The sequence below is a fragment of the Bombina bombina genome, chromosome 8 (genome assembly GCF_027579735.1).
Source record: "Bombina bombina isolate aBomBom1 chromosome 8, aBomBom1.pri, whole genome shotgun sequence".
NCBI lineage: Eukaryota > Metazoa > Chordata > Amphibia > Anura > Bombinatoridae > Bombina > Bombina bombina.
The window spans coordinates 201,970,850-202,115,028 of record NC_069506.1 but is presented as its reverse complement, the minus strand read 5'-3'; the positions used below and the strand labels follow the sequence as shown (position 1 = coordinate 202,115,028).

Here is a 144,179-nt window from a genome sequence, read left to right as displayed (position 1 = left end):
TGATGAATCAATTGAGCAAACACCTCCGGATGGAGTTCCCACTCCCCCGGGTGAAAAGTCTGACGACTTAGAAAATCCGCCTCCCAGTTCTCCACGCCTGGGATATGGATTGCTGACAGGTGGCAAGAGTCTCTGCCCAGCGAATTATTTTTGAGACTTCTAACATCGCTAGGGAACTCCTGGTTCCCCCTTGATGGTTGATGTAAGCCACAGTCGTGATATTGTCCGACTGAAATCTGATGAACCTCAGTGTTGCTAACTGAGGCCAAGCCAGAAGAGCATTGAATATTGCTCTTAACTCCAGAATATTTATCGGAAGGAGTTTCTCCTCCTGAGTCCACGATCCCTGTGCCTTCAGGGAGTTCCAGACTGCACCCCAACCTAGAAGGCTGGCATCTGTTGTTACAATTGTCCAATCTGGCCTGCGAAAGGTCATACCCTCGGACAGGTGGACCCGAGACAACCACCAGAGAAGAGAATCTCTGGTCTCTTGATCCAGATTTAGCAGAGGGGACAAATCTGTGTAATCCCCATTCCACTGACTTAGCATGCATAATTGCAGCGGTCTGAGATGTAGGCGCGCAAATGGCACTATGTCCATTGCCACTACCATTAAGCCGATCACCTCCATACACTGAGCCACCAAAGGGTGCGGAATGGAATTAAGAATACGGCAAGCATTTAGAAGCTTTGATAACCTGGACTCCGTCAGGTAAATTTTCATCTCTACAGAATCTATAAGAGTCCCTAAGAAGGAGACTCTTGTGAGTGGGGATAGAGAACTCTTTTCCTCGTTCACTTTCCACCCGTGCAATCTCAGAAATGCCAGAACTATCTCTGTATGAGACTTGGCAATTTGAAAGCTTGACGCCTGTATCAGGATGTCGTCTAGATACGGAGCCACCGCTATGCCTCGCAGTCTTAGAACCGCCAGAAGTGAGCCCAGAACCTTCGTAAAGATTCTCGGGGCTGTAGCCAACCCGAAGGGAAGAGCTACAAATTGGTAATGCCTGTCTAGAAAGGCAAACCTTAGGAACCGATGATGATCTTTGTGAATCGGTATGTGAAGGTAGGCATCCTTTAAGTCCACTGTGGTCATGTACTGACCCTCTTGGATAATGGGTAGGATGGTCCGAATAGTTTCCATTTTGAAAGATGGAACTCTGAGGAATTTGTTTAAGATCTTTAGATCCAAAATTGGTCTGAAGGTTCCCTCTTTTTTGGGAACCACAAACAGATTTGAATAAAAACCCTGTCCTTGTTCCGTCCGCGGAACTGGATGGATCACTCCCATTACTAGGAGGTCTTGCACACAGCGTAGGAATGCCTCTTTCTTTATCTGATTTGCAGATAACCTTGAAAGATGAAATCTCCCTTGTGGAGGGGAAGCTTTGAAGTCCAGAAGATATCCCTGAGATATGATCTCCAACGCCCAGGGATCCTGAACATCTCTTGCCCATGCCTGGGCGAAGAGAAAAAGTCTGCCCCCTACTAGATCCGTCGCCGGATAGGGGGTCGTTCCTTCATGCTGTCTTAGAGGCAGCAGCAGGCTTTCTGGCCTGCTTGCCTTTGTTCCAGGACTGGTTAGGTTTCCAGGCCTGCTTAGATTGAGCAAAAGTTCCCTCTTGTCTTGAAGCGGAGGAAGTTGATGCTGCACCTGCCTTGGAATTTCGAAAGGCACGAAAATTAGACTGTTTGGCCTTTGATTTGGCCCTGTCCTGAGGAAGGGTATGACCCTTACCTCCAGTAATGTCAGCAATAATTTCTTTCAAACCAGGCCCGAATAAGGTCTGCCCCTTGAAAGGAATGTTGAGTAATTTAGACTTTGAAGTCACATCAGCTGACCAGGATTTGAGCCATAGCGCCCTACGCGCCTGGATGGCGAATCCGGAATTCTTAGCCGTTAGTTTAGTCAAATGAACAATGGCATCAGAAACAAATGAGTTAGCTAGCTTAAGAGTTCTAAGCTTGTCAACAATTTCAGTCAATGGAGCTGTATGGATGGCCTCTTCCAGGGCCTCAAACCAGAATGCCGCAGCAGCAGTGACAGGCGCAATGCATGCAAGGGGCTGTAAAATAAAACCTTGTTGAATAAACATTTTCTTAAGGTAACCCTCTAATTTTTTATCCATTGGATCTGAAAAAGCACAACTGTCCTCAACCGGGATAGTGGTACGCTTTGCTAAAGTAGAAACTGCTCCCTCCACCTTAGGGACAGTCTGCCATAAGTCCCGTGTAGTGGCATCTATTGGAAACATTTTTCTAAATATAGGAGGTGGGGAAAAGGGCACACCGGGCCTATCCCACTCCTTACTAATAATTTCTGTAAGCCTTTTAGGTATTGGAAAAACATCAGTACTCACCGGCACTGCATAGTATTTATCCAGCCTACACAATTTCTCTGGCACTGCAATTGTGTCACAGTCATTCAGAGCAGCTAATACCTCCCCAAGCAATACACAGAGGTTCTCAAGCTTAAATTTAAAATTAGAAATCTCTGAATCAGGTCTCCCCGAATCAGAGACGTCACCCACAGACAGAAGCTCTCCGTCCTCAGGTTCTGCATATTGTGACGCAGTATCAGACATGGCTCTTACAGCATCTACGCGCTCTGTATCTCGTCTAACCCCAGAGCTATCGCGCTTGCCTCTCAATTCAGGCAATCTGGATAATACCTCTGACAGGGTATTATTCATGATTGCAGCCATGTCCTGCAAAGTAATCGCTATGGGCGTCCCTGATGTACTTGGCGCCATATTAGCGTGCGTCCCTTGAGCGGGAGGAGAAGGGTCCGACACGTGGGGAGAGTTAGTCGGCATAACTTCCCCCTCGACAGACCCCTCTGGTGACAATTCTTTTATAGATAAAGACTGATCTTTACTGTTTAAGGTGAAATCAATACATTTAGTACACATTCTCCTATGGGGCTCCACCATGGCTTTTAAACATAATGAACAAGTATCCTCTGTTTCAGACATGTTTGTACAGACTAGCAATGAGACTAGCAAGCTTGGAAAACACTTTAAAGCAAGTTAACAAGCAATATAAAAAAACGTTACTGTGCCTTTAAGAGAAACACATTTTGACAAAATTTGAAATAACAGTGAAAAAAGGCAGTTACACTAACAACATTTTTACAGTGTATGTAACAAGTCAGCAGAGCATTGCACCCACTTGCAAATGGATGATTAACCCCTTAATAACAAAAACAGAATAATAAATGACAAAAACTTTTTTAAACACAGTCACAACAACTGTCACAGTCTACTGTGATTGTTACCCTCCTCAAACACGACTTTGAAGCCTTTTGAGCCCTTCAGAGATGTCCTGTATCATGCAGAGGGAAGCTGAATGTCTCTGTCAGTATTTTTAGCTGCACAGAAAAGCACTAAAATAGGCCCTTCCCACTCATATTGCAACAGTGGAAAGCTTCAGGAAACTGTCTCTAGGCAGAAATCAAACCAGTCATGTGGAAAAAAACTAGGCCCCAATAAGTTTTGTCACCAAACATATATAAAAACGATTAACATGCCAGCAAACGTTTTATATTACATTTTTATAAGAGTATGCATCTCTATTAATAAGCCTGATACCAGTAGCTATCACTGCATTTAAGGCTTTACTTACATTAATCCGGTATAAGCAGCATTTTCTAGCAAATTCCATCCCTAGAAAAATATTAACTGCACATACCTTATTGCAGGAAAACTTGCACGCCATTCCCTCTCTGAAGTTACCTCACTCCTCAGAATATGTGAGAACAGCCATGGATCTTAGTTACTTCTGCTAAGATCATAGAAAATGCAGGCAGATTCTTCTTCTAAATACTGCCTGAGATAAACAGCACACTCCGGCACCATTTAAAAATAACAAACTTTTGATTGAAGAAATAAACTAAGTATAAAACACCACTCTCCTCTTACGACCTCCATCTTTGTTGAGGGTTGCAAGAGAATGACTGGATATGGCAGTTAGGGGAGGAGCTATGTAGCAGCTCTGCTGTGGGTGATCCTCTTGCAACTTCCTGTTGGGAAGGAGAATATCCCATAAGTAATGGATGATCCGTGGTCTGGATACACTTAATAAGAGAAAATAGGCTTTTATTTTAGTACTGGCAGACTTTCTGCCAGTAATTAAGATGGCGGTGACAATTGTGAGGTGGGGGAGGGAAGAGAGCTGTTTGAGGGGGGTCAGGGAGGGATCAGGGGGTGGGATGTGTCAGGTGGGAGGCTGATCTCTACACTAAAGCTAAAATTAACTCTACAAGCTACCTAATAAACCCCTTCACTGCTGGGCATAATACAAGTGTGGTGTACAGCAGCATTTAGCGGCCTTCTAATTACCAAAAAGTAATGCAAAAGCCATAAATGCCTGCTATTTCTGAACAAAGGGGATCCCAAAGAAGCATTTACAACCATTTGTGCCATAATTACACAAGCTGTTTGTAAATAATTTCAGTGAGAAACCTAAAGTTTGTGAAAAAGTTTTTTTTTAATTTGATCGCATTTGGCGTTGAAATGGTGGCATGAAATATACCAAAGTGGGCCTAGATCAATACTTTGGGTTGTCTACTAAAAATAAATATATACATGTGAAGGGTTATTCAGGAATGCCTGACAGATATCAGTGTTACAATGTAACTATCGCTAATTTTGAAAAAAAAAAGAAAAAGTTTGGAAATAGCAAAGTGCTACTACTACTTATTGCCCTATAACTTGCAAAAAAAAGCAAAGAACATGTAAACATTGGGTATTTCTAAACTCAGGACAAAATTTAGAAACTATTTAGCATATTTTTTTTTTTTGGTGGTTGTAGATGTGTAACAGATTTGGGGGGTCAAAGTTAGAAAAAGTGTGTTTGTTTCCATTTGTTCATCATATTTTATATATTTTTTTATAGTAAATTATAAGATATGATGAAAATAATGGTATCTTTAAAAAAGTCCATTTAATGGTGAGAAAAACAGTATATAATATGTGTGGGTACAGTAAATGAGTAAGAGGAAAATTACAACTAAACACAAACACAGCAGAAATGTAAAAATAGCCCTGGGACACTAAACCCATTTTTTTTCTTTCATGATTCAAATAGAGCATGCAATTTTAATCAACTTTCTAATTTACTCCTTTTATCAATTTTTCTTCCTTCTCTTGCTATCTTTTTTTAAAAAGCAGGAATGTGATGCATAGGAGCTGGCCCATTTTTAGTTGAGAACCTGGGTTATGCTTGCTTATTGGTGGGTAAATGTCAGCCTCCAATAAGCAAGCGCTATCCATGGTGCTGAGCCTAAAATGGGCTGGCTGCTAAGATTTATATTCCTGCTTTTAAAATAAAGATAGCAAGAGAACAAAGAAAAATTGATAATAGGAGTAGATTAGAAAGTTGCTTAAAATGTCATGCTCTATCTGAATCATAAAAGAAAAAATTTGGGTTCAGTGTCCCTTTAACCCCTTAGCAACAATGGACTTACCAGGTACGTCCTGCAAAAACTGTCAGTTAGTGACAATGGACGTACCTGGTAAGTCCTTGGTCTAATTGAATGCTGGAAGCAATTGCGATCGCTTCCAGCAGCTCTCAGGGTATTGCAGTAATGCCTCGATATTGAGGCATCCTGCAATACCATTTTTCAAGCATCCGATGCAGAGAGAGCCACTCTGTGGCCCTCTCTGCACCGGTAGCGATGGTGTCAATCGTTGTTGGGTGGGAGCTTAGCAGGGAAGCGGGTGGGCGGCCCATCGCTACCCGGCATCTGGTTCCTGCAAGTGCAATGTGCCCGCCGGGTGCGTGTGGAGGGGGGCCTGCGGGGTGCGCGCTTGTGTGTGCGCGCACGCGCAGCAACCACTGCCTCCAATGATGAATGAATTGTAGGTGAGAGGGAGGGGGGGGGAATAAAAAAAAGTCCATTTAATGGCGAGAAAGACGGTACATAATATGTGTGGGTACAGTAAATGAGTAAGAGGAAAATTACAGCTAAACACAAACACTGCAGAAATGTAAAAATAGCCCTTGTCCTTAAGGGTAATAAAAATTGTCTGGTCATTAAGGGGTTAATGGTAAGAACATTGCAAAATGGTCTGTTTACTAAGGGGTTAATAAACAGCCAACATTTAACAGTGTAATACAGTTATACACTACATACAAAGAATAATTACACATTTCAACAAACTTGGGGAAAAAGGGATAGTGGCCAATAACGACATAAAACACCTTGGGCTAGATTACGAGTGGAGCACTGGTATTACCTTGCGTTCAAATTGCCTGGAAGCCTTGTGCTCACGAGAGCACGCTTCCATAGGCTTCAATGGGAATCTTGTTTTAAAGCTGAGAGACACGGCAAACCACCTAGCATAGCGGCATATAGTGTAGCCTTGGGCAGCAATAAATATATATGTATATTATACATATATATGTGTTTATAACACATAAATTTATATTTATACAAGCACTTTAGGTGCTGTTTTTTTTTCTTTAAACACCCCACATCCCCTCACTTTTAGCCCCTTATAACTGCATTGTGCAGTTTTGTTTTGTTGTTTACAAAAATGCTCATATTTATGTTTAATTGTTAAGTACTGGAATCTTTATTTTTGGGGGCAATTAGGGCATTTTTTCTTTTTAACAACAGGTCTGCCTTCTGGTTAATTGGCCTAAGTGAAACCGCGTGCTTGCAGGAGCTTTAACCAGTCACTTGTAATGGCTGGTTATTTAATGTGCACTTGTAAAGGGACAAATGTGCCCCTTTATGGGTGCACATTAAGATGGTGCTCCACTCATAATCTAGGCCCTTGTAATTATAATGTAGCCTTTCATTCAATTTACATAAAGGCTGAGTAAAAACTTTCGGAATACACCTTGTTTGCTGCTATTGTTTTCCAGTGGTCAAACTCACAAATCTTTGCTTAATTTGGAGAAGCCAAACCAGACTTAAAACATAAATATTTTCATTGTCATTTTGTTTGCATTGCTTTGCTGTACTATATACTATCACCTGTGGCAAGGCCAAATAGAGAGAAGTATGTAGCAAGGTTATGCTTGTGAAGTCTGCAATGCACAATTCCAATTCTCAGCATTGTAAAACCAGAATTTTCAGAAAAAGGTGGCAAAATAAAAAATTAAAACATATGGTAAAGTTTTTTTTTCTTTTTTAAACTATATTAACTAATATAAACTTATTATATTAGAATCTCAGAGCATTTCATGTCCTTTTAACAAAAAGTGATTAGTAATGCTTGTTTATAACAAGTGCAATACAATCTAAGCAGATATAAGCTAAAGGGTATGTCAGGGGTAGACAAATCTGTTTAAAATTTAGGAGTAAGCAAGAATAGTTCTGAGCCATACATATTTTAGGTGCCAGACATTGGTATTTGTATATTGGTATTTGGAGAATAACCCAAAAAGTTATTCTAATTCTAGGAGCCAGTGCTAGGTAATATATCTTAAAGGGATAGGAAAACCACATTTTTTTCTTTAATATTTTAGATAGAGCAACGTTCTAATTTACTCCTATTATAAATTGTTCTTTGTTCTCTTGGTTTCTTTATTTGAAAAGCAGGAATGTAAGCTTATGAGCTGGCCCATTTTTGGTTCGGCACCTAGGTAGTGCTTGCTGCTAAATGTAGCCACCAATCAGCAAGCGCTTACCAGGTGCTGAACCAAAAATGGTCCGGCTCCTAAAGTTTACATTCCTGCTTTTTCAAATAAAGATACCAAGAGAATAAAGAAAAATTGATAATAGGAGTAAATTAGAAAGTTGCTTAAAAGTGCATGCTCTATCTGAATCATGTAAGAAAAAAATTTGGGTTTCATATCCCTTTAAGATAGAAGTGTGTTTATAAGGAAAAGTGTAACCAAACAAGAGAACATAGTAACATTGATCATTACAGAGCTTTGTTTATCATTTTTCAAAAACAATGTAACAGGGTTCCAGCTAAGACTCATACTTTTTAAAAAGCTAAATGTCAATAGTTTAAAGAAATCTTTAAATTACATTCATCAATCATTGCATCAAAGCCTTTTCCAATAGAAATACTAAGCTTATCTCTGTTAAACAAATATACATTTCAGCTTGTGCCTGTCGAATATAAAGGTACAAGAGATAAATCTCAACCTCTGAGGCTCAAAAAAGGTACTGAGCGACATAAGGGAGAAAACAATAGACATTTAAATTATTTAAGGTGTTGCTGATTCAGCACTCATCAAGGGTATAATGAATGTGGAAAAGGTTGCACAAGGTCATATCAGAATGGCTACAATAGAAACTCAAAATGAATTGCAAGACTAAGTCTAAAAGTATTTTTTTTTTAAATATATAAATGACAAAAAAATATAAGAAGGAACATATTGTGATGTGTAGGCTGATAAAGAGTGATCAAGAACAAAACATCATTTTAAACAATTTCCCACTTTTCCTAGAAGAATCCACGTTTGGGAGAGGTGTAAATAAGATGGGGCAGGGTAGGGTGCATTTTGGGCAGGATTGAGGTAAGCCGCTAGGCATTTTGGTGGGTGATTTCATTTAATATAACGAGCAACTGAAATATTATTTGCGGGGATTTAAGTCATATCAACTTTATTTTGAAAAGCTGCTACATAGGTGTGTCTGTGGTGAAGGACTTTATTTTGACACATTGGGGCCCATTTATCAAGCTCCGTATGGCTTGAGGGCCGCTGCTCCATAACCTGTTCGCCTGCTCTGAGGAGGCGGACAGAGATCGACGCAATTCAACCCGATAGAATATGTTCGGGTTGATTGACACCCCCTGCTAGAGGCCAATTGGCCGCAAAGCTGCAGGGGGCGGCGTTGCAACAGCAGTTCACAAGAGCTGCTGGTGCAATGCTGAATGAGGAGAGCGTATTGCTCTCCGCATTCAGCGAGGTCTGTCGGACATGATCCGCAATGTCGGATCATGTCCGACAGGCCTTTCATAAATAGGGGCCAGTACATTGATCACTATTGATTCAGGATTGTGTGTGGGCGTGAACATCCTGTGGAGAGTTTGGGTCAAGAGATGGGGTCAATATGAATGACCAAAAGGAAAGCACTGATCTGGAGGATATGCAGTTTATCTGCCAGCTGACTGACTGTAGAGTGAGCAGTTGATTTTGGAATCTGGCTGCTCTGGAGTTCCATAAGCCTTGTCTTACCATTATTCACATAAGAACCTGACACCCTATATTAATTTTATTTATTTACTGCTAGGAAACCTGATAATTGGCAGATGAATGATTCAACTTTTTTATATTGCATTTTACTACATTTGGACTATTGATAAAATAAATTATATTTTACTGATCCATTTGATATCGCTAGGGTTCATATACACTAGTGCACTCTTGCTGCGCCATATTGCATACCTCCCAACATTTGTGTCTAGGTATTAGGGAATCAGGAGGTTGAGGGGGTTCGTCACTGTTTTGTAGGCGGGTTTGTGTCGGGAGGGGCAGTCATGATTAGATAGTGAGTGGGATCATGAGCATGTCTGGCCAGTTTGTGGGTGTGTCTAGGTAGTTCATGCACATGTCTGGGTGGTCTATGGGCAGGGTTAAGGGAAATTATGCAAATTGAGACATATGGTTGTCTCAGAGGGACAGTGGGACAGAGCTCAGAATTAGGGGCTGTCGCTCTCAAATAAGGAGAAATGGGAGGTCTGATATTGGGCTACGCTATGTGATTGACATGTGCTAATAAAAGTACTTTTTAGTAGGTTTTTTTTCTATGGCAAACACTATAACTAAAACAAAGTTTTAAGTTACCACTTAAATACACAAGAAACTTTCTTTTTCATCATTAGTTACATAGATTTTTACAAAAAGTTTAATATGATAAAAAGATGGATACCGAGAATGACAACACAAGGCCGTTGCTCTAGCTATTATGCTACTTCAGTTTTTTGTGTTTTGTGAGGGTGAGAACATTATAGTATGTGATTTAAATAGGATTTAACCTTTGACCATGACATCAGGTTCTAAGGCATCTAACACTGATCTTTTAGCAATTTGCTTATTTTTTTAGATTTTGGTTTTGCTGAAACTGTTTCACATGAGCTCTACATGCAAATGACTTTCCCTGGACTTGCTTTCTTAGATTAAAAATACATTTTAAATTTGGTTATTGTAAGATTCTATATATTTAATTTAAACAAATATTTAATGTTCTGTAGTCCTATAAGTAAGTTGAGCCTTATTTAATTTACAGTGTATTGTCTGCCAGTTAGTTGTCTGGTGGTGCTTTTTAAAGCCAGCTTTACAAAAATCAATAATAATTAGTTTTAAACACTAACAATAAAGGAATATGGGTAAATTGCTGCTGTGCTTGCATGACACAATGATTGTTTTATGTAGTTGTACTGTGTGCATTCATTTACTTTTTTTTTTTTTTATAAATTAGCTCTAGCAGACTTCTGGCTTTAAAATCCATTAACTATGGGGTAGATCATAATTATGTAGAATATGATTCATCTACAAAAATCCCTATAGACTTTAATTGTGATTTCCTTTAGAAAATCATTAGATAAACTGTTCTAAAGGATTGTGATCGACCCCTACTGTAAGAATATATAACCATACTGCTGCTATTTTGTATCTAAGAAGCCATTATAACCTAACATGGAACTGTTGTACTAATATTGAACTGTTGGGTTTTTTCTTAATTTTGTTTTATGACATCTGTTCTTTGGGGAGTAACATCCTTATCTCAATACTAAGGTAAACATGTAATTAAGAGCATTTTTACATTTCTTGTTATCTTCTTTTCTAGGATGAATGTATCTAGTCTTAAACAAAGGATCTTATGTCTGTTAAAATTCTTTATGTCTTACACTAACTAACTTGTAATAAGGGGCGTGTATGAAGACCCTCTGTGTAATTTACATGTATGTGATGTAAACTATACAACCGCATTGTGGGCGGTCAATAAACAGAACATTGTTACACTCTATTCATGTGGTTTTACTCTGTTCTCCAAGATCTGGCGTCAAGTGCAATGCTTTGCTCCAGATGAGATTCCGAATACTTAGTGGTGATAATTTGTATCCAATCATCTAATTTACCCCTAACACCTATGTTAGCAAAACATGTTATGTTATTTTTTAGTTTTGGGTTTAATTAAAAACAAAAAAAAAATGTCAGCCTATAATTGAAAGAATAAAATATCTGCCTAAATATCCCCAAAAACGACTGAACAACTTCATGACACATTTTCAGGGATCAAATAAGATTGGGATTAACATCTCGCAATAATATTGGCTTATATTTATGCTGCAAAAAATTTTGCTTGTTAAAAATGCCTTTAAATTTAAATAAAAACTTCTGTCTGCTAAATATACTTACAGAGTTCAAATAAGATTGGGATAAACAATCCCAATCTTATTTGAACTATGTAAGTATATTTAGTAGATAGAAGTATATTTGTTTTTGCAGCTCAAATATAACTAAGCCAATATTATTGTGAGATGTTGATCCCAATCTTATTAGAAGCTATGTAAGTATATTTGACTGACAGAAGCATATACAAATATGCCATGAAAAAGTGGACTTAAGTGGTTGGATGTGCACCGATACTTTTTGTTGTCTTGTAATTGTTTTGGTCACTTCGGTAGCACTCCCACAATATGTGTGCTAAGATAAAACAGTCCTTTTTTTGTGGTGTGCTTAATCAAAAAAACCCTTTGTTGTAACATTTTCAGGGATGCCAACATTGATCATCAATAATTATAAGCATTACAAAATATTAATAATGAAATGCTCTCATGATCTTAAACAATAACTGCTTTATAATATTTATGTATGAATATTTAATATTTAAAGTTACACTGTGTGAAGTACATAGAAAACAAGTGCATACTTGCAACACAGGGACACTGAACACAAATGTTTTCATTCGTGATTCAGATAGCGCATGCAATTTTAAGCAACTTTCTAATTTACTCCTATTATCGAATGTTCATCATTCTCTTGGTATCTTCATTTGAAAAGCAAGAATGTAAGTTTAGATGCCGGCCCATTTTTGGTGAACAACCTGGGTTGTTCTTGCTGATTGGTGGATAAATTCACCCACCAATAAACAAGTGCTGTCCAGAATTGTCTGGTTTCTTAGCTTAGATGCCTTCTTTTTCAAATAAAGATAGCAAGAGAACGAAGAAAAATTGATAATATGAGTAAATTAGAAAGTTGCTTAAAATTGCATGCTCTATCTGAATCACGAAAGAAAAAAATGTGGGTTCAGTGTCCCTTTAAAGGGACATGAAACCCATTTTTTTTTCTTACATAATTCCAATAGCGCATACAATTGTAAACAACTTTCCAATTTACTTCTATTATATAATTTGCTTCGATCTCTTGGTATCCTTTGTTGAAATGCATACTAGGTAAGCTCAGGAGCTGGGAGCTAGTTGCTGATTGGTGGCTGCTCATTTATGACTGTTATCATTTGCTTACAGTATATTTTAAGATAGCTACAAGTAGTGCATAACTGTTCTTTCAATAAAGGATACCAAAAAGAATGAAGCAAAATTGATAATAGAAGTAAATGGAAAGTTGTTTAAAATCGAATGCTGTATCTAAAGGCAAATGAAACCCATTTGTTTCTGCTAAGATTCAAAGGGACAGTCTATTCCAGAATTGTTATTGTTTAAAAAGCTAGATAATCCCTTTATTACCCATTCCCAAGTTTTGCATAACCAACACAGTTATATAAATACACTTTTTACCTCTGTGATTATCTTGTATCTAAGCCTCTGCAGACTGCTCCCTTATCTCAATTCTTTTGACAGACTTGCAATTCAGTGCTGACTCATAAATAACTTCACAGGAGTGAGCACATTATCTATATTACACACATGAACTAGTGCTGTCTAGCTGTGAAAAACTGTCAAAATGCACTGAGATAAGAGGCAGCCTTCAAGGGCTTAGAAATTAACATATGAGCCTGCCTAGGTTTAGCTTTCAACAACTAATACCGAGAAGAAAAAAAAAGTAAATTTGATGAAAAAATAGTTTGGAAAGTTGTTTAAGATTGCATGCCCTAACTGAATAATGAAAGTTGAATTTAGACTAGACTGTCCCTTTAAACCTTGTACAGTTTATTGTAATGTTTCCAATAGGCAAATCAGTGTTTGCAAACTTGTTGCTTGTAAATCCTATTAAAGGAAACCTAAAATTTGTATTTCAGAATTTAGATGCAGCATGCGATTTGAAACAACTTTGTAATGTACTTCTATTATCAAATTTCTTTGTACTCTTGGTGTTTTTTGTTAAAAAGCAGGGATGTATACTTAGGAGCCGGCCCATTTCTGGAGCACTATATGGCAGCAGTTTTGCAAGAGCACTAGATGGCAGCACTATTTCCTGCCATGCAGTGCTCCAGATTCCTACCTAGGTATCTCTTCAACACAATATATCATGGGAAAGAAGCAAATTTGATAATAAAAGTAAATTGGAAACTACTTTTTTTTAAATGGTTTGCTTTGTCTGAATCACAAAATAAAATGTTTGGGTGTCATATCCCTTTAACAGCTAAAGCCTTAAAGTGATGGTCAATTTTACACTATTGCTCATTACAATTCGAATCCACATGTATTTTTAATCAAAATCGCATATATTAACTGTACCTAATGTTATTTCAAAATATATATATACTTATTTTATGTGCTTACTCGTTACGATCATTGCTCCTCCCCATGACTAACTTCCTTGAATTTGCTTCCTCCCGGCGACAGATCTACCCGCCCCTCCCCACGTCACTGCCCTGGCATTACAGCCTTCATTACGCTGTACACGCATGCGTTAGAAATCTGTATTCAATACATTGACAGAGGTTAGGATGCGATTCCAGAGCTAGGGCATGCGCAGAATTGAATAAGCGTGTATTGACTTAGAGCTGATTCCCCGAGTGGCCTGTACTGTCATTGGAGAATACAAACACGTGACCGCTGAAAAAACAATGGCAGACGATCGACGGGAGGAGGATGGATATTAGTAAGGTAGGAAAATAATATAAGATATCGCACAAAGTATAATGAATATTGCGAAATGATGAATGAAAGTCACATTATTTTTGTAGTTCTATTAGGATCGCACAATGTAGTTAGTCATACTTGACCATCACTTTAATAGTTTCAGGGCTATTCTGAAGCATAGCAAAAAAATAAAATATGGCTGTCATGTGAGAGTAAACATGAAAGAATGAATGTGACAGTATTTGTGTATTGTGTATGAATGGGAGTATATTAGTGAATTAGGGTGAATTAGTCACCTTGTAATTGATGCCTGCTGCAGGATTACATACTGTGCAACTGATTTTAGTGGGATTATGCAAAATATACATAAATGGTACAGTATGGGGAACAGTACAAGAAAAACTCTAGTTAAGACTCACTAAGTTAAAACTAGCTGTGAATAATTTTAGTATTTGAAATCAATATAAATTTCCATTAGTTAAAATAATATTTCAGTAATATATATATATATATATATATATATATATATATATATATATATATATATATATATATATATGGTATAAGTGCTTATACAAAATTGTTTAAGCTTCCAAAGCACTCACATTATGTCGTGAACTGTTAATTCATGTTTAAAATTAAGGTTAACAAATATAGTTATATTTTACAATACAAAAAGAAATACCGATAACTTCAAATTGCATTTTTATACAGAATAAGAGCCTGATATATAAAATTAACATAATACTTGAATATATAGAAAATGATAAAAAAATAGCTAAGTGTGTTCAAATGTAAAACTTTCACAAATGATCACATTCATTGCTATACATATAATTATTGTTATAAATAAAATTACTGTTTGAACGAAGTAAACAACTTCAAAGATGTGGGGGAAAATGGTATATACATCTATATCTAGCATCTTAAATCACTGGCTGGAGAGATACAACCAAAAGGTCAAAGAATAAGCACAAATCTTTAAATACTACATCTTGTTTAAAAAAATATTGATCACATAGATGACTCTGGTGCACTGCACATCTGCTACAGCTTGTAAACTATGAGATCTGCTAACCTAGATTGTTTTCCTTTATACAGGCAAGACAAAGGTTTCTGCCTTCGTGACATAATCAGGCTGCCAACGAACCATGATACTCATCACTCAACAATCGACAAATCCTGGTGTCTGGCGTCTCAGCACCCTGGACAGATCATTCGGGCTATACAGCGAAATCATAGTGTGTGCCCCTCTCCCTGCTCATCCACTTGACTGTCAAAAATGTCTGCTACGCACTGAACAGCGATGTGTTGCAGCCATGGGTTAAAGGGGGTATACAGCAACACCTTCCACTCTTCCAGGCCTCCAGTCTGATTAATGTTTAACTGTGCAGGAAGCAAGATGGTGCTGGACAAAGACTTTATTTCCCCAGTCGCCTTAGTTTGTAAAATCCACTTACCTGGCTGCATTGAAGGAAGCACAGCAAGCAAAGCTTTATGTTACTAAATGTTTTGTTTTATTGGACGTTTGCCCCTCCTTGTCAGGCGGATGGTACAGCCTGGGGTTCCCAGTGTGTGACTGTGAGCTGAGTGCATTCACATGGATAGGTTGGATGTGGTTTCTGTGGTTGCACGCTGTGATTGGCTGGGCTCTTGGCTTTGCAGTTGCACTACTAATTTGACACCCGATATCATAGAGACACTGGGCAAGTGATGCAGGTTAGCGGAAGTCTGCGCTGTTCATGCTAATCAATATAATTCTACCGTTGTGTTATCTCCACCCACAGCTTCACATTAATATTATTACGTACTTGGTGTAGTTGCATTTTATATGAATATAGCATACACAGTGAATCAGCTTATTGACAAACTTTTTTCTTTTTTTTTTTCCAATGCCTTATCTTTATGGTGAAAAAAATAAATCGGGAGTGTGTGTGAATAGAAGCTGGGTTGTGCCTCATCATTTTCAGGTTTATAACTTAAAGGGGAAGTAAACACATTGAGAACTTTAAAATTATTTATGTGTTAAAAAAACAAAACTTTGCAATGTAATTTTTATTGATTTATTTTGCCCCATTTTTAAAAAAATATATATTTTATTGAAAGAGACACATTTCAGACAGTACAGGCAAAGGTTGAGTAGGACATAATACATCATGTTACATCTTCTAGTTATAGAGTGATTGATACAAGTAGTAAAAAAATTTAAGGTACCCATATGATGATAATACAACACAATTTTGGATTAATGTATGAGGGGGTTTAACCTTCTGTCCATCTTCATGTGTCTCTAATTTTTCTGTTATATATAAAATCAACAATAATATAAAACATTATAACAAGAACAAATACCACACTTAACTCAACTAACCTAATTCCATACCATCTGTGAGTAGGAGAGGAGTATGACTGAGTAGAGAAAGAAAAAAAAAATCCTCAAAAAAAGGATTCAACGTTTATTTCATTAATGGGTTCTGATGTTTCTGGGCTTGAGAGAGAATCATATAGTGACCCCCATTCTCCCCTTAATGTTGCTTCTATCATTATTTTGCCCCATTTTACTGTAAAATTGGTTTACACTTTAAGGGCCAGATAACTAGTGGAGCTGTAATTAACACTCCCACTTGTGCCCTAACTCCGCTAGAAGTAAGATTTTTGTCCGCGTTGGCTAGCACTTGTATTACAAAACCTAATACCCTACTCACGCGTAGCCCTGATCACACATTCAAGTGCGCTATCCCGACATGAAAATATGAATATTTCACATTCCAATGTTCTTCACATAGCAGAATATGTTCTATTTATTCATAAAACATAATTTATGTAAGAACTTACCTGATAAATTCATTTCTTTCAAAGTGGCATGAGTCCATGAGCTAGTGACGTATGGGATATACATTCCTACCAGGAGGGGGCAAAGTTTCCCAAACCTCAAAATACCTATAAATAGAGACAACTGCCTAAGAACCTTTCTACCAAAGGCTGCTTCCGAAGAAGCAAACACATAAAAATGGTAAAATTTAGTAAAAGTATGCAAAGAAGACCAAGTTGCTGCTTTGCAAATTTGATCAACCGAAGCTTCATTTTTGAGAGCCCAAGAAGTGGCAACTGATCTACTAGAATGAGCTATAATTCTATGAGGCGGAGACTGCTCTGCCTCCAAATAAGCTTTGTGAATCAAAAGTCTCAACCAAAAAAAACAGAGAAATAACAGAGCATTTCTGACCTTTCCTGGAGCCAGAAAAAAACATAATTTATGCTTACCTGATAAATTTATTTCTCTTGTAGTGTATCCAGTCCACGGATCATCCATTACTTGTGGGATATTCTCCTTCCCAACAGGAAGTTGCAAGAGGATCACCCACAGCAGAGCTGCTATATAGCGCCTCCCCTCACTGCCATATCCAGTCATTCGACCGAAACAAGACGAGAAAGGAGAAACCATAGGGTGCAGTGGTGACTGTAGTTTAATTAAAATTTAGACCTGCCTTAAAAGGACAGGGCGGGCCGTGGACTGGATACACTACAAGAGAAATAAATTTATCAGGTAAGCATAAATTATGTTTTCTCTTGTTAAGTGTATCCAGTCCACGGATCATCCATTACTTATGGGATACCAATACCAAAGCTAAAGTACACGGATGATGGGAGGGACAAGGCAGGAACTTAAACGGAAGGAACCACTGTCTGTAGAACCTTTCTCCCAAAAACAGCCTCCGAAGTAGCAAAAGTGTCAAATTTGTAAAATTTTGAAAAGGTGTGAAGCGAAGACCAAGTCGCAGCCTTGCAAATCTGTTCAACAGAGGCCTCATTTTTAAAGGCCCAGGTGGAAGCCACAGCTCTAGTAGAATGAGCTGTAATCCTTTCAGGGGGCTGCTGTCCAGCAGTCTCATAGGCTAAGCGTATTATGCTCCGAAGCCAAAAGGAGAGAGAGGTTGTCAAAGCTTTTTGACCTCTCCTCTGTCCAGAGTAAACGACAAAAAGGGCAGATGTTTGACGAAAATCTTTAGTAGCCTGTAAGTAAAACTTCAAGGCACGGACTACGTCCAGATTATGCAAAAGACGTTCTTTCTTTGAAGAAGGATTAGGACACAATGATGGAACAACAATCTCTTGATTGATATTCCTGTTAGAAACCACCTTAGGTAAAAACCCAGGTTTGGTACGCAGAACTACCTTATCTGAATGAAAAATCAGAAAAAGGGAAATCACAATGTAAGGCAGATAACTCAGAGACTCTTCGAGCCGAGGAAATAGCCATCAAAAACAGAGGTTCAAACGGAACTCCCTGAAGAACTTTAAGAACCAAGTTTAAGCTCCACGGGGGAGCAACAGTTTTAAACACAGGCTTAATCCTAACCAAAGCCTGACAAAATGCCTGGACGTCTGGAACTTCTGCCAGACGCTTGTGCAAAAGAATAGACAGAGCAGAGATCTGTCCTTTTAAAGAACTAGCTGATAAGCCTTTGTCCAAACCCTCTTGGAGAAAGGACAATATCCTAGGAATCCTAACCTTACTCCATGAGTAACTCTTGGATTCACACCAATAAAGATATTTACGACATATCTTATGGTAGATTTTCCTGGTGACAGGCTTCCGAGCCTGTATTAAGGTATCAATGACTGACTCAGAGAAGCCACGCCTTGATAGAATCAAGCGTTCAATCTCCATGCAGTCAGTCTCAGAGAAATTAGATTTGGATGATTGAAAGGACCTTGTATTAGAAGGTCCTGCCTCAGAGGCAGAGTCCATGGTGGAAGAGATGACATGTCCACTAGGTCTGCATACCAGGTCTTGCGTGGCCACGCAGGCGCTATCAGAATCACCGATGCTCTCTCCTGTTTGATTTTGGCAATCAGTCGAGGGAGCAGAGGAAACGGTGGAAACACATAGGCCAGGTTGAAGAACCAAGGAGCTGCTAGAACATGTATCAGCGTTGCTCCCGGGTCCCTGGACCTGGATCCGTAACAAGGAAGCTTGGCGTTCTGGCGAGACGCCATGAGATCCAGTTCTGGTTTGCCCCAACGATGGACAAGTTGAGCAAACACCTCCGGATGGAGTTCCCACTCCCCCGGATGAAAAGTCTGACGACTTAGAAAATCCGCTTCCCAGTTCTCTACACCTGGGATGTGGATTGCTGACAGGTGGCAAGAGTGAGACTCTGCCCAGCGAATTATCTTTGAGACTTCTAACATCGCTAGGGAACTCCTGGTTCCCCCTTGATGGTTGATGTAAGCCACAGTCGTGATGTTGTCCGACTGAAATCTGATGAACCTCAGTGTTGCTAACTGAGGCCAAGCTAGAAGAGCATTGAATATTGCTCTTAACTCCAGAATATTTATTGGGAGGAGTTTATCCTCCTGAGTCCACGATCCCTGAGCCTTCAGGGAGTTCCAGACTGCGCCCCAACCTAGAAGGCTGGCATCTGTTGTTACAATCGTCCAATCTGGCCTGCGAAAGGTCATACCCTTGGACAGATGGACCCGAGAAAGCCACCAGAGAAGAGAATCTCTGGTCTCTTGATCCAGATTTAGTAGAGGGGACAAATCTGAGTAATCCCCATTCCACTGACTTAGCATGCATAATTGCAGCGGTCTGAGATGCAGGCGCGCAAATGGCACTATGTCCATTGCCGCTACCATTAAGCCGATTACTTCCATGCACTGAGCCACTGACGGGCGTGGAATGGAATGAAGGACACGGCAAGCATTTAGAAGTTTTGATAACCTGGACTCCGTCAGGTAAATTTTCATCTCTACAGAATCTATAAGAGTCCCTAGGAAGGAGACTCTTGTGAGTGGTGATAGAGAACTCTTTTCCACGTTCACCTTCCACCCATGCGACCTCAGAAATGCCAGAACTATCTCTGTATGAGACTTGGCAATTTGAAAGCTTAACGCCTGTATCAGGATGTCGTCTAGATACGGAGCCACCGCTATGCCTCGCGGTCTTAGAACCGCCAGAAGTGAGCCCAGAACCTTTGTAAAAATTCTCGGGGCAGTGGCCAACCCGAAGGGAAGAGCTACAAATTGGTAATGCCTGTCTAGAAAGGCAAACCTTAGGAACCGATGATGATCTTTGTGAATCAGTATGTGAAGGTAGGCATCCTTTAAGTCCACTGTGGTCATGTACTGACCCTCTTGGATCATGGGTAGGATGGTCCGAATAGTTTCCATTTTGAATGATGGAACTCTGAGGAATTTGTTTAAGATCTTTAGATCCAAGATTGGTCTGAAGGTTCCCTCTTTCTTGGGAACCACAAACAGATTTGAATAAAATCCCTGTCCTTGTTCCGTCCACGGAACTGGATGGATCACTCCCATTACTAGGAGGTCTTGCACACAGCTTAGGAATGCCTCTTTCTTTATCTGGTTTGCTGATAACCTTGAAAGATGAAATCTCCCTTGTGGAGGAGAAGCTTTGAAGTCCAGAAGATATCCCTGAGATATGATCTCCAACGCCCAGGGATCCTGAACATCTCTTGCCCACGCCTGGGCGAAGAGAGAAAGTCTGCCCCCCACTAGATCCGTTTCCGGATAGGGGGCCGTTCCTTCATACTGTCTTGGGGGCAGCAGCAGGCTTTCTGGCCTGCTTGCCCTTGTTCCAGGACTGGTTAGGTTTCCAGGCCTGTCTGGAATGAGCAACAGTTCCCTCTTGTTTTGAAGCGGAGGAAGTTGATGCTGCTCCTGCCTTGAAATTTCGAAAGGCACGAAAATTAGACTGTTTGGCCTTTGATTTGGCCCTGTCCTGAGGAAGGGTATGACCCTTGCCTCCAGTAATGTCAGCAATAATTTCCTTCAAGCCAGGCCCGAATAAGGTCTGCCCCTTGAAAGGAATGTTGAGTCATTTAGACTTTGAAGTCACGTCAGCTGACCAGGATCTAAGCCATAGCGCCCTACGCGCCTGGATGGCGAATCCGGAATTCTTAGCCGTTAGTTTAGTCAAATGAACAATGGCATCAGAAACAAATGAGTTAGCTAGCTTAAGCGTTCTAAGCTTGTCAATAATTTCATTCAATGGAGCTGTCTGGATGGCCTCTTCCAGGGCCTCAAACCAGAATGCCGCCGCAGCAGTGACAGGCGCAATGCATGCAAGGGGCTGTAAAATAAAACCTTGTTGAATAAACATTTTCTTAAGGTAACCCTCCAATTTTTTATCCATTGGATCTGAAAAAGCACAACTGTCCTCAACCGGGATAGTGGTACGCTTTGCTAAAGTAGAAACTGCTCCCTCCACCTTAGGGACCGTCTGCCATAAGTCCCGTGTAGTGGCGTCTATTGGAAACATTTTTCTAAATATAGGAGGTGGGGAAAAGGGCACACCGGGTCTATCCCACTCCTTGCTAATAATTTCTGTAAGCCTTTTAGGTATAGGAAAACGTCAGGTCAGTACACACCGGCACCGCATAGTATCTATCCAGCCTACACAATTTCTCTGGAATTGCAACTGTGTTACAGTCATTCAGAGCAGCTAATACCTCCCCAAGCAATACACGGAGGTTCTCAAGCTTAAATTTAAAATTAGAAATCTCTGAATCAGGTTTCCCGAGTCAGAGATGTCACCCACAGACTGAAGCTCTCCGTCCTCATGTTCTGCATACTGTGACGCAGTATCAGACATGGCTCTAACAGCATTTGCGCGCTCTGTATCTCTCCTAACCCCAGAGCTATCGCGCTTGCCTCTTAATTCAGGCAATCTAGATAATACCTCTGACAGGGTATTATTCATGATTGCAGCCATGTCCTGCAAGGTAATCGCTATGGGCGTCCCTGATGTAATTGGCGCCATATTAGCGTGCGTCCCCTGAGCGGGAGGCGAAGGGTCTGACACGTGGGGAGAGTTAGTCGGTATAACTTCCCCCTCGACAGAACCCTCTGGTGATAATTCTTTTATAGATAAAGACTGATCTTTACTGTTTAAGGTGAAATCAATACATTTAGTACACATTCTCCTATGGGGCTCCACCATGGCTTTCAAACATAATGAACAAGTAGGTTCCTCTGTGTCAGACATGTTTAAACAGACTAGCAATGAGACTAGCAAGCTTGGAAAACACTTTAAAACAAGTTTACAAGCAATATAAAAAACGTTACTGCTCGTTTAAGAAACACAAATTTTCCCAAATTTTGAAATAACAGTGAAAAAATGCAGTTACACTAACAAAATTTTTACAGTGTATGTAATAAGTTAGCAGAGCATTGCACCCACTTGCAAATGGATGATTAACCCCTTAATACCAAAAACGGAATAACAAATGACAAAAACGTTTTTTAAACAGTCACAACAACTGCCACAGCTCTACTGTGGCTTTTTACCTACCTCAATACGACTTTTGAAGCCTTTTGAGCCCTTCAGAGAAGTCCTGGATCATGCAGGAAGAAGCTGGATGTCTGTGTCTGTAATTTTTGCTGTGCAAAAAAACGCCAAAATAGGCCCCTCCCAATCATATTACAACAGTGGGAAGCCTCAGGGAACTGTTTCTAGGCAAAATTCAAGCCAGCCATGTGGAAAAAACTAGGCCCCAATAAGTTTTATCACCAAACATATGTAAAAAACGATTATACATGCCAGCAAACGTTTTAAAATACACTTTTATAAGAGTATGTATCTCTATTAATAAGCCTGATACCAGTCGCTATCACTGCATTTAAGGCTTTACTTACATTACTTCTGTATCAGCAGCATTTTCTAGCAAATTCCATCCCTAGAAAAATATTTTAACTGCACATACCTTATTACAGGAAAACCTGCACGCTATTCCCCCTCTGAAGTTACCTCACTCCTCAGAATATGTGAGAACAGCAAAGGATCTTAGTTACTTCTGCTAAGATCATAGAAAACGCAGGCAGATTCTTCTTCTAAATACTGCCTGAGATAAACAGTACACTCCGGTACCATTTAAAAATAACAAACTTTTGATTGAAGAAATAAACTAAGTATAAAACACCACAGTCCTCTTACGACCTCCATCTTAGTTGAGAGTTGCAAGAGAATGACTGGATATGGTAGTGAGGGGAGGAGCTATATAGCAGCTCTGCTGTGGGTGATCCTCTTGCAACTTCCTGTTGGGAAGGAGAATATCCCACAAGTAATGGATGATCCGTGGACTGGATACACTTAACAAGAGAAATAACAAATAGACTAGAAGTCCTTCTGAAATCTTAAGTAGCCTCAACGTAATATTTCAAAGCTCTTACCACATCCAAAGAATGTAAAGACCTTTCAAGAGTATTCTTAGGATTAGGACACAAATATGGAACAACAATTTCCTTATTGATGTTGTTAGAATTCCCAACTCTAGGCAAAAATTTAAATGAAGTCTGCAAAACAGCTTTATCTTGATGGAAAATCAGATAAAGAGACTCACAAGCAAGAGCAGACAATACAGAAACTCTTCAAGCAGAAGAGATAGCCAAAAGAAATAACACTTTCCAAGAAAGTAATTTAATGTCCAGAGAAAGCATAGGCTCAAAAGGAGGAGCCTGTAAAATCTTCAAAACCAAAATTGAGACTCCAAGCAGAAGAAATAGATTTAAAAACAGGTTTAATATGAATGAAAGCATGAACAAAACAGTGAATATCAGGAAGTTTAGCAATCTTTCTATGAAAAAAGACAGAAAGAGTAGAAATTGTCCTTTCAAAGTATTTGCAGACAAAACCTTTATCCAAACCATCCTGAAGAAACTGTAAAATCCTAGGAATTCTAAAAGAATGCCAAGAATAATCATGAGTTGAACATCCTGAAATATAGGTTTTCCAAACCTGAAAATAAATTCTCCTTGAAACAGACTTACAAGCCTGTATCATAGTGCTAATAACTGAGTCAGAGAAACCTCTATCACTAAACACTTAAACGTTCAATTTCCATGCCTTTAAATTTAGAGATTTGAGATCCTGATGGAAAAACAGCCCCTGAAACAGAAGGTCTGGCCTTAAAGGAAGTGGCCAAGGCTGGCAACTGGATATCCTGACAAGGTCCGCATACCAAAACCTGAGAGGCCAACTGGTGCTATCAGAAACACATAATATTGTTCCATTATGATCTAGGAGATCATCCTTGGAAAAAGAACCAGAGGTGGAAAAAATGTAAGCAGGTTGGTAAAAACCAACTGCTAGAGCATCCACCATCTCCGCATGAGGATCCTTGGACCTGGAAAGGTATCTGGAAAGCTTCTTGTTTAGATGAGAGACCATCAGATCTATTTCTGGAAGACCCCACAAGATGAAAAAAACACATCTGGATGGAGAGCACTCCCCGGATATAAAGTCTGACGGCTGAGATAATCCCCTTCCCAATTGTCTACACCTGGGATATGAATCGCAGGAATTAGACAAGAGTTGGATTCTGTCCAAGAAAGTATCCGAGATACTTCCTCCATAACTGAAGGACTGGGAGTCCCTCCTTGATGATTGACATATGCCACTGTTGTGATATTGTCTGTTTGAAAACAAATGTAAAAGTTCTCTCTTCAATAGAGGCCACGCCTGAAGAGCCCTGAAAAAAGCATGAAGTTCTAAAATATTGATTAGTAACCTCGCCTCCTGAGTTTTCCAAACCCCTAGTGCTGTCAGAGACTCTTCAGACAGCTCCCCCACCTGAAAAACTTGCATCTGTTGAGAATACAGTCCAGGTAGGATGAACAAATGAGGCCCCCTAAACAATAAGGTGATAGTCCAACCACCAAATCAGAGAGAAAAGAGTGCTGGGATTTAAGTTTATCAGTTGTGATATCTAAAAATAATCCCTGCACCTATAGTGCAACATGCAAAGCTATAGAGGCCTCAAACGAAAACGAGCAAAGAGGATTGCACCTAATGCTGCAGTCATGAGACCTAAAACTTCCATGCACATAACCACTGAAGGAAATAATAGAGTCTGAAGGTTTAGACAAACTAAAATTAACTTCATTCGTCTCTAGCCTATTAGAGAAAGAATCATAGACACTAAATCTTATCTGGAAACCTAAAAAAAGTGACCCTTGTCTAAGGAATCAATAAATTCTATTGTAAATTGATCCTCTAACCATGTCTTGAAGAAACCACACTAGTTGCTTCAAGTAAGATTCTGCCAAATGAAAAGATTAAAGCTAGTACCAAAATATCATCCAAATAAGGAAACACCGCAATATCCTCCGCAATACCCTGCTCTCTAATTACAGATAGAAGGGCACCAAGAATCTTTGAAAAGAATCTCTGAGCTGCCACTAGCCCAAAAGGACGAGCGACAAATTGGCAATGCTTATCTAGAAAAGAGAATCTCAGAAAACAATAGTGGTCTGAATAAATTGAAATGTGAAAATAAGCGTCCTGTAAGTCTATTGTGGACATGAAGTGACCTTGCTAAATAGAAAGGCAGAATAGTCCCTATAGTCACTATCTTGAAAGTTGGGACTCTAACAAAACGATTTAAAAATTTCAGATCCAGAATTGGTCTGAACGAATTCTTCCTTTGGGACAATGAATAGATTTGAATAGAAACGCAAACTCCGTTACTACAGAGGAACTGGAACCATCACCCATGAAAACTCTAAATCTGAAACACATTTCTGAAAAACCTGAGCTTTCACAGGGTTTGTTGTAATATGGGAAAAAATCTTCCCATGGGAGGTTTTATTCTGAAACCTATTCAATACCCCTGAGAAAACAATATTCTGATTCCACTGATTTTGAATAAAAACTATACAAATGTGTTGAAAATAAATTCAATCTGCCCCCCCACCCCCACCAGTTGAACTGGTTTAAAGGCCGCGCCTTCATGCAGTCATAGGGGCTGAAAATAGTTTAATTTATAAAGCTTGGATTTATTCAAAATTGGAGTAAATCTTAAATTAGAGCCAGAGGCCTTAGGGTAAAGAAAAAAATATTTGGGAGCTTAAAAATTACCCTTAGATTTCTTATCTTGGGGCAGAAAAAACTCCCTTTCCCCCAGAAATAGAGGAGATAATAAAATCCAATAGAAAACCTAAAAAATTACTATCCTAAAATAATAAAATAGTAATCTAAATTCAAACACCATATCAGAGATTTAAGCCATAAAACTTTTCTAGTAAAAATGGCTAAAAACAAAGATTTAATATCAATTAAAAAGACATAAAATATAGCATCACAAATGAAATAATTAGCATGTTGAAGTAAAAGAACAATGCTAGACAATTTAAGATCTGATAACTAAACTGTCCAAACAAAAAGTTGAAACAGCAGCAACATTAGCCATAGAAATGGCAGGTTTAAAAATATTGTCAATATGTAAATATGCTTTTCTAAGATAGGAAACAAACTTCCTATCTAAAGGATTCTTAAAAGAAGAAATATCTTCCATAGGATAGAAGTACATTCGGCAAGAGAAGAAATAGCCCAACTTAGGGACTTTTACACAAAAACTCTAAATAAAGCCATAGGTAAAGGATATAGCCTTTTAAACCTAGAAAAAACGGTAACAAGAAGCACTAAGTTTAGATTCATTACTAAACATATGATAGACAGCATGTGGAATAAGAAAAACTTCAAAAGTAACCTCAGAAGCTTAAAAAAAACAGAATTCAAACATTTGCTATTCTTGTTATCAAGAGGACTAGATTCCTCAATACCCAAAGTTAACAATACTTCCTTAATAAATAATGAATACATTCAATAGAAAGGTTGACTTATCAATATCAGTCTCTGAAGTAGGATCCTCTGAGTCAGAGAAAACCTCATCAGCAGAAATACTTCAGTATGCTGTCAATCAATACAAACTTCATCAGATTTATGAGAAGTTAGGAGAAATCTTTTATGTTAATTTGAAGGCGGAATAGCAGTCATAGCCTTCTCTATGTCTGTAGCAATATAAACCTTTATATCTACAGTAATATCATGTACATTATAATGTGAAGGTTTAACAGTAGATGTATTTATAGTTTTATACTATAGAAACATTATCAGTATGAAATAATATAACATAACAAGTGCCACACATTTGAGCTGAAGAAATAAAATCAGCTAATTTAACAATATACACACTTAGCTTTGGTAGAAATTGTGTACAGGCAGCTTAGTTCCTACAGTAGGCAGGATCAGTTCGAGACATCTTGCAAAATGTAACAAAAAAGAAAAAATAACATTAAAATAAAATATCCAAATTTCCTCAAAATAGCAGTTTCAAGAATGGGAAGAAATGCTTATGCTAAAATACTTAAATGAAAATCAAATCAAAAGCAAACATCATAGCCTTCTGTGAACAAATGAGAGCAGAGAGCAAAAGAGGGAGAGACTTAATCTAACAATTTTTTTGGCACCAATAATGACGCAAACAAAGATGACGCAAATGCAGAGAAAAAAAACTTTTGCCGCCAAAGTTAAGAAATGACACGACTTGTGTCATAACAAGCGTGACTTTGTGCCAAAAAAAATTGCGTCAACAAAGACACAAGAAATTACGTGACTCGCAACCTCTGCGCCAAAAATATTCATGCCAAGAATGACGCAATAAATAGAAACATTTTGCGCCATTGCGAGCCTAATTAGCCCGCGAAAAAAACAAGTCCGAAGTTACAACTAGCTGGAACCCCAGGTAAGAAAAAAATTACTAAATTTCTCCCAAAACATAATTTCCATGCTAAAACTGTTAGACTGCAAAGAAAAATAAAAATAGATCTGATTCATGGCAAATATATGTAATATATATTAAAACTTTAAAATATAAAGTGCCAAACATAGCTGAGAGTGTCTTAAAAAATAATATATACTTACCTGAATACACCCATCCACATATAGCAGACAGCCAAACCAGTACTGAAACATATCAGCAGAGGTAATGGTAGAGGAGTATAATGTCAATCTGTAAAGGGAGGTGGCAGATGAATCCCCACGACCGAATTTACAGAGAGCCGTAGAATAGATTTCCCATAGGTGAAACATGGCATCATCAGGCAATACTCCCTTCACATCCCTCAGACAAACACTGTACTTTGAGAGGAATTGGGCTTCAAAATGCTTAGAAGCGCCTTTCACAGAAGAAAATCAAGCACGACTTGCTTCACCATCTTCCAATGAAGGCAAAGTTTGTAAAACTGAAGTATGAGTGAGGTGGAAGGTGTATTTATAGGCATTTTGAGGTTTGGGAAACTTTGCCCCCTCTTGGTAGGAATGTATATCCCATACGTCACTAGCTCATGGACTCTTGCCACTTACATGAAATAAATACATATTTCTATATACTCCTGATAGTATTTTGGTACAATATATATCTATACCTATATATATATATATATATATACTCTATATATAGGAATATCTATTTAAAAATATTTAGAACATATTCCTCTACATGCAGAACACTGGAATGTGAAATATTTACAGTAAATACACAGTATAACACTTTAGTAAATATGAATATTCCATCAAAATAAACATTAGTTTCAGTCAACACTTACTAAAACAACGTGTTAAACTCACCCTTTCTGTGCAGCAAGTCATGGTAAATCCTTACGTTTGTTATAAGCTTGGATTTACCATTACCTTAAAGGGTAATTTAGTTTACTCAAACATTTTCTCCCCTTTAATTTGTTCCCAATCATCCACTTTACCGGCTGGAGTGTATTAAATTGTTTCCAAGTATTTCCATTATCCTTATATTAGCATTTGAATAAGTTTATTTAGCCTGTGGTATCCCCACCCATCCTGAAAGTTTTTGGCCTTGAGGCCAAGCTGTGTTAACACAGCCAGCAGAATAAATTACACTCCCAGTGGGTTATAGAAGAGATAATGTAATAAAATGTTAATTTTCCATTGTTCTCTCCAAGTATTGGCGAGTGGTTTATGGACAGATATAAGATAAAGAAGCAGGTATATGTACACAATGTGATAAAGTAATGAGATCTGATTATACCTAAAAGCTCAACACATTTTATTAGGTTTGTGGCTTCAAAACACAAAATTAGCTAATTCATATACACAAATAAACCTTAAAAAAGCAAATCTCATACATTTTATACTCTGCAGCTGGTAAAAAAGTAATTGGAAACACATTAAGGGAAAAACAATGTTATAGTATACTGTCCCTTTAACTGCAAAGGGCTCCAATGCACTTATATATGTCTGTCTATATGTGTGTACATATGTATTTATGTGTTTATATGTGTATATAAATTTATAAATACATATATACACATGTGAATACATGAATAAATATGTACACACATAAATATATTAATACATATACATACTTAGACATGTATATATCTCTATGTTAAAGCACTTTGCCTGTCTTTTTTTTCTCTAACACCTGAGACCTCATATCTTTGAGCCCTTATAACTTTTTTGTGCAATTTCTTTTTAAAATAATTTTATTAGATAGTGTTATGATGAGTGTAACTGTACTTTTTAATGTATGTTTGATGTGTTTTATGATACTTTGTTTCGTGAAACAGTTAACCAGAGCTCTGAGGACGCAGTAATCATTCTAGCGTAATCACGATTGCGCTCATGCGTTCGCATTTACTTTCAACTTGCAATACGAGCGCTAAACCCGATGTACACAAACACCCATGATAAACTCCTTTTCATTTGCGCGTAACTGTTAGCGTGCCACTTGTAATCTGGCCCTAAGTGTTTTCAATGGCTTGTTATATCAGCTGCAAAGTTTAAAAAGTATAAATTTCCTCTAGGTGTATTTCTGTATATCAAATAGCTGTCTGTAAATTAAAACCACAACGATTGAAATAATTTCTTGTATTAATAAACTTATCTGGTCAGCATATATGTTCCATCTGATATAATTTAGCAGGTATTTATAGAGACTAAACATGAGTATATTACTTATCATATTAGTAAGCAATTATACTGTTAATTACTTGGTCTTCACTGAATCATAGCATTCAACATCCTGGCATTATATACAGGTATATTAGCTTATTTTAGCTTATTTAGAAACCTCATCTTCACATCAGATTCTTCCCTGTAATGTTCACTAGATTTCTGGAAAACAAAGAAAAATGTATTTATTTTGAAATAACTTTAACATTTATATATACCAATGCAGTTATTCATTTAATTCATTATACCCAACACAGTATGTAACATTTGATGTATCTCTTAGATCATTATCTATATTATTCAGACGGTCTGTGGTATACATTAATTTATCTAAGAACTATGTAGATATTTTGTTATCAAAAGTACATAGGTTAAGATATTTTGAAATCTTGATTCTTGGGCTTTCAACTGCCCATATGTCTATGTAACTTGAGTTCAGATTCTTTGTGTATTGAAAACACAAGCAGGTACCAATTTTTATTGAAGTGTGAATGGTCACTTTCCCTGTAAGATTGTTTTTTCTCTGCATATACTCAAGCCTCAAAGAGTTCAGTCCCAGACATTATGTCTGTATATCTCCACATGGGGTCATTACCCGAAAACTTTTATTACATAGAAGAAAGATCAGGAAATCCATATATGGGCGTTCAAATTTGAGAGAGCTATGTGATAAAAAATCTCTTTGAAATGAACTGCCTTCACTAATTGAACCAAATGTTCTCCTTTTGTCCTCACATGTCTTAAAGGACCAGTCAACACAGTAGATTTGCATAATCAACAAATGCAAGATAACAAGACAATGCAATAGCACTTAGTCTAAACTTCAAATGAGTAGTAGATTTTTTTTCTGACAATTTTAAAAGTTATGTCTTTTTCCACTCCCCCTGTACCATGTGACAGCCATCAGCCAATCACAAATGCATACACATACCATGTGACAGCCATCTGCCATTCACAAATGCATAAACAATTATTCTTGCACATGCTTAGTAGGAGCTGGTGACTCAAAAAGTTTAAATATAAAAAGACTGTGCACATTTTCTTAATTGAAGTAAATTGGAAAGTTGTTTAAAATAGCATGTTCTATCTGAATAATGAAAGTTTAATTTTGATTGAGTGTCCCTTTAAGCAACAGTTAGGGGGGCAGGGGCTGTAGTGAGACCAATTCATATCAAATTAGATATTCGCTAAAATGAAATATTACATTCTGGGATACATCTGTAGTTTATTCAATGTTATTTCACAGGTACCATGACAAGTGAGAGTAGACCTGATTAGTCTATCTCTCTGTGCTTACACATAATCCTCCTTGTCTAATCTGAAAATACACAGTAACACCAATGCTTAGATAGAATAATGGAAAATTTTAGTAGTCTGTCCCAAACCCACTGGGTGCATGATTTTTTTTCTCCTAACCCTTCTTATTTACAAAGCTTCTCTATAACCAGTTCTTAAAGGGACATAAACCCTAAATTTTTCATTCAAGATTCAGACAGAGCATACAATTTTAAACAACTTTCCAATTTCCTTCTAGTATCAAGTTTTCTTAGTTTCCTTGTCTTCCTTTGTTGAAAGGCAGGAAGGTAAGTTCAGGCATGTGCATGTGTCCGCAGTACTATATGGCAGCGGTTTTGCAACAATGTTATACATTAGCAAGAGCACTACATGGCAGCACTATTTCCTACCATGGAGTTCTTCAGACACCTACCTAGTTATCGCTTCAAAAAAGAACACCATGGGAACAAAGCAAATTTGATAATAGAAGTAAACTGGAAACTTTTTTTATAATTGTATACTCTGTCTGGATCACAAAATACATTTTTTGGGTTTCATATCCCTTTAAAGGAGACAAAATAAATCATAGTACACTGTCAGTTTAAGTCTGAAAATTAATGGGACATGAAACCCAAAGACATACCTATTACAAATGGGGCGGAGCACGCTACACTACGTGAAGGAGTCACTCAAGGTAGGAGAGCTCTGTCTCATGAGCACCACTGCGCAAACACTTTATGCAGGTTAATTGACTCACCACCAATCATACGCCAAATATACACTGGTTGACAGCAGGAAGTCTACGCCGCACTTTTCTGTCTCAGCCTAGAAGCGTGAGCTGCAGCTTGCACATCTTAGCTATGCATAGATCGCACAACCCCCACACAGTGGTGGATGAGACGCTAGATGCCTGGAGATAAGCACCTCCTGTCCTGTCGTCTAATCTGCTTGAGCAGCTGCAGTGTAGGTAAATCCCATGACTGCCTGCTACTTGCCTCCAGAATAAGAGAGATATTAAAGCTGCCTATCCTGAAGCCGCTTAACATAAGCCGGAGTGATGCTGCTCACCACTTGTCAGGATTTTTTCCCTGTTTTGTTTGCCATGTGCTGCTGGCAGACATTTTACTCACCTCTCTTTCTGACTCTGGTGCATACTGTGTGATGCTGCTCATTTCCTGCACTTCCTTTTATGGCCAGACTGGGGTACATCATCCGTGTGAGACAGGATGCAGTCTCAGAATTGTGATGTCATCACTTATTATATAAAGGTCCTCTATTCAGTATGCTTTGCTCTTGTGTTGTCTCAGACCGGTTTGTAAGAGCTCCTGTGTATTACCTGGCTGTCTGACGTCCCTCCTGGTTCCTGATCCCTGGCTTGTTCCTGACTCTGCTGTTCTCCTTGTTCCTGATTCCGGATCTTCTGACTATTCGCTTTGGCTCCTGACTCGGCTCGTCTGACTACCAGCTCTGGTTTTGATTCCTGGCTTGTTATTTGACTTGTGGACTTTTTGTTATTTTTTGCTATTAATGAAGGTGTGATTATTTTTGCACTTCTTGTCTCAGTCTGATTCCTGGCACCCTGACATTACGCAAGGGCCATGAATCCTGATGGTGCTAATAATCCACCTTTACCTGCCATAATTTCCAGGATGGATGAACAGGATCACTGCTTGGATCAATTTGCACTAGCCCTGGAAACCTTGCTGACTCGCACTGCACATTTGGACCAAAGTGTCCCGCAAGTTATGGCTGCTCCTGTTTCCGCTGCTGCACCTAATCCTACCAGGAGCATGTCCAGTTCTGCACCTCTACCTCAGCATTATGGAGGCGATCCTAATCAGTGCAGAGGGTTTTTGAACCAGGTGGGCATTTACTTTGAGATGTTACCTCAGGCATTTCCCACTGACAGAGCTAAGGTGGTATTTCTCATCTCGTTACTCTCTGACACAGCTCTTGCCTCTTGTGGGAGACTACTAAACCTGTGATTTCAAATTACCCTGAATTTGTGGCATCCTTTTGAAGGGTATTTGATGTTCCGGCTCGCTCCTCCTCTGCTGCTAAACGACTCATGTCCATTCAGCAAGGTACAAGATTTGTTGCTCAGTATGCCATTGAGTTCTGTACGCTTGCCGCGGAGGTAGGTTGGAACAATGAAGCCCTTGTTGCCGACTTCTTTCATGGGCTCTCTGATGCGATTAAAGACGAAGTTGCTGCCAGAGATTTACCAGAGGATCTTGAGGCATTGGTGTCTTTTTTTATCCTAATTGACATCAGACTAAGTGAGAGGCCCTCTTTCAAGGAGCGCTTGTGGAAGCCTCCTGTTCCGTTGTTTCCTACGTGTTCGTTCCCACCCATGCCTCCCTCTCCTCCCATGCCTCCTGGTCCCGAGTCACCAGGTACTGCTGAGCCGATGCAGTTGGGATTCAGGCGTCTCTGCAGCGGAGAAGGCCTTTATGAGGAGGGAGGGGCTCTGCCTCTATTGTGAGTTACAGGGCCACCTTTTGAAGTCTTGTCCTACACGGCCGGGAAACGCTCACACCTAAGGTCCTGTCGGGGGCAGACCTTGGGTGGTTTATCCTCGTCCCCGGAACCGCTAAAGGAGAAACCTTTGGTCACAGTTGTCCTTTCATGGGTGGACTCCTCCATAGTCACCCAGGCTCTTGTTGACTCCGGTGCTGCGGGCTATTTCATCGACAGTGCTTTTGTATCAAAGCACTCCATTCCTGTTTTGCGTTGGTCCATTCAGCTTGCTATTGAGGTCAATGATGGCAGGCCCCTTCAGCCCACACTCGTTACTCACGAAACTACTCCGTTATCCATGGCTGTTGGGGCTCTCCATTTTGAAACCCTCCATTTCCAGGTGATAAACTCTCCGCATTTTCCGGTTGTTCTGGGTTATCCCTGGCTCCAAAAGCACAATCCCAGTCTCGACTGGCGCAGGTACGAAATTTTGTTGTGGTCTACGCAATGTATTTCCACTTGTCTTTGGAAACCAGTTAAAGTCTTGTGCACTTCTTCGGTATCTCAATTGCCAGAGGAGTACCGAGAGCTCCTAGACGTTTTTGACAAGGTGCGTGCCGGTAGGTGCATGCCGGTACGTTGCCTCCTCACCGGTCTTACTATTGTGCTATAGACCTGCAACCCAGAGCCATTCCTCCTCGGGGCCGGGTTTACCCTCTGTCTGTTGCAGAGAATTGTGCTATGGAGGAGTATGTTGACGATGCTCTGTAACATGTCACCTCTTCCCAGTATTCATAAAATGTATGTTAGAGGTGGTGTCCGTCAGAATAAAGAAGCCAACTTATTTGCAGACATTTCCAAAAAACGTAAGCTTAAAGATATCTGGAGGCTACAGAACCTCAATCAAAAATCATACACATGTGATTCTCGGGCTCATCATGTCTTTTCCAGGATTGATTTGATTCTAATCAGTGAATCTCTTCTGGCATTTGAGAACAAGACCAATATCAAAGAAATTTTGATCTCTGAGGATGCAGTTATTTCTCTAGAAATCAAGTTAAACTTGCTTCTGGAATTTCCACAAATAATTCCCTTTTCACTTCTTATATGTTCCAAAATATAATTTTTAGACAATGGCTCATAAGAAAATGGAAAGACTAACAATTATTTAAAATATCGTATTATGATAAACTAGAAAGTTATTGGGAAGCAGCAAAAGCCTTTCTTAGAGGTGAAATAAAGGCTCGTCTAATTAAAGTTAAAAAAAAGAAAGAAATTCTGGAAAATTCAATTGGCAAACCACTTGAAAAACAAATATAAAAGGTATATTGAGAATCCAACCAAAGAACTTTGGGACAATTATATTAAAGCAAAATCAGAAAGAGAAAATTTCCTAAAATCAACAGATAAGAATGGAAGAGATCAGAACAAAAAGCAGGTCTAACATATTTGGGCCTAGATCAGCAAAATTACAAGCTAACGTTAAAAGTAAAAAAATAAAATAAAATAAAAACTATACTGAAGCAGTTAAAGTTGGAGATAACAGATTTTGTAACCCTGATAAAATTGGAAATCAGGTTTTAAATTATTTTTTTCAAAGATTATACTCATCATATAAAGTGCATGACCAGAATAAGAGAACATTTTGGAACAAAATTGTTGTCCCTGAAGTCTCCCTAGATAAATTTGATGAGATGAACTCTTCAATCTCTCAAGCTGAAATAACTCAGGTCATAAAATGGCTGGTCAATGGCAAAGCTCCTGGGCCAGACCAAATTATGGCAGAATTCTACAAAATTCTGTCTGCAGATATTATTCCAACAGTAGAACACCTCTTTAATAATTACTATTTTACGAACAAACTACTTTACTGCTTCTTCTATAACATTGATATTAAAAAAATAAGGAGACTGTCATAGTATAACCCAAAAGACTTGTAGAAAGAGAATCATTGTACCTATTGCAATCTGTGCTGCACAGAGAATGGTTCAACCTGCCATGCCCAGTGTGAGGTCTGTGTCTTGTCAATCTTTGTGCAGTCTACCCAGTGTGCCAGTATCCCCCTCTGAAGGTTCTCTTCTCTCAACCCATTTTCTATCATCTGCTTTTTCTCTGTCTGTGCTTCTACTAATTCAGACCTCAGGCTTTAGACCTAAAACACTTGAGACTACGACTGTTGAGTTTCTGGGGTATGTCTAATCCCCTGGCCACATCAGTATGGATCCCAGGAAAATACAAGCCATCACTCAGCGGCCTACCCTTTCAAACAAAAAAGCAGTTTAATACTTTGTTGGCTTTGACAATTTATATTGAATACTTATTAGAAACTTCACTCACGTTGTTTCTGCAATTAGTCAAATTACAAAGAAAACTGTACCTTTTTCCTGGACCAAAGAGGCTGAGATTGCTTTCCAACAACTAAAATGTCTCTTCAACACAGCTCTGCTTCTGATCCAACCCAAGGAGGATCAACCATTCATCATGGAAGTTGATGCCTCAAAGATTGCTATTGGAGATATTCTATCTTAAAAAAGTGGGGAAAATAATTTTCTGCATTCAATTGCTCTTTACTCCAGAAAACTAACTTCTTCAGAGAAAAATTATGATGTGGGATATAGAGAATTACTTAAATTAGGGTGACCATATTGCAGCTTTAAATAGGAACTTTGACATGTATTTTTCATATGTATCCCTTTTTAAAGCGGCAATATGGTCACCCTACATTAAATGCACTTTAGATGAATGGCGGTACATTCTAGAAGGGTCTCCACATCCTATCACAATATATACAGATAATAAGAATCTAGAATACATCCTCACTAAATATGCTTTAATATCCCCTCTAAAGACTGCCTTTGCAATTTCCCAAAATATTTCAGGCCTATCGAGGTAATCGCTATTATCATCATAAAATTGCTTCCATCTATTTTGTATCCAGGACTTCAAGTGCATATTCTGTATAAGATATTGTGGAAAAAAGAGTCTAGCATTACCCACCGAGCACCGATCTCCATACCCCATCTCCAGCGAGATAATAGCATGGTCTGATACCACTATTTCTCTAATATCTGACTTCATTTCCATTCCCATCATATGTTTTGCTATTAGAAAAAAAATCTATTCTAGAAAAAGATCTGTGAACCTTGAATACACACGTATACTCTCTGCTATCGGGGGTTTTGTGTTCGCAAGATATCATTTAGTGCCAGTTTCTGGCAGAGCATCCGTAGTATTTTCAATTTGCTCTTTTTCCTAGATGTAAATCTTATATTAGATCTATCTAAGGTATATGAAAAAGCCATAATAAAATCACCCACCATCACTATATTTTTCCCAATAAATAAAAACAATTTTAGGCTAAGGCCCTCCCAAAACTCATTCTCCACCGTATTTGGCCCATATACATTACAGAACACAACTGATTCCTGTTTATTGCTATTTCTATTATCTGGTATCTCCCTTCTGGGTCATTATCTAATGATATTATATGATAGTCCAACTGCTTATTGATCAACATAGCTTAGCCTCTTTTGGATTTGTCATAGGGGTAAACACCACCTCTCCCACCCATTTAGATTTGAGTTAAATAGCTTCCTGTGGCCTGAGATGCGTCTCCTGAACAAACACTATATCCAGGTTCTGTTCTCCTAAATGCTTAATGATAAGCTTCCTTTTAATAGGGGATGAAATCTCTCCAATATTCCATGATACTAATTTGAGTCTATTCATTAGTCTATAGAACAGGGAACCCCAAAAGTAGGTGGGAAGAGGAAAGAGAGAGAAAAAAAAAAAAAAGGAATAAGGGATTATAAAAGCCTATAAAAACCCATTCCTTATCAGAATGATACATATAAAACAGCAAAAGAATCCCTTCACTCACATCGGAATACCTAAATATCTTGAGATCATCATCATTATTCAACCAGCATACAATTATCAAGTACATTATATAGACAGGCAAGGTAGAGGCCTTGTTCATTGTATGTTTAAAACTAGACACTTTAACTTCTGGATATTTACTCCACACCATTCTTGTGACAAAAAGCCTGAGCTTCCTCAGCCTTGTTAAATGTTAACATATCACTATCTTTATCTAATATTATTTTGGCAGGGTAGATCAATCTTGCCTTAAAGTTGGCTTTAATTAACTTAGAGCAGTATGGCGCCATTTCCCTACGTTTGACCTGTGTCTCTGCTGAGAAGTCCTGGAACAGCAATACTTTACTGGACCCTATCATAATGTTATTATTTTTACGGTATAACCTAAGTATATGGAATTTATCCTGAAATTTCAAGAACTTGATTACTACCGTTCTTGATCTTACTATGCCATCTATATTTCTTTGTACAGGTCCCACTCTATGTGCTCTTTCTACAGGGATCCTCACATTATCAAGATTACTACCTACTAATTGGGGCAATTTAACTGATGCAAAATGTAAAAGATCTTGAAACTCCCCTGTCTCTGGGAGTTCACTAACCCTAAGGTTATTGCGTCTGGACCTGTCCTCTAATTCTTCTATTCTGGAATGAAGGATGTTTAATTTGCTTTCCTGGGATGTAATAGCCTGTTCCTGGACTATAGATCTATCCTCCAAGCCTGAGACGTGTGTTTCTAACTCAGTCATATGTATCGAGAATTGTTTGACTTCGCTAGTGAGGTTAACCATCTCCTGTTTAAGGGAGTCAAATTGAGGCAATAATAACTCTGAGATCTGTTGTAGTTATAGAAGGAAGGAGGAACAATTTGCGAATATGGTTAAGAATAGCTATAGGAGGTATCTCAATAACCCGTATGTCGCCCTTTGGAATAAATATAAAGAAAATAAAGCAAAACGTGATTTATTTCTTAAACAAAATATGATTTTTGAGGAACAAAAGCAGAAAGCTTTTCTGGCATACAAGGCACTTCAGCCAAATACTTGGCCAAGATATACAAAATTAGGCAGCAGAAGAACTACATAAGATCATTGATATACCAGAATAAAATAATTATCATTGTTAAGGAGATAAGTCAGGCATTTTTGATTTTTTTCCAGAAACTATATTCCCCAAGTCTGACTAACAAACGCCTAGATTTAGAGTTTTGCGGCCAAAGGGGTGCGTTTGCGTTAGCTACGCGTGTTTGGGCTGAAAAAAAACCTAACACCTGCAAAAAAGCATCGTTCAGCTCCTAACGCAGCCCCATTGTTTCCTATGGGGAAACAGTTTCTAAGTCTGCACCTAACACTCTAACATGTACCCCGAGTCTAAACACCCCTATCCTTACACTTATTAACCCCTAATCTGCCGCCCCCGCTATCGCTGACCCCTGCATATTATTATTAACCCCTAATCTGCCGCTCCGGACACCGCCACAACCTACATTATACCTATGTACCCCTAATCTGCTGCCCACAACATTGCCGACCCCTATATTATATTTATTAACCCCTAATCTGCTGCGCCAATGTTGCCGCTACCTTACCTACACTTATTAACCCCTAATCTGCCGACCGGACCTCGCCGCCACTATAATAAATGTATTAACCCCTAAGCCGCCTCACTCCCGCCTCGCAAACCCTATAATAAATAGTATTAACCCCTAATCTGCCCTCCCTAACATCTGCGACACCTAACTTCAAGTATTAACCCCTAATCTGCCGACCGGACCTCGCCGCTACTCTAATAAATGTATTAACCCCTAAAGCTAAGTCTAACCCTAACCCTAACACCCCCTAAGTTAAATATAATTTTATTCTAACGAAATAAATTATTTATTATTAAAAAAATTAATCCTATTTAAAGCTAAATACTTACCTGTAAAATAAACCCTAATATAGCTACAATATAAATAATAATTACATTGTAGCTATATTAGGATTTATATTTATTTTACAGGCAACTTTGTATTTATTTTAACTAGGTACAATAGCTATTAAATAGTTATTTACTATTTAATAGCTACCTAGTTAAAATAATTACAAAATTACCTGTAAAATAAATCCTAACCTAAGTTACAATTAAACCTAACACTACACTATCAATAAATTAATTAACTAAACTACCTACAATTAAATCAACTAAACTAAATTACAAAAACAAACAAACACTAAATTACCAAAAATAAAAAAAGATTACAAGAATTTTAAACTAATTACACCTACTCTAAGCCCCCTAAAAAATATCAAAGCCCCCCAAAATAAAAAAATGCCCTACCCTATTCTAAAATAAAAAGTTAACAGCTCTATTACCTTACCAGCCCTTAAAAGGGCTTTTTGTGGGGCATGCCCCAAAGAAATCAGCTCTTATGCCCGTAAAAAAACATACAATACCCCCCCAACATTATAAGCCACCACCCACATACCCCTAATCTAACCCAAACCCCCCTTAAAAAAACTAACACTAAGCCCCTGAAGATCTTCCTACCTTGTCTTCACCTAGCCGGGTACCATCCGATCCGTCCAGAAGAGGGTCCGAAGTCTTCATCCTATCCGGCCAGAAGAGGTCCTCCAGAGGGTCCGAAGTCTTCATACTATCCGGCCAGAAGAGGTCTTCCAGAGTGTCGGAAGTCTTCATCCAGACGGCATCTTCTATCTTCTTCCATCCGGAGCGGAGCGGGTCCATCTTGAAGCAGCCGGCGCGGATACATCCTCTTCTAACGACGTCCTAACAGCGAATGAAGGTTCCTTTAAATGACGTCATCCAAGATGGCGTCCCTCGAATTCCGATTGGCTGATAGGATTCTATCAGCCAATCGGAATTAAGGTAGGAAAAATCTGATCTAATCAGCCAATCAGATTGAGCTCGCATTCTATTGGCTGATCGGCCAATAGAATGCGAGCTCAATCTGAATAGAATCCTATCAGCCAATCGGAGCTCCGCTCCGGATGGAAGAAGATAGAAGATGCCGCCTGGATGAAGACTTCCGACCCTCTGGAGGACCTCTTCTGGCTGGATAGGATGAAGACTTCGGACCCTCTGGAGGACCTCTTCTGGCCGGATAGGATGAAGACTTCGGACCCTCTTCTGAATGGATCGGATGGTACCCGGCTGGGTGAAGACAAGGTAGGAAGATCTTCAGGGGCTTAGTGTTAGTTTTTTTTAGGGGGGTTTGGGTGGGTTAGATTAGGGGTATGTGGTTGGCGGGTTGTAATGTTAGGGGGGTATTGTATGTTTTTTTTTACAGGCAAAAGAGCTGATTTCTTTGGGGCATGCCCCGCAAAAAGCCCTTTTAAGGGCTGGTAAGGTAATAGAGCTGTTAACTTTTTATTTTAGAATAGGGTAGGGATTTTTTTTATTTTGGGGGGCTTTGTTGATTTAATTGTAGGTAATTGTAGGTAGTTTAGTTAATTAATTTATTGATAGTGTAGTGTTAGGTTTAATTGTAACTTAGGTTAGGATTTATTTTACAGGTAATTTTGTAATTATTTTAACTAGGTAGCTATTAAATAGTAAATAACTATTTAATAGCTATTGTATAAGATCTGTGTAGACAGAGAAACAGAGGCGCCTCATGGGACAGTATCGTGCAAACAGATCAATCACATTCAGTAATGCGGCTCGTAATCAGAAGTAGTCACAAGAGCGGCGGCATCAAAGTATGTGTCAGGAACCTAGCTCCTTCTAGGACCCAGCGGAATCCTTCAAGCAACAAACTTGCAGCTTGCCTTTAAAAACCACCCCAAATCAATTCTCTTTGCTTAGTAATTTGGAGTACAAGGCTACCCTATTTACCTGAGCCTAACTACTTTGAATAACTTGTTTTCTGAACTTTTTTCCCTCACAGGAACTTTTTGATACTTTGTTCAACTTTAACTGGAATTCATCCAAACAACTGCAGAGTTCATTAACTTAGGAGCTGACATGCAATCAATTGAATGAACTGCCTGAACCAAACTGCAAGTATTATTCTATGTGTTCTAATGCTTTGTTACTTGGAGAACTTTCACTGTGTAGTTTGTATTTAAAGGAGAGTTACCACAGAACTTGTCACTGAAAATCTGGCTTTAACCCTTATTGAAACATCCTGACTGCAGATTAATAAACAACACAGCTTCCACAGTGAAACTGGAACTTCCACAGAACAGGCTGTGCATTCATTACAGCTCTGCCACACTACAAGTGCAACACAAGACAAGGTACAAGTAATCTCTGCAAATAAAATAGCAATACTGCATGAGCATATGTATAACTGTTAACAGAACCTGGTTACTAGTTAAATATTTATGTGTTACACTGCATAAGACTCTGAGAGTTAATAGAACCATTACTACACCTGCAACTTAAGAACTAAAGCTAACTTAATATTGAGAACAATTTCTACAAATCCTATTCAAGTTTGCTTAACCCTAACTGCATAATCTGGGGTGTGGCAAAATAAACCACTAAACTATCACTATTAGGTGAGAATATCACTAAGCCATAGTGATATTCCTTTACAATAGTGAAACAAAACAATTATTAATAAATTAAGATCTGTGAATTGTGTTCCATCGTTAACTTTATATTTGTAGCCTGACATATTACTAAGCCATAAAAATGGAGCCACCAGATCTACCACAGATAGTTTACAACCTCTCCCAAAAGGTTGATCAGCTTGCTCAGGCGGTTCATGATTTACAAATTGAAAATCAGTCTTTAAGGGGAATTATAAGAGACTCACTTACTACTCATACTGCACCACCTCAGCAAACACCTGAACCTTCAGTTTCACTACCAGAGCTCTTTTCTGGAAACAGGAAGCAGTATAGGCAGTTTAAGAATTCATGTCATTTACTTTATAATCTACGACCTCGCAGTTATCCCACAGAGAGGATCAAGGTATTCAGTACTATTTCATTCCTGAGGGGTGAGCCAAGAATCTGGGCTGACAATCTGTGCGAACATAATGACCCAGTGCTAGGATCCCTTTCTGATTTTTTCACATGTATGGATGATCTTTTTCACGACACTGATGTACAAATGTCCGCTGAAGCCTCCATGAGGAACCTTAAGCAAGCCAAGAGACCCGTGGAGGAGTACATCACGGAATTCAAATTATACGCAGCTGATTCGGAATGGAGTCAGATTGCACTTCGAAACCAGTTCCGTTTAGGCCTCTCGGAGAGCTTGAAAGATGAAATCGCCAGGATAGAACTCCCAAAAACCCTAGAAGGAATGATGAATGCTGCAAAACAATTGGATCGCAGACTGCGAGAAAGGAAGGCAGAAAGGTTTTCTGCAGATGTCCGACCAAAACCTTCTATCTATTCCCCACCTCAACCAACCCAACATAGTAAACAAACAGCTGTTCCCATGGAGATCGGAATAGCCCGTGGTCCTTTAACAACAGAAGAAAGATACCGCAGGAAGAGTAATAATCTGTGCATGTATTGCGCCAATCCTACACATTCAGTCCAGGAGTGTCCCATTTTACAGAAAAACAAGAAATGTAAGTTCAAAGTTACAAGTTCTTTATTAAACACCACTAAAACTAAAACTTATTGCATGTTAACTCTCTCCATACAGTGGGACCAAGATCAGCTGACTACTGAAGCCATCATAGACTCGGGAGCTTATGGATGCTTTATTGATTATAATGTTGTAAAGCAAAATAACATACCCCTTATAAAAAAGCATACTCCATTTTCTTTTCATATGATTGACGGTTCAGAACCTAAAACTGGCCCTATCACACACCATACCACACCGTTAACAGTTACTACAGCAGGACACACAGAACACCTCTCATTTGATGTTGTCTCATCACCACATTTCCCAGTGGTTTTGGGTATTAGTTGGCTCAAATTACATAATCCAGTTATCCACTGGTCACTATCTTCCATAAGATTTGATTCAGTCTATTGTAAAACAACATGTTTCCACAAACATGTTCTACTCCAGACCGAAATAGCTACAGAAAAACCTGAGTTGCAAATTCCTTCACCTTATGCAGATTTCAAGGATGTATTCAGTAAAGTAGAAGCTGAGAACTTGCCTCCTCATCGTGCATACGATTGTCCAATACAACTTCAACCTGGTTCTTCCATCCCTTATGGACACTTGTACCCTCTCTGCAAGCCAGAATTGGATCATTTAAAGGAGTATCTCGAAGAAAATTTACGGAAAGGATTTATCAGAGCATCAACATCACCAGCAGGTGCCGGAATTTTTTTTGTGCGGAATAAGGATTCATCATTACGTCCCATAATCGATTACAGAGAACTCAACAAACGCACAATAAAAAATCGTTACCCACTCCCATTAATCCCAGAACTAATCGAAAGGTTATCTGAGGCAACTATATACACGAAACTCGATTTAAGGGGAGCCTATAACTTAGTGAGGATAAAAGAAGGACACGAATGGTTGACCGCATTCAGGACAAGGTATGGCCTTTATGAGTACCTTGTCATGCCGTTTGGACTGTGCAACGCACCCGCCACTTTTCAACACTTCATAAACGATGTGTTCAGAGATCTCTTAGACATCTGTCTTGTGATATACCTAGACGATATTTTGATTTATTCTAAAAATGAAACAGAACACAAAACACACGTGCGATGGGTACTGTCTAGGCTCCGAGAGCATAAACTGTATGCTAAGTTGGAGAAATGCATATTCCATACCAAGCATGTGTCATTCCTTGGATATGATATCTCACCAACAGGTATCACTATGCAAAAACAAAAAGTAGACGCTGTCAAAAATTGGTTAATACCCAAGTCCAGAAAGGAACTCCAAAAATTCCTAGGTTTTGCAAACTACTATAGGAAATTCATTAGAAACTTTTCCAAGATAGCAAAACCACTGACGAAATTAACCAGCATTAACTCATCTTATAACTGGGATCCAGACGCTAATTCAGCTTTTGAATATTTAAAGGATAGTTTTACATCAGCACCCATTCTAAGATTTCCGAACCCCGAACACCACTATGTGTTGGAAGTTGATTCCTCTGATTTTGCCTTAGGCTCAGTTCTCTCTCAACAGGAAACACCAAACGATCCCATCCATCCAGTTTCTTACTTCTCACAGATGATGTCAACAGCTGAAAGAAATTATTCCATAGGAGATAAAGAACTCCTCGCAATAAAAAGATCACTGGAACACTGGAGGCATCTTCTCGAAGGTACCAAGTTTCCTATTACCATTTTCACTGATCACAGGAACCTACTTTATTTAGAAAACAACAAAACTCTTTCAGCAAGACAGGTCCGTTGGAGTTTATTCTTCTCGCGCTTCAACTTCAATATTGTATATAGACCTGCCTCCAGGAATGGTAAAGCAGATGCTCTGTCTCGCCTACCTGAGAAACCTAAAACAACAACCCAAAATACCACTATCTTACCTACCGAATGTTTTGTAGGTCTAACCACCGATGTGATAACCGAAATCAAACGTCATTGTCTCAAGGAGCCGGAGCTACCTCACTCTTCTGTACATAAGATTGATGACCTGTACTACCATGAAGGGAAATTATACATTCCCAAAGCATTGCGAATAAATTTGCTCAAGTTATACCATGACTCTCCATTAGCCGGACACCCAGGAATTTACCGAACCTTGGAACAGCTTTCACGGGATTGTTGGTGGCCAAAAATGAAAGAATCCATCCGAGACTATATCTTAACTTGTGCCATTTGTGCCACTTCGAAATCCGAGAGAAGAGCTCCGTATGGATTATTAACTCCATTACCAGTACCGAAGAGACCCTGGTACCATCTATCGATGGATTTCATAGTGGATTTACCTGAATCAAATAAACAGACAACAATCCTAGTGGTCATAGATATATTTACTAAGATGGCCCATTTTGTGCCGTATCACAAAGTACCCACATCCTCTGAGACAGCACATTTATTCATAGATAACATACTCAAGCTACATGGGTTACCAAAGATAATAACCACTGATAGAGGAACACAATTCACCTCACATTTCTGGACAAAACTTTGTGACTTAACACAGATCGATCATCGTTTCTCGACATCATTTCACCCTCAGACCAATGGTCAATCAGAGAGACTGAATCAATGGCTGGAACAATATCTTCGGTGCTATTGTTCCTACCATCAAGAACATTGGATGAACTTCCTCTCCATGGCTGAATTTGCCTATAACAATGCTGTAAACTCATCTACAAAATCTACACCATTTTATGCAAATTATGCCTACCATCCAACAATATCTTTCATTGCAACAGACACCTTAAATTCGCCCTTAATCGATGATCTACATGATTCCTTACAAGACAATTTCCGCTTTATTGAGGAGAACATAAAAAATGCTCAGCTCACTCAAAAGCATTATTACGACCTCAAGAGAAGACCACCACCTATATACGCCATAGGTGATCTCGTTTGGCTATCCACCAAAAACATGAAATTACAGATACCGAGTAAGAAACTCTCGGGTCTGTTCATAGGACCATTCCCTATAGTTAGAATTGTCAATGAAAACGCAATGACTCTTAAATTACCTGATAGTATTAAGGTCCACCCCACATTTCATGTGTCACTATTGAAACCATACAGAGCCACTCGTCACTCTCAACTCATTCTTCCACCACCTCCTCAGGCACTGGATCCAGACGAATATGAAGTGCATTCCCTGCTGGATTCCAGGTTCCATAGAGGTGAATTACAATATCTGGTACGCTGGAAAAATTATTCAGCTGATGACGACACATGGGAACCTGCAACCAATCTTAGAGCTCAACGGCTGGTCACTCTCTTCCATCGCAGAAATCCAAATCGTCCCAGACCGGCAACTGTGGGACCGTTGCCCTGAGTGGGGGGTCATGTCAGGAACCTAGCTCCTTCTAGGACCCAGCGGAATCCTTCAAGCAACAAACTTGCAGCTTGCCTTTAAAAACCACCCCAAATCAATTCTCTTTGCTTAGTAATTTGGAGTACAAGGCTACCCTATTTACCTGAGCCTAACTACTTTGAATAACTTGTTTTCTGAACTTTTTTCCCTCACAGGAACTTTTTGATACTTTGTTCAACTTTAACTGGAATTCATCCAAACAACTGCAGAGTTCATTAACTTAGGAGCTGACATGCAATCAATTGAATGAACTGCCTGAACCAAACTGCAAGTATTATTCTATGTGTTCTAATGCTTTGTTACTTGGAGAACTTTCACTGTGTAGTTTGTATTTAAAGGAGAGTTACCACAGAACTTGTCACTGAAAATCTGGCTTTAACCCTTATTGAAACATCCTGACTGCAGATTAATAAACAACACAGCTTCCACAGTGAAACTGGAACTTCCACAGAACAGGCTGTGCATTCATTACAGCTCTGCCACACTACAAGTGCAACACAAGACAAGGTACAAGTAATCTCTGCAAATAAAATAGCAATACTGCATGAGCATATGTATAACTGTTAACAGAACCTGGTTACTAGTTAAATATTTATGTGTTACACTGCATAAGACTCTGAGAGTTAATAGAACCATTACTACACCTGCAACTTAAGAACTAAAGCTAACTTAATATTGAGAACAATTTCTACAAATCCTATTCAAGTTTGCTTAACCCTAACTGCATAATCTGGGGTGTGGCAAAATAAACCACTAAACTATCACTATTAGGTGAGAATATCACTAAGCCATAGTGATATTCCTTTACAATAGTGAAACAAAACAATTATTAATAAATTAAGATCTGTGAATTGTGTTCCATCGTTAACTTTATATTTGTAGCCTGACAGTATGCCTGGCAGTGCAGGACGGGACTTTCAGTCGCCCGACAGACAATCACTCAGGTGCTTGGGCGTAGGATCACAGGACCAATCAGCGGCCACCATACGATCGGCGTCAGAAGTGGGAGCTGTTCCCGGAGTAGCCAGTCACCAACCTCGGTAGTAAGAATGACGGGTCAATGGACCAATCATAGAACAGACATAGAGCAAGTAATATATAAAATAACTCGTAGTTTATTGAGTTAAAAAAGATTAAAACAATGGCAAACAGCAACGCGTTTCTCGACCTGCGGGTCGGTCCATCAGGCTGATAATGCACATATTAGACTTGCTCTACTTATCACATACAGTAAACCTATTAGAAGCCAACCTAACACACACACCCCTCGTTCAACTAATGAGGAGAATCTGACACGAGCAAGACCATAGCCAATCAATAAGCCCAATCAGTGCAGTGTGTGTGTGACGTAAGCTGTACACAAAAGGGACATATATAATATCATATACAACTTAATCAGAACATCACATTATTACAATTTATTATTTAAAAACCCTATCCAGACTCATAATATTGTGTAATATATTTAACGTATCAAGGCGCATTAGCGTGACATGTGTAGTATTACATCAAATGTAACTATACGAGTTGCTAAAAATATATATGAACATTCATCATTAACTACTACCATATCCCCATATGCATAGCAGATATAAGACTGCAGGCATGATATGAAATTATATATATCATAATAACATAAAACAAAAAAAATATATATATATATATTAATCTATCTATCGGACATATTAAAAAATTATATCAGTAATGTGACCAATGGGTCACAATTAGAAATAATAAAATATAATCAATAAATCCAGAATAAGAAACGTATAATATGTTGGTTAGTAAAAATCATAAAAACAAAATTCATACAATAAAATACCGACAATTAAGATATTAATTAGTCCAATCGGAAATAAATACTCATAAGTCCTATAGTAATAATGAAATTATTTACCACAATATGGATGTTTTTGGAAATTATAATTCATAATTCATAATCTAAAGCTGGTAATATTAATTTATATAAAATATTTAATATTATTTACCACAATATGGATTTTTTGGAAATTATAGTTCATAATCTAAAGCTGGTAATATTAATTTCTGTTAAATGTTTAATATGATGATAGGGGTATCAAATTTGACATATAATGTGTAGATTACAGTGGATGGGAGTATAATACTAGTTATGTTAATATGTAGATAATGATTAATCATACAGACCCCAAATAAAACAGAACTGACTCAGACAGAGGGGGAACCCATGGAGCTGCTCACTGAAAAGCAGCCAGATCCACACACAAATTCAAACCATCAGGATGCATACTTTTCAGTGTGTGGATCCAATAGGTCTCCCTCTGTCTGAGTCTAATGAAACGATTGTATAAATGAGACTTGGGTATGAATTCAATAGGATTTATAGAAAAACAATTCATATCACCATCATGGGCATTATTACAGTTTCTGGAGACACTGTGTAACCTGTAATAATTTTTCATATTGCGTTGGTGTTCGGACCACCTTGTACGAAACCGCCTACAGGTGCGCCCCACATACTGTACCCCACAGACACATGTCAGTAGATATACTACATAATTGGATGCGCAAGACACATGGCCAATGATAGTATAAGATTTCTTGGTGACACTGGATCTAAAAGTTTTTTGTTTGTTATCAATAAACTTGCACATCTTACATCTATTTGACCTAAATTTATATGAGCCTGATGGTAGTTGGCATAGTGCAGATTGACTGCAAGTGAGTGGTTTCTTGTGTTTGACCACTTTACTTGGAGCCAGCAATGTTTTTAAAGTGAGAGCCCTTCTATAGACTACTCTCGGTTTGTTTCCTATTTGTTTCCCCAAAATGGGGTCCTTCAACAAGATGTCCTAATGTTTATTAATAATCTGTTTGATTAGATTATGATTTGAATTGTACTGAGTTATAAAGAGAGGATACTTGTTTATATCATTACTTTTTCCTCCTGTTTGAATCGTGGGGATAGAAAAATATTTATCCCTATCATCATACTTGGCCCTTCTATATCCATTATCAATGATATGTACTGGGTAGTTTTTCTCTATAAAACGTTCTCTTAGGATCAAACTTTGGGACTCATAGTCAGATAAGGAACTACAATTACGACGGACTCTTTTAAATTGCCCATATGGCACATTCCGTTTCCAGGAATAATAATGGCAACTCCTAAAGTCTAGGTAACTATTACAATCTACTGTTTTAAAGAAGGTGGTACTAGTGACCCTTCCCTCAGTAAAACAGAGATTCAGATCTAAATAGACAATCGATTTATCATTAATAGCACTCGTGAAACTTATACCTCTATTGTTGGAATTGAGATGGTCCACAAACAAATTCGCAGAAGACTGTTCACCTCTCCAAATAAAGATGAGGTCATCGATATATCTGCCATAGAATACCAGGTTCGCCCCAAAGCCCGAATCATAGATATTTTTCTGTTCGAAAGAGCCCATAAAAAGGTTGGCGTAGCTCGGGGCGAACCTGGTACCCATGGCAGTTCCTCTAGTCTGGAGAAAAAATTCGTCCTGAAACACAAAATAATTATGTCTCAGGATGAAAGAGATGAGTTCAAGTAAAAATAATCTTTGGCTCTCAGGAAGATAAAAGTCTTGTTCCAAATATTCGGATACTGCCAACAGACCAAGTTCGTGGGGAATGTTTGAGTAGAGTGCTTGAACATCGCACGTGATCCATATCATATCAGATGTAATACATAAAGTTTCCAATTTTTTGAGGAGGTCAGTAGAGTCTCGAATATATGATTCGAGGCCCAGTACATACCTCTGTAAAAAATGGTCCACATATGAAGATACATTATCGGTCAAACTACCAATCCCCGCTATTATGGGCCGACCTGGTGGACAGATACTATTCTTATGTATTTTTGGAAGATGGTAGTAAAAGGCCTGATTAGGCTCATTAGGGACCAAATAATCTTTTTCTTTTTTTAGGAGTATTCCTTCCTTAAAGTGAATGTAAAGTCAGCTTCCTGTCTAAACATATGTGTAACAAATGTTAATAAAAAAGTGGACTTTCATTCATCAATTGCTAATTTTTTCAATCATTACCTTTATTTTCACTAATTTATCCTGTTTCTCGTTGTTATCATCCTCCACCCGGCATTCGCGCTCCGTTCCTGTTGTTTATAACAGACGTCTTACTAGCCAATAACGTCTCTAACCACAGGGGGACCCACCCCCTTAGAATGACGTAAGAATTTCTTTTTGCGCATGCGTTCGATTCTGGTTGAAAGCTAATTTATAGTCAGCTCGTGCACATTTCGCGCATGCGCAATAGAACAGTATACGGAGTCCTGTCATTTCCTCACTATTTCAGCACTCGGTAAGTTGATGTGAAAGGGCTCCGTATATAAGTACATTGTACATTGTAAATAAGTACTTTGAAATACAGTTAGATGGCTTGAGAAAAGTAATTTATTTTATATTATAGAAAGTGACTTACACTCGATATGTATTTCTCTGCTAATTGGCGGTATAACAGGCTGGGGTGTTAGGAGATACTGTCCGCTTCGCAACCATAGTTTTCATTGAATGGACTCATTCAATGAATACTATGTTTTTTGACAGCGGAAACCGGAGTAACGCATGCGCAATGGCAATAGTAAACGGGAGCGCGCATTGCTGATACGTAAACAGCGGGTGGGACCGCTGTTTACGTAATATGGAGGAAAATCAGGAAACAGTGAGTGGGAGGAGCGGGTACAGTAAATGAAGCATATTTACGATATGAAATTAGAAATAAATGATTACTTTTAGTAAAAAATTATTGTGGCGGTATGCTTAATAGGATGATTGTCTACATAACTATATCATCCAAACCGGAAAAATTGACATTCACTTTAAAAGCACACTCTACAATAGAGTTTGGCTATAATGGCTTTAAATCTCATGGTAGGATAGTTAAAATAAATACAAAGTTGCCTGTAAAATAAATATAAATCCTAAAATAGCTACAATGTAATTATTATTTATATTGTAGCTATATTAGGGTTTATTTTACAGGTAAGTATTTAGCTTTAAATAGGATAATTTTTTTTAATAATAAATAATTTATTTAGTTAGAATAAAATTATATTTAACTTAGGGGGGTGTTAGGGTTAGGGTTAGACTTAGCTTTAGGGGTTGATACATTTATTAGAGTAGCGGCAAGGTCCGGTCGGCAGATTAGGGGTTAATACTTGAAGTTAGGTGTCGCAGATGTTAGGGAGGGCAGATTAGGGGTTAAAAATATTTATTATAGGGCTTGCGAGGCGGGAGTGCGGCGGTTTAGGGGTTAATACATTTATTATAGTGGCGGCGAGGTCCGGTCGGCAGATTAGGGGTTAATAAGTGTAGGTAAGGTAGCGGCGACGTTGGGGGGGGGCAGATTAGGGGTTAATAAATATTATTTAGGTGTCAGCGATGTTAGGGGCAGCAGATTAGGGGTACATAGGGATAATGTAGGTGGCGGCGGTGTGCGGTTAGCAGATTAGGGGTTAAACATTTTTATTATAGTGGCGGCGATGTGTGGGGACCTCGGTTTAGGGGTACATAGGTAGTTTATGAGTGTTAGTGTACTTTAGAGCACAGTAGTTAAGAGCCTTATAAACCGGCATTAGCCCATAAAGCACTTAACTCCTGACTTTTTTCTGCGGCTGGAGTCTTGTCGGTAGAGGGTCTACTGCTCACTTCAGCCAAGACTCTAAATACCGGCGTTAGGAAGATCCCATTGAAAAGATAGGATACGCAATTGGCGTAAGGGGATCTGCGGTATGGAAAAGTCGCGGCTGGAAAGTGAGCGTTAGACCCTTTCCTGACTGACTCTAAAAAGCAGCGTTAGGACCCCTTAACGCTGGTTTTGACGGCTAACGCAGAACTCTAAATCTAGGCGATAGTGAATAAAGAGCGCTTTTGGCATAGTGTAATTCTCCCCCAGATCAGGAATTCTGACCTTCAGAGTTTAAATAAACCTATCATGGAAGCAGAAATAGTGGAAACTATTAGGAAATTGAAACTAGGAAAATCTCCACAACCAGACTTCTTGCCAGCTGAGTTTTACAAATTATTAATTGAGCAAACCCCACCTATCCTATGAACCCTATATAATGAATACTTTATAGGGAATAAACTCCAGTAACTACTCTTTGCTGCATCAAACATAATTCTTAAAAAAGGCAAATATTCAAAACTACCATCATCATATAGGCCTATATCCCTTTTGAATCAGGACTACAAGATTCTAACAGCCATCATTGCTAAAAGACTAAAATCCTGTCTAGATTATATTATTCACCCAGACTGGCTTTATGACAGGTAGGAACCCAGTTAAGAATATACAAAAGGTGCAAATGGTGATAGACTTTTTCTGGAATAAAATTGTAGATAAACAAAAATCGCATGCTAAGCTAGATCTAGCTATTCTTACAGTTGATGCTGAGAAAGCTTTTGATTCTATTATCTGGGAACATCTTTTCTCTTCATTAGAAGGGTTTGGCTTAATATGATCTTTTCAACAATCTGTTAGGCAGCTTTATAGGGCCCCCCTCTCAGCAATAATAATTAATAGGGGTCTTTCAGACAGATTCACCTAGAAAAGAGGTACATGACAGGGGTGCCCATTGTCTCCCCTATTGTTCAACTTATCTTTGGAGCCTTTGGCGATTTACCTGAGGCAGTAATTAAAAGGAATTAATATAGGGGTTGAAAGATGGTGCTCTCCCTTTATGCCGATGTCAGGTTTGTGCAGGAGATGTTTAAACCTTTCCTTTATTGTTAATGTGAATCAGATCACAGTTGTAAACCTTAAATAATTGTTGTGTTCCACTTGTTAAATAGCAACAACAATGGTGTTGATTGTTGCTTTGCTTCAGCAAGTGAAGAGTTAATGCAGAGAGAAAATGAGGCTGTAGAAAATAACTTTAAATCTACAGTGTTGCAAAGTTTAAGTTAGGTATCGGCAACAGTGTAACATTAACTTGCAGGCCCTTTAGTTCTGTGTAAGCTTAGAGTTCGTGGATGATCGTGTTACCTTGAGTTGGGAATCGGTAACATTGCAGTGAAGCTCTGTATCGCTACACGCGAACAAGGACTGACAGTCTGGGGAGGTGTGTATCACGCTGAATGGAAGCGGCGGGTGACGTCACCGAATCTCTGCTGTATTCGGCACCGGACTTGTTTGCGTGTAATCTGCATGAATAACAACTTGTGTTTGATACAAATTGGTAAGTTAGGATCGAAGGAAACTTGAGCGAGCTTGCTTGTAATGCTTTAGATTATCTGTTGAGAAAATCCTTTAGCGGTGTGAGCTTGATAGAACTGAAAAGTGCAGCGGTGCAGCGTTCACGCTGTCAGTAGATGAAAACTAGTATTTATATAAGTCTCTTTGGAAAATGTCGTATAAGCACGAGCAATTGAGGTATTCTGCAGGTAATGATTGAAATTCACAGAATCTTTGGATAGGAATAATCCTCTGAAGAAGTGGAGCTTAGAGTGCAGGAAGCTATCTCTAACAACATACAAAATTACTAAGCACTAGGAACAGGGCGTGAACAGAATATAAAGGGTTTGTGGGTGGAGATAAGCAGAACTGCAGGTAAGTAAGGTGAAACCTGACATCTCCCCCTCCCCAAGAGACAGAATAGAACGTCAAGGACCAGGACGGTCAGGATGTCTCCGATGAAAAATCGACAACTTCCTTGGAGCATGTATGTTACAAGAGGGTTCCCAGGAATCTTCTTCCGAAGAGTAACCAAGCCAGCGAACCAAGTACTCCAGTTGACAATTGCGAATCCGAGAGTCAATGAGAGAATCTACTTCATATTCATCCAACTGAGGAATAGTAGTAAGCGGAAGGGCAGGGGTGGAACTTCTTGTAGTGACATACGGCTTCAGAAGGGAGACATGGAAAGTCGGATGGACTTTTAAGGTGTCCGGTAGCTGTAGAGTGACTGCATTAGGGTTGACAATCTTCTTTATCGGAAATGGACCTATGAACAATCCTGCAAGTTTTTTACTTGGTACCTTAAGTTTAAGGTTTTTGGTGGATAACCAAACTAAATCTCCGACAGCATAGACAGGAGCTGGTCGTCGCCTCAAGTTGTAATAACGTTTCTGTTGTTCTTGGGAGTTTAAAATGTTATCCTGTAGGACTTTGAAAGTTTGTCGGATCTTTGCTGAGAAATCATTAGCATGAGGACAATCAGTGGAGGTGATATTAGAGAAGTCTGGGACAGGGTAGGAATTAGGATGAAACCCATAATTTGCCAGGAAAAATGACATCTTTGTAGAGGTAGTGATGGAATTGTTAAAGGCGAATTCAGCCATGGAAAGAAAAGTAGACCACTCAGTTTGTTGATTGGAACAAAAACAGCGTATATACTGTTCTAGCCATTGATTTACACGTTCCACTTGACCATTCGTCTGAGGGTGAAAAGAGGTTGAGAAACGGTGGTCCAGTTGTAGATGGGAACAGAGAGCCTTCCAAAATCGGGAGGTAAACTGGGTACCACGGTCTGAGGTTATGATTTTTGGAAGACCGTGTAATCGCACAATATTGTCAATGAATAACTGTGCAGTCTCTGCTGAAGTAGGTAATTTGTTAAAGGGTATAAAATGTGCCATCTTGGTCAACAAGTCCACAACCACAAAAATGGTGTTCATCTTATTTGAAACGGGTAGGTCGACAATGAAGTCAATAGACAAATGATGCCACGGCTGGGTTGGAACAGGAAGAGGCATGAGAAGACCATAAGGCCGTTGTCGTGAAGATTTAGAGGTGGCACAAATGGAGCAGGACTTTATGAAGGATTTCACGGTTTGTGAGATTTTTGGCCACCAATAGAATCTTGAGATATTCTCTAAGGTCTTAGTATAACCAGGATGTCCAGCTAGAGGGGTATCATGATGCAGTTGAAGAATAGTGTCCCTTAGACTTTTTGGAACATATATTTTGTCCTTGTAATAGAAAAGACCATCTGCTTTAGAATCCAGAACATGTTGAGGAAGCTCAGGATCAGAGGGAAGAGATTCTTTCAAGGCTTTCAGGAGATAGGGTGTCAATCCAAGAAATTTGTTGGATGGAATCATGGATGTTACTTGATCAGACTGGGCAGGTATTTCATCTTTCCTTGAGAGAGCATCTGCTTTTCCATTTTTACTGGAAGGTCTATAGATAATATGGAAATTAAATCTCGTAAAAAACAAGCTTCATCGTACCTGTCTGGAAGACAACGTTTTGTTTGTTTGCAAGAATTCCAAGTTTTTATGATCTGTATAAATGATCACGGGGAGAGTAGTTCCTTCGAGCAGATGCCTCCAATGCTCCAATGCCCTTTTGATGGCCAGAAGCTCCTTTTCCCCAATAGGGTAATTCATTTCTGAAGAGCTGAGTACCTTAGAAAAGAAAGCTATTGGATGCAATGGTTCTGTATGAGAAGATTTTTGTGAAAGAATCGCCCCCAAAGCGAAATCGGAAGAATCTACTTCCAGGATGTATTGAAGAGATGGATCAGGGAACCGAAGTATTGGTGCTGAAGTGACCATGGATTTTAGGAGATCAAAAGCTCGAGCAGCCTCATCATTCCATGAAAATCGAATAGTAGAGCTAGTGAGTTTCGTTAAAGGTTTTGCCAATTTAGAGAAATCTTTCACAAATTTCCTGTAATAATTGGCAAAGCCAAGAAATCTTTGTAGATCCTTTCTGGTTTTAGGATAAGCCCAATTCCTGACGGTCTGCACTTTATCATCTTGCATGCTTATACCTAGCGGGCTGATGTTATATCCCAGAAATGAAATGGTGTTGGTGTGAAATTGGCACTTCTCAAGTTTTGCATACAACCGGTGTGTTCTTAATCTGGTCAACACTTCTCTGACATGTGAGATGTGGTCATCATAGGATTTTGAGTAGATGAGAATGTCATCGAGATAAATGACAATATAAACATCCAACAGGTCTCTGAATATATTATTGATAAAGTGTTGAAAAGTTCCAGGGGCATTGCAGAGCCCAAAAGGCATGACGAGGTACTCAAATAACCCGTACCTGGTTCGGAAAGCGGTTAACCACTCATCCCCCTCACGTATCCTTATGAGGTTGTATGCACCTCGAAGATCGAGCTTCGTGAAAATCTTGGCCTCCCGGAGATGTTCTATTAATTCCGGAATGAGGGGGAGAGGGTAACGGTTTTTTATAGTCCGTTGGTTCAGATCTCTATAGTCGATGATAGGGCGAAGGGAACCATCCTTGTTCTTCACAAAGAACATTGCAGCTCCCGCAGGGGAGGTAGAAGGTCGTATGAAACCTTTGCGAAGGTTTTCTTCTAAATATCCCTTTAGATGTACAAGCTCTGGAGCTGATAAGGGGTAAAGACGACCATATGGAATAGTAGAACCCGGTTTAATGTCGATGGGACAATCATAATCCCGATGTGGAGGTAACGATTCAGCCTCTACTTTGCTGAAAACGTCGGCGAATTCTTGATATTCAAATGGAATGTGTTGTTCGGGGACAGTGGTTTCCAGGAGTGCCTGTGTGGAATAACAGGAATTCTTACAAAATGGTGATTTAAAAGAAACCTGAAGGGAATGCCAATCAACAGTAGGTTGATGTTTCCTAAACCAAGAAATGCCTAATACAATGGGGAATAGAGGGGAAGGCAATACATCAAATTCAATATACTCAGAGTGACCACATGGTGTTACAAGCAATATAGGAATGGTTTGATGAGTGATAGGACCACTTGCTATAGATGAACCATCAATGACACGTATGGCAACTGGATTCTGCTTCAACACACAGGGTATTTTATTAGTATTTACAATGGCAGTATTGATAAAGTTCCCATATGCTCCGGTATCAAGAATGGCACTAGACTGCAGATGGCATAGATCCCACTGTAAGGAGACAGACATTATGCAATAAGTATTTGGAATTTGCAAGTGATGAGCAGCAGACAGTGCAAAAGACTTACATTTCTTAGACTTCTGTAGTAAAGGACAATCCCTCACGGAATGGGAAGGATTAGCACAGTACATGCATAGCAGATGTTGTCTGCGTCTTGACCTTTCCTCGGGGGGGTTAGAGGGCCCCTGGCTAGACCTATCTCCATTGGTTCAGGTACAGATCTAGTGGTAGATGAAGAAGCAGCATAGGCTTGAGTTTTTGGATTATGCTCAGTGTGGAATCTTTCAGACCTTCTCTCACGTAGACGCCGGTCTATTTGTATCACCAAGCGCATTAATGAATCTAGGGATTTTGGCAAGTCAGTGCGTGCTAACTCGTCCTTAATATTATCAGCAAGTCCTAATCTAAACTGATTGCGTAATGCAATTGGGTTCCATTGAGAATCACGTGAAAATTGCTTAAATTCAGCAATGTATTCTTCTACAACACGCTTCCCTTGCTTCAGGGCACGCATCGCAGTTTCTGCTGTGAGTTGTGAATCAATATCCAAATAAAGTTCATCCATTTGATTCAGAAATTCATCAAGGGAACCAAGAATAGGTTGATTCGTTTCAAAGAAAGAGTCTGCCCAAACCCTAGGCTCACCTCTCAAAAATGATATTATAGTAAGGACTTTAACTCTCTCTGTACAATAAGTCTTTGGCTTTAGAGTAAAAAGTAATAGGCAGGCATTCTTGAATTGTCGGTATGTTTTTCTATTGCCAGAGAAAGGTTCAGGTAGGGACACTGTAGGCTCTGGGATAGGATCCACTTGTTGGGGTTTAGTATTGATAGAATCTCTGATAATCCTTCTCAGAGACTGGTTTTCCACTTCTAGATCCCTTAAAGATTGTCCCATTTGATCCACTCTCTGCGATAAGGAATACACAAATTGTGGGAGGTCTACAGGATCTGATGTCATTATGGCTTAGTAATTAAGTCAGGTTTGTGCAGGAGATGTTTAAACCTTTCCTTTATTGTTAATGTGAATCAGATCACAGTTGTAAACCTTAAATAATTGTTGTGTTCCACTTGTTAAATAGCAACAACAATGGTGTTGATTGTTGCTTTGCTTCAGCAAGTGAAGAGTTAATGCAGAGAGAAAATGAGGCTGTAGAAAATAACTTTAAATCTACAGTGTTGCAAAGTTTAAGTTAGGTATCGGCAACAGTGTAACATTAACTTGCAGGCCCTTTAGTTCTGTGTAAGCTTAGAGTTCGTGGATGATCGTGTTACCTTGAGTTGGGAATCGGTAACATTGCAGTGAAGCTCTGTATCGCTACACGCGAACAAGGACTGACAGTCTGGGGAGGTGTGTATCACGCTGAATGGAAGCGGCGGGTGACGTCACCGAATCTCTGCTGTATTCGGCACCGGACTTGTTTGCGTGTAATCTGCATAAATAACAACTTGTGTTTGATACAAATTGGTAAGTTAGGATCGAAGGAAACTTGAGCGAGCTTGCTTGTAATGCTTTAGATTATCTGTTGAGAAAATCCTTTAGCGGTGTGAGCTTGATAGAACTGAAAAGTGCAGCGGTGCAGCGTTCACGCTGTCAGTAGATGAAAACTAGTATTTATATAAGTCTCTTTGGAAAATGTCGTATAAGCACGAGCAATTGAGGTATTCTGCAGGTAATGATTGAAATTCACAGAATCTTTGGATAGGAATAATCCTCTGAAGAAGTGGAGCTTAGAGTGCAGGAAGCTATCTCTAACAACATACAAAATTACTAAACACTAGGAACAGGGCGTGAACAGAATATAAAGGGTTTGTGGGTGGAGATAAGCAGAACTGCAGGTAAGTAAGGTGAAACCTGACAGCCGATGACCTCCTACTATTTCTGAGCAAGACAGCAGAATCGATCCCACAGGTCCTACAGATTTGCAACCTATTCAGCTCTTTTTCTGGCTACAAAATCAATTATGAGAAATCTGAGTTATTGTGGACTTATAAACCAGTTCAGGTAGCCCCACATCCCTTTAAGGAGACTAAACAGATTAAATACCTAGGCACTGACCTGAGTAGTAACCTGGGAATGTGGTACAAATTTAATTTTGTCAAGTGTTTCAGACAAAACTACAAAGTTGGGCTAACCTTCCTATTTCAATTACTTCTTGTGTGATGCTGATCAAAGTTATCCTACTTCCTAAGTTACTCTATTTCCTGCAAAATCTACCACTTCTGCTGTATAAAAAAGATATAGCTTTTCTTAATAGGATCTCTCTATTTACACTAACTCTAGCCAAATCTTATGGTGGCTTGGCATGCCCAAATATTGAATTTTATAATTATGCAGCTTTATGTAAATTTGCATTAGACTGGATAACGGAAAAAGAATATGTCAAGTTCTATGAAGTAGAATCTAGACTGCTTACCCCTTTCACTTTGAAAGTGATTTACATCATCCCTTCGCTAAACTTCCTAGCAATATCTCTTGTTTGTATTCATTTAAATATATTATCCATGCATGGCAAAAAATGTGTACTGAGATCAAAATAAGTTATCGTAAAGCAGAGTTCCTCCCTTTGTTAGGTAATCCCAAATTATCCCCTGGATTGGATACCTCTGTCTTTTTGAGGTGGGCCGATAAGGGTCTTAAATATGTAGGCCAGTTATGTGAAAATAGGATATTGATGGTAAAATCCTTTGAGGAATTGGGACGATGTTTTGACCTGCCGAGAACTGACTTCTATGCCTATCTCCAGACAAGACACTGGATAGGGAACCTAAGACAAGAAACAGGTTCAAAACTAGATTTAGGGAAATTGTGAATAGTAATTAGGGATTGCCATGGGGGGGGGGGGTAAATGCCATCTCTCGACCTATAATCTAATACTGAAATCACACGGGAAAGGACACATTACAAAAATGCTAGACATATGAAATAAGGTTAAGATCCCTGTAGATAGGGAAAAGATTATTATTATTGGTTATTTGTAGAGCGCCAACAGATTCCGCAGCACTATAAACATAGGCGGAATACAAGGAAACATTTATAGGGATCAGACAGGTAGAGGGCCCTGCCAAGAGTCGCACTGTTGTAGTCAGCTCTAAAGAAGGTGATCTACAAACAGAATGGCTCTTTGGCTTACAGGGATTAGGGAGCACTTGAAGTTTTCAAAACTAGGGGAGAGTCTTGTGGAGTGAGGCAGAGTTCCACAAGATGGGAGCCTGCCTGGAGAAGTTCTGTAAGTGGGAGTGTGAGGAAGTAACAAGAGAGGAGGAGAGTAGGAGGTCATGAGCAGAGCGAAGGGGACGGGAGGGAGAGAATCTAGAGACAAGGTCTGAGATATAGGGGGGAGCAGTGCAGTTGAGGGCTTTGTATGTCAGAGTGAGAATTTTGTGTTTAATCCTGGAGGCAAGAGGAAGCCAGTGAAGGGATTGGCAAAGAGGTGCAGCAGATGAAAAGCGACGTGTAAGATGAGCCTGGAGGAGGCATTCATTATGGATTGTAAAGGAGGTAGGCGGCAGCTGGGGAGACCAGAGAGGACAGAGTTGCAGTAATCGAGGCGGGAAAGGATGAGAGAGTGGATTAAAATCTTAGTTGTGTCTTGTGTAAGGAAATGTAGCTGGGCAACTCTGAGTACCCAGCATTTGCATAGACACCAATAGTTTGGTAGTTCCCCACACACGAGTACCCATCTAAAGGGAAATTTGGTGTTGGGGGTTCATTGTTCCACAGAACTTGCTATGCGGCACCTCCATTTGTGTTTTTTCGTATGTCTACTGTGTGAGTAGCTTGATCCAGAGCTTGTTGTGGAGTTAAAGGGATACTGAACCCAATTTTTTTTCTTTCATGATTCAGATAGAGCATGAAATTTTAAGCAACTTTCTAATTTACTCCTATTATCAACTTTTCTTTGTTCTCTTGCTATCTTTATTTTAAAAGCAGACCATTTTAGGTTCAGCACCATGGATAGTGCTTGCTTATTGAAGCCCTACATTTACCCACCAATAAGCAAGCATAACCCAGGTTCTCAACACAAAATGGGCCGGCTCCTATGCATCACATTCCTGCTTTTTAAATAAAGATAGCAAGAGAACAAAGAAAAATTGATAATAGGAGTAAATTAGAAAGTTGCTTAAAATTACATACTCTATCTGAATCATGAAAGAAAAAATTTGGGTTTAGTGTCCCTTTAAGCAACTGAGCACCTGTAGTTTTAGATTTCGGGACTCTCAAAGAGGACTCCATCACTTGTGATCTACCAAGTAGAATGCTTTTGAGAGGACTATAGCTACTTAAATTGGCATATACATAGCTGTAATATATATATATAGAAATAGAAAGCAAAAGAATGCACTCTCAGGACTTTTCCACAAAAAAACAATTTAATGGAACATTTTCGGGGTTCACAACCCCTTCATCAGCATGCAAAACAAACAAAATTCAACTCATTTATAGTGTTACATATCAATTACATCATATCAACCTGAGTGTCTCTCCAAAGGAAAAGTGCGCCAATTTTTCGAGTTTGGAACGCATATTGCGTTCCACAGTGCTATCCGAAACCGGAAGTTGTATTACCTCACTTCCGGTTTGCGGATTCAACAAACAAAACGTGAAATTAATGATAAAGTAGTGTACTCTACAATTTCAAACGTATTAAAGTGACATACTAATTTGGGGGACTTATTATAGCAAAAGTGTGCCATATTATAATAAGTGCCTAGAAAATTGTGATAGATATACATTGTCAAATGTTGCTACATCCGGTCGGCATAGAAACATTAACTATGGTAATCATAAACAATTCTGATTGCCAAAAGGTGCCGTAATTTACAATAGTATGCCAGCTGAATGAAACAACAATTTTCATAGTGTCAAAAGTAGCGTGTACTCAAATTATATACAATCATATTGTATATATAAAAAGAATAATAATTTCTCTATCCGGCACTCCATAACGTGTACCACCACTCACGTTATATATTTATTGTTTTGTCCATGTTCCTGTTTCTACATAGGGAAGACCTCTGGCACACTTCGTGAACGTATGGCCAATCATCGCCACGCCATAAGGACAGCACTTAAAAACGGCGACTCCGAACAGCCAGTAGCGCGACACTGCGCTAATAAGGGACACTCAGTATCTTCCATCCGCTACATTCTAATCGACCACATACCCCCATTGGATCGGGGTGGCGACCGGAATAAGCAACTCCTGAGACGAGAGGCCCAGTGGATGTTCAGATTAGGCACAATACAACCAGGTGGCCTGAACACCATGCCGGACTTTAAGAGCATTATGTGATCAACAACTGGGGTGCCACATACTTGGGGTATGCCAGGTGGACATTGTGGCTCCGTTTTGGCACACATTTCATTTCCCCCTAGTTGTAGGGGCAAGTGTTGTGCGCCTAACGGCATGGTTTAGGGGGGACATCTGTCTCCACCTTCTCTGTGGAAGCCTGGTCCGCCGTGAGCCATTACCCATTGCTTTAACATGCACCACCAGTCTTAAAAACGGACACTAAAAAGTCACATCCACTTGGATAAGTTCCAGAGGTGGATAGTATCTATATGAGCTATATATGTCCATGATCCTTACCTTTATTACCTTTTCTCATCTATCCCTGTTTTTTGTAATTATACTTGAGGCTAGAATTCTGAAATAAGGTTACCCCCCTCATTTGATTGTTGGCACAGATATTCACATTTTGGCCGTTGCAAGCCATAACCCCCTAATGGCCAAAATTTAATTCAATTGAAAATTGTGCCCTAACGAAAAAGCAGCCCAATAGCACAGCCCTATAATATTGTTATATATTGTTATATATATTCATTCTTCTGTATACTGCTCTAATTTGATATCCATTTGCTTGCGAATTCAGTGTAGCTTTATACATGTTTAACGCCACTTTGTTGTAATATACTGGCGATACATTGTAAGTCATAGCATTCACATTTGCAACATTACATTTGTAACTTGCCATTCCAATCAATTGTACTGTCATATGGTTCAATTTTTATTTTTTAACTATTTAATTTTTAAATTATTATTCTTTTTATGTTTAAATATTTTTATTGAGATTATAACATCATATAACATCACATCAATTTACCACCTGTGTCACGAGCAGTCTAGTGGTATGGTCATTATACAGATAGCTGGAATGAAGCTAACAATCTTGTAGTTGATCAGGTGGAATTACAGTTTGCTTTCTCAAAATAGTTTTTTTTTTAAAAACTTATAACATAGGGATTTACTAACATGTCTAACTATAACAGGGTAAAAACAAGAAGACCCCAAGATATATTTTGAAAGTTTTCTCTGAATCACCTTGTATCCACCTTGGGTTAGAGATATTAAAGCCACAGTGAGCCCAAAATAGAAAGTAAGAAAAAGAAAAAAAAGAAATAAAGGAAAAGAAAAAGAGAAAAAGATTTGTTTTAGTTGCCAAGAGTTATCTCCTTGTTTGTCCCCCCCCACGGGTCAGCAGCTATCCATACCATCTCCCAATCAGCAAGGGGAAGGCTGTGTTTAAGTTGTAGGTCTGTTGTTTAGTGTCCAGTAAAACCAGATCTTCTCGAATTGTGCTTGTGTGTCCAGTACCTGTGATGCAGACTCATACATTCGATATGTAAGAGAAATTCTATTTAAAACCTCTTCCCAAGGGGGGGCCGAGACCTTCCAGTATTTTGCAATACTCACTCTGGTGACTGTGCAAATGATTTTGATGAATGTATTTATCTGTTTGTTAAGTTTGGGAAAAGGTATGTGTAACAATGCATGGGTTGGAGCCAGGCAGATAGTGTCCTCCAGGATTGAACTGAGTAGGTCAGAGGTTTTAGTCCAGATTTCCTGTATTTCCCTACATTCCCACCACATATGGTAATAGGAGCCTATTTCTCCGCATCCCCTATAGCAATATTTGTTATGACTAGCGGATACATGGGCTGTTTTAATTGGGGTCAGATACCATCTGAACATGGTCTTAATCGTGTTTTCTCTCAAATCGGTACTCAGTAGTCCTTTACAGGCTGAGTGGAACACGTCATCCCACCATCCCCTATCTTTGTAAATGTTTAGATCTGATTCCCAATTAATGAGTAGTTTAGACTTGTGTGGGTTTCCAAGTGTTTGTATCTGTATGTATAATTTGGATATGGCCCCTTTAGGTCTGTGGGAAGATTTGAGTAGGCTTTCTAACGGAGTAGTAATGTTTGGCTGAAAGTCTCTGATGTATCTACAGATCGCTGAGTTAACTTGTAGGTACTGGAACCACTGTAGCTTTACTGTATCAAGTTGTGTTTGAATCTGGTTAAATGTTTTAGGTTTTCTACCATCCATCCAGTCCGCCACTCTGTATAGTCCTTTGTTGGACCATTTATCGATTGTAGCATGTAGGTCTATAGGAGTTAGAGATCGAATTGGACGTACTAATGTTTGGATAATAAATTTTGTCGTTTAGTCAGAAAGGACCATATCTGAGAAGTATGTAATGTTACCTGTGAACCTGGTTTGTTTGAAAGTTCTTTTGAGGGGTAATCCTTCCACAAAATATCGTCTGAGTGTGAAGAGTCTCTTAGCTTAGCCTCTAGATCAATCCAAATAATTTCCCTAGATGTGTTTCCCATTAGTGTTGTCTGGGCTAACCTCGCTGCCCTGTAATAATCTATAATGTTGGGCGCACCCACTCCACCCAATTGTCTATGTCTCATAATGAGTGTGGATATTATCCGCGCCGTTTTGTTCCCCCTAATAAATGCTATTATGTCTTTTTGTAGTGTCTTTAGGTCTTTAAGTGGAACTTGGATGGGGAGAGTCCTAAAGAGATATAATATCTGGGGTAGGATGGTCATTTTGACAGACGCTAGTCTGCCTAACCACGAGAAGTTATATGTTTTCCATTTATGTAGTTTTTTCTTTATCTCTTTGTAAAGGGGTTCATAATTATGTTTGTATAGCTGGTCAATACGAGATGTTAGGTGTATTCCCAAATATTTGAGCGAATGGGCAACCCATCTGATTTGAAAGTTAATTTCAATATTTTTTTTGGTATGTTGTGGTAATCCTAGAGACATTGCTTCGCATTTATCCAAGTTAATTTTGTATCCTGAAATTTGAGAGAACTGGTCTAGGAGAGTGTATAAATTGGTTAGTGAGGTGAGGGGCTTGGACAAAGTCAGAAGAATGTCATCTGCAAAAAGTGTTGATTTGTATTCTTGATTTTTAATTTTTACTCCTGAAATATCTGGATCTAATCTGATTCTTGCTGCCAGAGGCTCTATGCAGAGCGCGAAAAGAAGAGGGGAAAGTGGGCATCCCTGTCTCGTGCCGTTTAATATGGGGAAGATCTTAGACTTGTAACCTGAGATTGACACTTGGGCTGTTGGGTTTGAATAGATAGCATTTATAGCCGTAATAAAGGCCCCCCTGAATCCCATCTGATGTAGTACCGCCGACATGTATCTCCAATCTACTCTATCGAATGCCTTCTCTGCATCCAGCGAGAGGAGCAGAGAAGGCATCCCGGAGTCTCCCACATAATCTATGATATTTAAGAGCCGTCGTACATTGTCTGGAGCTTCCCTATCTGATACAAAGCCCACTTGATCTGGGTGAACTAGTTTTGGCAGAATATGTTTTAGTCTATTAGCTAAAATTTTCGTGAAAATTTTCATGTCTTGATTAATAAGCGAAATGGGGCGATAATTCGCGCATAAGTTGTGGTTTTTGCCGGGTTTGGGAATCACTACTATTTTGGCTTGTAACATATCTTTTGGGATAGTGTGCCCCTCTAGTATGAAATTACAAAAATCTGTGAGATGCGGGACTAGTATTTCTTTGAATGATTTATAGTATTCCCCCACAAATCCATCAGGTCCTGCTGCTTTTCCTGTCTTAAGGTCCTTAATGACCCTCAGGACTTCTGCCCTAGAAATTGGTGTGTTTAGTTTGTCTAGGTCTTCTGTTGTAATTGTGTGTAAATTGGCTTCTTTTAGAAATTGCTTTGTTTGGGATTCTGTGGTGCTTGTGTAAGTGACCTTATTACCGTCGTATAACTTCCCATAGAAGTCCGCAAATGTATCCGCGATAAGTTGAGGATTTGAAACTGAAGTGCCATTTGCCGCTAATATGGAAGGGATAATAGATGCTTTGCATCGGTCTCTGAGTTTATTCGCCAAAAATTTGTCTGGTTTGTCTTTGTAGATGTAGTATTGTGTATTTAGTTTCTGTATAGCCCTGATAGACTGAGTGTTTAACATGCTGGCTAAAGCGTCTCTTTTAACTGTTAGGGTGGTTAAAATGTCTTTTCTTTTTGTAATCTTATGGAGTTTCTCTAAGTCAGAGATTTCTATGTGTAGTTGTGATATTTGAGCTCTGTATTGTTTGTTACTAGTGGATTTGTCCTGGATGAATAGTCCTCGCATGTAGGTTTTATGTGCTGCCCAAGGAGACAGAGGGTTCAGTGTAGTTCCCTTATTAAGTTCCCAAAAATCAGTCTGTGATTTGACGTATTTATCTCTATGTGTGGGGTTTTTAAAATGTGTCGGATCATAAGTCCAGGATCTTGCTCTTTGTGTATCTACAAATCCCTCTAGATATAAGGACAAAACAGAATGGTCTGACCACACACATGGCTGGATTTTTGAGGTTTGTAGAAGTGGTTGTAAGACTTGGCTAATGTAGATGTAATCCAGTCTCGTGTATTGTTTATGGGCTGCCGAATAAAAAGTAGTGTCTGTTGTGTTTCCATATAATGTGAACCAAGAGTCAAATAAAGCATGTGGTGTTAGGTGTTCCTGAATGGAGCTTACTATTCTGTTGTGTCTGATTTGTTTAGCTGTGAGTTTGGTTTTGGATTCTTTAAATTTGGTCATCGTGATATTGAAATCACCTGCTAATATAATTTTATAGTGGGACCAGTTGGTGAGTAAACTGGAGATTTGGGTAAAAAACGAATGCTGATTGTCGTTGGGGGCGTAAACATTGCATAAAATAACGTGGGATTCTCCAAAGTGACCCCTGACTATAAGATATCTTCCTTCTCTGTCTGCAATAGTGGATTCATGCTTAAATGGTAAATTAGCGTGGATAAGGATGGAGACCCCTCTTTTCTTAGAGTTAGTCGTTGCGTGGAAGTGTTGTGTGAATTTTCTGGTCCAAAATTTCGGGATTATGTCTTTAGTAAAGTGGGTTTCTTGAAGGAATAAGATGTTGGCTCCTAAAAGACTGTACTGGGACATAGCTGTACGTCTCTTAACATTAGTATTTAAGCCTCTCACGTTGTGAGATATGAGGTGAATTTTTGGTATCATCTAGTTCGTAAAATGTAAAGTGTTTTCTGATATGGTGCAGGTAAATAAGTGTTTAATACATACGACCCAAAGGAGGTGGTAGGTTCAGACCTGGAGGCGATAGAAAGTTGTGCTGACCCGGAGGGGGTGACCTTCTCGGCATCTTTAGGAGAAGAGTTAAAGAACGTTAGAAGAGAGATATAAATGAAGCATAAACATGAAAAACAAAGTGTAACATAACAACTGTTAAACCTAACTTGTGGGTATGCATACATTATTACTACTAACAAGTAGGGATAGGGGAGAAGAGCTGGACTGTGAGATGAGTTAATAAAAAGTTAGCTAATGTGTCAGCTTTTAGAAATTTCGACTAACATAACTAATCATATTTTCTAACTGAGAAACAACATATTATAATTCTTTTCTCCTCCTTCGTTTTGTACAAAGGAGGGCTTTAAAGTAGTTCATACAAAAGGGTCAAGTAGCCAAAGTTCCCCTGTCAGGAACCTTGGTCAAACAGTACTCGGGGGGATTGGGGCTCTGCCTGGAGGGTCCAGGCGGCATTTTTGTGAGTGTTCTGCATCCCCCCGGTGAAAAAACAATATAAATGGGTCAGGCAACCTTGATATTATATCATTTTTTGGTTCTTTTGCGGTTTACTTGTGTCCATTTTATGTGGTTAGAGGTGTTCGGCAGTGGTTGAGGAATGTCCTCTATTGGTATGTTCGGGACTTCCAGTCCTAGTAATTTGCAGGTAGGGGGAGTATCTTCTACATCGTGGACTGTAAAGGTTTTGTTGTCCTTGAGAATGTGCAGGGCGAAGGGGAAGCCCCATCTATATTTAATTTGATTTTTGCGTAGAAGAGTTGTCAAGGGGCGCAGAGAGCTTCTTCTTTGGAGGGTTCTGATGCTGAGATCTTGGAAGAACTGTATAACACTTCCCTGAAATTTATAGGTAGGTTTGCTTCTGGAAGCTTGAAGGATTTTCTCCTTATCTTGAAAAAATGAGAATTTTACTATAATGTCTCTAGGAGGCGCCTCCTCCCTGGGTTTTGCTCTTAACGCTCTATGGGCTCTTTCAATCGCAAACTCAGTTTCTTCTGATTCTCCCGTGATATTTCTGAATAAGTGTTTCAGGTATGTGTTTAGATCAGGATTAGTGATTGATTCTGGGACCCCCTTCAGCCTGATGTTACTTCTGCGTGATCTATTTTCTAGGTCATCGACCTTGTCTTGCAATTCGTTGATGGTCTGGTTTTGTGACTGTAGGGTGTGAGAGGTAGTTTCCATTTCTTCTGTTACTGTGTCTCTGTGTTCTTCTAAGGCTTCTAGTCTACCTCCTATGTCTGCTATGTCTGCTCTAATATCTGTTAGGCTGGATGTGACTGCTGAGTGCATTGTGTCTATCTTTTCCCACAATTTTTCGAAATTTGCTGCGATGTCTTGTTTTGAGACTAGGTCTTTGAGGTCTGCTTTTGTTACTGGGTGAGTCTCACTGTGTGGAGTAGAATCTAATTCAGTATCTGAATTTCCCTCCATCTCCTCTGTCACTGTTTCTGTCAGTTTACTGTGGCGTGAAGGTTTGAAGAAGGTGCTCACAGTGGAGGATTTATTTATCTTTTCTCCTTTAGTAGATTTTTTGGCTGACATATTAGTTGTTTATTATTAGAGATGAGAATATAGTATGGTGGAGGGTGAGCTGATATCTTTAAGAGACTCTCCAATATGTTAGTATAGTCCTTTGAAATAAAGAAACCTTGCTGTATAAGAGAAAGTTGCCTCAGGTGAGAGGTAATGTTATAATATCTTTTAGAGCTGTTGACTTCCAGATAGAAAATGACTCTAGGTAACTAAGGGTAATGGATTCAGTTAGTTGTCTTGAGATAGCCACTAAAAGTTATGTTCCGTTAAGTGAATTGTTTGATGCCACGTGTGTGTGGATAACAAGGGTTATGTTGCAAGTTTTAGGGCCTGCCGTGCACTTCCAATTGCCGAATATGTTAACAGACTCTTGTGTTCCTTATATGTTTTTAAAGTGGGTATGCCTGATTGCTCATTAGATGCCTCACATCTTCCGTTTGGGGCCAGTTATACTTTAAAGTTATTGTGAGTCCTTTGGCCCAAATTTAATTACTTTTGCCTGAAATGTCCCTCTTATTTTGCCCCCAAGCATAGTCCGGCTATGACTGCCTGTATTACTTATAAGATTTATCGCCTAATAGTTCGGGGGTGTTGGGATGGCTGACAGCGGCAAATTCCAGCATCTGTCTTCATCGGTTACCAACCGTTATGTGTTGCGTAGATCGGCATTCACTAGGCCCATGTGTGCAGGTGATGGAGGCTGCTTACCCGTGTGATGTATCTGGATCGGAGCGGTCAGCGCCGCTTAACTTATAAAAAGTTTGTGTTGTCGCCCATCTGCTTACTGTATTATGGCTCTAGTCGCTGTTGCTTGAGTGCTGGGTTCCGGAGTTTTGTCCGTCCGTTGCTTGTCACGCCATTAATGCTGCAGGGATTACTTTAGTTTCGGCGCGAAACCGCCGCTTGCAAAATTGGTAATTTTCCCAGCTGCGCCAACCGCACACTGTCCCTCTTCAGATTGTGTTCCCGGTGTTCAGAGACCTCACCCAGTGCATAAATATTATATATTCTTATTTTAAAGCTGAAATGCTGACTTTGTTAGGGATTCCAGCTCAGAGCTCAGAGCTCACAAGTCCATCTTTGAGCTCAGTCAAACTCCGCCCCCATTATTATTCTTTTTATATATACAATATGATTGTATATAATTTGAGTACACGCTACTTTTGACACTATGCAAATTGTTGTTTCATTCAGCTGGCATACTATTGTAAATTATGGCACCTTTTGGCAATCAGAATTGTTTATGATTACCATAGTTACTGTTTCTATGCCGACCGGATGTAGCAACATTTGACAATGTATATCTATCACAATTTTCTAGGCACTTATTATAATATGGCACACTTTTGCTATAATAAGTCCCCCAAATTAGTATGTCACTTTAATACGTTTGAAATTGTAGAGTACACTACTTTATCATTAATTTCACGTTTTGTTTGTTGAATCCGCAAACCGGAAGTGAGGTAATACAACTTCCGGTTTCGGATAGCACTGTGGAACGCAATATGCGTTCCAAACTCGAAAAATTGGCGCACTTTTCCTTTGGAGAGACACTCAGGTTGATATGATGTAATTGATATGTAACACTATAAATGAGTTGAATTTTGTTTGTTTTGCATGCTGATGAAGGGGTTGTGAACCCCGAAAACGTTCCATTAAATTGGTTTTTTGTGGAAAAGTCCTGAGAGTGCATTCTTTTGCTTTCTATTTCATGGTATATCATTGCACCCAGGCGAGTTGGCTACTGGTGGGCTGAACTGGAAATTGCTTACTACTATATATATATATATATATATATATATATACATACATACATATATATATATATATATATATATATATATATATATACACAATCAAAACAAAGCACTCTCTGGTCTTATAAAGTGACAAACTCTTTAATCCATATTCAAGTGACGTTTCAGGGTGTGAACCCCTTCATCAGACCACTAATATATTTGTTTATTGATAATAGAAGTAAATGATTAGCTTATTAAAATCTTGTATGCTCCGTTTGAATCATGAAAGGAAAAACTTTAGGTTTCATATCCCTTTAGGATTTTTCCAGTTCTGATAACTGATGCACATGGCAAGATTAAAAAGCCTAAACCTGTCCATCCTTAGTTGGCATTGGCTACCCTAAAAAAAAGCAAGTGGTGGGTGGAGATTCACTATTGAAAAACACAACTGCTTTAAATAAGGTTAATGCATTTAACTCGCCTACACCTAGATTTAGAGTTTTGCGTTAGAAGGGGTGCGTTAGCTACGCATGTTTTTCCCCCCGCACCTTTTAAACAACGCTGGTATTTAGAGTTCTCTGAAGGGCTGCGTTAGGCTCCAAAAAGGGAGCGTAGAGCATAATTTACCACCACTTCAACTCTCAATACCAGTGTTGCTTACGGACGCTCGTGCACGATATCCCCATAGGAAACAATGGGGCAGTTTGAGGTGAAAAAAAACCTAACACCTGCAAAAAAGCAGCGTTCAGCTCCTAACGCAGCCCCATTGTTTCCTATGGGGAAACACTTCCTAAGTCTGCACCTAACACCCTAACATGTACCTCGAGTCTAAACACCCCTAACCTTACACTTATTAACCCCTAATCTGCCGCCCCGCTATCGCTGACCCCTGCATTTTATTATTAACCCCTAATCTTCCGCTCCGTACACCGCCGCAACCTACATTATCCCTATGTACCCCTAATCTGCTGCCCCTAACATCGCCGACCCCTATATTATATTTATTACCCCCTAATCTGCCCCCCCCAAAGTTGCTCCTACCTACCTACACTTATTAACCCCTAATCTGCCGACCGGACCTCGCCGCCACTATAATAAATGTATTAACCCCTAAACCGTTGCACTCCCGACTCAAAAACCCTATAATAAATAGTATTAACCCCTAATCTGCCCTCCCTAACATCGCCGCTACTCTAATAAATGTATTAACCCCTAAAGCTAAGTCTAACCCTAACACTAACACCCCCCTAAATTAAATATAATTTAAATCTAACAAAATAAAATAAATCTTATTAAATAAATTAATCCTATTTAAAGCTAAATACTTACCTGTAAAATAAACCCTAATATAGCTACAATATAATGAATAATTATATTGTAGCTATTTTAGGATTTATATTTATTTTACAGGCAACTTTGTATTTATTTTAACTAGGTACAATAGCTATTAAATAGTTAATAACTATTTAATAGCTACCTAGTTAAAATAATTACAAAATTACCTGTAAAATAAATCCTAACCTAAGTTACAATTAAACCTAACACTACACTATCAATAAATTAATTAACTAAACTATCTACAATTATCTACAATTAAATCAACTAAACTAAATTACAAAAAAAACAAACACTAAATTACAAAAAATAAAAAAAGATTACAAGAATTTTAAACTAATTACACCTACTCTAAGCCCCCTAAAAAAATAACAAAGCCCCCCAAAATAAAAAAATGCCCTACCCTATTCTAAAATAAAAAGTTAACAGCTCTTTTACCTTACCAGCCCTTAAAAGGGCCTTTTGCGGGGCATGCCCCAAAGAAAACAGCTCTTTTGCATTTAAATAAACATACAATACCCCCCCAACATTACAACCCACCACCCACATACCCCTAATCTAACCCAAACCCCCCTTAAAAAACCTAACACTAAGCCCCTGAAGATCTCCCTACCTTATCTTCACCACGCCGGGTATCATCGATCCGTCCAGAAGAGGGTCCGAAGTCTTCATCCTATCTGGCAAGAAGAGGACATCCGGACCGGTAGACATGTTCATCCAGGCAGCGTCTTCTATGTTCATCCATCCGGCGCGGGACCATCTTGAAGCAGCCGACGCGGATCCATCCTCTTCTTCCGGCGACTCCCGACGAATGAAGGTTCCTTTAAGTGACGTCATCCAAGATGGCGTCCCTCGAATTCCGACTGGCTGATAGGATTCTATCAGCCAATCGGAATTAAGGTAGGAAAAATCTAATTAGCTGATTGAATCAGCCAGATTCAAGTTCAATCCGATGGGCTGATCCAATCAGCCAATCAGATTGAGCTTGCATTCTATTGGCTGTTCCGATCAGCCAATAGAATGCGAGCTCAATCTGATTGGCTGATTGGATCAGCCAATCGGATTGAACTTCAATCTGATTGGCTGATTCAATCAGCCAATCAGATTTTTCCTACCTTAATTCCGATTGGCTGATAGAATCCTATCAGCCAATCGGAATTGAAGGGACGACATCTTGGATGACGTCCCTTAAAGGAATATCCATTCGTCGGTAGTCGTCGGGAAGAAGAGGATGGCTCCGCGTCGGCTCGTCTGAAGATGGCTCCGCTCCGCTCCGGATGGATGAAGATTGAAGACGCCGCTTGGAAGATGACATCGCCCGGATGGAAGACTTCTTCAGCGGCGCCTGGATGATGACTTCATCGGATGGAAGATTTCTTCAGCGCCCCTTGGATGATGACTTCTGCCGCTCCGGATCTCCTCTTCGGTTCCATCGATGGTCGGCTGGCTGAAGACGACTCAAGGTAGGATGATCTTCAGGGGGGTAGTGTTAGGTTTTTTTAAGGGGGGTTTGGGTTAGATTAGGGGTATGTGGATGGTGGGTTTTAATGTTGGGGGGGTTGTATTTTTCTTTTACAGGCAAAAGAGCAGAATTCTTTGGGGCATACCCCGCAAAAGGCCCTTTTAAGGGCTGGTAAGGTAAAAAAAAGCTTTGAACTTTTTAATTTAGAATAGGGTAGGGAATTTTTTTATTTTGGGGGCTTTGTTATTTTATTAGGTGTTTAGATTAGGTGTAAGTAGCTTAAAATTGTTGTAATATTTTTTAAATGTTTGTAACTTATTTTTTTTATTTTTTGTAACTTAGCTTTTTTTATTTTTTGTACTTTAGTTAGTTTATTTAATTGTATTTAATTGTAGTTATTTGTAGGTAATTTATTTAATTAATTTAATGATAGTGTAGTGTTAGGTTTAATTGTAACTTAAGTTAGGATTTATTTTACAGGTAATTTTGTATTTCTTTTAGCTAGGTAGTTATTAAATAGTTAATAACTATTTAATAACTATTCTAACTAGCTAAAATAAATACAAAGTTACCTGTAAAATAAATATAAATCCTAAAATAGCTACAATGTAATTATTAATTATATTGTAGCTATTTTAGGGTTTATTTTACAGGTATTTAGTTTTAAATAGAAATAATTTATTAAAGTATAGTGTAGTGTTAGGTGTAATTGTAACTTAGGTTAGTTTTTATTTTACAGGTTAATTTCTCTTTATTTTACTAGGTAGCTATTAAATAGTTAATAACTATTTAATAGATATTGTACCTAGTTAAAATAAATTGAAAGTTGCCTGTAAAATAAAAATAAATCCTAAAATAGCTACAATATAATTATTATTTATATTGTAGCTATCTTAGGGTTTATTTGACAGGTATTTAGTTTTAAATAGGATTAACTTAGTTAATAAGAGAAATATTATTTTGATTTATTTAATTAATATTTAAGTTAGTGGGTTAGGGTTAGTGTTAGACTTAGGTTTAGTGGTTAATAATTTTATTACAGTGGCGGCGGTGTAGTGGGGGGCAGGATAGGGGTTAATAAATGTATTATAGGTGGCGACGGTGTGGGGTGGCAGATTATGGGTTAAAAAGTTTAATATAGGTTGCGGCGGGGTCCGGGAGCGGTGGTTTAGGGGTTAAACTATTTATTTAGTTGCGGTGGGGTCCGGGATCAGCAGGATAGGGGTTAATAACTTTATTATAGAGGGCGGCGGTATAGGGGGGGCAGGATAGGGGTTACTACGTATAATGTAGGTGGCGGCGGGGTCCGGCAGCGGCGGTTTAGGGGTTAATACATGCGGCGGGGTCTAGGAGCGGCGGTTTAGGGGTTAATAACTTTATTGAGTTGCGGGAGGCTCCGGGGGCGCCGGTATAGGGGGTAGAACAGTGTAGTTAGTGTGGGTGTTTAGTGACAGGCTAGCAATAAAGCTGTAAAAAAGCCTTAGAGCAGCGAGATCAGATGAGTGATAACTATCACAGTCCGCTGCTCATCGCCCCGTACTTGGTGCGCGGCTTTTTGACAGCTTTTTTGATAACTTAGGCGAACGTATTCAGGTCCGCGGCGGCGATGGTAGGCGAGCTTAAGCGGATGTATTGAACCGGCAAAGGCAGGTAAAGTAGACGGCTTGATAACTACCCCTCTATGTCTGCTATTCCGCTTTCAAATCAATTTTAAAGGGTTTTGCATTATGTTCTTAAAAGGACAGTCTAGGCCAAAATAAACTTTCATGATTCAGATAGAGCATGTAATTTTAAACAATTTTCCAATTTACTTTTATCACCAATTTTGCTTTGTTCTCTTGGTATTCTTAGTTGAAAGCTTAACCTAGGAGGGTCATATGCTAATTTCTTAGACCTTGAAGGCCACCTCTTTTCAGATTGCATTTTAACAGTTTTTCACCACTAGAGGGTGTTAGTTCACGTGTTTCATATAGATAACACTGTGCTAGTGCACGTGAAGTTATCTGCGAGCAGGCACTGGTTGGCTAAACTACAAGTCTGTCAAAAGAACTGAAATAAAGGGGAAGTTTGCAGAGCCTTAGATACAAGATAATCACAGAGGTTAAAAGTATATTAATATAACTGTGTTGGTTATGCAAAACTGGGGAATGGGTAATAAAGGGTTTATCTATCTTTTAAAACAATAAAAATTCTGGTGTAGACTGTCCCTTTAAATCTAGTGAATTTTACACTGACCAACAGCATACTGACGTATCTTCTACTATTGGGGGTTCCTCTGATTCTGAAGTATTATTTACTTTAGGGATTGAGGAGCCTAAAACTCCTGATGTTAGACCTAGTAATCGTTTCAATTCTGTATTAAAGACTACTGTTATTACTCCTAAAGTATTTACTATTCCAGACGCTATCTCTAATCTCATTACTAAAGAATGTTCTAAGCCTGGTACTTCTTTTAATCCTTCTTCTAGGTTTTTAAAAAATTGTATCCTTTACCTATTGCTAATTTGGAACTTTGGGAAACAGTCCCTAAAGTTTATGGGGCTATTTTCACTCTTGCCAAAGGTACTACCATTCCTATAGAAGACAGCACTTCTTTTTAAACCCTTTAGATAGAAAACTTGAATCTTATCTTAGAAGGGCATATTTGCATACTGGCTATATTCTTAGGTCAGTTATATCTATCGCTGATGTTGCTACTGCCTCTATATTTTGGTTGGACAGTTTAGCTCAGCAGTTGTCTTTAGAACCAGAATTATCTAACATTATTCTCTTATTTTAACATGCAAATAATTTTATTTGCGATGCTATCTTTTGATGATGTAAAACTTAACATCAAATCTTTGTCTTTAACTATTTTTACTAGAAGAGCTTTATGGCTTAAATCTTGGAATGCTGACATGGTATCTAAACAAGATTGCTCTCTCTTTTCAAGGTAAAGAATCTTTCTGGTTCTCAATTGGATTCTATTATTTTCACTATCACTGGGGGGGAGGGAGTTTTTCTGCCCCAAGACAAGAATCAAAGGGTAAATTTAAATCTCCCAATCGTTTTTCGTTCCTTTCGTCAGATTAGAGAACAGACAACCACTCCTTCCCCTAAGGCCATTGGCTCTAATTGGAGACCCTATCTTAATTTGAATAAATCCAAGCCTTATAAGAAACCAAATCCTGCCCCTAAACCTCCATGAAGGTGCGGACCACAAGCCAGTTCTTTTGATAGGGGGCAGACTAAAGCTATTTCAAAGAGTTTGGACAGACTCTGTCCAAAATCAGTGGATTCAGAATATAATTTCTCAGGGGTATCAAATAGGATTACCCATGTACCAAAAAAAAAAACAGTAAAAGCTCAAGCCTTTCTGAAATGTGTTTCAGATCTAGAACTTTCAGGGGTAATTGTCTTAGTTCCACACCAGGAACAAGGATTGGGTTTTTATTAAAATCTATTCATTGTACCAAAGAAGGAAAATTCTTTGAGACCAATTTTAGATTTGAAAACTTTAAATTGTTTTGTAAGAGTCCCAATTTTCAAGATAGTGACTATAAGGACTATTCTGCCTTTTGTTCAGCAAGGTAACTTCATGTCCACAATAGACTTACAGGGCTCTTACCTTTACATCCTGATTCATCCAGATCACTATTGATTTCTGAGATTCTCTTTTCTAAACAAGCATTACCAATTTGTTGCTCTTCCGTTTGACCTTGCAACGGCAACAAGAATATTCTCAAGAGTTCTAGGTGCCCTTATATCTGTATTCAGAGAGCAGGGTATTGCAGTATTTCCTTATTTAGACGATATCTTGGTACTAACTCAATTTTTTCATTTAGCAAAATCTCACATGAAACAACTTCTGTTGTTTCTTCAAAGACATGGTTGGAAGATCAATTCACCAAAGAGATTCTTGATTCCTCAGTCAAAGGTCACCTTTTTATGTTTCCAGATAGATTCAGTATCCATGACTCTATCCATAATAGAAAAGAGACATTTGAGATTGGTTTCAGCTTGTCTAAACCTTCATTCTCTATCATTCCCTTCAGTGGCTATGTGCATGGAAGATTTAGGTCTCATAATTGCAGCATCAGACACAATCCCTTTTGCTTGTTTTCATATGAGACCTCTACAGCATTGCATGTTGCACCAATGGTGCAGGGATTATACTCAGATTTCTCAACTGATAAACTTAAATCCCCAACACTCAACTCTCTCTGACTTGGTGGTTAAACCATCACCTTATTGTTCAAGGGGCCTCCTTTGTTTGTCCTACCTGGACTGTGATCACAACAGATGAAAGTCTCACAGGTTCGGGAGCAGTTTGGTGGTCTCTGACAGCACAAGGAGTTTAGAATCCTCGAGAGGTGAGGTTACCAATAAATATCTTAGAACTATGTGCTATTTTCCGAGCTCTTCAGGCTTGGCCTCTATTAAAGAGAGAATTGTATATTCAGTTTCAAACAGACAATGTCACAACAGTGGCATTTGTCAATCATCAAGGGGACACACACAGTCCCCTAGCAATAAAATAAGTATCTCTAATACTTTCTTGGGTGGAATCCAACTCTTGTCTTATCACTGCGATTCATATACCAGGTGTAGACAATTGGGAAGCTGATTATGTCAGTTGTCAGACTCTACATCCGGGGGAGTGGTCTCTCCATCCAGATGTGTTCTATCAGATTGTGCAGATGTGGGGTCTTCCAGACATATATCTGATGGCCTCTCATCTAAACCAGAAACTTCCCAGATACCTCTACAGGTCCAGGGATCCTCAGGCGGAATTGATAAATGCTCTAGCAGTTCCATGGTTTTACTAACCTGCTTAAATTTTTCCACCTTGGGTTCTTCTTCCAAGAGGGATCTCAAAGATCATAATGAAACAATCTTATGTGTTTCTGATAGCACCAGAATGGCCTCACAGGTTCTGGTATGCAGAACTTGTCCAAATGTCCAGTTGCCAACCTTGGTCACTTCCTCTAAGACCAGACCTTCTGTCTCATGGCCCATTTTTCCATCTGGATCTCAAATCTCTAAATTTGAAGGAATGGAAATTGAACACTTGGTCCTTAGTCATAAAGGTATCTCTGACTCTGTGATTAACACTATGATACAAGCTCATAAGCCTATTTCAAGGAAAATATATCACAAGGTTTGGAAAACCTATATTTCAATATATATAGTTCTTTTTTATGCTTTTACTCCTTATATACCTCACTAACTTGACTATACGTTAAACTGAGGTATGAGTGTGGTGGGAGGTGTATTTATAGGCATTTGAGGTTTGGGAAACTTTGCCCCCTCCTTGTAGGAATGTATATCCCATCAGTAACTAGCTTGTGGACACTCGCTACCATGAAAGAAATTAATTTATCAGGTAAGTTCTTACATAAATTATGTTTTTCTTGTAGTGTAGGGAATGCTCCCTTGCATGCCCCCAAGAAAAACAACCTGATTGGATGTTTAAAGTCCCATTACAATTGGATGTGGCTAATGAGAAAACTTTAAGTTAAACTATCTTCCTTTTTTTTTTTTTACATTTTCTAGTCACTATTTTACAGATATGCTGCATCAATTTCACGTTATTCAACATTTGGTTGTCATGTCCCTTTTATAAATAAAACATTATGAGAGGAAAGGAATGCATAAGAGAATTACACCTTAAAATTTAATGCCCTCTAAATCCTGCTGCTCTAGGACAGGCCTAGTTGTAAAGATATGAATATTTGAGAATTAATGGCATTTTTGCATGTTTTATGTTGACCTTCTTGGCATTGTTGCAACCTTCGCAGAGGGACATTATAATCAGCCAGTGGTTAAACTATGCTAAAAGCATATTAAACATTTGGGTTTGTGTAAAATGTGTGCTTTGTTCCATGTTTTTCTACAATTCCAAAAAGCAAATTCTGTCACTAGCCAATTAAATAGCTGGTTAAGGCAATTTGCAGCATTTTGAAAACTAAGGTTACAGATTTTGCTATTTGGTTTCTATAGGGACCATGAGACAAAGCACCATTTTTACACAAACTCAAGAGGTGTTTGAATTTTAATTGTGTGCTTATGATCCATGGAGAGGGACAGGCAGGCTAGAGATTAAAAATAGATTTAAAAAAATTAAACTTTATTTTACACATAAACCACATAAATATTATTGCACACACTTTTTTTTATATACAACATTTTTGGATCTTCCCCCCTGCCATATAAAACACAATGGTAATCAATGAAATGCAAGTTTAAATATTGATTGATATGTGACTAAACATGGACATGCAGTGAAATATCTACATTTGTGCAGTCAATATGCAGAATAGATCTGTACATACATGTATATGTTTCCCTCAGCAGCTTCTCAAGGCCAGATGCCTGAAACAACACATATTTTACTGCCTAAATAAAAAAAATGACTTTACGAATAACTAAAACAATCGAAATAGGGGGCGGAGCTAACTGCCAAATCAAGCAGACGAACCTTGCAAGAGCTCTGCACTATTAAGCATTCAATAGTCGCTTTATTTACAGCAATTTCGACTATTAACACCTTATCCCCTAGGATACCCTAGTATAAGTCAGTTACAGCCTATCTCTCGGGTCTCTTTCACCCATAGCTCAATTTAAGAAACCTCTTACTTGAAGCCTACCACCCGCCGCACCAAACTTTAAACTTGAGCCTGTGTTTCCTCCCTGAGCTCCGGAGGGCCGAGGCTTCGCTCCAGAGCTGGGCTCTTGTACCTGCAGATAAGTTGTGACCTAATTGCACTACCTGGTGCTTCTTAGATAGACCAGAGTTGAAGTGGCACGATTGGCCGCCATATTGGATCTCTTCTCAGCTCCGAATTTCGGCTGCCTCGCATCTTAGAAGTGAAGCGCCTGCCTGAGACACTTGGGCGCCTGTGCGCTGAACCCTTTCAATACTCCCTGCTGGGATCCATTATTCCTCAGAGCCGTCAGGAGATTCGGACGAGGCCTAGGCCTGGACTATACTGAAGGCTTGCAAACTACTCCTGGGTAAGACCTGTAGTTCCTCTCTCTCACATACAGCCCCCAGAGACCCAACAGATCGCCCAAAGCCTACACACACTAACTGTATAGGGGCAGAGGACACTAATACCAAGCCCCAGGACAGACAACCTCTTACCCTCTGAAATTCCCGGACCTGGTTGCTACTTCTAGGCTTGTCTGGGCATACAAAATAGTACCTGTGGGGTTGCAGAGGTCTTGACCTACCCTGGGCCTCCTGCAGAGTGGTCTCCCGCTGTACTCCTGATAGGGGTCAACAATTACCAGTCTTTACCTACCAGGCCTTTAGAATCCTTTATTGCAGGCCTTGTACTGCTATACTCATTTGCCCTGCACTGTACGTAATATCTGCCTGTCCCCAAGCTGAGGAATCTTCACTAGGGAGCCTGTGTACTAGCCCCCTAACCCACTCTCCCCCATTTCCCGCCTGCTCATGCAGGTGGGTCATATTCCTGTTCCCTTACCCAGCTTCGTCGACAGGAGACACGCCCCTTGGAGAGTGGGTTTGGGGTACAGATTTCCTGCCTGCAGTATGTTTTCCTAACAAACAAGCTATAATAGAGCAGAAGGATGTTGTGTGTTTTGTAGGGCCTTTTCTTACACACTGGCTACCACAGACAATCCCCATAGCAGTATTCTTACTGTGGAGACCTAGAAGAGAACCTACACTGATATCAACATAGGCCTACCTCAAGGAAAGAAGCACTATTAAAGGGACACTGTAGTCATAAATGAAATTCAAATTACATTGTAGTATAGGTATAAATCTATTTTTTTCAAATGTATCTTCTTCATTAAATATGTTCCCTTTTTAAAATAAATTAGTTTGAAATATTAATTTTTTCCAAACCTACTTGTATGTCAGCCTTTACGGATTCCCAATCCGTGCTGACAACTGCAGTTGTAAGATGGCGTGTTTCTGAAGTACTGCGCATGCGTGAGTTAGCGCAGCGTCACAGGAAACGTCACCATCTGCAGTTGAATAAGGCAAGTCGAATCTACACAGCAGCAGTCGAGTGAGCTGCGCACATATCGTAAGTACTTAGCTTAAGAACGCTTCCAGAATCGCCCTAGAATAAACGAGCAAACAATACTTACTTTGAAACAGAATAATTTTATTTAGCTATATTATAATTGGCAGTATGTTACACCAAATAGAATCTCCCTTGACACAAACGAGCTAAAATTAGAAAATATTAAATGGATCGCAAACAATTATGATCCCCAAACAATAAGTTACTGTTATTAAAGATTTATAAAAGTCACAATACTTTTTGAATTGTGAATTTTATAAATTATATAAAGTCTGGATAACCGATTGAATAGATTTTTGTCTCTAATGCAAGCGTAAAATTATGCTCACAAACATAGCAAGAAAGTGGATTCCCCAAATTGAGGGGTTTCCAAAAGTCTAGGCTTAATCAGCACAACCGTTAGTAATAGAAACTCAAGAAACATAAGTGTCAAAAAATAAAAATATCCTTTAATAAATCACACAATTCACAAACATACCACATTCATGCATGGGATCCCAGTAATAAAAAGTCAATAGACTGAGAGCAAACTTCTGGTGCACCAGGGTGAACTGGATATGTATATATTAACCAGTGGTATTAGATATTTGTAATCCACAAAAGAGATAGTTCCATATCTTTAAAGTCCCCAAAGTGCCGCTCTGCTGAACTAGCCAGACCAAACCCTCGACTCAAAAACAGTGATCGAATCACCTTTCAAAGCATACTTTTTCAAGCCGTGTATGTTATTCACAGGTACATCAACTGTCATTTCCTTTTTGACCACATTTGGTAAATAGTACTACCTGTGTTTGTAGTGCCAACGGCAGAATCTTCAATGCTTACATGGAGCGCGGTCTTACAGGGCAGGTCGGGGCTAGTCGGGATCCAATGCTGCGGAAACAAAAAAGAGAGGCTGCAAAGCACCGACGAGTCTGGACGCTCGTTTCACTCCTTCACATAATGCAGCGTGGAGCTTCTTCTTGGCTTTTTTGCTTTTCCTTTATGGTATTAAGTCGGCTATACTTCACGTAAGAAATTGGACAAAAAATATTTGCAACAAACATTACGTTTTGAAGTGCTACATTTATTGGATGAGTCTTGCTACTTTGTAAATAACTAAAGCATGATTGAGCAAGAAGAGCAACGAATCAATCAACGACCGGTAAATACCATGCACCAATAAAAGGATACTCTAATTTAGGTGACGTCAGCACCCGGAAGAAGCTCCACGCTGCCCCGACCTGCCCTGTAAGACCGCGCTCCATGTAAGCATTGAAGATTCTGCCGTTGGCACTACAAACACAGGTAGTACTATTTACCAAATGTGGTCAAAAAGGAAATGACAGTTGATGTACCTGTGAATAACATACACGGCTTGAAAAAGTATGCTTTGAAAGGTGATTGATCACTGTTTTTGAGTCGAGGGTTTGGTCTGGCTAGTTCAGCAGAGCGGCACTTTGGGGACTTTAAAGATATGGAACTATCTCTTTTGTGGATTACAAATATCTAATACCACTGGTTAATATATACATATCCAGTTCACCCTGGTGCACCAGAAGTTTGCTCTCAGTCTATTGACTTTTTATTACTGGGATCCCATGCATGAATGTGGTATGTTTGTGAATTGTGTGATTTATTAAAGGATATTTTTATTTTTTGACACTTATGTTTCTTGAGTTTTTATTACTAACGGTTGTGCTGATTAAGCCTAGACTTTTGGAAACCCCTCAATTTGGGGAATCCACTTTCTTGCTATGTTTGTGAAAATATTATTTTCTAGGCAGCACCTGTTTCTTTTACAATAAGTATTTGAGTGCAGCTATTCTGTTTTGTTTTGTAAAATTATGCTCACTCTAGAATTATGCTGTTAATGATATGCATAGGATCTAAATTTAATTGGTTACTGAGTTTATACAAACAATGCCGAAAATGGTGGGCTGGAAAAGGTGACGTCATGGCCGGGTAAGATTTATTAAAAAAATAAGGTTTGTAAGCATTGTTTTTATGAAAATATAGGTTACTACGTTTTAATAGATGATAATGAAATAAAATATGTTATTATTGTGTAATGAAAAAGGAAAAAACAGTAATCCTTTAAGCTACCCCATAGAGCTTGAAGAAGACATACTCTGGCTTAGAGAACTGAGGTCTAACAAATCCTAAGTCGCATTCTTCTCCCTGGGAAGACTAGACCGCCACAGCATGTAAACAATATCTAAAAGTCTGCATCCCTGCCAGTCCATGCGCTACCAGCAGCATACTTAAAACAAGCAGGTTCTCTCTGATAATAAGCAGATCCAATACAAGACATTTCGACTGCACCTCTAATACAATATCACAAGCTCATAAGCGAAAGCAGAAACCCCACACCACACCCAAAAGAACAGTTGTTGAACACTTTTAGCGCCCCGCTGGAATGGCCCGCACGGGGTCGGAAGATGAATGCTCAGATGCAGGAAGCCTCTCAGACAGTCAGACGGGCACAACTCTATCACAGGGGATTTCTCGCCTTCCAGCAGCAGACAACCTTTCCAACAACTTAATGGACTCTATTAAATCACTATTGGCCTCTCACCATGACTCCCTGTCGAAAAAATTTGATAGGTCCCATGCTGATTTAAAAAGAGACATTGGCATAATTGGAGAACGTACAGAAGCGCTAGAGCGCAAACAAGAAGATCTGACAATAGACCACTCTACTCAGCTATTCACAGAATTTAGCCGGACAAATCTCAGACCTAGAATTGAAACTGGCGGATTTGGAAGATCGATCTCGCCGTAATAACGTCCGCATCAAAGGGATTCCAGAGTCGGTCCTGCCAAGAGACCTAGAGCATTACCTACAAGACCTCTTCAGGGCAATACTAGGGCCTGCTTTCGGCAACGAAACCCATATTGATAGAGCACACAGGGCGCTTAAACCAAGGTCAGCAGATGAAGGAAAACCAAGGGATGTAATAGCCAGGCTCCACTATTATACATTTAGAGAAAAGAAAAGAGCCTCAGAACTCTGGCTAAGAATAAAGTCCTGCCAGATAAATACGCTGACTTACAGATTTACCCAGATCTCTCACCCCACACACTTCAACTCCGTAGGCATTACCAACCATACACTAGGATACTGAGAGATAAAGGCCTTAATATAGATGGGGATTTCCCGTGAGACTTTTCATAACAAGAGACAGTCAACAATTCATAGCCTCCACCCCACAACAAACACGAGAACCGCTCCAAAATGGGAGTTACTCCCGCCAGACCGAGAAGATCGCCTTTCCAGCTGTGCCACAGATAGCAGCCTAAGGGCATCAGCGCCGCAAAGATCTGCTTCTACTTAAAGGAAAATTCTGGAATTCAGAGATCCACACCCAACACATAGAGAACCTGCTCACAGCTCAGTTGTGTTTTTCAGCAAGAGACTTGTGATATTTATGTGGGGAATTCCCACGCAACTACAGGAAGAGTCCTAGATGAATGGAAGAAGACGGGTGAGATCAACAAAGTTTATAGAATATATTATGTGACTGTGTCCTAATTAGATACAGGAGAGACTAGATGATGATTACAGACATGTTTAGTTGTTGTTAATAATGTTTTAACTGTTATCCAATATGATGTCACTATACACTTAGTCGTTATTCACCGTAACCATACTTATTCGGAGTTAGAAATGTTAGAGATTTTACTGAACAGCTAAGACTTAGGGCGAACTGAACTCCTTTTCCTGCATTAGCTATCATTATTATTGGTTAAACTGTTAACTTGAATGTGATCCACTGTAACCATATTTAGTTGGAGTTAGAAATGTTTGAAATTTTTATGAATAGTTAAGAGACTCAGGGAAAACTGAACTCATTTTCTTATACTAGTTATCATTGTTATTGGTTAAACTGTTTACCAGAATGTTGTATCCTAGGGAACCGATTCAACCTTCCCCTACCTAGACCCCGCGACTCTCGACCAGCCTCATGAAAGATATTATAGATCTCTCAGCTTGTCTGAGAATAAGCGATACACCCCCCAAAGCCCTGACTCCAGAACTACATCTGAATGAAATAATACATTATAGGACATAATAGTAATAGATAGCTGCAGCCTTAAAAGGGAATCTGTGCCCTGACACCAAGGACGACTGACGCCTATCTGCTTTTAAGCATAGTGCCTTGTTCACCTCTAAAAAATAATGATCCATCATGATACCCATAATCAGACCTATGCCCCATAGAAGTCATCAGACAGAGAGATGTGACTGAGAAGCTAGTTCCCGTTCTAGACCTCTCGTCAGAAACGTTACAATCCTAGCAGACCGGACAGAAAATGTGTAGACTTCAGTAGATCATGCCGACATACACATTACAACTTACCGGCAACTGTCATTTGAAGGCATGTCGACGGCTTTCTCCCCTCACTCTTCTCCCTTTATAATATTGCAGACTACAAAGTCTTGCTTGCTGTTCACTGTATTATTTATGTTATCAAATATGCTATGTTTATATTATTGCTATTGATATATAGGACTGGCGGGGAACAAGACTCCTTTCTGCTTATCTCCGCCCCCAACAATTTAGTTGTGTCCGTAGAGAGAGTGTAGCCGCAGCTAAGGCGTCCTCGGCGTTTACCGGAAATGGATTCCACAGAGGAGAGAGGACACTGAAGGACCCCAGGTGACTCACCTTAGCCGAAACCGGTGGATGAGACCGGGAGAAATGGCAGCACAGAAGAAAAGTTGGCAGGCACTACAGAACAGACCCACGTGAAATAGGTAAAAAATAATAATCCTTTATTGAAGACGTGTACAGAGTAAAAAGGCTGACTGACAGACAGGGTGGACAGAGGTCTTACGCGTTTCGCGCCCCCTAGTGGCGCTTACTCATAGACTGTCGTCTATGTTACAACCTAGACAATTTATAGGCTGAAGAAAAGGATATATTAACCCCTTAACTGCCTGTAAACCTGGTTAAAAACATAGAAAGTCCCTAGTGGACACAGGGTAACAAGAGGTAATGTATAAAAAGAACTAGGTGTACAACTGATGACCAATATGAGAACAAAATAAATGACACTTCATATTTCATGAACAACAATATACATACTATATAAACTAGATTATATTGCTAAACACTTTAAGCACAGGGATTATACATATGTATGTAGGGCGTTCTTATCTAAATATTCTGAGATAAAGTCATAATGAATTATAAAAGTCAAATACAAAGCGTAAAAATGTAGATAGATAAATGACTTGAATAAATAAAGAAGACAATAAAGAAATACCAAAAATTTAGAATGTTAGAAAAAAATAATTGTATATAAAATAACTTACATCACACTCCCTATTCATACCAGTGGGATGACATGTTTTAAGTTTTAAAATCCAATATTTCTTTATTGTCTTCTTTATTTATTCAAGTCATTTATCTATCTACATTTTTACGCTTTGTATTTGACTTTTATAATTCATTATGACTTTATCTCAGAATATTTAGATAAAAACTCCCTACATACATATGTATAATCCCTGTGCTTAAAGTGTTTAGCAATATAATCTAGCTTATATAGTATGTATATTGTTGTTCATGAAATATGAAGTGTCATTTATTTTGTTCTCATATTGGTCATCAGTTGTACACCTAGTTCTTTTTATACATTACCTCTTGTTACCCTGTGTCCACTAGGGACTTTCTAGGTTTTTAACCAGGTTTACAGGCAGTTAAGGGGTTAATATATCCTTTTCTTCAGCCTATAAATTGTCTAGGTTGTAACATAGATGACAGTCTATGAGTAAGCGCCACTAGGGGGCGCGAAATGCGTAAGACCTCTGTCCACCCTGTCTGTCAGTCAGCCTTTTTACTCTGTACACGTCTTCAATAAAGGATTATTATTTTTTACCTATTTCACGTGGGTCTGTTCTGTAGTGACTGCCAACTTTTCTTCTGTGCTGCCAATTTAGTTGTGTCCCTCTGGTTATAATCCAGACGGAACCCTCATTGCGAAAGTGTATATTCATCACTTTTAAATAGTCTCATGGGCCCTCGAGACCCCCATTTTGAAGGGATATTTGATTCATTAGATCTCCGCACCTGGCTGCTAGAAGACCTTTACCTGATTTACATACCACCTTTTCCTATTAATCCCTACCCCCATCCCTATCTCCCCCCTACTAATAAAATGGCACCTGTCCGACTGACCACACTGAACGCACAGGGACTAAACTCCCCTACGAAAAGAAAGCTCCTACAGCGCTACCTACTGACACATAAGATACACATCCTATTCCTTCAGGAGACTCGCTGGACTGGGGGCCCCCAGACTGTTAAGATCTCCCAGCACTACCCGGTATGTGAGATGGCATCTAACACTGAAGGGAAAACAAAGGGAGTTGCTATCTTAATTAGCAAAGACTTAACTTTTACATTAGAGTATGCTGAAAGAGATGACTAAGATCGATTCCTCATACTAATTTGCACACTCAATGAGACTTTATATACTTTGGTCTCTGTCTACACACCGAATACTAAACAAATACTCTTCCTGCGCAAGCTATTGATTCGCGTTGACCAACTTAAAAGGGGGCACTTAATAATCGGAGGGGACTTTAATATGGTGTGGGACCCATTAAGGGACAAGCAATCCATTCTAACGACACATGCAGATAGAAATGTTTCATCGACCTCCAATGGCTTCCGCAAACTTATGTATCAACATGACTTATATGATGCATGGAGGTGCCTAGAACCCTCAGAAAAAGATTTTTCACAATTCTTACTCAAGAATCGATTACCTATTATGCGACTTGAGGTCCCTAGATAACTTTACTAACCCTAGCATCAAGCCATGTACATGGTCAGACCACGATGTGGTTTGCCTAAACTTTACTAAGCTACAGTCTCTGACTGGTAGGCCTCCTTGGAGACTCCCGGAGCAGTGGCTCTCAGACATAGAACTCCCTGAACTAACCAAGATTGTGAGGGAATTTTTGGCACACAATGACGTAGGTACCACAGATATCGACATGATATGGGCGGCCCTTAAAGCATATCTTCATAGGCAATTTATTAAAAAAACGACACAGTACCGTAAGACAGGACACCAGTCACTGGCTAAGCTATATGGAGATCTCGGCATGCTCGAGAATTCCGACAAACTACACCCTAGTTTCCAGATAGCTCATCAGATAGGACTTATTAGAGAAGAAATCTCCAAACGAGATACCCAGAGAGTTCAAGAGAGCCTACACAGACTCAAACAAATATATTATTACAAAGGAAATAGGGCAGATAGACTTTTGGCTAATAAGCTTCATAAACGTACACAACAGAGGAGGATAGCTCTACTCAAAACCCACAATGGGACGGTTCATTCACCTAGAGAAAAAGGTGTAGCATTTGCAAATTACTACTCCTCCCTATATAACATTGAAGCCTCAGAGACAATAGATAGAGCCAGCCCAGAGGACATCAATAAGTTCCTAGAGAAACTAGCACTGCCCACCCTATCTGAGGAAGCTAAAAGAGAGTTAGAGGGTCAATTCGTTAGAAAAGACACAATGGAAAGAGGCGCCAATGGTGCAGATCAATGGTGAATCTTATATGCTGCTGATACAGGACGAATACAGGGTACTCACTTGTATAAAAGGCAATCAGTTATGCCTATAGAGGTGGGCTGGATTTCTACAGCAGTCCAGCTAGCTGATCCAGAGGCAGCTCTCTAACGACATCCAATGAAAGGCAATCTGTTAGAAAAAGACAATAGAGGCGCCAATGGTGCAGATCAATGGTGGATCTTATAAATTCCTGGCAAAAGAAGAACACAGGGTACTCACATATATAAAAGGCAATCAGTTATGCCTATAGAGACGGGCTGGATTTCTACAGCAATCCAGCTAGCTGATCCTTGGTAACTCCAGAGTGCAGGGGGTCATCCAACCAAAACTGTGTATCAACAAGGTGTGGGGGCAGGATGCTGGGGTTAGGGATTCTCACCCTACAAGTAGCGTAGCAATAAACCATATACAGCACATAGAGATGGTGAAGTTAAAAACACATTTATTAAAAAAGTTATAAAAATACACCACTCATATTAGTGCCAGTAAAAATTATGGCTAGTAGAGAAACAGTGCGACGCGTTTCTCAGTTAGACTGTTTCCTCAGGCATGTTTCTCATCTGTTATTTACCTCCTTACTGTTGAAAGCGTCTTCCTTAATCTAAACAAACCACCCAATTGGTCTTAATGTTAGGTGACGATCATCGCGTCACCTATGTAAACAAACAGAAACATATGTCAAACACTTGTCACTCCATATCTACAATCACACAATCGCTGCGTAAAAATAAAAGTGAGCGGCCGATTTTCTCCCACATTAATTATGAATCAGTGGGGTATATGGACTAATGTTAATAACGGCCTCATAACCAGACTGTGTGTTGTAGTTAAACGGTACAAGTGTGACGATTTGCCAAATGTTAAATTAAAGATATCCAAATGATAAACTGTTATTATCCAAAAAATAAAATAAAATCAAAAGGTATAGTAACAATCATAATAAAGATGCCTCCTATCTGCCTATTCATATTAATGTATATCCTATATGCCTATTTGTATTAAGTGATGATATGAGCCACTAGGGAATAGTGAAGTGGACTAACCATCTATAGTATATTAGCCATCTCACACGTACATATAACTTTTGATATCCATCTGTGAAAAGAAATAATATGTTAAAAATGGTAATAATAGTGTGAATGATGGTGAGGCGAAACCCTCCTATATGCCTATGGAAAGTGAGTGATAATGCGGTAATCAACCAATGGGGAATACTAAGGTGTATTAACTATCTCAAGGGGGAGGGGTCGTGCTTGTATAAGTGTAACATGATAATTGATATAAATCCTCAAAAGATAAATGGCATTTAGAGTGCTATATAGATATTAATTTAAATACGTGGGATAAAGTGGTTGAAAGATAATGCAGAACCACCAAGACAATAAAATATATCCAAATAGGTGCAAGTGTATACTAGTGATGTATATGATTGTTACTATACCTTTTGATTTTATTTTTTGGATAATAACAGTTTATCATTTGGATATCTTTAATTTAACATTTGGCAAATCGTCACACTTTTACCGTTTAACTACAACACACAGTCTGGTTATGAGGCCGTTATTAACATTAGTCCATATACCCCATTGATTGATAATTAATGTGGGAGAAAATCGGCCGCTCACTTTTATTTTTATGCAGCGATTGTGTGATTGTAGATATGGAGTGACAAGTGTTTGACATATGTTTCTGTTTGTTTACATAGGTGACGCGATGATCGTCACCTAACATTAAGACCAATTGGGTGGTTTGTTTAGATTAAGGAAGACGCTTTCAACAGTATACGCCCTAGCATTGGCCTGATCACGGGCGCTGTCCCTCAAAACGAGATCTATTGGCTGCCTGACTACATCGGCGTAAAAAGTTATTGGCTGAGTAGTTGTGAATGGTCCCGTCCATAATCAGGAGATTGATATATTTTTAGCCCTATCAGATGGCCCTGCACACGGTCCTCCTTGAGATGGACATTAGTCTAGACCTATTAGGTTACAGTATGTACGATGTGTGTTAATTACATTTATTTAAGTTAAAGGAATCACAAGATCGTCATTGTAATATAGATATCATATACACTGATCAGACATATGTTGGTGAGACATATATTTTATTAAAACACAATATTGGCCATACTTATGTTATAATAAGATTGCAGCAGGGTGGGTGTAATCAAATGACGGGTTCTGATTGGTTCTGCCTGTCTCAATTGTTGGGGGTGGGTCAATGGGGGTTTTAGTAGCGTAGCCCTATATAAGGAGGTAAATAACAGATGAGAAACATGCCTGAGGAAACAGTCTAACTGAGAAACGCGTCGCACTGTTTCTCTACTAGCCATAATTTTTACTGGCACTAATATGAGTGGTGTATTTTTATAACTTTTTAAATAAATGTGTATTTAACTTCACCATCTCTATGTGCTGTATATGGTTTATTGCTACGCTACTTGTAGGGTGAGAATCCCTAACCCCAGCATCCTGCCCCCACACCTTGTTGATACACAGTTTGGGTTGGATGACCCCCTGCACTCTGGAGTTACCAAGGATCAGCTAGCTGGATTGCTGTAGAAATCCAGCCCGTCTCTATAGGCATAACTGATTGCCTTTTATATATGTGAGTACCCTGTGTTCTTCTTTTGCCAGGAATTTATAAGATCCACCATTGATCTGCACCATTGGCGCCTCTATCTATTGTCTTTTTCTAACAGAGGGACAATTCACTTTGGCAGAAGTTAAAGTAGCCATAGCCAGTCTCATGCCCTTACTTTCTATCAAACTCTTAGCTCCATTTTGTCTCCGATTTTGCTTCAACTATTTACGAGGGTAGCTGTCAGGGGTAGTTTCATTCCAGAATTTTTGGAAGCAAACATCACCACAATACACAAGGAAGGCAAAGACCCAGCACTCTGCTCCAGCTACAGGCCCATTTCGCTCATTAATGTGGATGCCAAAATATATGCCAAAGTTTTGGCGAACAGACTAGGCAGACACCTACAGACACTTATACATATAGATCAGGTAGGATTCATCCTTAACAGGCAGGGTTCGGATAACACTTGACGTCTTCTAGACATATTTACCGAGGCCGCTGACCTGGGGCTCCCCATGCTCGTCCTGTCACTTGATGCTGAGAAGGCGTTTGACAGGGTGAGATGGGAATACCTTTTCCGGACTCTCTCAGGGTTCGGTATACCGGACTCCTTTGGCGGTTAGAGCACTTTATTCAGCTCCCACAGCAGTTGTGAGGGGCCTAGGGTTTTGTTCGCCTAAAATAGAGCTAAAAATGGAACTAGGCAGGGCTGGCCCCTTTCCCCACTTTTGTTTGTCCTAGCAATTGAGCCTTTGGGGCAGCCATCAGAAAATGTACAAATATACAGGGACTCCAGATGCACGACACTACACAGAAATTGACACTGTTTGCAGATGACCTTACGGTCTTCCTTACAGAGCCCCTGGACTCCCTCCCCCCAATGATGCTCCTACTGAAGCAATTCGGCGAAGTCTCTTATTATAAGATTAATGTGGGCAAAACAGAGGCATATTCCATTAACATTCCACCGAGTGAACGAGAGGCTATTCAACTTCTTTATTCCTTCAAGTGGTCCACTAGGGGAGTTCGCCATCTGGGTGTCTTCCTCTCTCATATAAAATCCATAACTATCAAAGAAAATTATGAGACCCTACTGACAGATATTACCTCTGAACTTAATTCCAAGAGGTATGGAGAGATATCTTGGATGGGCAGGGTGGCGGCCCTCAAAATGATGGTCCTCCCCAAGCTCACTTATTTATTCCGCTGTATCCCTTTCCTGATCTCAGGTACCTTGATTCGGAAATTTCAAGCCCTATTTAACTCCTATACCTGGAACAACAAAAGGCCCGTGTGGCGGCCCACATACTCCAAGCCCCAACCGAGAGAGGAGGTATAGGCCTCCCTAATATAAAGATGTATCATGAGGCAGCGATGATAACTCATGTTACTGCATGGGGAGGTGATCTTCCCTCAACTAGATGGAGAGACCTGGAACAGGCCTAACTGCCAGCATATGTCACCATAGAAGATCTGCTCTGGCTTCCCCCACATTGGCAATCCAAAATCCACATTGCTAATAGTATAATTAAGGGATGTCAAGAGACTTGGGTTAAATTGCGACACAACAAGCTCATTGCCCCCCACCACTCACCCATACATTCCATACGGGGACTATTACTAGAACTACCTGACACACACCTCAATACATGGGCCAGTACAGACGTAACCTCTTTGAAAGACTTTTACTGCAACAAACAGTTACGACCACACACAGATATGCTTACTCTACCCACGCTGACCCCCAGGTTTCAATTTGATCTATTGAGACTACGGACCTTGATGAAGTCCTGGGGCTTCTTAGAGGACACATTACGAGACACTACTCCCTGGGAGACGAACCTCCAACTATACAAACCCCTTTCAGTACATTATAAGTGCTTAATTGAGAAACTGATCCCCCCCCAAAACGATACACATGGAGGCCTGGGAGAGGGACCTACAACTGACATACACACCAGAAACATGGAACAGAGCAATTAGCCTAACGAAAAAAGCTACTCATTGCATTACTCTCTACGAGTTGTATTTCAAAATAATAACAAGGTGGCACTTAGTGCCAACAAAATTGCAGAAAATCTTCAATGATCACTCACCAATGTGCTGGAGAGAATGCAGAGAGCTGGGGACCCCCCTCCATGTCTGGTGGACGTGTCCAAAACTGGAAAGCTATTGGCGCAAAGTAGAAAAGACCTGTAACGATCTAGACTTATCAGAAGCCCTAACTCCGGCCCTTGCAATATTACACTTAGGAATAGACAGGCTCCCCAAAACCAAACAAAGCTTACTCTTGTGTATTCTCATCTCCACTAAATTGCTTATAGCTAGAAATTGGAAAAAAGAGCCAACCCCCCAGATGGCAGGGAGTAGTGGACTGTGTAAACCATATTAAAAATATGGAAAACTATGTCTTTAGAGAATGCAGACAATTAAATGACTACTGCCTCATATGGGAACCGTGGGAATTGCTGTGGACCCGTAAAATTCCACAGTCAGACTGACCAGTTGGATTAGAGTAGTAGCCAAAAGATGAGATCCCCTAACCCCCATGCTGTACCAGACCCTAGATGATTCCCGATATGCGACCCTTAAGCCTCCCCCACCTAGACAAGCCAGGTGCGGTGGAAGCCGGACAGCCTCACAGTATTAATATATTTAAGCAGAGGGGAGACTTGACATCTCCCCCCACTAGAGTTTGTAATACTGTACTGACAAGGTGCCTTAGTAGACTAAACTGTTATCTCAAAGGTTTAATTGTAGTTTAGATCAATGTTGTGCCAAGAAAATGCAATGTAATGGCTCAATGTGCACTCTCAGGTCATGTATAATAGCATAATATAATGTGACCCACTGCAGCAACAGGAGGTGGGCTGTGAGTGACTGTCCTGGGATTAAGGCCCACACCCATTTGAGAAATGTGTTTGGAAGCAAGAGGTACTATGGAGCAGCAGGTCCGAAAAAAAAATGCATCCCACAAAGATATAAGCACCATAGACTCTTATTCTGGCCTCTGTGTCTGACACCCAGGGCTGTCTTTAACACAGGGCAAAAGGGGCAGCTGCCCAGGGCCCAGTTTCTGTTGAGGGGCCCAAGAGTCCTAAAAAAAAAAAAAAAAAATTTTTTTTTTTTTTATGGTTCATACCAGACTACTGATGTGACATGGGGAACACACACATTCAGTCCTAATACTGTCACAGTCAAAAGTACTCTGTTTATATATATTTTTTTTTTAAACTGTGCCAGACCGTGCCGGTGTCATGTAACATGCCAAGCTATTGCCATGTGCTGTTTTAGATGTGCACTGTGCAGCACTGAATGCAAAGCCCTAACTTGGTATCCAGCCATTCCCAAGAAAGCTGCCGCTCCAGTCCGACGCTGGCTGAAGACGCCACCGGAAGTTACAGGGGGAAGGCAATTGGTGTGAAGCCACAGAGGGTGCAAGCCGAAAATGCGGCCGGTTCTGCCGCAGGGAGAACAACTGAAAAAAGGCAATCAGCTGCACTAGCGGAGCGATAAGTATATAAAAAAAGCCATTCCCACTGCATCAGAAAAGGTCCTACTGGGGTTACCACTATTACCAGGTCACTGCTCTGGTGGTGGGGATTGTTTCTGGGTAGGGCTGACTGTAGGCGCATGCAGCAGAAAGCTGGAGCGGCAAGGATGTGAGGATTTAAGCATCTGTGCAGCTGCATACACTGCTCTCTTCAGTCTTGAGGCTGTGTAACTCATCTCACATTGTATCCATGCAGCCTTGGACAGACAGCATCCAGTCTGATGGTCCCCTTAGCCCTGCTCTTTCTGCTGTGGCCCTAAGATCAACTAACTGAAGTTTGTTAGGGGAACAGTGCTTTGTAGAAAGGTGTCAGTGGGAAGAATAAGTGAGTGCACACACACCCCTCCCCATGCAGCATTGTCTAGTGCAGGGTGAGAGGGAATTTGTTCCTAGCAAAGAAGTGACGTGCTGCTGTGGCTGATGTAATAGTGTCATGCTGATACTTCACACATTAATGTAAGGTTTATTTTTATAGTTTTTGTTTTCTCTCTGTCTCAGATTTTACAGCTTCCCATAGTAGTTCTGCTGTTCCAGTCAGTAAACTTATATTTGTCTGCACCTCCATGCTTCCTCCTCAGTCTTTACCTTGCTTTGCTCCTGTTGGCTGCCCTAAATCTCTTTAACCAGCTAACCTCACACCAGAATCACATTCAAAAGAATATTAAATTAATCCACAGTGGAGGAATTTATATATTTATTTACTTATTAGTACTGCTTAGGTCCAGTTTCACATATTGCAATTTATTTCATTTTTTTAAAATGATTAGGCCAGCAGTGGATGATCCAATGCTGGGCTAATAATTAAAAAAAATTGATTTAGTTGTTTTTTGGGATGTTGGGGTGGAGAGCGAAATTGCATGGGGGGGGGCCAAGAAAATTTTTGCCCAGGGTCCAGTCAATATTAAAGACGGCCCTGCTGACACCTGCCTTTCTCTCAGACCTCTCCCCCCATCTGACCCCTTTCTCCCTTTGACCTCTGACTCAATCAGTCTGGCTTGTCTCCCTCTAACAGCTGTTTCTCCTGTCTGACCGTTTTCTCTCTCTGACTCCTGGATCCCTCCTTGCTTTTCATCCTCTCTTTTCTACCCTTGTTTTTCTCCCCCACTAAACCGTTTATCCCTATCTCTGCCATCTCTTCTCGTCTACTTCCTTTTGACTCTCAATTTTTTTTTACCCATTCTCTCATCTTCCATTTGATATCTCTCTCATACTCCCTCTGATTTCACCTTTAACCCCTTTTATAAGCATGACGAGGCAATCCCCCACGCATAACTAGAAGGGCTCATCATGCGCCTACAGGTAGCAATGTGTATGATGAGCTCTTCTAGTCATGCTTGGGGTTTGCAGATCAAACACTGATTTCGGTGATCCCCCTCACTACATGGCCTAGTGGGCGGCACACCCAGGCTTCATGGGAGTGCTGGTGACATCACCACATATGCAAGTGGTGATGTCACACAGGGGGCAGAACCAGGAAGCTCAGTGTAGCTGCAAGGGAGCTGGATGGGGGAGGTTCTTCTTACCCCTCAATCACAGCTCAGATAGCAGCTATAAACCTCCAAGATGCCTCATTTGAAAGAGAATTGATGGTGGTCTAGGAGCAGTACCATACTGCAGATGTTTTAAAAATAAAGTAGAAAAAAAATACATGGGGATTTGCTTGGGAATGGGTCATTATATGTGCAATAAACAAAATTATGTGTGTAGAGACTCTGAGTAAAGTTTATTTTCTAGTAGACAAGTCCCTCTTGTCTGTATAGACAGGTGATCACTGTGGTAACAGTGAACAACTAGCAAGAAAAACGTGCTTTTATTTCTGTACTAAACAATGGGGCCTCTCTAATCTATATTATAATCCATTAAAAAAAGCCTGTATGCGCCCCATTACACACGAGGTAAATTTAATAAGGTCATCAAAGCAACAGCAGTGGTTTGCCATTTTCAGTATTATTTACTAAGATCTAAGAAAAAAAAATATATTACAGTTTATGCCATAGCTATCTCACATACCATGAATTATAAATGTATTAATTGTATATTGTAAATCTGCTGGGCCTGCTTAAAAACAAATATATATAAATATATATATTTATGTATATATATGATATGTGTGGGTCACTCACTGAAATGTTACTTACAATATGGTTTAAATGTAGGCAGCAAAAAAACTCAAAATTGACTAAACACTGGGAATGAAAAAAAAAGCTTATCAACAAAGGGTTAAAAATGTTCTCCCTTTTAATTTGTTCATAATTATCCATTTTACCTGCTTGGGTGCATTAAATTGTTTTTAATATAGGTAATTTACCTTTATTTTGACATTTGGATGAGGTGAAATGCCATCAATACTAAAAATATTAATACTGAAGTATTCTCAATATCAAACAGAAATAGAAGCAGTTTCCCCCATCATCCTTAGGGAGATTTCCCCCCGGGTCATAATACAAATGCATACAGAAAGAGAACGAACAACAGCTCGGTAGCTTGTTCTATGGCTTGGTTAACACCTGGGAGTAGCTTCTTTTAGCCCAATTGCGCTTTTCAAAGAGGAAAACTTCCCTGAAGTATATCAGTCTGATCCCACCTAGCAAAGTCAGTCCAGTCCCAAAATACCAAACAATTCTCTGCACAAGGGAAAAAGCAACCCCAGATGATAGTTTCGGCCTCCTTTGGGCCTCGTTATTGAGGTGCAGCCATATCCCTCTAAGCACATTGGGAAAGTAGTCCACGTTTGGTTTCCCCCATCGAGACTTTCCCCAGAGTCATAATAGAAATACATACAGAAAGAGAAGCAGTCTGCCAGGAATGAACAACAGCTCAGTGGCTTGTTCAATGTCCCGGTTACCACCTGGGAGCAGCTTGCCCAATGTTCTTAGAGGGATGTGACTGCACCTTAATGACGAGGCCCAAAGGAGGCTGAACTGATCATGCTGAAACATACCTTCTATCCTACGACTTTTCACTCTATGGACCCTGACTTCTTTCCTCTCACTCCATCACTCTCTCTTTTACCTCTCTCCCCCTCCTTCTCTGAATCTCTGACTATATTTCTACTTTTAACCACTGACTCCCTGTAGTCAACTTTTCTGTCTCCCATTCACTTTTGACGCCCCCCCCAGATACCCCGACAAGGTATCTCCGCCAAAAGTGCCTGCTTTCTCGCCGGAACCTGTAGCTGTATAGCTGGAAAGGGATTATAGCAAGTATCCAACCCTAATAACCAGGCAAGACCAGTATTAAGGTGAAACACGAACAGGTTTTATTGAGACAAACACACAGCTTCTATACACAACTGCCATCTGATCAAGAAATCCCTGCCCCTCCAGGCAGGCTGGCGCCTCCATATGAGCCATAGGAATGTAGAGATCCCACAATAGCTAGGTTGTAGTTTTGGGGTGATCCTGAGGGAGCGACGGCTATTCCCCAGATGCCACAGTCCAAAAGGCGACATGATCCGTTACTGGGGACCGGAGCTGCAGTCTGGCAAATGTACTCAGGAACAGTCTAAGATGGGGGTGACCAAAATCCCCGGTTCCTGAGTGAGCTCCACCTCAGCAATCCCCCCAAACCCATGTCCATCAAAGGCATAACAAGTCCCCAAAAGAGTGGAGACCAGTGCATCTAATTCAGATAGCCATTCCTCCCTGGGCTGCTCTCCCAGGAAAGGCACTCGTAAGTCCAGCTGGAGCCAGTATCTTTCCTCAGCAGTGGGGAGGACTTTTCCACAATAGTCCTACTCCTGTTGAAGAGCCTCCCTCCAGAGTTGCCGGCAGATAAAGTCCTTCCATCCCAGCTTGTCCTGTGCAGAACCAGGACCGTCCAGCTGGGCCAACGCCTCTTGCGGTCTCCATCGGAACTCAGCTTCCATGGCTGCCAGTCACTGTGGTGCTTCTCCGCTGTCAACAGGAAACTTGGTCCCCATGGTGGCTTCAACTATGTAGCCTATGCAGCTTTTTTTAAAATGTATTGTTTTGCTTATTTTTAAATAACATTGTGCTGATTTTCAGACTCCTAACCAAGCCCCAAAGTTTTAGAAGAATACTGATGTATACCTACTCCAGCTTGCTCCTGTTTGTGTAAAGAGTCTTTTCATATGCAGAGAAATGGGGAGGGGGTCTGCTCTTTTAGCTATAGAACCACTTTCAGTGGGTGTTCCTGCTACCCTTTTCAACTGAGCTAAATTGGGAACTTCTAAGTAAGTTTTTAAACGGTTTTATACTGGATTTTTAGATCAGTATCTGTGCATATTCTTCTTTATAGTAGTGTCTATTACATGGAAATTGGTGTATACTGTCCCTTTAACTCCCAGTAGTGCATTGCAGTTATTGAGTCTACCAAGGCCCTAGCTTCCATTGATGTTGTTAACGGTGTCAACGGTTGCAACAACAAGTATCTTTGTTAAAGTCAATGGAGATGTTTTGTTACTACTAGTTTACACAAAGTACAGCAGCACTGCAAATTGGGCCTATTTATACTTATCAACAAAGGATACAAAGAGTAAAAAGTAAATGCGATAGCAGAAATAAATGGAAATATCTCTTAAAATTGCATGCTCTATCTAAACCGTGAAAGTTTAATTTTGAATTCCATGTCCCTTAAATTGCTGCACTTTATATGAGTATGAGGTATATTTGCTATCCTCTCTTGTTACAATCAGTATGATCAGTCTACTTGATTATTTTCACCTTCTTATTGCTACTGCTTTAAAGGGATACTAAATGCAAATGTTTTCTTTCATGATTCGGATAGAGCATGCAATTTTAAGCAACTCTCTAATTTACTCCTATTATCAAATTTTTTTTTTAATAGTTTTTATTTGAGGTTTGACATACACACATAGGAAGGCATACATATAACATGAACACCATAAAACACAACAACAATAAAATACATAACTGATTTAGTAAAATGATTAACATATACTATCTGTACTTCTCAGAGAAAACCAAGAGCTAATATACCTGTATATATAATCTGCCTTATGTACTGAGCACCTCCAAGATGGCTCTGGAGGTCACTTTTGGACCCCAACAGCAAGAGTTAATGGAATAGGGGGTGTCTAATTTTAAGGGGCCACTTTTGGGTCTCAGCAGCCAAACCTCAGTTTTTAGATTTAAATTAACTCAAAACAATCATAACTGAAAGGGGGTGTGGAAATATAATACAAATGATATGCAAAGCAGATAGATAGCATCACAATCTCTATGTACATACTATACCACCAAGTATTATAATACATAGAACTAAGTATTTGGGCAGTGTATAAAGGGGTGAATATTAAGCAACCTGATAGTCTGTGTTACATGGGGAACCTGTTGTACTAGTGAAACTGTAAAATCAGTGGATATAGGAGGCGCTATAGAGCCGTAGGATATATAAATATAAATAAATGTAAAATTCACTGTATCGTTACCAGTTAAAACAATCCAAAAAATTAAAAATCCAAAAATCCCAATGACCCTTAAGGGATACGTTTAAATACTATTTATGTGCAAAATCTGTGATAAAAAATCGGTGATAATTAAAAATAAAGGAAAATATCTACGTACATATATATAAAAACAATTTATCCAAGTGAAAAATCAAAGTGAAATAAATGCAGTATATCAAAGTGCAATCAATGATCAAGTGACAATATTTAGTAAAACACAGATGTGATATTTAATAAGTCAATGCATAAAAGGTTGACACATACAATCCATATAACAATCAATCATACATAAAATAAAACCGGTTTAAACATACACACTATACATAACCCCTCAGATTCCCCAAATCAAATGTGGCTGGCGGAGAACACCTATAATGACTGTGTTCTAATCTTGGTGTTAGTAATTCAAGGGGATCCCCCAAAGAAGATGGTCCGGAATGATAATGTGGGTTTAATTATTGTAACTCCAAAGATATAAATGTTAATGTTTCTGAATGATGCCGTTATATCCCCAGTCTTTTTTGGTCACAAATAAAAGCCCACGATGGTATAGAGCTCCTTCCTTAATGTTCTCTTAGTTAATAGGCAATCAAGTATTTATAACTTAGCCGGGAGGCTCTCCTACCTTCTTACAAGTGTCTGCCAGCGATCTCCTTACCTGGCCCGACACTCCGGCTGCTCCTTTAGATGTCTGCTCAGCGAAAATCTTGTGAGTGACGTCACCCGGTTCCGGGGTCCTAGGTGACCACTTGCGCAAGTGTTTGTTTCCACAGGATGTCCTCTGTACGCCAGGGTACAGAGAGTTCACTTCAGTTTCGGTCCTCCAAAAAATCACAAACAGAAAAAGACCCAGAAGGGATTGAAACGCGTAGAGGACTTACCTGCTACTTTTTGTGATTTTTTGGAGGACCGAAGCTGAAGTGAACTCTCTGTACCCTGGCGTACAGAGGACATCCTGTGGAAACAAACACTTGCGCAAGTGGTCACCTAGGACCCGGAACCGGGTGACGTCACTCACAAGATTTTCGCTGAGCAGATACCCTATCCGTATCTGTCTTATTTGTACTAGTGAAACTATCAGCTTAACAGCTCGTGGTACACTGGGGCCATAACGCTAAGACATTCAATAGGTAAGAGAAGAAAAAAAACAGAAAAGAGCAGCCAACTAAAGGTATAATCGCCAACATGCAAGAATACGCCTGCATCAAGATGTCAGTACCATGTTATGCACAATATGAGTAGGAAGCATGCGTAGTGGGTGTCATAGGACCTCCAAGCAAACAGTTCTCTTAGGGGTCAAGACTTAATAACATATTTAATACTTGGGAAGATAAATCTCACTGTTCCAAGACTGCTAATATGTCCATGCATGTAACTGACCAGTGTAGACTCCAGCAATCTCGATACAACTCTCGCACTGTCTGAAGTATAAGAAAGTCAGTTCAACAAATAAAAAATTATATATGTATAGTTGCTTGCGGCACATTAGGGAGATTCCAGGGCATCCTCATAGTTCCGGGCCAATGCGCATGAGAAGTGACCCCTCATTAACCAATTCCAGTCCGGAACACACAAAGGGCGAAGTGAGTTCATAGCCCGATGAAATTGAGATTCAGAGTTACAGGAAGGAAAGTTTGCAGCGTAGCATGAAGCCGGGTAGACAGCTGGCGGTAGCCAGGCGATCTCTGTGTCCGAGGCTTGGTGAGGGTAATGATCTATAGGGCTCGACTGTGACTTCTCTAGCTTGGCTAGCCTCTCAGCCTGGAGGAATTTAACCGGTGCTCTTGTAAAGGCTCGTGACATACCTTCTAATCCGAAATCCCCAACGGCAATGGCTGGGGGCTCAAAATTGAATATCACGCTGCATTTAGCGTAGGTATAACAGGCTGGTAGACCTCACTCTCTCTCCCCCTGTGTTGATAGTATAACTACCCGGACTTTATGCTGCCGCATCGTAACGTTTGAGTCAGGGGTAAAGTTGTTGCTGCCACTGCAAATGCTAGGTAAGAAGTGATGTTCCATTCCTAAATTGGCCTCCGTTATAGGGCCGGAAGGGGTAGCTATCTGCGTTTGGTTTCCCCAACTCCTTGCAGCTGCCGGAGTCAGAATAGAGAGCTTGCTCAGTGGTGCTACCCCCATGGATCTCATGTTCGTCTAGAGCTTCACTTGCACGTACTGAGCTAGTAGTTATAACAGTAAGTGATAATGCTGGTTGCACCGGAACTTGTGGCGAGTTGTATCACTCTTTTTCAGGGAGCCGCGACTCATTGACATTATTTGCTGAAGTAGAAAAAGATCTTGCAATAGTGCATAGGCTCTTACATTCAGTGTCCCATGCTGTAGCGATTATCTCAAAGTGTAAAATTAGAAGGGCTTCAACTTCCATCAGGGTAGTGTGAGTTGCGGTTGTCATGTTGGAAAGAAATTAGTTATAACAGAGAATGATTTTAGAACAGGCCAGTTGCTAATGAACTGGTTTGATAACCCAGGGTCCTGGGGGGGTATATACGCGGCAGCTTTGACGACACCAGCAGTTAGTCCATAGAGGCCTCACAACCTTGTGGTCAATTGTAGTGTAGTCAGCTGAGGAACATAGGTAGGTCCGTTACGTGCCAAATGCCTCTAGTCTCCTCTTGAATGTCACAAGGTTTCATAACATATATTTCTCAAATTAAAGTTGAGAATCAACTTCAAAATAACTATTTTAGACCAGGAGCTCTTCAGACACACGTCCTACCGCAACAGCTATAGGCTCTTGGTATCTTTATTTGAAAAAGCAGGAATAAAAACTTTGGAGCCAGCCCATTTTAGGTTGAAAACCTGGGCTGCACTTGCTGATTGGATGGCTAATTATATCCACCAATCAGCAAGCCCTATCCAGGGTAATGAACCAAACATGGGACGGCTTCAAAGCTTTCATTCCTGCTTTTTCAAATAAAGATACCAAGAGAACGAAGAAAAATTGATAATAGGAGTAAATTATAAAGTTGCTTAAAATTCCATGCTCTATCTGAAATATGAAAGAAAACATTTGGGTTTACTATCCCTTTAAATGTGTTACCACCACTGGAACTAGCAAAATCTAAAAGGCAAAAATTAGGAGGGTGAGAAAATATACAACATAGGGTATATGAAGACCCTGTTTTAGTGTTGTATATTCCTAAAATTTAGGTAAGTACAGACCAATCACTTGCACTAACAACTAAACTCAGTAAGAGATTATATATTCTCCTCTTTCCAACAAGAGGCCATATTCACCTCTACTTTTATACAGGAAAACGTTTAAAGGATTTAGATAGAGCATACAATTTTAAACAATGTTCCAATTTACCTCTATTAATTTTACATTATTCTCTTGGTATCTTATACTGAAGGAGCAGTAGTGCACTACTGGGAGATAGCTGAACACATTGGTATGCCAATGGTTTCAGGCTTGTATGTGTAGCCACCAATCAGCAGACAGCTCCAAAGATACCAAAAGAATGAAGCAAATTAGATAATAGAAGTACATTGGAGAGTTTAAACGTATATGCTCTATTTGAATCATGAAATAAACATGTTGGGTTTTGTGTCCTTTTAATTATTCTTGTATTGCCTAACTCCATCCTGAGACTAGAGGCATATTTTCCTCTCTTGCTCCCACTTGTGGATTCTAGCCTCTAAAAGTACCCCCCAACACTTACATCAAAGGGAAATGTTAATGACAAAATTGCATGCTCTGATGTATTGTAATGTTTGCATTCCTGACCCTAATTTACTAGGTTATCTATAATCAGTAATGCAATTCTAATTCATTAGAACATGACCATATTTACCTTAGAAAAGGCCTTTAAATGAATGACCATCTTATCTGCACTATGTTTAAAAAAGTGTCTCAAAAATTTATAACACAAATCTAAAATGAGCTTTTCTTAGAATAGATATATAAGGGGGGGGGTTATTTGAGCCTGACGCTGCTAACTGGTCTGTAACTTATTTTGTTACTTGGATAAATTACTTAAGGACAGTCTACACCTATACAAACATTCACCCATACCTTAGATCCGGTGCCGATTTTCATAACTCACCCCTTCAACCCCAACGAGTCAGAGACACAACTGAAGTTATTTGAAATCAAAAGTTTGATTTTATTAGTTAAAAATGGCTGACAAACTCCGCCCAATCCCTTCTTCTCCTAATGTCGTGGTGTTCTTTTTCTAGTTAACTTTCGTGCATGTAGCACCAAGTGACGTTGGTATTATCAAAACACGCCTGAGCATCTTTTGGGAAGTGAGGAAGCGGAATATGTCTAAGCTCTCTGTTTGAGATGTTTTGGTTCCACTACTGGTGCGCATGCGCGAAACAACGAAAGCCAGAGACAGAATTTTAACCGGTGATCCACTTTTGATTGGACCATTGAAATTAACAGTCTACAATGTCGTTCTTAGGCGGAGCTGGGCGTCCATTTCTAACTGTCAAAATCAAACTTTTGATTTCAAATAGCTTCAGTTGTTGTTGTGTCACTGACTCGTTAGGGTTGAAGGGGTGAGTTATGAAAATCGGCACTGGATCTAAGGTATGGGTGAATGTTAGTATAGGTGTAGACTGTCCCTTTAAATCCAGCAGAGAAACAATGTGTCATGGTCTATATGACTCACATGGAGACAAACTATAACAATTGTTTACAAGACAGTCAATTTAAAATATTCCAGGCTTTTAACCAATGAAAAAACAAATCATATAGTTTTATTTAAAAGGACATTAATCTTGAATTGAATGTCACTTATATGATTTAATTATTAATAGTGGGCATTTTTTGCCTTATGTTGTCAGCATTTATTTTGCCTGCTTTTCCTGTAATTTAAATATAAAAACCTGAAGTTTTTAAACTGCCACCAGGGAGGCTTGTTATTCAGAACCCTAAACCCTATGACATAGATCAGTGTTTCTCGACCGCAGTCCTCAAGTACCCCCAACAGGCCAGGTTTTCAATATAGCTGAACCAGTGCAAAGTGAAGTAATCAGCTGATCAGTAACCATGGTTACTAAACTGCTCTAGCCCATCAGCTGATTATTTTAACTGTGCTCTGGTTCAGCTATAATGAAAACCTGGCCTGCTGGGGTACTTGAGGACCGCGGTTGAGATACAATAATATAGACTGTTTGAAATGCCCATGTCTGTCTGTCCCTAGCTAGTCATAGCCATTTCAATTATATCTTGAGAACCCACACTTAATTTTTCATAATGATCAATTTCATCATGGTCACTGAATATTTTCTCTATATAATTTTGGTAATGTAGATACTCGCAGACTCATCACAATTACCGAGTTATACTGACGGTATGGATCCATTATATTTTCCAATAATTCAAAGACAAGAATTTCCAGTTGCTATATTATGGAGCTGATGCACAAATGCGTGTACCTCATCGCCAGCCTAAGAGCACTTATGGACTCCTTTCCACTGTTGAGTGTTTAAGACTATGTCACAGCCAGTCCCACAGAACTCACTATTATATTACACTCATATCCGGTCTCTGCTTAATGTATTGTGGGTACAGAGTGAAACTTTTTTTCAACCAGTGTCGACGTAAATGCGCAAATATCTAATTAAAACTACAACGTCCATGATTCCTTTTGCCAATGAAGGAGCCGATTCTTTCCTATAGCCGTGATGCATTCTGGAACCTGAAGTCCTCTAGCTGCATACCTTCCTTTACGGCAAGCTGACATTCTGCATACCCAAACTACGAGTCCCACAGTGCCATTCTCTTTCAGGCCCGCTGAAGCAGCGGGGTAAGATGGCGACAGCTGGAGGGTTGGGGAAGCTCCTTTTGTTGTAAAGCTAAGAAAATAGAATTATCTGTAACTTCAAGCCCGTACCAGCACCAAGGGGCGATTATCAGCAGACAGACGCCTCTTTGAGTCGACAGGTAGCTTTGGGGAATCAGGCCGTGATGGGCAGTGGGCCGGGGGCAGGGGTTGGGAGGGGTTTCCCTATTGGGCTCTGATGGGTGAGGAATTGGCTATGGCAGTCCGAGCTGGGCAAGGACTAATCTTAGGACATATAATCCAGTTAGTAAACATATCAAGGAAACCTATGCCAGCAATATAATATTTGCTACCAGCCTTTTGAGTATAAAATCTGGCCATTGAATTAGGAGCCAAAGGAAGATCAGACTAAGGCCTGATCTGATTTATTGTATGCAAGATCATTTGTCAGTGTATGTTTTGTATAGATTTAATTGGCTAAAAATATTATAATTTTCTAAATTATCTGCTTGATTTTCATCATTTTAATATTATTATAGACCTGTGTATAACGGTAGTAATTTGCACAATTTTAAGATTAATATTAAGGAGTGTAATATTGGGGTTTAAAGGTCCTGTCATCTTCATATTTAGCCAGACAAGAGCATAGTATACTCCTTCAGACACAGCTGACACCTTTTTGAAAAAATGATCTATTAGTAAATAATTTGCAGAGAATTGTGTCGGATATCCTGGATACTATCTGCTCTTTAGCCAAATCAATATTTAAAAAGGCAGGATCTTTGTTCCCAATATATAAAAAATGGTTGTTATATTTTTTTTGCCCCTCCATTACAATATAACTTACTAGAATAATTTGATATATATTTTTTTATGATTGCAATTTTGTTAGCTTACATTTTTTTTTATATCTCATAATTATGAGTGTTCTATTTATCATCGCAAATATTCCATAAAGGGTTAATTAAAATAAACTTTTAGGATTCAGGTAGACCATGCAATTTTAAACAAATTTCCAGTGTAATTCTATTATCAAGTTTGCCTTGTTTCTTTGCTATCCTTTGTTGAAGAGTATACCTAGGTAGGCTCAGGAGCAGCAGTGCACTAGTTGTAGCTAGCTGTTGGTTGGTGGCTGTGCATACATGCCTCTTGTTTTTAGCTAAACAGATGTGTTCAGCTAGCTCCCAGTATTGTAATATTGCCCCTCTTTAACTAAGCATACCAAAAAGAACAAAGTAATTTATTTAATAGAAGTAAATTGGAAAGTTGTTTAAAGGGACATGAAAGCTCAATTTTGTTTCTTTTGATGCAGATAGACCATACATTTTTAAAGGGACATGAAACCAAATATTTTCTTTCATCATTAAAGGGACACTGAACCCAAATTTTTTCTTTCGTGATTCAGATAGAGCATGCAATTTTAAGCAACTTTTCTAATTTACTCCTATTATCAATGTTTCTTTGTTCTCTTGTTATCTTTATATGAAAAAGAAGGCATCTAAGCTTTTTTCTTGGTTCAGAACTTTGGACAGCAATCAGCAAGGACAACCTAGGTTGTTCACCAAAAATGGGCCGGCATCTAAACTTACATTCTTGCATTTCAAATAAATATACTAAGAGAATAAAGAAAATTTCATACTAGGAGTAAATTAGAAAGTTGCTTAAAATGTCATGCTCTATCTGAATCACGAAAGAAAAAAATTGAGTTCAGTGTCCCTTTAAGATAGAGCATGTGATTTTAACAACTTTCCAGTTTATTTCTGTTATCTAATTTGTTTAATTCTCTTGGTATCCTTTGTTAAAAATGATACCTAGGTAGGCTCAGGAGTTGCTGACTGGTGGCTGCTCAACTATGCTTCATTTTATTGGCTCACTAAGTGTGTTAACTAGCTCCCAGTACTGCATTGCTGCTTCTTCAACTAAGTACACAAAGAGAATAAAAGCAAATTAGATAATAGCAGTAAATTGGAAAGTTGTTTAAAATTGTATGCGCTATTTGAATCACAAAAGAACATTTTGGGGTTTCATGTCCCTTTAAATAACTATCCAATTGATTTCTATTCTCAAATTTGCATTTGTATGTTTAGTAAAATTGTTCTTGTTTTTTGAATATTTAAACCAAATTTTTAATATACCTTTTATCGGGGCTTGACAAACCCAGGAGCCTGGGAGCCACTGGCTCCTCGAATTTTACCCCTGGCTCCTAACTTTTTGGGTTATTCTCCATAGATCTGTATACAGATACCACTGTCTGGCTCCTAAAAATATGTCCGGCTACAAAGTATTCTTACTGGCTCCAAAACTTTAAACAGATTTATCGACCCCTGCCTTTATATTATGTGGCATGCCTATAATCATATAAGTAAATTACTATCCAACAAAAATATACTTGAGTCAAAGAGCTTCTAGAACTGTACTCATATAATTTCTTATGTTATAAATGTATATTGAAATTATAGGGGTCGATTTATCAAAATCGACCCCATACGACTGCAGGGACTCACAAGAGAACCTGCACGCCGTATTTAACAAGTAGCGGTCATCAGACCGCTGCTTTCCTAACCTTTCGCAACCTCTTAAGTGGCTAATTTTTTCTCTCCCTGGTATAGTCGGACCGGGGAGATTGACAGCTCCTGCCCGCGCGTGATTGTCTGTGCGCGGGATTGCACGCTAGCGCAAAATAGCTCTCGTGTGCAATGCCGACAGGGGAAATCGCCCCCATAGAGTTCAATATACATTTTCAGTGCCCTGTGTTTATCATATTCCATTACAGGAAGGTCACTTGAGGATATATTTTATGTATATTAATCTTCTACTCAGCAGCTGAATCAGAAAAGTTTGTTCACAGAACATCTTCAGTAAGTAGGCTAATGGTTAAAGGTTCTGCTAGGTTTCTGATGTAGGCTTACTATATATTTAAGTTGGATATTTATTTTTCCTATTTGCTCTCTGATGTGGACAGGAGCCATGTTTTTGATTAAAAAATAAATGAGGAAACAGTGAAGATTATCATAGTGTTTTTTTTTTGCTAATAGGATATTAGTGTTGTTTGTAGCTGTATAACTTGTTTCTTACATTCAAAGTATAAAGTGTAAAATAAGGTTTCCTAACAATACAAATGTTATATTTACAAAACGTTTTATAATGTTATGTAGTATGTTTTTGTGAAATTCCTTATTGTTTCATATTATTTTATGAAAGTCACTAAACCAAATCTTAGATATTAATTTATTTTTCTATTTCTCTCTGTGTGATCTTGTTAGTCAAAATTCCTTCAGGTTGCAGTGATGGATGAAGAGAACAAAGACCCTAAGCAATCTCAGCAGGAAGATGAAAACGAAGAAAAGAAGGAATCCGAAACTGGCTTGGCAAAGGATGGGCAAATAAAGGACACAACCATCTCAAATCATACCTGTCCCAGAACGGAGGAGAAAATACTTTGTCCGGAACAGATATTCATCCTGGTAACCCTGTACTACAGTTTTAAACTTCAGTTTGTTGAGTAAAACTACAATATGTAGTAAGTCATATCTTTTTAGAAAAAAATAAAATAAACATTCCCCTTGATAGTGTTACCAAGCATTGTAAACCCTAGATATGTACATTTGAAATAAAAAAAATATACTGAAGGAATTTTCCTTGCTCTTTCTCTTTTTCATTGGTTCAGTAAGATGTTAACTACAGTTAAAGGGACACTAAACCCGCATTTTTTCTTTCATCATTCACATAGAACATGCAATTTAAGCAACTTTCTAATTTACTTCTATTATCAATTTTTCTTCATTCTATCTTTATTTGAAAAAGTAGGAATGTAAGCTTAGGGGCTGTCTCGTTTTTAGTTCAGCACCCTGGGTAATGCTTGCTGATTGATTGACTACATTTAGCCACCAATCAGCAAGTGCTACCCAGGTCTGAACCAAAAATGGGCAGGCTCCTAAGCTTACTTTCCTGCTTTTCAAATAAAGATAGCAAGAGGAAAGCCTTTTTTTATTTTATAATGGGTGTAAATGAGAAAGTTACTTAAAATTGCATGCTGTATCTGAACCATGAAAGAGAAAATTTGGGTTTAGTATCCGTTTAAAATAATCTTTTAGTTTAGTTGCTTGCATACATACATACAGAAAAGGAAGCCTGTGTAGGTGCTTGGGAATTATAATGTGGAATTTGCACTAATTTATTATTCTCTTATTTCAGAAAGCTTTGCATCAAATTGTTGAAAGTAATATAAAAAATGAGAAAAAGAAAGCATGCTGCAAACTTGCAGGTACAGTAATGATTTGTTTCAGATACCAACAGTGTTGTCCCCACGACCTATTTGATGGGCACAAAACCTGGAGGATTTTACTGACGACCTGGCTAAAATTAGAGAAAATTAAATGGACACTGTACCCAAATGTTTTCTTTTGTAATTCAGAAAGAGCATGCAATTTTAAGCAACTTTCTAATTTACTCCTATTATCAATTTTTCTTCGTTCTCTTGCTATCATTATTTGAAAAAGAAGGCATCTAAGCTTTTTTTTGGTTTCAGTACTCTGGACAGCACTTTTTTATTGGTGGATTAATTTATCCACCAATCAGCAAGGACAACCCAGGTTGTTTACCAAAAATGGGCTGGCATCTAAACTTACATTCTTGCATTTCAAATAAAGATACCAAGAGAATGAAGAAAATTTGATAATAGGAGTAAATTAGAAAGTTGCTTAAAATTTCATGCTCAGTCTGAATCACGAAAGAAATTTTTTGGGTACAGTGTCCCTTTAAATGTTTTCAATGTATCATTAAATCACTTAATTACATTTTGCAATTAATTTATGCTTTGGATAGCTTAAAGTGATGGTAAACTCTTCCCTTTATAAAAACAGATTAGGAATGTTAGTGATATTTTAGATGGAGTTTAATTAAAGTGAAATCAAGTTTGATGAATCAGTGGCCGGTTTTTGAAAATCCTATTAAAATCATGGGCACTTTCATTCATCAAACTTTACATTTCACTCGTTTTGTTAAAATACTTACCTTTTAATCTTGAAAGCCGCTCCAGCGATTCCCCCTCCTGCCGCTCGTCACTTCATACGTCGGCAATGACTAATACGGCATCCTCCAAGTGATTGGAGGAAGCCGGATTCGTCATTTTTGACATATGAAGAGGCTTGCGGGGGAAGCGCTGGAGCGGCTTTCAAGCTTAAAAGGTAAGTATTTTAACAAAACAAGTGAAATGTAAAGTTTGATGAATGAAAGTTCCCCTCATTTTAAAAACTGGGCACTGATTAATTAAACTTGACTTCACTTTAATCGGTTGTAATAAAGATGCGCTATAACTTACTTTTTAATGTAGATATGAAATTCAAATGCTCCGCTGCCCACTTAAAAAAATCAATCTTTCTGTGAGCTAAATTGTTTTCCAATCAGCGCTATAGCTTGCCATATGGGGCGTGCGCTGATTGGTTAACCATTCAAACCATTAGCTCACAAAAAAAGGTACTTTTGAAGTGGGCAGTGGGAAATTTAAATTTTATATCTACATTAAAAAGTATCTTAATTACAACTGAAGAATTAAACTCCATATAAAATATCACTAACATTATAGGATCTGATTTTATAAAGGGAAGAGTTTACCATCACTTTAAGCAACTTTTAAAAATAGCAGAAAATGTTATAATACTGCTAAATATTATTGCCCCCACCTGACTACTTTATGATGGCAACAATTTTTGTGGAGAAAACTAAAATATTATTGGTTTGTTCTTATACATGTATAGTACATATTGACCCTTAATGTGCTCACAATAATTTGTTATACCAACTGCAGAGTATTAAATGCATTGCAATTTCTCCTTTATGTTTGTTTTTGGAGTTTAAAGCTGATATTGCTTATTTAAAACGCCGCCCACAATGAAATTTCCAGTATTTAAGTATTGCTCTTTGTGTATAGAGGGCTATAATATAAACACATCTCTTCCAGCAGGCTCATGCCATTTGAATGGGCATGTTCTTGATGGCAATGGGTTGTAGTTTCAATTAGCAAAACCAGCTATTTAAATTGTAAGAATAAATCTGAACAAAGAATTTCCTGTACATTTAATACTTTGCAGCTGGTTTATCAAGTCATTAGAAACACATTAAGGGACAGAAAAATCTACAGCGTAGTGCTTCACTAAATTAACATTAAACTAAAAAAAAACACATTAAAAAGCATTATTAAAACATGTTAAAATATATATATATTTTTCTGCATAAAACATAAGTTAACGATACATTAAAAACTAACTGTCCCTAACTGACCTCAGCAGAGGAGATACAAGGCTTTGGGAAACCTAGGTTACAACTTGATGTGTCATTACTTTCTGGAGACTAAAACTCAATACTTATCTCTTTTTAATATTTTAAAACCTGATATGATGTTAAAAAATAAAACTGTATATTATTCTCATGGCTAATCTTTATTTTTAAGGCCCGTCATATTTAGCATTTATTTACTGCGTAAAGTTTTTTGATTTTGAAACTAACAAGAAGTGCATGTTTCTGTACAAATATCCCATGAAATAGATTGCTTACTGCTGATGACAACCTCTTCAGATTTATTGGTGGAACAGGGACACGCCCCCAAGCATAAAAAGAAAAAGGTGTTTGCATTTTACATCATGCCAAAAAAAAAAAAAGACTTTTAGATCATCGTTATTTTTGTACCATGTTAAATTGTTTTACATATTTGCAACTTTAAAATTGCAAAACGTTACATATGTTTTCTACATAAGTTACAACTTTCAGATTGTGCTGCTTTATCAAACTATTTTTTTTTTTCTCAAATTGTGTTGCTCTTTGTAAAACCTATTATGTTCATAAAGAATTATCATTATCCATGCCAGTTTTGAAATACTGGTCATCAAATAGCAATTCCTCATATGTTGGTTTTTCGTTTATTACTATTGCTCAGTACAGATTGATTAAAAATAAAATATATATATATACATTTTTGTGGTTTCATTTAAAAATGTATAAATTCATATTGTTAATACAAACTAGAACTTTTATGTTTTCCAGAAACAAAACAGAAATGCCCAAAACGTTCAAAGGCTTGTAGGAAGAGACCGGAGCAGAAGCACACTGGCACAGGAGATTCTAATTTGTCATGTGAAGACAATAAAAACTCGGTATGGTGTTTTGTTTTTATTTGTTTTTTCTATAGGCCTGATAAATGAATTGTTCTCTCATCATTTTAGGAAAAAGTCTTTTTGATTAAATCAATCACCTGAATTCTGTTGAGCCGATCATACATATACACAATACACAAACAGAAGAGATGGTTTGTATTAAAGGGACATTAAACCCAAACATTTTCTTTTATGATTCAGATAGAGCATACATATGTAAACAACTTTCAAATTTACTTCTGTGATCAATTTTGCTTCGTTCTCTTGGAATCCTTTCTTGAAGAAGCAGCAATGCACTACTGGGAACTAGCTGAACACATTGGTTAGCCAATCACAAGAGGCATATATATGCAGCCACCAATCAATTGCTAGCTCCCAGCTCCTAAGCCTATCTAGATATGCTTTTGAATAAAGGATACAAAGAGAATGAAGCAAATTAGCTAAAAAAAAAAAAAAGACTTTTGTAAACTTGTTTAAATTTGTGTGTTCTGTCTGAATAATGAAAGAGAAAAATGTTGGGTTTCGTGTGCCTATAAATATTTGGCATTTGTAAAGGGAGCTTTTTACTTTAGGCAGAAATACATAACACTTCTTTATGTCATAAATCACAATTCATTTCAACATAGTTTGAATAGCCTATCCTACATAGCCATCCAAATCTCCGGTATAAAATTGAGGATTAGCAAATTTATAGAAATAAAACACCTGAAATGTATATATCATTTTTTTTTTTTTTTTTCTCCTGTATAATCCATGCTCTCTCAGAGGTTTCTGTAAGATTATTTTGGTAATTTTTTTAATATGTTCTTGGTTTTGTATTTCTCAAGCTGCTTATCTAGAGTGCTAGATACGTTTTATTTGCATATTAGATCATGTTGTTTTCTTATTTTTATTTACTTTTTTTTTCCAAGGTCTCTGAAACTGAGACTATCCTGAGTGGTCTCGCTTGTGCATTAAATTACTTGGAAAATGCATACAATACAATGCCCTCAAGTACTTGCATCCATCCATTTGAAGATACCTTGGATTATGGAGCTGTGTAGTAAGTATTAATAAATATAATTGATATCTTGGAAGACTTGGATTTAAGGAGAATAATTTGATAAAGTGCCATTTTTTAGATATAATTCTAAATTGACAAGGGTGTTCACTTTGTCATTGTTCCACTGTTGATTTTATTTATAATACACATTTTTCTGGTTTGTTTCACAAAATTATAGAAAAATAAAAAAATAACCTTACATTTTATATGTTTGGTAGCTGGAATAGTACTTGTTAGAATAATCTACTTTTGTAAAAAAAATCTTTTCAGTTCGTCCTTTGTGTTTTAGATTCACCCACACTTTTTTTTTAATTTATTTATTTATTTATTTATTTTTTTAGTGTGGATGAGGAAACTGCTGAAGTGGAGATTGTAGCTGAGGTGCAGGTTGGCAATATTGGATCTTATTCTGCGTTATGTTCAGGAATTCTCCAACAAAATCATCAACGGAGATTACAGAAATCGGGTAACCATACAATAATCTTCAAAACCTTTTAGGTTTAAAGCCAATTACTGCAGCAGAAGAATCCCATCTTCCCTGCCCTGACTACATATTAAATCTGCATTTGCCCCATTTTAAATGTATCTAAAATACCCGATAATATTTTTTAATTCAAATTATAGCACTCTTGTATGTGTAATATTTTAAATATAACTGCTCAGTTGTAATTCCATTTTTTGTAGTACAGGTAGAAAACTTTTTATCCAAATTGCTTGGGACTGGAAAATGTTTGGATTTTGGAATATTTGCATCTTTTAAAATGGGACAGTTTGGAGGGGGGATGAAATCCAGTGTAAACAACAATATCTTATGTCATTTAGTCAATTTTTATGTCATAATACAGCTTATACATGTATAGTTTTATATATTTTTAAATAATTTTGTATACATAGTATCATCAGAAAGACAGGGCCTGATTTATAATTAGGCAGATTAAGCATGTGCCTACAGGTGCCCTCCAAAGAGGGGCGCTTGTCTCTGCCTTTTATAAATACCAGTCTTTAAATTACCTTCCTGAAACCAACATAGTGAGAGCTGGAAAAAAATGTTAACATCTAGTTCCCGTTCAGCTAATGGACTTCTTATGTGAGACCTAGCTGTTTCCTGCACTTTCTATCATTTGTTAGCAGCAGCCATGTGCCTACTCTGACATCACGGGTGACTTAGGTGGATAGGAACTAGCCGCTACTCACAATTTGGTGGCTTTATGTAGGTCAGTGTTACTCAACCGCGGTCCTCAAGTACCCCCAACAGGCCAGGCTTTCTTTATAGCTGAACCAGTGCACAGGTGAAGTAATCAGCTGATCAGTAACACCTTGGTCACTAACATACTGTCACCAATCAGCTGATTATTTCACCTGTGCACTGGTTCAGCTGTAATGAAAACCTGGCCTATTGGAGGTACATAAGAACCGCGGTTGAGTAACAATGATGTAGGTAACTATAAGCACATTTATTATTTATAATAATATAATCTAAAAATAATTTGTGTTCTATTAGGGTCTGCACAATATGATTGATGCTATAACATGTTAAAGAATATATTATTTTTTTGTAGCTCCCACAAATAGAAGTCTGTAACTATAAGCACAGCTGTGTTTCTAGTTGGTAATGTGTCTGTATAATTAAATATTTCTGTATTCATAAACTAAATATATCACACTTTCTCATACCCTTACCCCTGATGAAAGTATGTGGCCTAGGGGAGGTGCTGTTATTTCACTTCCATCAGCCATCTTGGTTAATATCACCGGCACAGTGATGAGTGGGGGCACTTCAGATTTTGGTGCCTACAGGTACCTGGGCTGTAAATCCGGCCAGAAAGATAGTACAGTACTGTAATCAGAAAAGTAATATCTGTTTTAAATAAATATAAACTATTTGTATTTAAGAATACAAAAAAGACTCGGGCAGATAAGATTATGACTTACAGGCAGGTTAAAAACAGTATTCGATAATTTTTTATTTTATTTTAAATATTAATCAAAGTTTGGATTTTGGAATTCTGGATTTGGGGATTTGTACCAGTATCTCCAATGTTTAGTAGAGTAGTGGAAGAAGATAAACAAATAGCAAACTGTTTAAATGATTACTTTTGTTCAGTCTTTACAACAGACGGTAAAGATAGTGAGATTCTATTAAGGGATGTCACTATAAATAATAATGTGAGTAGTACTTTTCTTTTTACAGAGGAAGATGTTTCAATGGCTTTATCAAAAATAAAAGTAAATAAGTCTGTGGGTCCAGATAATATTCATCCAAGGGTTCTAAGAGAACTTCGATCCGTAATAGCTACTCCATTAGCTGATTTATTTAATCAGTCACTTGTAACAGGAGTTGTTCCAAAAGACTGGAATATTGCCAATGTAGTCCCTCTTCATAAATAGGGTAGTAGGGAAGATTCTGCTAACTATAGGCCAGTCAGTTTGACCTCAATTGCAGGGAAATTAATGGAAACTCTTTTAAAGGAAATACTTGTATCTTTCATTCAGACAAAGGACAGCATGGTTTCACTGCTGGAAGATCATGCCAGACTAATCTAATTGATTTCTTTGACCATGTAACTAAAATAATAGACCAGGGAGGAGCCGTAGATGTTGCATATCTATACTTTTGCAAAGCATTTGACACCGTCCCACACAACAAACTTATTCACAAAATGTATTGCCTTGGAATAGATGCTAAGATTGTTAAGTGGGTAGAATGCTGGCTTAAAGGGACACTGAACCCAAATTTTTTCTTTTGTGATTCAGATAGAGCATGCAATTTTAAGCAACTTTCTTATTTACTCCTATTATAAAATGTTCTTTATTTGAAAAGCAAGAATATTTAGATGCCGGCCCATTTTAATGAACAACCTGGGTTGTTCTTGCTGATTGGTGGATACATTCATCCACCAATAAACAAGTGCTGTCCAAGGTTCTGGACTTTCTTTTTCTAATAATAAATAGCAAGAGAACGAAGAAAATTTGATAATAGGAGTAAATTAGAAAGTTGCTTACAATTGCATGCTCTATCTGAATCACAAAAGATTGTCCCTTTAAAGATAGACGACAGAGGGTTTCAATTAATGGAGTACATTCAAATGAGGAATCAGTTACTAGTGGTGTTCCCGAAAGGTCAGTTCTTGGGCCTGGTTTGTTTAACATGTTCATAAGTGATATTGGAAGTGGGCTTAAGGGGAAGGTTTGCTTGTTTGCTGATGATACAAAAATTTGTAACAGGGTAGATGTTCCAGGAGGAGTTGATCAAATGAACTGTGATATTAATAACCTAGAGGACTGGTCAAATAAATGGGATCTGAAATTTAATATTACCAAGAGCAAAATTATGCATATAGGATCCAAAAACCCAAAGGCCAATTATAGTCTCAATGGTACATTACTGACTGTATTTAAAGAAGAAAGGGACTTGGGAATTATTATTTCAGATGATTTAAAATTTGGTACACAATGCAGCAGTGCAGCCAGCAAGACCAGTCAAATGCTTGGTTGCATTGGAAGAGGTTTTAGTAGCAGAAATAGCAAGGTTCTTATGCCACTTTACAGATCATTAGTTAGACCAAATCTGGAATACTGTGTACAGTTCTGGAGACCATATCTTCAGAAAGATATAAATAAACTAGAAGCTGTCCAAAGGAGGGCTACTAAAATGGTACATGGTCTAAAATATAAAGCGTACAAAGAAAGACTCTATGATCTAAATATGTATAGTTTAGAGGATAGAAGGGAAAGAGGTGACATGATAGAAACCTTCAAATATATGAAGGGACTTAATAAAATAGAAGCTGAAAGCATTTTTCACAAAAAAATAAATGTCAAAACAAGGGGTCACAATCTAAAATTAGAGGGTAGCAGATTCAGGAGAAATTTGAGGAAGCATTTTTTTTACAGAAAGGGTGGTGGATTCATGGAATAAACTTCCATTTGAGGTGGTAAACACAAAGACTGTAAAGGATTTTAAAAATGCCTGGGACATGCATAAGGCTATCCTTAGGAAAAAGTAACGTAATATGAGAAGACTTGATGGGCCTTTTTGGTTCTTATCTACCGTCAAATTCTATGTTAGTATGTTTAGTATGGCATACCTTTTTAAACAAATACATTTAAAGGGGGCAAAATTCAAAACTAAAATGCACATAAGTGGATTTCAGTTCAGATTAGAAGCATTTTTGCTAATACCTGACTAATTAATAAATAAATATATATGTGTGTATATATATATATATATATATATATATATATATATATATATATATATATATATATATATATATATATATATATATATATATATATATATATATACTTTTTTTTTATTTTTTATTATTATCTGCAGTTAATGTGTTTAAACATCCAGACATCTAAATATATACAATTGTTCACTATGCATTTACTTATTTGGTATTGTGTAGTTTGGATAGTAATGTTGTATGTAAAATAAATGTACTTCGCTTACTTGTCTTTTCTTCACTTGCAGCGTATCTAAGTACCTCAGGGCGACAACTCAAAGGTGGACAATCATCAGTTATATATAAAGAGACTGTTTCTGAGCCTTCAAGAATTGCAATATCTCCAGAACATTTAAGGACACCATTGACTGTAAGACCGTGTTCAACAAGGACTCACAGAACTAAGATTAATGAGAATCACAGTTCTTTATTTGATCCTCATATTGCTCAACTCAGACAGCCAAATCATTATCCCCTCCAGAAGCACCCACAGTCTTTATCAGCAAATGTACTTCCTGGACTTTACCCTACAGTCTCGTGTTCAGCAAATACATCCTTAACATTAACGTTGCAAGATAACCTTTGTTATCATAGGACTGCTCTAATACAGGACAAAACAGAAGCAGCTGTGCAGGATACTTCTGATGTGGTGACTATGTGGGGATTAACACTTGGAAATGGTACAGAGGTATCAAGTGGACAGCAGAGACCTCTTGGTGGGGAAGGTTCAACATCAAATAATCCCCATTCCCAGCCTCCTAACTCATTGGAAAAAATAGATTCCAGTTCATCATCTTCATCTTCCTCTACCTCTCATGTCCCAGTGCTGTCAGGAGAAGGCAGTGGAGCAAATTCAAGCCGGTCCCAGGATCTGGATATTTATGACCCATTTCACCCAACTGATGAGGAGAATGTGAACGGAGACTATGTATATGCAGACTCTCCTGAAAAAGAAAATGATGAACAGGAGGATCAAAAATATGATCCATTTGAACCTACAGGGTCTAATCCTAGTTCTTCTGAGCATAGCCCATCTCCATATGAGGATGATGATGATGATGATGATATGGTGAATGCAACACATCCTGAGGGACTTATTTCAGAAGCTTTGGCTGGAATCTACGATGAGAATAGTCTGAGCCAGGAATTTCCAGATTGTCAAAAGGAGAAGGAAGAATTTCAGACTGAAGAGTCTGATAAAGGTCCAGGTGTGGAAGAGCATGACAGCAGTATTGAGCTTGATAATAGTAAAACTGAGCAAAGATTTTCTAAAGATCCACCAGGCTCTGCCACAAAAGAGTGTTCAAAGTTAGACTTTGAGCCTTATAGTCCTAGTTCTAGCCTAGATTTGGATAGGATAGATGATGCTGAGGATGTTTCCAGAGAAGTGTCAGAAGAAAAAGTAATTAAAGAATCACCTGTTGCTGACTCAACCCTAAATGAGGAAAGTGTATCAGAGGTTTTGCTAGAACCTAGAAGAAGAGTGTTTGCAGTAGATGTTGGTAAGGATTATAATAGAAAAACAGAATTTTCTTCTGAACCAAGTTCTGAACCAAAGTTGGAAATAAAAGTTTCATTAGAATCTGTTGCAAAGCCAGATGTAAAATCTTATCTGAGGATGGAAAAAATTGCCAAACTAGGAGGTGAGTCACGAAGCCGCCATAAACAGAAACGGTCATCTGAAAGAAGAGATTATGGAGAAGACTCCGATCCAAAGTATGATTCTGAAATTGAAGAAGGAGAGATTGTTCAGCCTGATGAGGATCGATTTAGTCCTATGCCTTTATTTCGTAGTAGGTGTAGAGTTATGGAGAGACCATTGAGAATGGTGGAGGGAGATGACTTCCTTTCTCTTCACGCAGATTCAGATGAGGAAGGAGCTTTGCAGATTGACTTTGGAGATAATCAGGTAGATAACAGATGGAAAGGACTAGATTTGCGACGGAAAATTACAAACCAGCGTAGAGAGAGGTATAGGAAAAAATCAGTCTCTCCCTCAAAATCCAAAAGGCGTTCTAAATCACGATCAGTTTCCAGCTCACGTAGTCATAAAAAGGCTAAACGTGAAAGTAAGAGATCCAGAGAGCGAAAAAGATCAAAAGAGCCTCGGGTTTCAACTGCAACGTGGTCTACAAAGAAATCAAAAGACAGTAAGGACCGCAAACGCTCACGATCACGTTCTTACCACAAAACTTCTCGTTCTCGATCACGAGACCATAGAAGATCTCGATCATGGTCACCCTCCATCAGCACTAGCATTTCTGCTGTAGGATCCTCTCGTACTTCAGCTGAAAGGCGGAAAAGTTGGAGATCTAAATCAAAGGATAAAAGGCGTTATTGGTCTCGTTCAGCAAGCACTGATCGCTCTCGAAAAGATAAACACAAAGAAAAACATCGATCAGAAGGAAAGAAAAAGAAAAAGCGTTCTCGTTCCAGATCTAAGGATAGAGAAAGGAGGTCTTCACGTAGATCAAGTGATAGGAGGGACAGAGTGAGAGAGAGGGCAAGGCACCCCTTAGATGATGCAAAGACTGACAATCCACCATTATTAGAAAGGAGGAGGAGAGACAGTCGGTCAGTGGTGCCTCCATCTATACAAGACCTTAATAATTCTGATCTGTTTACCATTAAAAGAACAATTACTGTGAACCCAGAGGAAAAACTGGAGGATCGTGAGGACTTACTCAATTCCCCTGAAGCAGCGGGTAAAAGAGAAGTTCTTTATGATTCTGAAGGCCTCAGCTTTGAAGCATATTCTGATCGTGAAATACTGGATGACAGAGATAGTAAAAATAGAGTGTTTGAAAGGCACTCGGGGAAGGCTGAAAGTAGCAAGAGACGGATACATATTGACTTTGAAAAGAAACGTGCAGAGGAAGAAGAAAACAGGCAAAAAGCTAATAAGGAAAGAGACAGAAAAAGAAGTTATACAGATGATAGCCGTGACAGATACAAAAAGAGATTTAAAGATGTACCTGATCTAGAACCTGAGCCACTGAAATTAGAAAAAGAGAAGATACGTACAGAAAAGGATAAGACTTCAAAGAAACTTAAGGCAAGTCATAGAGAAGGTAAAGGAGGAGCTGCCAGAAAGGTTAAACTGCAGTCTAAAGTGGCTGTGCTCATTAGAGAAGGTGTGAGCAGCACTACATCTGTTAAGGAAGCTGGATCTATTGGAGTTAAATTCAGTCGAGACAGAGAGAGCCGTTCCCCTTTCCTTAAACCTGAAGAAAAGCTTATTGATAAAACAAATCGACCAAAGCTTGAAACAACAGATCCTCAGGAACCTCTTATGAAGCCTAAGAAACTTAAAGGCCTAAAAACAAAGACTGGAGTCAAAAAGATAAAACCTACAGGTGCTCCAGGAGTCCTTGTTAAACCCAAGGGCACCCTTGAAAAGAAAAAACGAAAACTTAAAAATAAAGCCTTGTTAAAAAAGTCTAAAGCAGATAGTTGCAGTAAGGAGTTACCAAGCCCAATCCAAGCCAAAGATGAGCCAATATGGTCAGACACTGAGACAACTGAGAGTAAAGTGAAACCCCCAAGTCCTCCCAAGCCAGCCAATGAGCAGGAGCTTACCCCCGATTCCCAGACAGTGGACAGTAGTTGCAAAACACCAGATGTTTCATTCTTACCTGAGGAACCCCCTCCTGAAACTGAAAGAAGTATTGACCTAGAAGTAGATAGCATCTCTGAACCAAAAGAGGATCCACCACGTCCCCCACCTGCCCCAATGCCATGGAACTTACAGTCAGGAGTGGACTGTACCACAAGTGGAGTTCTAGCATGTAAGTGTCTGTGCTTCTCCCTCTTTTTTATTTTTTTTATTTTTAATTATTAATTTCTACCAAAGATGGACATGTTCCAACGTTGTTCTTTTGGGTCTAGAAAATGCTCATCAATACTTCCATCAAAAATATGGCCTGTGACACATTCCTTGTATAAGCTTATAATTAATTATAACATCATAAATCTCAATAGACTTTAAATGGAAATTGTGTCATTACCTATTCTTTTTCCCACTTCTAGCATTTGATCTAACCTTTGGTTCATGAAGAATAGCTGTAAGGGTGATTTTCCTAGAAGTTCTTAAAGGGACATATAACCCAAAACTTTTCTTTTGTGATTTAGGTAGAACATACAATTTTAAACAACTTTCCAATTTACGTCTATTATCAAATTTAGCTTAATTCTCTTGGTATAATTTGTTGAAGGAGCAGCAATGCACTGCTGGTTTCTAACTGAACACATGGGTGAGCCAATGACAGTGTGTGTGTGTGTGTATATATATATATATATATATATATATATATATATATATATATACAGCCCCCAATCAGCAGCTAGAACCTAGGTTCTTTGCTGCTCCTAAGCTTACCTAGATACACCTTTCAGCAAAGGATAAAAAAAGAAAGAAGCAAATTAAATAATAGAAGTAAAGTGGAAAGTTGTTTAACCCTTTCAGTGCTAACGACGGCTCTGATCTTTCCTACTCGGGTGCTAATGACGGCTCAGAGCCGGCGCTAGCACTCTCCCACCTTGAGGGAGATCTGGAGACTCCCACCTGCTCTTACCCTGGCGATCGGGCCTGTATAGTGAGAGGCATCGCCGGGGCTTCACGTTTTGCACGCTGACGTCACGCGTGATGACGTCACTGCTCAACTTTATTTAAAAATTACAATAACAAGTATAAGGAAAGGGGGTATGCTGCCTAGAAGCCTGTATCTCAGGGATCTAAGCAGCTACAGACCCCCAAGACCCACCATTGGAAAGGTAATCGCCTAACCTTTTCAACAGTGTAAGTATTGGGGATCTGAAAGAAAAAAAAAAGTTTAAAAAAATAACTTAAATCAGCTTGGCACGCAGGTGGGAAAGTGCTTAGCACTCAAAGGGTTAAATCACGAAAAACATTTTTTGGGTTTCATGTCCCTTTTAAGGAATGTTGAAATAAATGGTGGGTTTTTTGTTTGATTTTTTTTTTTGTTTAAATTTAAAACTAATATAAACATTTCATATTGTAGTTACACAATTCTGACTGATGCCTGTGGTTTTTAGCATTAGTTATATACTTGCTTTAGCATTCAAATATCAGGTAATATAAACTCATGTCTATATACATGCTAAGCTTTATTAAAAGACCTAAAAGCACATACTAAAATATAATGAAAAATAAATATATGAGATGAGATATGAGAGAGAGATATGAGAGAGAGAGAGAGATATGAGAGAGAGAGATATGAGAGAGAGAGATATGAGAGAGAGAGATATGAGAGAGAGAGATATGAGAGAGAGATATGAGAGATATGAGAGAGAGATATGAGAGAGAGAGACATGAGAGAGAGAGAGAGATATGAGAGAGAGAGAGAGATATGAGAGAGAGAGAGAGAGAGAGAGAGAGAGAGAGAGAGAGATATGAGAGAGAGAGAGAGATATGAGAGAGAGAGATATGAGAGAGAGAGAGATATGAGAGAGAGAGAGAGATATGAGAGAGAGAGATATGAGAGAGAGAGAGAGATATGAGAGAGAGAGAGAGATATGAGAGAGAGAGAGAGATATGAGAGAGAGAGAGAGATATGAGAGAGAGAGAGAGAGATATGAGAGAGAGAGAGAGATATGAGAGAGAGAGAGAGAGATATGAGAGAGAGAGAGATATGAGAGAGAGAGAGAGAGATATGAGAGAGAGAGAGAGATATGAGAGAGAGAGAGAGATATGAGAGAGAGAGAGAGATATGAGAGAGAGAGAGAGATATGAGAGAGATATGAGAGAGAGAGAGAGATATGAGAGAGAGAGAGAGATATGAGAGAGAGAGAGAGAGATATGAGAGAGAGAGAGAGAGATATGAGAGAGAGAGAGAGATATGAGAGAGAGAGATATGAGAGAGAGAGAGAGATATGAGAGAGAGAGAGAGATATGAGAGAGAGAGAGAGATATGAGAGAGAGAGAGAGATATGAGAGAGAGAGAGAGATATGAGAGAGAGAGAGAGATATGAGAGAGAGAGAGAGATATGAGAGAGAGAGAGAGAGATATGAGAGAGAGAGAGAGAGATATGAGAGAGAGAGAGAGAGAGATATGAGAGAGAGAGAGAGATATGAGAGAGAGAGAGAGATATGAGAGAGAGAGAGAGAGATATGAGAGAGAGAGAGAGAGATATGAGAGAGAGAGAGAGATATGAGAGAGAGAGAGAGATATGAGAGAGAGAGAGAGAGATATGAGAGAGAGAGAGAGATATGAGAGAGAGAGAGAGATATGAGAGAGAGAGAGAGATATGAGAGAGAGAGAGAGATATGAGAGAGAGAGAGAGATATGAGAGAGAGAGAGAGATATGAGAGAGAGAGAGAGAGATATGAGAGAGAGAGAGAGATATGAGAGAGAGAGAGAGAGAGAGAGATATGAGAGAGAGAGAGAGATATGAGAGAGAGAGAGAGATATGAGAGAGAGAGAGATATGAGAGAGAGAGAGAGATATGAGAGAGAGAGAGAGATATGAGAGAGAGAGAGAGATATGAGAGAGAGAGAGAGATATGAGAGAGAGAGAGAGATATGAGAGAGAGAGATATGAGAGAGAGAGAGAGATATGAGAGAGAGAGAGAGATATGAGAGAGATATGAGAGATATGAGAGAGATATGAGAGAGATATGAGAGATATGAGAGAGATATGAGAGATATGAGAGAGATATGAGAGATATGAGAGAGATATGAGAGAGAGAGAGAGATATGAGAGAGAGAGAGAGAGAGATATGAGAGAGAGAGAGAGATATGAGAGAGAGAGAGAGATATGAGAGAGAGAGAGATATGAGAGAGAGAGAGAGATATGAGAGAGAGAGAGAGAGAGATATGAGAGAGAGAGAGAGATATGAGAGAGAGAGAGAGATATGAGAGAGAGAGAGATATGAGAGAGAGAGAGAGATATGAGAGAGAGAGAGAGATATGAGAGAGAGAGAGAGATATGAGAGAGAGAGAGAGATATGAGAGAGAGAGAGAGATATGAGAGAGAGAGATATGAGAGAGAGAGAGAGATATGAGAGAGAGAGAGAGATATGAGAGAGATATGAGAGATATGAGAGAGATATGAGAGAGATATGAGAGATATGAGAGAGATATGAGAGATATGAGAGAGATATGAGAGATATGAGAGAGATATGAGAGATATGAGAGAGAGAGAGATATGAGAGAGAGAGAGATATGAGAGAGAGAGAGATATGAGAGAGAGAGAGATATGAGAGAGAGAGAGATATGAGAGAGAGAGAGATATGAGAGAGAGAGAGATATGAGAGAGAGAGAGATATGAGAGAGAGAGAGATATGAGAGAGAGAGAGATATGAGAGAGAGAGAGATATGAGAGAGAGAGAGATATGAGAGAGAGAGAGATATGAGAGAGAGAGAGATATGAGAGAGAGAGAGATATGAGTGAGAGATATGAGTGAGAGATATGAGTGAGAGATATGAGTGAGAGATATGAGTGTGATGAACTTTACTTTGAGATGAGATCGCAAGTGGCTTGAGATCGCCGTATATAACACAAAGATGACATTACTGTGATGTATTATCTTATTCTGCAAAGGCTTGTGTATGTACAGTAGTTCCTGTTTTCAGGCCTTGGGTACGCAGTAAACCAGGATTTAAGGGTATTCAGCCTTCTGCAAAGGTTCTGTCAGTCACATTGAATGAACAATGAAATTACACACCAATACTTAAAGGGACACTGAACCCAAATGTTCTCTTTCATGATTCAGACAGAGCATGCCATTTTAAGCAACTTTCTAGTTTACTCCTATTATCAAATTTTCTTCATTCTCTTGGTATCTTTATTTGAAATGCAAGACTAAGTTTAGATGCCAGACCCTTTTTGGTGAACAGCCTGGGTTGTTCTTGCTGATTGGTGGATAAATTCACCCACCAATAAACAAGTGCTGTTCAGGGTTTCTGAACCAAAAAATAGCTTAGATGCCTTCTTTTTCGAATAAAGATAACAAAGAAAAATTGATAATAGGAGTAAATTAGGGCTTAAAATTGCATGCTCTATTTGAGTCACGAAAGTTTCCAGATATTCTCATTTGGTGTGGCCCTATAAAGTGGAATTGGACAAGTATTCCTCAGCTCCAGCCCATCAAGAGGCCAGTATTTCAGGTTCTCTTTACTTCAGTTCAGGTGCGTAACTTGCGCTTCATTCAGTTTAATTGATTCCCCTATATTTCAAGAAGAGAGATACTTAATAACAAGCCTTCTGCAGTGTCCCAAGGGCTGGAACTGAGAAACATTGTGACTTCCCACAATGCAATTTTGAATGTGGAAAACGTAAGTTGTATATCCTCAAACAAACTCAAGCAATCGCACCCTTCTGGGGTTTATTTTCATATGCACATCTGGTATATTTGAGTTAATTTCACTTTTATAAATCTTGTATTTGGTTTGTTACAGTGACTGCTTTGCTGTTTAAGATGGAGGAGGCCAATATTGCAAGCAGGGCCAAGGCACAGGAGCTAATTCAAGCTACTAATCAGGTATTTTAATTATAAACCTTCAAATTTAAAGGGGTACTAAACCCATTTTTTTATTTAATGATTTGGATAGAGCATGCAATTTTAAGCAACTTTCTAATTTACGCCTATTATGAATTTTTCTTCGTTCTCTTGCTATCTTTATTTGGAAAAAAACAGGAATGTAAGCTTAGGAGCGAGACCATTTTTAGTTCAGCGCTTGCTGATCAGTGGCTAAATATAGAAACAATGTAGGTTTAGTATCCCTTTAATTTTATGATTAATTAAAAAGTTATTTGATTTTTTTCCCTATATACCTACTGTTAATCTAGCAGTTGACAAGGACATCGCATAGAACTCTATTGGTGGAGATTGTTAAGCCTCAAGCTTGGGGAAACATTTTTTTTATTATTTAAAGGGACACTAAAATCAAAATTAAACTTTCATGATTCAGATGTAGCATGCAGTTTTAAAGGGCCATACAAGTCAAAATATTACATGCTCTAATTCAAACCTATCACAGACATAGGTGTCTCAGAATGTGTGCATATAAAAAGACTGTGCACAATTTTATAATGAAAGTCAATTGAAAAGTCTCTTAAAGGCCCATAATAGTCCAAAATAATATGCTCTAATTCATTAGAGCATGTCATTTTTCGACTATTAAAATTGTGCAGTCTTTTTATATACACACATTTTGAGGCACCACCTCATACATGTGTAAGATTTCACGTGTATAAATATATGTTCAAGACTGGCTGATGATTACCACATGACACGGGCCAACAAATCTAAGTCTATATTGAAATTTGTTAGAAAAAAAAATACTGTTCATTTAATATTTAGAGCAAGTGCTATTGCATTGTCTTTTATCTTGCATTTGTTTGTTATGCAGTTCTACTGTATTTTAATGGTCCTTTTAAGGATAGGAACATAAATATAAAACTATTATTATAATAATTAATATAACAATGTAATCGCTTTTGAGATGCCATAACAAAAATATGGCCTGGACCACATTCCTTTCTTTATTTTATTCTTTTTATAAAGTATAATGTCCTTTTGAGTACATGACCCAGCCGGGACGCACATTATCTGCATTGTTGTAATGCTTAGTTTTATTTCCACAGATCCTCAGTCAGACAAAGCCTTCTACCTCCTTAGTTTCACAGCCTCCACCGCCTCCCATGATCTCTTCTCTTGGTCACTCGGCTCCTTCTTACCTTCTTCATAGCAGTCTGCCGCTCAGCAGTAACTCCAGCCCCCCAACACCACCTGGTATTTCAACTTTAAGCAACCAGGGAATAGCTGGCTCAGCGTCTAGTATATTTTTCTCCTCATCCACAGCTGATATTGGCAAAAGGGAAGGAAGCATAAGTTCTGAGGGCAAAGGTGACACGGACAAGGTAAGCAAATTTCAATGGAAATTATGTTGATTCATAGAAATCTCTATCCATGTTTTAGCAGACTTAGCAGACAAATATTATTTACAACCACTTTTAGTTAAATTGCTTTGCAGCATTGTACTAACATTAAAGGGACACTTAGCCCAAATTTTTTCTTTTCTCTTGTTAAGTGTATCCAGTCCACGGATCATCCATTACTTATGGAATATATTCTCCTTCCCAACAGGAAGTTGCAAGAGTCCACCCACAGCAAAGCTGCTATATAGCTCCTCCCCTAACTGCCATATTCAGTCATTCTCTTGCAAGCCTCAACATAGATAGGAGGTCGTGAGAGTCTGTGGTGATTTATACTTAGTTTATTCTTCAATCAAAAGTTTGTTATTTTTAAATGGCACCGGAGTGTGCTGTTTATCTCAGGCAGTATTTGGAAGAAGAATCTGCCTGCGTTTTTTCTATGATCTTAGCAGACGTAACTGAGATCCATTTGCTGTTCTCACACATTCTGAGGAGTGAGGTACTTCAGAGGGGGAATGGCGTGCAGGTTTTCCTGCAGATAAGGTATGTGCAGTAAAATATTTTTCTAGGAATGGAATTGTCTAAGAAAATACTGCTGATACCGAAGTAATGTAAGTAAAGCCTTAAATGCAGCGATAGCGACTGGTATCAGGCTTATTAATAGAGATACATACTCTTATAAAAATGTGTTTTAAAGCGTTTGCTGGCATGTTTAATCGTTTTTTAACGTACATTGGTGATAACACTGTAATGTTGGTATAGCCTTAAATGCAGTAAAAGCGACTGGTATCAGGCTTATTAATAGAGATACATACACTTGTAAAAATGTGTTTTAAAACGTTTGCTGGCATGTTTAATCGTTTTTTAACATATGTTTGGTGATAAAACTTATTGGGGCCTAAGTTTTTTCCACATGGCTGGCTTAAATTTTGCATAGAAACAGTTAACTGAAGCTTCCCACTGTTGTAATATGAGTGGGAGGGGCCTAATTTAGCGCTTTTTTGCGCAGTTAAAATTACAAAATGAATTATCCAGATTCCCTCAGCAGTCCCATGAATACTACAGGACATTTCTAAAGGGCTAAAAAGACTTCCAAAATCGTTTTTAGGGAAGGTAATCCACAGCTCTGCTGTGGCAGTTTTGTTGTGTCTGTTTTTAAAAAAAAAAAAAGTCTGTCGTTTTTTTTATCTGTTTTTTGCATTAAGGGGTTAATCATCCATTTGCAAGTGGGTGCAATGCTCTGTTACCTTATTACATGTACTGTAAAAATTTAGTTTCACAAAATTTGTTTCTCTTAAAGGCACAGTAACGTTTTATATATTTGCTTGTTAACTTGATTTAAAGTGTTTTCCAAGCTTACTAGTCTCATTATTAGTCTGTTCTAACATGTCTGACATAGAGGAAGCTCTGTGTTCATTATGTTTTAAAGCCATGGTGGAACCCCATCTTAGAATGTGTACCAGATGTACTGATTTCATGTTAAAAAATAAAGATAATTTTTTGTCTTTAAAAATATTATCACCAGAGGATTCTGTCGTGGGGGTAGTTATGCCGACTAACTCTCCCCACGTGTCAGACCTTTTGACTCCCGCTTTAGGGACTCGCGCTCAAATGGCGCCAAGTACATCAAGGGCACCCATAGCGTTTATTTTACCAGGGGATTCTGTCGAGGGGAAAGTTATGCCGATTAACTCTCCCCACGTGTCAGACCCTTCGACTCCCGCTTCAGGGACTCCCGCTCAAATGGCGCCAAGTACATCAAGGGCGTCCATAGCGTTTATTTTACAAGACATGGCAAAAGTGGTGAATAATACTCTGGCAGCAGTATTAGTCAGACTACCTGAAATTAAAGGAAAGCAGATAGCTCTGGGGGTAGATACAGAGCATACAGACGCTTTAAGAACCATGTATGATACTACCTCACAATATGCTTAGTCTGTGGGTGATTTTTTTTTTTTTTACTCAGGGAAGATGATTTAACCTGATTCTGATATTTCTACATTTAAAATTTATGCTTGAGAACCTCCCCTTGTTGCTCAGGGAGGCTTTGGCTGCTCTGAATGAATGTGTACAATCGCAGGGCCAGAGAAATTGTGTAGACTGGATAAATAATATGCAGTGCCGATGTGTACTGATGTTTTTCCAATACCTAAAGAGGTTTACTAAAAATTTTTTTAATAAGGAATGGGATAGACCAGGTGTGCCGTTCTCTTCCCCTCCTATTTTTTAGAAGAATGTTTTCTAATAGTTACCACCACGGGACTTCTGGCAGACAGTTCCTAAGGTGGAGAGAAGAGTTTCTACTCTAGCTAAGCGTACCACTACCTCTGGCGAGGACAGTTGTGCTTTTTAGATCCAATGGATAAAAAATGTTTATTCAACAGGGTTTTATCCTGCAGCCCCTTGCATACATTGCTTCTGTCACTGCTGCTGCGGCGTTCTGGGTTGAGTCTCTTGATGAGGCTTTACAGTTAGCGACTCCATTGGATGAATATATTTGACAAGCTTATGCTAGCCAATTCCTTTGTTTTCTGATGCCTTTGTTCATTTGACTAGACTAACGGCTAAGAATTCTGTTTTTTACTATACTGGCGCGCAGAGCGCTATGGCTTATATCATGGTCAGCTGTCGTGACTTTAATAAATAAGCTACTTAACTTCCCTTCAAGGGGCAGACCCTATTCGGGCCTGGTTTGAAGGAGATTATTGTTTATATCACTGGAGGAAAGGTCATGCCCTTCCTCAGGATAGGAATCAAGGGCCAAAAAAAAGGTCTAATTTTCGTGCCTTTTAAAACTTCAGGGCAGGTGTGGCATCCACTTCCTCTAAGGCAAAACAAGAGGGAATTTTTGCTCAGTCCAAGGCGGTCTGGAGACAATTGGACCTGGAACAAAGATAAGCAGGCCAAGGAGCCTGCTGCTGCCTCTAAGGCAGCATGAAGGAACGGACCCCTATCCGGTAACGGATCCTATAGGGGGCAGACTTTCATTCTTCGCCCGGGCGTGGGCAAGAGATGCCCAGGATCCCTAGGCATTGGAATTTATATCCCAGAGATATCTTCTGGATTTCAAAGATTCCCTAACAAAAAAAGGGGAGATTTCGCCTTTCACAATTATCTGCAAACCAGATAAAGGAGGCATTCTTACATTGTGTACGAGATCCATCCAGTTCCAAGAGAGGAACAGGGACAGAGTTTTTACTCAAATCTGTTTGTGGTTCCCAAGGTGAGGGAACCTTCAGACCTATTTTGGATCTAAAGATCTTAAACAAATTCCTCAGAATTCCGTCATTTAAGATGGAAACTATTCGTACCATCTTAACTATGATCCAGGAGAGTCAATAGAGGACTACAATGGATTTGAAGGACACATTGTGATGCATAAAGATCACCTTCGTTTTTCAGGTTTGCCTTTCTAGACAGGCATTACCAGTTTGTAGCTCTTTCCTTTGGGATATCTACAGCCCCAAGAATCTTTATGGAGGTTCTGGGGTCGCTTTGGCGGTCCTTAGGCCGCGGGGCATAGAAGTGGCCCCTTAGTTAGACGACATCCTGATACAGGCGTCAAACATCCAAATTGCCAAGTCTCATACGGACGTAGTACTGGCATTTCTGAGATCACATGGGTGGAAAGTGAACAAGGAAAGAGTTCTCTATCCCCAATCTCAAGGGTTTCCCTCCTAGGGACTCTGATAGATTCTGTAGAAATGAAAATTTACCTGACGGAGTCCAGGTTGTCAAAGTTTCTAAATTTCTGCCGTGTTTTTCATCCCATCCGCGCCCTTCGTTGGCTCAGTACATGAATGAAATCGGCTTAATAGGTAGCGGCAAGGGACATAGTACCGTTTGCACGTCTACATTTCAGACCGCTGCAACTATGCATGCTCAGTCAGAGGAACGGGGATTACACAGATTTGTCCCCCTGTTGATTCTGGACCAAGAGACCAGAGATTCTCTTCTCTGGTGACTATGTCGGGTCCATCTGTCCAAGGGTATGACCTTCCGCAGGTCAGATGGGACAATTGTTACAATGGATGCCAGCCTTTTTAGGTTGGGATGCAGTCTGGAACTCCCTGAAGGCTCAGGGATAGTGGACTTAGGAGGAGACCCTCCTTCTAATAACTATTCTGGGAGTGATATTCCATGCTCTTCAGACTTGGCCTCAGTTAGCAACTCTGAGGTACATCATACTCAGTCGGACAATATACACAACTGTGGCTTACATCAGCCATCAAGGGGGAACAGAAGTTCCCTAGTGATGTTAGAAGTCTTACAATAATTCACTGGACAGAGACTCACTCTTGTCTATCAGCTATCCATATCCCAGGTGTTGAGAACTGGGAGGTGGATTTTCTAAGTCGTCAGACTTTTCTTCCGGGGGAGTGGGATTTCCTCCGGAGGTCAAGACCAAGCAGGAGAGGGCTTTGGTGTTTTTGACAGCGCCTGCGTAGCCACGCAGGACCTGGTATGCAGATCTGGTGGACGTGTCATCCTTTCCATCACGGTCTCTGCTTCTGAGACAGGTCCCTCTACCTCAGGGTCCTTTCAACCATCTAAATAGAATCAATCTGAGATGGACTGCCTGGAGACTGAACGCTTGATGTTATCAAAGCATGGCTTCTCCGAGTCAGTCATTGATACCTTAAATACAGACATGAAAGCCTGTCTCTAGGAAAATTGAACATAGATATGGTGTAAATATCTGATTGTTATGAATCCAAGGGTTACTCATGGAGTAAAGCCTGGATTCCCAGGATATTATTTTTTCTCCAAGATGTTTTTGAGAAAAGGGTTGTCGGCTAATTCCTTAAAAGGGACAGATTTTTACTCTGTCTATTTTTTTGCACCAGCGTCTGGCAGGTATTCTAGACGTTCAGGCATTTGGTCAGGCTTTGGTTAGATCCAAGCCTGTGTTTAAAACTGTTGCTCCACCATGGAGCTTAAACCTGGTTCTTAAGGCTCTTCAAAAAGTTCTGTTTGAACCTTTTTTGTTCCATAGATATCAATCTTTATCTTGGAAAGTTCCTTTTGGGTAGCTATTTCCTCGACTCGTAGAGTCTCCAAGTTATCTGTGTTACAATGTGATTCTCCTTATCTGGTCCTTCGTACGGATAAGGTAGTCCTGCGTACCAACCTGGGTTTTTTCCTAAGGTGGTATCTAACAAGAACATCACTCAAGAGATAGTTGTTCCATGCTTGTATCCTAATCCTTCCTCAAAGAAGGAACGTCTATTACACAATATTGGACGTGGTTTGTGCTTTAAAGTTTTACTTACAAGCTACTACAGTTTTCATCAAACGTTCACCTTGTTTGTTGTCTATTCTGAACAGAGGAGAGGTCAAAAGACTTCAGCAGCCTCTCTGTCTTTTTGGTTAAAAAGCATAATTCATTTAGCTTATGAGACTGCTGGACAGCAGCCTCCTGAAGGGATTACAGCTCATTCTACTAGAGCTGTGGTTTTCACTTGGGCCTTTTTTAAATGTGGCTTCTGTTGAACAGATTTACAAGACGGAGTCTTGGTCTGCGCTTCATAATTTTTCAAATTTAACAAATTTTGATACCTTGCTTCTTCGGAGGCTGTTTTTGGGAGAAAGGGTTTTTTTTTTACAGGCAGTGGTAACTTCCGTTTAAGTACCTGCCTTGTCCCTCCCATCATCCGTGTACTTTAGCTTTGGTATTGGTATTCCATAAGTAATGGATGATCCGTGGACTGGATACACTTAACAAGAGAAAACATAATTTATGCTTACCTGATAAATTTATTTCTCTTGTAGTGTATCCAGTCCACGGCCCGCACTGTCACTTTAAGGCAGGTAATTTTTTCATTTGAACTACAGTCACCACTGCACCCTATGGTTTTTCCTTTCTCTGCATGTTTTCGGTCGAATGACTGAATATGGCAGTTAGGGGAGGAGCTATATAGCAGCTTTGCTGTGGGTGGACTCTTGCAACTTCCTGTTGGGAAGGAGAATATATTCCATAAGTAATGGATGATCCGTGGACTGGATACACTACAAGAGAAATAAATTTGTCAGGTAAGCATAAATTATGTTTTTGTGATTCAGATAGAGCATGCAATTTTAAGCAACTTTCTAATTTACTCCTATTATCAATTTTTCTTCATTCTCTTGCTAGCTTTGAAAAAGAAGGCATCTAAGCTAAGGAACCAGGCGATTTTTGGTTCAGAACACTGGACAGCACTTGTTTATTGGTGGGTGAATGTATCCATCAATCAGCAAGAACAACCCAGGTTGTTCACCAAAAATGGACCGGCATCTAAACTTTCTTGCTTTTAAAATAAAGATACCAAGAGAATGAAGACAATTTAATAATAGGAGTAAATTAGAAAGTTGCTTAAAATTACTGCTCTGTCTGAATCATGAGAGAAAACATTTGGGTTCAGTGTCCCTTTAAGCTTATTTCAGTTGTGTTTAAAAGATTAGCAATTAAAGGGATATAAATAAAACAAATACTATTTTAAAAAAAAAGTTTTCAATTTACTTCTATTAGCAATTTTGGTTTGTTCCCATGTTATTCTGTGTTGAAGAGATACCTAGGTAGTCATCTGGAGCAGTACATGGCAGGAAATTGTGCTGCCATCTAGTGCTCTTGAAAATTGACAACATTCTTGCACAGCTGTTGCCATATAATGCTCCCTGAGCTTACATCCCTGCTTTTAAATAAAAGATACCAAGAGAATGAAGAAAATTTGATACTAGAAGTAAATTATAATGTTTACAAATAAATGCTCTATCTGAATCATGAAATATTTTTTTGGGAGGTTTCATGTCCCTTTTAAGCACGTTAAAAATATTTTTGCATGAAAATAAGTTATAGCTTTTTTTTAAAATGACCATGTAAAAAAATAATCATGTGACAATAGAACTTACGTCTCATTTGCCCATTAGTTGTTAAAACACCTTCCATAGTTCGACTGGTAGACAGGTCCACACCTCAACCACTATAAAATAAAACCCTTTTTCAGCACTGAAAATGTATTTTTCAACAAATAATGCATAAATGTTATTAAATACAAAGGATAACAATTACTCTAACTGCCCTTTTAAAGGTACAGTAAACATTGTAAGATTTTTATATAAAATGTATTTTATATTTTTCCCCCTTTTCAATTTTGCTCTGAAAATTGGGCAAATTCTAATTCTCAGACCTCAAAATGCACTATGCTGACTTCTTATGGCTAACTCTGCTGCATATCTGTCCCTAATTGACTTTATCAAATAGCTGCTGCAAAACAATTCACTTGATACTAACTTTATTACGGGTTACTAGCCTTGTTGTCTGGACTAAAGGCCAAATTGGCTTCTTCAAATAAAGCAAACGGTGGGTGGGGTTTACTTACTGAAAATTAATTTGCAGTAAAGAGAATGTTAATTTATTTAAAAAATGGTTGATAATCTGTGTCTTGTAATTACAGAGTTTACTGTCCCTTTAAAGGGATACTAAACCCAATTTTTTATTTCATGATTCAGATAGAGCATGAGATTTTAAGCACCTTTCTAATTTACTCCTATTAATTTTTCTTTATTCTCTTGCTATCTTGATTTAGAGCCAGACCATTTTTTGTTCAGCACATGGGTAGCACTTGCTGATTTGTGGCTAAATGTAGCAAACCAATCAGCAGCTCTACCAAGGTGCTGAACTAAAAAATGGGCCGGCTCCTAACCTTTTATTAATGCTTTTTCAAATCAAGATAACATGAGAACAAAGAAAAATTGATAATAGGAGTAAATTAGAAAGTTGCTTAAAATTGCATGCTCTATCTGAATCATGAAAGAAAAAATGAGGGGTTAGTATCCCTTTAAGTGGTTTTACATATATGGCACCAAAGCTGCACTTGAGCTTTCATAGGACTATTGCATGTTGGCAAAAATAAACAAAAAATGTGTAAAGCCTCTTGTCCTTTTTTTTTTTTTTTTTTTTTTTTTTTTTTTTTAAACTTTTTTGTTGTTGTGTTTTTTTATTCAAGTATCTGAAAAAACTGCACACACAGGAAAGAGCTGTTGAGGAAGTAAAGCTTGCTATCAAACCATATTATCAAAGAAAAGAGATCACCAAGGAAGATTACAAGGATATTTTACGCAAGGCAGTGCATAAGGTGAGTTGTCTAGGGACAGAGGACAATGTTTTTAAGCCTTACAGTGCTGTACAGGGGTCACAATATTTCTGCATGTCCCAGAACGGCCCATCGCTGGAGGGGGGCGGAAAGGGCAGGGAGCAGACGGGACTGCTACACTACAAGGGTTTAATGGAGGGAGGGATCTGCTACACTACATAAAATGTTATGAGAGGGGACCCTGCTACACGATTGCTTGGAGGGGGAAGGGTGAGGGGGCCGATTAACTACAGAAATTTATTTTTTTAAATAAATTTAAAAAAAAAACTGGGTACTGACAGACAGTTAGAAGGGGGAGGGATCAGGGAGGTTAGAAACCTACACTGCAAAAAAAAAAAAAATTGCCCTAAAACATTATTAGCGACTGTCTGCCAGTACCTAAGATGGTGAGGGAAGAAAGAGAGCTGTTTGGGAGGGATCAGGTAGGGGTCAGGTAATGGGAGGGTAATCTCTACATTACAGCTAAACTTTACTTTACAAGCTACCTGATTAACCTCTTCACTGCCAAGAATTTTAGAAGTGTGGTGCGCAGCTGCAATTAGCTGCCTTCTAATTACCAAAAAGCAATGGCAACGCCAGCTATGTCTGTTATTTCTGAAAAAAGGGAACCCCAGAGAAGCTTTTACAACCATTTGTGTTATGACTACATATGCGGTATGTAAATTTTGTGAGAGCCCCAAAGTTTGTGAAAATTACCAATTTTTTAAATATGATCACGTGTCGAAGCAGTGACATGAAATATACCAAAATGGGCCTAGATCAATACCTTAGGTTGTCTACAAAAAAAATATATAGTTTTGACAGGTAAATAAAAAAAAAAAAACAAGGCTCTATTTCTGTTTAAATGGAGTGATAGCAAAAATGTTAAAAATGCCTCTGGTCTTTTGAGCAAGTTTTTCTCTGAAATTTACCGGTCCTTAAGGGGTTAATGGTATTCTCTTTGCCAGCAGCAATAGAAGCCTTTTTATTTGTATTGCATGTATAAACCCCCCCCCCCGCATATTTAAGCTTCTTCAAGTATGTAGGGAAGAAATCGCCGTCATTTGTAATGAGCAGCACAGCTTCATTTATAACATAATTATTTTTCCATTGAGAATTCCTTTTGTTTTATATGCTCTCTAATAAGAACCTCTTTTATGTTTAAACAAAGCATTTTATTGGCAAGTAGATATGCAGCAATATATTTTAGCCTTGTCATTAAATTCCCCATAGACTGAAATAAACCGAAACGTAAAATGGGTCTTTTTGTGAAACTGTCTCCTATTATCTATAATTGTAACTGTATGACTTTCAGCTGACTGCATTATGCAACTGCACATCTGTGTTTGCCAAAGCATTGAAGGATAAAATCCATAATTTACGTAGAGCTATAATAAAGTTGGAGATATGTTTTATTTTTTTTCTTAGTGATTGAATTTAAAATGAACACTTTCAATTCTAACGAATGTCGCACCCCTTATGTTTTAGTTCTTTGCCTTCATTGCATTTTTACACATCATTTTCAGTGCTTTATCTGAGACAACCACAAAATCACACTTTTTTTTTTTTTTTTTTTTTTTTTTAAAACGGACTTTAAATACTAAATAGATCATTGCTTTAATGATTATTTCAGAGCAAAGATTAGCGAATAATTTGTACATGTATTTTTAAAAATTGTATTAGTTGTTTAAATATTGGGAAAAAAAATAAGGGGTTAAGTTAATGTCCATAAAGCAGTGGGCGGCGCCATATTGTAACTTAGGTTACCTTTTCTGCTGAGGCCAATTAGGAATGGTTATAGATGGCTTACTTGAGTGTGAAACCAATAACTGTGTCTGTGCTTCCATGTTTAACATGAATTGGAAAGCCCACAATATTCAGAATTAATTTACAGGGAAGGAGAACAAAATAAATAATGAAAATATATTGCAAAGTTGTTTTACTACATCTAGTTAAACCATTTATATTAATATCTTGAGGTGTTTAATGTTCCTTTAAAGGGAATCACAACACCTGCTGGAAATGTTTTAAACTAACTTTTTCTGATTAAAATAAACTGATGTAATGCTGTATGCAGTCTTTATCTTACTGTATTCTGTTGTAGATAAAAGCTTTATAATGTAAATGTTGATCTGCCGCATTGGATGTGCTATGTCAGCTGCCATCTTGTAACGTGAGTTCCACAACACTGTCACGTCACTATTTATAAGCATAACAGTGCCTGAAGCCATTCTTGTCAAACACTGCAGGGCTCACTATGATTTAGTAATAGCTGGTGCCGTGTGCATCACGTGACACAGTGTTGTGGAACGTACTTTAAAAAATGGCAGCTTGCATAGCACATCCAATGCTGCAGATCAACGTTTAAATTATAAAGCTTCTATCTACAACAGAATGCAGTAAGATGAAAAGACTGCATACAGCAGTCTTAGTTTATTTTGCACAATTAGAAAAAGTTCATTTAAAATATGTCAATCAGGTGTTGTGGTTACCTTTAATGACTTTCTTTAGCTTACATGATGAACAGCACAAAAGTCATTATTTCCTAAATATTTAAAAACCACAGTTACACATTTAACAGTTCACCTTACTAAAACACCAAACAAGTGCCATAAAACTGGTTGAGATCTGTGCATATCCTAAAAGGGCTAATTCATTAGAAATAGTTTGCAAACAAAAATTGTTTTAAAATTGCTGCCAAGTATTTTAAAATAATTTTCAAAAATACTTAAATAGCCATCCTGTCTGGAGCAGTCTACTCCACCCCTTATCAGTGTTTAGACACAGGCATTGTATTTCAACTAAGTTCACAGCTTCTAGGCATTCTCCAAGAGATAATCCATATTCATTTTTATATTCTACCAAAGCAACAATAGATATAGATACAGCTATAGAAGGAAATGTGTTGGGGGGGGGAGTTAGAACTTTACAATTTGGAAACTTAAAAGAAAGAGTTAATGGCAAGGCAGTATAAATTTGCAGGTAAAGTAAATAAAGTACATATTATATTTTGTCTCTATCCCAGTTTAAGACTGAATACTTATTTTTATATAAACATTACTAACTAAATATAGGAGCTTGTTTATTTCTTGTCTGTTAGTGTCATTTAGCAGTTTGTACAGAAAATGTGTATCAATACAATGTGTAACTATAAGAATATTAGAAACCTTTAAAAACTACACAAAATTCTGATTTCACAGGGGGGGTTCTAACACATTTTTTAATAGATTATTGAAAAGGGTACAAAATACATGCCTCAAAATTCATCATATGTAGCTTTATTTTTTTATTTATTTTATTTAAACACTTCTTCAGTTCTCCCATTTAATTTGGATACTTACAATATTTTAACAAGTTCAGAGACACCAAATGTAGATGAGTCCAGATATGCACAACAAACAGATTTTGGCTCATCACTGCCAGATGATCATTACTAGGCCTGTGCATATAGTCATCATTTGTTACTGGTTCAGTTAGAAATGCCAAATATAGATGTCGTCTGAGGTATTCGCAAAGCCAGATATTCATGTATTGCACTATTTTACTAAGTAATCCGTCGGCAGGAGGAGTCGAATGCCTTGGATCACAGCTATATTTAGCATTGTTACCTAATGAATATGTGCAAATACCTAATGATTACTGTGATGTTTGCTTGGCATGAAATCCCTTGTAAGAATGGTAGGACCGCACTGTTTTAAACGAGGGTTCTGTTACATATTTCTATGGTAAGTGAGAGATAAAGACCTATTTTAGAATCGCTAGAAATCCCAAAATAGAAACAATGCTGTGAAGTATTTATCATAATTTCTCCTAGTAGACAAGTGACTGCCATTCCATTTGGCACAAACCTTCTACCTAAAGGACTTAAGACCCCTCTCTTCAAGTGTGTGTGTTGTGTACTGTCTTTAGTGTATAGCGGTCAATGACAAGGGACCTCAGGTCATTTGTTTCTTCCTGACAATATACAAGTAGTGGAAATTAAATTACGTCTGAGACATCCTCAACACCAGACAAGTAAGGTAAAGGATGTAGAAAACGTCATTCAAGCAGTTAACCTTCAAAACATTGTGAATGTTGTTAGGTGTTTTTGCAAACAATAGCTTGTTAATATGCCATAACGATGGCCACCGATTTTCCCAAATACCTGTAAGTAATTTCAAAGCTTTTTTTTTTTTTTGTATCGAGAATAAGTCTTTGACTGAATGGCTGCTTTACAAACGTGTTTATTAAATACAGTTGGGCAGTTTCACATACAGGCTTCATTGTTACTGAGAAAAAAAACAAACAACTTTATTAATATTTTGTTATAATCCATAGCACTTAAAATGTACTAGTAAGAACGTAAGAACCGTATCGTCTTTATAAATTGTATCATCACTTATTTCCTCCAGATTTGTCACAGCAAAAGCGGAGAAATAAATCCAGTTAAAGTTAACAATCTGGTGAAAGCTTATGTCCAGCGTTACAAGTACTTCCGGAAACATGGGAAGAAGATGGACGACGAAGACAGCAGTATCCATTACCGCACTGGGAAAGAGCAGGGGTTAATGGACAAAGGGATTCCAACTTTACCGTTAATTTAAATTGAAGGGACTTTATAATCGTATACTGTCAATTTAAATAAAAAAAAGCCAGTTTTGATTGCTAGATTAAAAAAAAAAAGTATAAAAAAAGAAGCTTTTATGCAAATATTTGTTCGACTTTAGAAATAACTATCTTTAGAAATAAAATATATGTAAGTGACTCATGAATTCTGCTTCCCTGAAGTGTACTGTTGTTAGACAGCGGACCCTTCTGCATCTGGGGATACATTCACACGTTGCTATGTAGAGATGCACAGGACTTTTATTTGCTTACGCTCTGACTTTAAACAGACAATTCTCTTGTAAATATTTCTGCTTCACAGAACTGCTGCTGTTACCCATAATGTTGTCTAATGTACTTTAATTCTCACAGATCATTTTTATCTCCCTCGTTTTATTTTATTTTTGCATGATTTGATGTCTTCAGTTTTTATCCCCAGGATAGCTCATCTTCATTATATCTTGCTGACTTAATATTGTTAGCTGAATTAAAATAACATCATGTAAACTTGCTTGTTTCTTGATTTTTATGCAATGGTCTCATTTAAAAATCAACATTTTGTATTTGAGATTTCTAAATGTGTGTTGTTAATCTAGTGTTTGTTCAGATTTTGTTTGCAATCTTCTACCTCTAACATGGAGAATATGTTTCATGATTAGCTTGATGGACTTTTTATTTTCCATGTATATAAAAGGGCAATGATACCCACACGTTGAAACACTTGAAAGTGATGCAGCATAGCTGTTAAAAGCTGAATAGAAAATATCACCTGAACATCTATATGTAAAAAAGTAAGATATTTTACCTCAAAATGTCCTAAGTATTCACACCCCATTGTAAAGGACTTTAAGCAGCAAATCAGTATGTCTGTCCTGGGACAGCCAAGGGAGTGAGCTTTCATGCACACTCATGTTATTTCCCTATTCAGTTTATGGAAGTTTACTATGAGATCACAGTAAAAGAGTTCATGACCTCAGCACTGCTGATGCTGATTTGGCTGCTGTTTAATTTCTTTTTTTTTAACCAGCAGCTGAGTAACTTTTACACAGGGCTTACTCTGGTGAGCTGAGGAAATTGTGAGGTAAAATATCTTCCTTTTTTACATAGAGATGCTCAGGTGATATTTTCCTGTCAGCTTTTTACAGTTATACTGCATCCGTTTCAAGTGATTTAGCATATGAGTATTATGTCCCTTTAAGGCCCTATGTAACTTAGGTCTTGATAACTTACTGGGAAGTGGAAAAATGAATTTGCAGTTTAAAGGCATAAACATTAGACTTATACTGAAACATTTTCCATAAACCATACAAGCAATGAAACAAGTGTTTTTATGAAAAAAGGTTTAAGCCAGTTCAAATCTAAACTGAGACCTGTAGAAAATGAACCCTGACATATTAATGCCCACTGGCTGATCGGAACAGTTAGACAACAAAAGGCTTATTGGTTTATTCAGCACAAGAAAAGACATAAAAAGTCTCAAATTAATTTGTAAACATCATTTTAATGGAACAGAACAAAAGTGAGAACAATGTCATTTTAAATGCAACAATATTCTATGCTGCTTTTTCTCTGGGGAACTTTTAACAGAAAGGTAAAAATGGCAATAGTAGCAATTAGACCACTGGTTTTCAAACCTGTTGTCAGGCCTCCCTAACAGGCCAGCTTTTGAGGATATCTGAACTGCAGCACACGTGAAATAATCAGCTGTTTAATAAACATGGTTATTTTACCTGCTCTAACTGAAGGTAATCCCGAAAATCTGGCCTGTTAGGGAGGCCGGAGGACAGGTTTGAAAACAAGTGAATTACAAATGTTGATCGTTTCTTCACATTCAAATGCTCAATGCTTCAATCACACTTGTTTCCAGTTGTGCCGAACCATGTGAGTTTATTGTTTTTATTTGAAATTGTGAATCCCAGTTAGGAGACAAATACGAGTTTTAGTTTATCGTGTTTTGAGCAGGAATAGGTTTGTTAAAGTACTAACAACGTAATTATTTTTTTAGTTTATTTGTGCTTGTTTTACAGCCTGCACAAATTAAATCCAACAAATGTTTTTATTAAAACAAAATGTATACAGGGTCGGACGACATTCAAAAGTCCAATTTATATATTATATCTGTATTTACTTTAAGCAATTATATGTTATGGACTTGTGAGTATGGCTAATATATTAAATGTGAACAATATTGATTAAATGTAAAACTATTATGCATCGTCATATATTTTTGTACAGTGGGTCAGTCACCCCCCCCCCCCCCCCCACGGATATATATATTGATTGTTACATACGTATCAAACATTTTCCAGCTCTAAAGGATTCGACTGCAGTGTGTTATTTGCTCTAAAAAAATTACCCATTAATATAGTTACTGTATTGTCTTAGTGATTTATATTTTATATTCTGTGAATAAATAAGCTTAGAGCTGACAAATTCTGTCAGTACAATCATCATGATATATTATTTATAAAGGTGAATTTAATGCAATGGCACCATTTAAAGGGACATGGAACCCATTTTTTTTCTTTCATGATTCAAATACAATTTTAAATAATTTTCCAATTTACTTCTGTTATGAAATTTACTTTAGTCTCT

The 144,179-nt window shown here is 38.7% G+C and overlaps 1 protein-coding gene across 1 annotated transcript; it reads left to right on the top strand.

The window, feature by feature from the left end:
* The first annotated feature begins 106,560 nt into the window (after positions 1 to 106,560).
* On the top strand, positions 106,561 to 143,794 carry SCAF1 (SR-related CTD associated factor 1). The gene is made up of 11 exons (XM_053690847.1): positions 106,561 to 106,729; positions 109,832 to 110,032; positions 110,763 to 110,832; positions 113,607 to 113,716; positions 114,628 to 114,758; positions 115,100 to 115,224; positions 119,239 to 122,778; positions 127,410 to 127,492; positions 128,599 to 128,874; positions 136,875 to 137,003; positions 141,392 to 143,794. Exons 2-11 carry the CDS (start codon positions 109,856 to 109,858, stop codon positions 141,581 to 141,583), a joined length of 4,833 nt encoding a protein of 1,610 aa, XP_053546822.1. The 5' UTR covers positions 106,561 to 106,729; positions 109,832 to 109,855; the 3' UTR covers positions 141,584 to 143,794.
* The last annotated feature ends 385 nt before the right edge of the window (positions 143,795 to 144,179 follow it).

What these genes read in the sequence shown, in the direction of transcription:
- SCAF1 (XM_053690847.1), top strand. Translation starts at nt 109,856, where the DNA reads ATGGATGAAGAGAACAAAGACCCTAAGCAATCTCAGCAGGAAGATGAA. An exon ending in CACAAGTGGAGTTCTAGCAT is followed by an intron (nt 122,779 to 127,409) that starts GTAAGTGTCTGT and finishes GGTTTGTTACAG; the next exon opens with TGACTGCTTTGCTGTTTAAG. An exon ending in GCAAAGGTGACACGGACAAG is followed by an intron (nt 128,875 to 136,874) that starts GTAAGCAAATTT and finishes TTTTTATTCAAG; the next exon opens with TATCTGAAAAAACTGCACAC.